At 47.9% G+C, this 142,646-nt stretch overlaps 3 protein-coding genes across 8 annotated transcripts in view; 2 read left to right on the forward strand and 1 right to left on the reverse strand.

The window, feature by feature from the left end:
* DCAF6 (DDB1 and CUL4 associated factor 6) overlaps positions 1 to 5,208 on the forward strand; it is a 124,141-nt gene extending 118,933 nt beyond the window's left edge. For all 3 annotated transcript variants that reach the window (XM_062192699.1, XM_062192700.1, XM_062192701.1), the window contains one exon: positions 4,742 to 5,208. In XM_062192699.1, coding sequence (XP_062048683.1) covers positions 4,742 to 4,803 — 62 coding nt within the window. In that variant the 3' untranslated portion in view covers positions 4,804 to 5,208. The remainder of the gene's footprint in view (positions 1 to 4,741) is intronic.
* A 3,816-nt stretch (positions 5,209 to 9,024) lies between these two features.
* On the reverse strand, positions 9,025 to 66,160 carry GPR161 (G protein-coupled receptor 161). 3 transcript variants are annotated; one of them, XM_062192702.1, is made up of 6 exons: positions 66,092 to 66,160; positions 32,703 to 33,120; positions 24,106 to 24,830; positions 18,488 to 18,592; positions 16,805 to 16,924; positions 9,025 to 15,271 (listed from the first exon to the last, which is right to left on the reverse strand). In XM_062192702.1, the coding sequence occupies exons 1-6, from the start codon at positions 66,096 to 66,098 to the stop codon at positions 15,006 to 15,008; spliced, it is 1,641 nt and encodes a 546-aa protein (XP_062048686.1). In that variant the 5' UTR covers positions 66,099 to 66,160; the 3' UTR covers positions 9,025 to 15,005. The 3 variants fall into 3 exon arrangements, with proteins under 3 accessions (XP_062048686.1, XP_062048687.1, XP_062048688.1); XM_062192703.1 differs by lacking the exon at positions 66,092 to 66,160 and adding an exon at positions 65,609 to 65,647; XM_062192704.1 differs by lacking the exon at positions 66,092 to 66,160 and adding an exon at positions 65,101 to 65,186.
* A 48,469-nt stretch (positions 66,161 to 114,629) lies between these two features.
* Positions 114,630 to 140,373, forward strand: TIPRL (TOR signaling pathway regulator). Of its 2 annotated transcripts, none has more exons than XM_062192706.1 (7): positions 114,630 to 114,838; positions 121,123 to 121,302; positions 122,339 to 122,438; positions 128,310 to 128,441; positions 136,680 to 136,775; positions 137,627 to 137,689; positions 138,607 to 140,373. In XM_062192706.1, exons 1-7 carry the CDS (start codon positions 114,735 to 114,737, stop codon positions 138,748 to 138,750), a joined length of 819 nt encoding a protein of 272 aa, XP_062048690.1. In that variant the 5' UTR covers positions 114,630 to 114,734; the 3' UTR covers positions 138,751 to 140,373. The 2 variants fall into 2 exon arrangements, with proteins under 2 accessions (XP_062048690.1, XP_062048691.1); XM_062192707.1 differs by lacking the exon at positions 114,630 to 114,838 and adding an exon at positions 115,140 to 115,266.
* The last annotated feature ends 2,273 nt before the right edge of the window (positions 140,374 to 142,646 follow it).

Below are 142,646 nucleotides of genomic sequence, written 5' to 3' on the forward strand. Positions count from 1 at the left end.
CATGGGTGCAGGGGCCCAAGCCCGCAGGCCATCTTCCACTGCTATTGCAGGCACATTGTCAGAGAGCTGGTGTTTGTAACTCTTCACTGATGTCATAGAGTTTTTCATATATTGGGCATTTCTGTCACTTAGTAATATCAGACAATAGGTTTATCTTTTCACAGATTCATCCTTATTTAGCACCAACCCTTTATAGTGTAGCTTATTTGTAATAACTCACCCCAGATCACACCATTTTAAGTTTAGTTAAAGCCCAAATCTGAGACACTTCTAACCCTTTGACCTGTAAGTAATATGACATGGACACTTTTGGGCGATCTGATCTCAAACTACTTTACTGGCTCATTTCCTCTGCTTCTTTCCTTCTCTAGCCACTCTGTCCACTCTTGCCTTTGAAGTTTGGAGACACACCCTGGAGTTTTAAAATCCTGCTAGCTCCTCCCGTCCTGACTTTCCATTATGATGACTTCTATTACCCTTCAGATCTTAGCAGTGGGTTAAATACCACTTCAGCAGAGAGGGTGGGCAGTGGAAAGACAAATATTCCTGGCAAAGTAACCTGCATGTCACATTAAGAAGTTCGTAATTAAAAAAAAGAAAAGATAACTCTCAAATTGTAAATGTCAGCTATTACCAGGAAAGAGAGAACATTTCAAATGGTCAAAACAAAAAATGTGGAACGTCAACAACAAAAAAATACCAGTATTCTGTCCATAGTTTTGTAATACTTTGGACTATGTTATAAAATTTGTCACTGTAATATCTTATGATCCATTTGCTTCACTAACGGTGAATAACCCTTAAAATTCGTCCATTTGGATTTCAGAATTAAGGAGGAAGCATTTTAAAGAGCAAGAAAAATATTTAGGGCCTGGTGCTGTGGCGTAGTAGGCCAAGCCTCTGTCTGCAGCGCCAGCATCTCCTGTGGGTACCAATTTGTGTCTCAGCTGCTCCTCTTCCAATCCAGCTCTTTCCTTATGACCTGGAAAAGCAGTGGAAGATGGCCTAAGTCCCTGAGCCCCTGCATCAGTGTGGGAGACCAGAAAGAAGCTCCTGGTTCCTGGCTTTCGATTGGCTCAGCTCTGGCAGCTGCAGCTATTTGGGGAGTGAACCAGCAAATAGAAGACCTCTCACTTTCTGTCACTCTGCCTCTCAAATAAATAAAAATCTTAAAGAAAAAGCATTTACTGATTATGACCCCTGAAATATGCTATTATATATTCTTTATTGTGAATGTCTCTTTATTGAGTTTTCCTTTAGAGAATTTTCTATAGAAAATTAATTATCTTTCCTGTTGTATAAGGATGTGTTTTAAACAGCTATTACTATCATATTTAGTTTTTTAGGCTTCTATATTTTTAATATAAAAACTCCACCTTTTTCCGTGTTTTGTTTTGTTTGTTTGCTTTGCCAGCAGTCAAAAATAGTTCATCACAGAAAGCTAGACAGAGTAAATTTCCCCAGAGTTTCTCTTTCTGCTGCTTTTAGCCTTAAGATACCTGGATTTCTGATGGTTCAGTTAGTCAACCACTCTTTGTTTCCCGTCAGTGTTCAGTAGACCAAGTACAACAATGCATTCATAGTTAGAAGAGTTAGAGGTGGACTCTTGACCACATTAATAAGCACAGCCTGATGACAGATTCTCCACCCATTCACTATCACAGAGGCTTCCTGGCAGGCCATGGAATAAATGTGAGACACTTCTTCCTGCTAGAGCTCTCTGGCTGTTAATGAAAGGCCCACTTCAGGTCACCTTTGGAGTTTTTTGGTTGTTTTTGTTTGTTTGTTTGTTTGTTTAAAAGGAAGAGCATAGGGGCCAGTGCTGTGGCATAGTGGGTAAAGCGGCCGCCTGCAGTGCCAGCATCCTAAATGGGCGGTGGTTTGAGTGTTGGCTGCTCCACTTCCAATCCAGTGCTCTGCTATGGCCTGTGAAAGCAGAAGAAGATGGCCCACGTCCTTGGGCCCCTGCACCTGCATGGGAATACGCAGAGGAAGCTCCTGGCTCCTGCCTGCGGATAGGCCCGTAGCAGCAAGTTGGGGAATGAATCAGCGGATGGAAGACCTCTTTCTCTCTGCCTCTCCTTTCTCTGTGTAACTCTGACTTTCAAATAAATAAATAAATATTTTTTTTAAAAAAAAAAAAGGAAGAAAGGAAGAGCATCAGAGAGTATACTTCCATCTTCTGATTCACTCCCCTAATAGCTGCATTAGCTAGGTCTGGGCAGGCCGAAACCAAGAGCCTGCAGCTCCATCCTGGTCTCTGTTATGGGTGGCAGGGGCCCAAGTGCTTGGGCCATTTTCTGCTGCCTTCCCAGGTGCTTCACCGGGCAGCTGGATCAGAAGGTGGAGCGGCCGGGACCTGAATGCTTGCTCTGATGTGGACGCTTGCATCATACACGGCCCCCACCCCACCCCTCGCTGGTGCTGTGACACAACAGGTTAAACCCCTGCCTGCAGCACCAGTGTTCCATACGGACGTCTGCTCGTATGCTCCCTCTCAGTGTATTTATTGCCTTACTTTCCTCAACGACAGAACACTTTTTACTTCTTTGTTGTTTGTCGTCCATTTTCCTCCTCTGGAAAGTAAGCTTGTGAAGAGCAGAGACCTAGTTTGTCTCATCCACAGCTTTATCTTTAGCTCCTCGCATGTAATAGTTGGTCAGTAAATGTTTGTTGAGTAATAATGAGTAAATGCGTGAACTTCGAGCTAAAAATGTGTTTTGTTTATTCTTTTTCTTAAGAAAGTAAATAAATCCTTTGCAAGTAATAGCATGGAAAATAAAATAGTGTGTTTGTCCAACACAGGCTTCCTTTGGGGAATTTATTTCTGTTATCTGCCCTGCTCGCCCAGGAAATTTAATTATCCCTTCATATCGTATCTTCCCCAGCACAGATTAATTTCCTAGAGACATACTCCAACAGAATGAAAGGAGCCCTTCTGCAGATGTGGATCTGACTTACAAAGCAAGCTGGTGCTGTCTGCTTTGGCACACAGGGATGTAGAAGCAGCCCTTATTCCCAGTTTGCATTTCGCGGGACGTAGTGGTCCTCAGCCCTCGGTGTATGACTCTTTGTGAAAGTTCTGAGCTGCTTTGCACTTTGACTACATCACTACCACTTTGTGAACAGAAGCTTGCGTTTGTCTCTTAGAAATTGGCTTCTGAGAAAGATGCAGCTGTGGAAGTTGATTTGAGCAGAGAGCAGCTGCCCTCCTGTTCCACCCTGCAGGGTCCAGAAGCCACCGTGAGCTATCCTGTGACCTGTCTAGGGAGCTCTGGCCTCACCATGCCTCCTCCTGGCATGCTTTGGACTGCAGAATTCGGTCCTCTGCCGTAGACTTCCTCATTTAAAAACTGTGGCATTTCTTCTTACCCCTCTGTTTCCCCATCTGCATTTGTAGTAGAACAAACAAAAATTGAGTCAGAAGCCTACTGATAGGCTGTTTCTACTTCCTCATGCTCCACCGACATGACAGAATAGGTTTCCTAAATATAGTCAGTCAGATCCAGGATTCCCATTCATGATACGTGTTTAAGGAGAACAGCAAGAAAGGTTTGCTTCTCTCATGAAAGTATTTCACATAATAATAATTATATATTGGGCAGGGTGTGCAGCACAGTGGGTTAAGCTGCCACTTGGGATAGCTCTTGTTGGAGTTCTGGTTTGAGCCCTAGCTACTCCTCTTCTGATCCAGCTTCCTGGTAGTGCATCCTGGGGGGCAGCACATGACAGCTCACGTGGCCGGGCCCCTGCCACCACGTGGGAAACCTGGATGGTATTCCTGGCACCTGGCTCTGGCTTGGCTCAGCCCTGGCTGTGGCGGGCATTGGGTGGTAAACCAGCAGATGGAAGATCTATCTCTTTGTTCCCTTCCTCCCCGCATCCCTTACTTCCTTCTTTCCCCCCGTTGCTCTGCTTTTCAAGTAGATGCAAACAAACATTAAAACAAACAAAGTATACCTGTAGTAAGGCTAAAAACGTGAAAAGATAATAATGTGACAGTCTGTATAATGACATCCCTTTGGCAGCCGTTCATTAGACACTCTTCCACTGTGTTTAGATTCCTTCCTGACTCATTCAGATATTATCATGTTCATTTCTCTTATAAATGTATTATGAGTACCTACATAAAGCTAAAATTTGTGTAATTAAAGCAGTAAATCTTAGCCCTTGCCTCACTGCTCTGACATTGGAAGTGGTGTCTGCTGGGAGGAGAGTTAATCTAATTCACATGGAAGTTGAACATATAGTGCATCCTCTACATTGTCCTTGATGCTCTTGACTAGGATACAGCAAGAAGTTTTTACCGACAAGTTTCCACAGTCCTCAGGAAGATGGTACTGTGTTCTCTGACAGCCTCCTCGTTCTCCTTGGATAGCACCTGATACACCTCCTTAGAAACCTAGACCATGAGAACACTGCAGTCAGCAGTGCGCCTGTCTGGATCTTTAGGGAAAGTCTTCTAAAATTATTTTATGTTTTAGAGTTACATTTACACCCTAAGCTAAAAGAGCTGTTGTCTTATTCTTTTTAAAATTTACTTCTAAGGGCAAACAACAACAAAAACAAAATAAAAAAAAACTTATCTGCCTGTGGTAGTGAGCTGATTTTTACACATTGATAACATTGAATTGTATATGGTTTCATCAGTCTTAAATAAATGGCATTGAAAACTGTTTATAATTGCAGTGCTTTAAATATTTCTGCGATTCTTATGTCTGTCTGTCTGTCTGTTCTCCAGACCGGGTGGAGGGTGACAGATCAGAAGGCTCTGGCCAGGAGAATGAAAATGAGGACGAGTAATAACCACCTCTTTCGGCAAGCACTCAGATGTTCTGAAATTTGTATAAGACAATTTATTATATTTTTTTTCTTTACAGAACTTTAGTGCAATTTTAAGGTTATGATTTTTTGGAGTTTTTCCCCTTTTTGGGGATAACCTAACATTGGTTTGGAATGAGTGTGTGCATGAATTTGGGAGAGTGTGTGTAAAACAAAACTAGCAAAATGTTTTTAAAACCTTTTGCGTGTATGAGAAGTGCTAGAAAATGCAAAGTGCAATATTTCCCCTAACCTTCGGATGTGGGAGCTTGGATCAATGTTGAAGAGTAATTTCCATTATAGTGAAAATGTTGGTTCAAATAAATTTCTACACTTGCCATTTGCATGTTTGTTACTTTCTGATTAAAGAAGTTGGTTGTTTTAAGATATCCTAAATTTGACTTTTCATTTAATGCTTTTGTTTGTTTTGTCGTAGTTTTTCAGAGAGACAGATACAGACAGAACTCGAGTCTGCTGGTCCACTTCTCAAATGGCTGCAGCCACTAGACGGGGCCAGTCCACGTGCAGGAGCCAGGAAATTAATCCAGTTTGCCCACGTGGGTGGCAGAGACAGCATCTTAACCACGAGACCAAACGCCACCCCTGCCTTACTGTTTTGATCCATGGTTTTCCAGTATTTTCTGTAACATAAGAAGAATGTTTTTCCTTTGTTCTTTATAGATTAATAACCTCATTTGTTTTGACTTCTGTAGGATAGAATCACACTGAAGAGCTGTTTTAATTTTTCTCTCCAGTTTTTTATCTTGACCTCTAGTTACTTCTCATGATTGCCAATACGTAATTAGTCAAGTATAGGAGTTAGTCACCAGCAAAAATCACTGACAGCGTCCTGGATACTTCACCTGTTAGCATAAACTGGTTCTGAGGGCACAGGCATCTGGTCTAGCTCTCTCTCCACATTGTAGATTTCACTGCAAGATGGTGACTGTTGGCCGGCGCCGCGGCTCACTAGGCTAATCCTCCGCCTTGCGGCGCCAGCACACCGGGTTCTAGTCGCGGTCGGGGCACCGATCCTGTCCCGGTTGCCCCTCTTCCAGGCCAGCTCTCTGCTGTGGTCAGGGAGTGCAGTGGAGGATGGCCCAAGTCCTTGGGCCCTGCATCCCACAGGAGACCAGGATAAGTACCTGGCTCCTGCCATCGGATCAGCGTGGTGCGCCGGCCGCAGTGCGCCTACCGCGGCGGCCACTGGAGGGTGAACCAACGGCAAAGGAAGACCTTTCTCTCTGTCTCTCTCTCACTGTCCACTCTGCCTGTCAAAAAAAAAAAGATGTTGACTGTCTATAGTCTTTTAGTTTCCAGACATCCTTAACTCTACTGTCTACCTCCACTGAGCCATCTGCACCCAAATAAATACAGCTTAAAGTTATGACCTAAAACCACTCCGGGAGTTAACACTCCTACATTTTCATCCTGCTGGTATCTTTTCATCAGTCTAATCACATGCTCACATCTCTTCAATCCATTCAGAAAATAAGTAAAATTTTTTCTCAGTAACAAAATATTCTCTTATTTTCATACTTTCTTAAAAAGTTGTTTATTTTGAAGGCAGAGTTAGAGAATTTTCTATCCACTGGCTCATTGTCCAAATGGCTGCAATGGCCAAGGCTAGACCCGAGTGAAGCCAGGAGCCTGGAAGTCTACCCAATCTCCCATGTGGGTGCAGGGGCCCAAGGATTTTGGCCATCTTCCATTGTGTCCCCAGGCTCATTAACAGGGCGCTGAATCAGAAGCAGAACAGCCAGGACTTGAATTGGTGCTTGTATGGGATGCTGGTGGCACAGACCATAGCCTAACCTACCGTGCCACTCGGCCCCTGTTTTTATACTTTCTAATCTCTCATCATCATCCAGTTGGGTATAGAACATATGTGGCTCATTTTTGCTATCTTCTTGATGTCCAGGGTCTTTTCAGAAGCCAGATCTGCTGGGTGGGAGAAAGGCAGTTAACTTGCTGCCTGTGATACCTTGGAGGCAAAGAAGCAAGCATGGTGTGTCCAGGGTTTAGTGGTCCAAAAGGACAGTTTCAAAGGGGCTGTCACCCTTCCACCTTCCCTTCTCCCTCCCTCTCATACACACTCACACACGTATACATACGTACACACACTGGACGTTTGCTGTATTAGGTTTCTGCAGTGATGCACAGCAGTGTTCTGAAACACCTTCGTGTTTCCAGTGGCTGAGTTCTTGGGAACTGCTCCACTTGGGAAAGTCAGAAACTGACCCCGACAACTGCTGTGTAACCTATAGTCCAGCCAGTACTGATCACCACTCTGCCTCCTTGGCAGCCAACAGCTGGAGAAGAAATTGAGTGAGACACTTGGAGTGATCCCTGATCCTGTGTTGAAGCTGGGTATCTTGTAAGACTGACCTAAGGACAAGTTGGAGTTGTCAGGGTCAGAGCTGTGTTGTGAACATTCACCACCTTCAGCTCCAGCTTCAGCAGCAGCTCGTGGCCGCACTCTGGAGGCGGGTACCAGACTGTCGAGGACTGTGTGCAGTGTTCAGAGTGGCCCGGGCAGCGCAGGTCTGGCTTCTGCCTCGGGTGCCTCAAGCCTGGGCTCCTGTCTCACGATGCTTTTAATGTTTTGGCTGTAATAGCTGCCCTCTTTTTCTAAATATAACATAGCTGTTATAGACTAATTAACAAATAGTTAAATGTTCCTTTTATTGCCCCAAATCTATCCTGGAGAGAGGGACTAACTCAGATATTAAGAGTAAGTCATGGAGGGGCCGGTGCTGTGGAGTAGTGGGTAAAGCCACTGCCTGCAGTGTCGGCATCCCATATGGGTGCCAGTTTGAGTCCCGGCTACTCCACTTCCAATCTCTGCTATGGCCTGGGATAGCAGTAGAAGATGGCCCAAGTCCTTGGGCCCCTGCATCCACGTTGGAGACCTGGAAGAAGCTTCTGGCTCCTGGCTTCAGATCAGCAGAGCTCCAGCTGTTGTGGCCAACTGGGGAGTGAACCAGTGGATGGAGGACCTCTCTCTGCTTCTCCTTCGCTCTCTCTCTGTAACTCTGACTTTCAAATAAATAAATAAATCTTAAAAAAAAAAAAAGTAAGGCATGAGGCCAGTGTTGCAGTGTAGTAGGTTATGCTGCTACCTGCAACACCAGCACCCCATATGGGTGCCGGTTCCTATCCCAGCTGTTCCACATCTGATCCAGCTCCCCGCTAATGCGCCTGGGAGAGGGTAAGGCATAATCTCTCTCAGGCTGAGCCACAAAAAGTCTTGGTATAGAAAACAGGGATCTCTGTCCCCGATCAGATGGCTGCAAGCCCAGGGCCACTGCTGCACAGATAAGCACAGGGAGAAAATAAGTTCCATCGGCTCAGCAAGTTCTAGACTTCAACTCTAGTCCTTGCTGTGGGCAAAGGCGCGTACATACCCACATTGGAACGTGAGGTAAATGGTCAGAGGGAGAAAGAAATCAGAGCTTTAGCCAGACAGTTCCTGCGTGATTTCTGGACAGTATGTTGCCCGTTATTTATGCTCCCTGCCTAAGCCTTCTGATTCCTTGGGGCTCCTCTCTAAAGGGGGCGATTGTAGTTCCCCCACCTATGTCACTGGCTGTGCCAGCACCACCGCCCACAATGTGATGCTGTTTTCTTCAGTTGTAATACCACACAGATAGCACTGTAGACAGGTGGGGGAAACTGAGAGATCGGAGCCACTGGAGGACTCGGTGGAGTTAAGGAGTTGTCAGTCATTCTTTGGCCAGAGAAGAAAACGGAAGGGTCGTTTGTCCCCCCTGGCACAGGCTGCTGATGGAGCCAGGGAAGAGCGTGTGAACTCTGTACGTGCTGCACCATTTTGCTGTGAACCTAAAACTGCTCCTAAAAAATATATTTTAAAGTATTTTTAAGAAGCATTTGTCAAGGCCGGCGCCGCGGCTCACTAGGCTAATCCTCCGCCTGCAGCGCTGGCATCCCGGGTTCTAGTCCCATTCGGGGCGCTGGATTCTGTCCTGGTTGCTCCTCTTCCAGTCCAGCTCTCTGCTGGGGCCCGGGAAGGCAGTGGAGGATTACTTCCCCTATCCAAGGTGATTTTGCAGAGAATTTTGGTGTTGAATATTGTTATTCAGAAGTAGGGCAAACCGGAAAGGCAACAAAGAAAATATTCTACAGAAGAAGACTTAACGAGTCCTGCCACTTACAAGATTCCACAGGAGAGGACCCCAGAACGCTAGGACCTGGGACTCGCCTACCCACTCAGGAAAGGGAAGATGCCCACCCGCGGCGGGGGGGGAGGGAGTTTCGTGCCCTGAGTTTGTTCTGAGTCTCAAAATAATGAAAATCTGCCATTCATCCTCTTTGACTTTATTATAGAATGGAAAATATAAGTCTGTTGATTGATCAATAAATACATGGACAGATAATAGCATTCATTAGGTCTTCTTTAAAGACTGGGTTTAGAGTATCTTGGCCGTGGTGAGAAGTAGGTCATTTAACAATACTCCATGAAAGTAACAGCCTTGGAGGAATTTCTGAAAAACGCCTGGATAGATACACCTGATGACCAATATGCCCGCTCCCCCAGTTCTCCAACAGCCTACTCCTCCCTGCTGGAGAAAAGGGGAGAAGGCAGAGGCACCCAAAAAAAGCCCACGGACCACAAGTCCAAGTACAGAGTCCACATAGTCCACAGCTGTACATATACCAAAACCATACTGAATCAGATAAAACTACCTAAATAGACTTCTAGTTGCTTATAAATATTACTGTAATCCTAAACACTTAATCTTTTTAAAATGTCATCCAGAAACTTCGTTAAATATATTTTAGATTTTTTTTTTTTTTTGGAGGGGGGATTGGTTTTTAACCTTTTCTGCTCCCCGGGGCCCATTATCCCTGACAGACCTGTTAATGAACAAACAGGCTCTACCCGTGCTGTGGCCCAGGCCATGAACCTCCCTGAGACGGTTTCCCTCTGGGAGAGGCTGCCTGGAGTGCGATTTGCGGTATTCAGAATGGTGTCAGGTGGCTCCGAATTCCCGTCCCTGTCCCTGCCCAGGAAAATGCGGCTCTGTGTATTGCATCCTCCTGAAAACACTGAGCCAATTCGTGCTTTTTGAACTCTTGTGGAGATTGTGCTTTGAATTCTTCCCAGTGAATCCACTTGCCTTGGGCCTTTGGTTCTTTTAGGTCTGACCTAGATCTGATTATCTGCCATGCCCTCCCTAGCTATGTAATAAAGCCCTACGGACCCATTTGTCTAATACTGACCACTCTGAACTCTCCCTCCGCCTGAGCCACAGGCTGGCTCCTCTCCTCTCAGCCCCATGGCCAGGTCCTGGAATTCAGCCACGATTCTGGCTTTACTCACTTTGAGGCCTTGGACTTTCCCCCTAGGCCTCCCTAAATTCTGTGTCCCTTTTGCCCAACCCACAAGCACAGTATGGCTCTGCCCCTCCCTGCAGTGACACTGCTGGCTGAGCACAGCCGGTTTCCTCTGGAGACTGGGATCTCCCCCGTCCCAGGGCCTGCATACTTTGTGTGTGGTAATGTGGGCTCTCCCTGCCCTGCCTCTTCCCTCAGAAGACTGTAGGGATTCTGTAAACCCAAGTGTCAGCCAGGCAGTCCCTCTCACTACAGCACCTGGGGCACTTTCCTGGGAGAGGGTCCCTTCTGGGCTGAAATTTATGTGGTGATGTGAGACTCCACCAGGCCCCAAGGGCGAATCATCTTTGAAGAATTATTTCATCTTTTTTTTTTTTTTTTTTTTGACAGAGTGGATAGTGAGAGAGAGAGAGACAGAGAGAAAGGTCTTCCTTTTTGCCGTTGGTTCACCCTCCAATGGCCGCTGCGGACAGTGCATCGCGCTGATCCGAAGCCAAGAGCCAGGTGCTTCTCCTGGTCTCCCATGTGGGTGCAGGGCCCAAGGACTTGGGCTATCCTCCACTGCCTTCCCGGGCCATAGCAGAGAGCTGGACTGGAAGAGGGGCAACCGGGATAGAATCTGGCGCCCCAACCGGGACTAGAAGCCGGTGTGCTGGCGCCGCAAGGTGGAGGATTAGCCTGTTAAGCCACGGCGCCGGCCGGCACATAATTTTTAACAGAGAAGCTCACTTGTGCTCCCTTAGACTTCCTGAGCGCCAGTGCTATTTATTGCCTTCCCACCCTACTCTGTTGCCTTCTGCTTTCTCACCCCGTCCCTTCTCAAGAGTCCTGGGTGTACAACTCAAAATTCCTGTGCAACACCTTCAGCACCTCCCACCTAAGTGTTAACCGCAACCCCTGTAAAACAAGAGTAACCCCCCTCACAGTTACTGAGACAAGGCCAGTGGCTCCGTTTCCACTGCACCCCAGATACTGTGTTCCGTGTCCAATGCGTCCCAAAATGTCTTCATGGAATCCACACAGTCACCCTGGGAGGGAGGCCACTGAATCCTGTCTCTCTACACAGGAAATGACTACAAAACTGCACTTTACAGATAAGGAAATTGAGAGGCACACTCACTCACTTGCCCCAAACTCCCAGCCAGTAAGTGGCAGCCCGGGATCTGAACTCGGGACCTCCCCACAGCCACGTTTGCGCTCTTCTCCATGTCACAGTTGTGCTGAAGTGCCTAATGGAGTGTCCGTCGGCCATTAGATGTAACCGGTCAGTACGTGCTTCCTGCCTTCTCTGCATGGCCACTTCACGTCACCCACCAGACAGGAGACAGAAGGCGCTCCAGGCTGAACACATTTCCCGAGCATCTCGTGATGCATCCATGTCTCTGTGTGTGTCTCTCAGGCATTTTGTGATGGGACACTCAGAGTTAACTCCAAACAGACTTAGCAGGCTCTCATTGTATCCGAGTGCTGTGCATCCCTCCCCTGTGTGGACTGCTGCACATACTGAGGTCATCCCCCTGGTTGCTCAGCTCTTTTCAGACTCCTCCCTGGAGAGAATCCAGGGACACTGGTGCTAGGTGGCCCTTGTCTTACAGTCCTCAACCCGCTCCTCCAGGAGCAGCGATTTGTGGAAGACCACACAGCTGAGTGAGGGCAGCACCTGTGACCCTGACGGGTCACTCAGGGAAGCAGGCTCAGGGTGGTGCTTCCTTGTCTGCCAAGAACAGCTTGGCTGAGGCTCTGCACAGCCACACTGCTGCCACCTAGAGTTCAAGGTCCTGAACTCCAGTCTTGTGTCCTACCCAGGGAAGCGCTGAGGTGGAGCAGTGTGCTACGTCGTGTGGGACTCCCAGTGCCTTCTGGGTCACAGCAACCTGCAGTCTGGAGCATAACACAGGCACCTTGGCAGCTGGGAAGCTCAGTGAGGAAAGCAGAGATGGCCAGCAGCCCTAAGAGTGGTCTTCCCACAACCGGAAGACCCAGGACTGAGGGATTTAAGCACTAAGGTGGCCAGAAGTCCCGCCTGCCAGTGTCCACAAGGTCCCCTCTGGGTGGCTTCAAGCCCGCCACTGTACAGCAATTCACAGCTAACGAGCCTGGGTTTAGTGGGAGCGGGTGGGGGTGCTGGCCCGACCTAAGGGCAGGTGTCCTCAGAAATGCCTCTCGGGGCCCTCGGAATGTAGGGAAGGGAGATTCTCTTTCCCCACCCCCACTTCCACCTCTCTCAGCTGCATTAAGGCAAATTTGAATTCCTGGATATGCAAAATATGGCCCTAGCTGCCAAACACTCCCTGAGACTTAGCTCCCATGGTCACCCACCTCACAGGAGCTGTGCCTAACTCCTGGTTGGAAATACCACCCCCACGCTGGTGCCACAGTTCTCCCATCACTGCCTGGGAGGTTTTATTAGAACCTGCCCAGGTCTTTTCTCCCTAATGGAGCAAAGACACACCAGCATTACTGCCCGCAGAGCCTGGGAGGGTCCTTTTACACAGTGTTTGTGTAGTGTCAAACACACCTCAGCTTAAAAACAAGGGGGAACCGAGTCCCTTTGTGAAATGTAGTCTTTCTAGACTAATTCAGATGAACTCCCATCACATCCCAGCTGGGCTGCGGTCAGCCAGGTAACCTGGGTGGTCCCAGGAGTCTTCCCTGGAGCCCAGCTGCCGGCAGTCAGGGGAGCCTTCCCCAGCCCTTGGGTTCCAAGCCAATGTGCAGTGCTGGAGAGTGTCTACCTGGTGACCCAGCCTGGAGGTAAAGGCCTCATGGCCCTGTCCTACGTCTGTGCTTATTGCTGATGGGGAACATGGTCCCTTTGAAAACCAGACAAGGAGCCGGCACGTGGTGCAGGTTAAAGCCCTGGCGTGAAGTGCCAGCATCCCATATGGGTGCTAGTTCTAGTCCCGGCTGCTCCTCTTCCGATCCAGCTCTCTGCTGTTGCCTGGGAAAGCAGGAGAAGATGGCCCAAGTCCTTGGGCCCCTGCACCTGTGTGGGAGACCCGGAAGAGGCTCCTGGCTCCTGATTGCCACAGCTCCAGCCGTTGCAGCCATCTGGAGAGAGAACCAGCGGATGGGGGACCTCTCTCTCTGTCCCTACCCTACCTCTCTCTGTAACCCTTGCAAATAAATAGAAAACAACAACAACAACAACAACAACAAAAAGACAAGTGCTAGGAAAGAAATTACACAGAACAGAGAGGGAAAACCTCGGTCACCCACAATCGGAGGAAGAAATGCCACCCGGTAGTGAGGGCAGTCTGCCCCGTGGCATCAGCACGCATGCGGACCCAGAAGAGCCATGTGGGATTCAGTCACAAAGGAACCAAGTCCCAGGCCTCGGGACCAGCCAATCACTGCCTTCTGCTACATAGCAAAAGGACCGTGTCTCATCAGAAGAAGCAACCGAGACCCCAAGGAAAACCCCGCAGATGTCATTCCTTTGTGGAACAGCTGCCTAGGAGCCGACACAGCAAGGCGGCCTTAGAATCCACCACTGCTGACCAAGGCACGGAGGGTCCTGGGCTCAGCTCACAGCCGCTGGAAGGGCAGTGGAGGGGGTGACGGTGGCTTCCTGAGTCACCGCAGCAATCATTCCGCGCCGACGTCTGCTGCTGCTTCATCTTGAGGGGAAGGAGGCCTAAGCTCCTCTTCCTCCACACAGCATCTCGGCATGGGCCACTGCACCCCAGCAGCCAATCCGCCAGGGCACTTCACACCCCCTGGGAGCTACACTCAGAAGAATGCCAGTGCAGATCTGTGGTCCACTTTGTTGTTACTGTTTTTCCTACCTCCGTAGTCAAGAGGACAGCAAAGATCAGAGCAGGAGGTGGGCTTGGAGACCATTCAATCCAACTCCCTCTCCCATTTTACAGAGAGGGGGTGACAGGATGTTCCAGAGGACATGCGCACACAGAGCTAGGGCTGAGCCAGGAACCCAGGTTGCACTCTGTCCAGTCTCTCTCTCTCCTACCTCATGCTGTCCCAGAGTTGCCATAACCTAACTTGCTCTTGGCGGTGTTCCCAGCACTGGAACATCGCGTAGAGAGTGTGTTCAATGAGGCTCCCCTATGTGACGGGATTCTCTCCAATAAAGACACTGTCAGCCTGCACTCGGCACCACAGTCCCATCCGGTCTCAGGAAGGCTGTGCTGTGCCCTAACCAGAGGGCTTTCTGAAGCCCTGGAAGTGAAACACCTGGTACCTGCCCCTTCCTCCTGTCTTTTGTAGTGGTTTCTCCCCTCTTTCGAAATGCCCCATGTCTGCCAGCAGGGATGGGGGCAGCACGGGCCCTCCCTTCAGCACCAGCAGCCCGGTCCTAACGAGGACAGGGTGTGGAGGCTCCCAGGTGCTCGCTGCCCCACCATTCTGCCTAGAACCGATTGCCCCACACTGCCTGTTTCAACATGCTGAAGCCCTGGACGTGAACTTGGCAATGCTAAGAAGCACCGTGCTGCCCTCCACAGGGCAGGACTGGACTTTCAGCATACAGGTTGTGAAGAGGAGGCAATGACTCATGGGATGGTTCCCCTCAAAGCTCGTGCTCTCTGGTTTCCCCCAGCCACCCTCAAGCTCTCCGGCCCCACCTCCCAACAGGCAACAGCCACACCTCCCTCTGCTTTTCGACGCACTGTAGAAGCCTCAGAGACGCCCCCGTGTGGTCCCACAGCAGACACAGCAGGCTGGAGACATTATATCCAGTTCTCCCGGTGGCCGCATCCCAGATGTTGTTGCTTCTCTGCATTTGGCTCACTGGACACAGTGAGGAGCTGGCAGGGCCCTGGCACAGGCAGCATCTGCGACTCCAGCGCCAGTCCGCCCTGAGGCCCTCACTTCTGTTCTGCGGCTAGAACGTTCCCTTCTTCGATGCTCTGCAGCTGGAGCCTGTGACTCGCAAGCGTCCTGCTGCCTCGGCGGCCCCCCGAGCCAGCCCCTGGGACAGTCCGTGCCGCCAACAGGACCCCAGGCAAGGCCTCTTCCCCAAATAAATTGAGTTTGGCTTCCGCCTCGATGGCTTTGGCCAAACTGGCTGCGTAACTGTCCAAGGACTTGTGTACTTCAGCTTTCACATGAAGAATCGAGTTCTTGGCAGCCTCTGGGGAAGAAAGCAGGAGAAAGGTTAGCTGCGGAGCCAGGAACAGCGACTTGCCTGGGACTGGGCCTGCTGCGGCTGCAGTGCCCAGAGACGGGAGGCAAGCGGAGGGCCAGGGCGCGGCTTCGAAGTCAGGTTCCCGACACAAAAATTCTGGACTCCCCAACATCTCACCTGCGAAATCTGAGTCTCTGACCTAGCTTTAGTCTCTGCCTCTGGTAGATACCACTTATTTCATGGGGCTACTGAGATGGTTCTTTCTAAGTTGTTTAGCCTTGGCCTGGCCCACAGACAAGGCTTGATAAACACTCTCTATGAATGTTGATTCCAAGTGGTTACAGCTGGCCCAGAGCTTTGCCCCAAGTCATGGGGAACCTCAGGGCGGGGAAGGGACACGAAAAGTTTCTACCCAGGATCTGCACCCCTGACAGCTCAAGTGAACAGGAAAGAGGGAGTGGCTCTTCTACCTCACACCTCCTGTCCTAATATCAGTGACCTGTCTCTGTTCTCTGGACATTTCTGGAGAAGAATTCATCCTGTCCTGACATTTTCTGAGAGTAACAATTTGTACCCTGTTCTCCAGGGACACCCTGGTCTCCAGCCTGCCACTCAGTCTTGGCGAAGGGGTGATGTCACCCACTAGTGCTTTGCTTCCTCACTGCCTGAGGGTGCTTTCAGAGCCGCCAGCCCACGAGGTAGGCATGATGGGGTGAGCGCGGGCCCACGTCGGGGGCGGGGAGGAGACGCACATCCACTTTTTCTGGGGAAAGGTAACATAGGCCCATGAAACTGCTGGTCCAAGCGCCATCCTTGAATCCGCTTTGTCAGCAAAGCAGATGGTTTGGTAGCAACCTCTGCCCTCCGTGACTACCTCACTGTTCTTTCTGAACTCCTGGGTGAGGGTCATAAAAATGACGTGATTCGGTATGAGCCTCACACTGATTGGCCATGCTTACTGGCTTAAAGAACTTGCATCCCCAGGCCCCTGGCCTCCTCTACCACATCCATGACCTGCTTGTGTTGACAGCTGTCTTCACTTGGTGAGACTCAGGGGAAGAGCTGACATCCTTGGGCAGCCTGGACAATGACTCTGTCACCCTTTTAATCAACAGGTCCAGATGGGAAAACCACCCCAAACCCAAGGGGCAAGAAGGGGCTGGCGCTTAAGCTTGGCAGAACTCACTTTCCTTGGAGGACCCACGTGTCCTCAGCACCTTCCCAGCAACAGCCAAGGCGGCAGCATCTGCCTCCAGGGAGTAGCGGCACTCACAGGGCCACCGTTTCATTTTCCGTGGGAGGACACCAAGAGATCTGGGCTGTGCCGTGCGTATGTGTCTGTGCCTACGTGTCTATGTGTGTTCGACAGCTGTCCTAAAGTTAAGTGTCTAAGGACTCAAGTGAGACCAGCAGGGTTGGCAGAGGTTAGAGGGCAAAGGTGATGGAACCTTGGTATGTTCTGGGATGGGGCCAGGGCTGACCTGAGATATTTTCTTTGTCCCCTGTGTTTTCTTGAAGCAAGCAGTCTCTGAGACCCACCTTTGATTTGCTCCACTTCATCCTCAAACGTCACTGAGCTCCTCCTCTTGGGTGGGCAAGTGCAGTGGGAGGGAGGGGTATCATCGGATGGGTAGTCTTCAAGCAGCATCACATCCGTTCCTGCAGCACAGGGCACAGTGTGCACAGATGACCAGCAACACGGACTCCTCCCCACCTGCCCTCTCCTCTTCCTCCGCCCCTCGCTCAACACACCCGACCCCTCTCTCCACCTCCTCAAGCTCACTAGCAGGTGTGGCTAACTGCCCTGAAACGTTCGTCTGAGAGACTCCTTGGCCATCATCCCATGGGTTAGGTGTCGTGACTCACACAACACAGGAGCGTCATCCCTGCCAGCCCTGGGGTGGAAGGGAAGCAGAGAGCCATTAAAAGGCACCTTGTCTTCGGAGTGAGTCTTCTTACAGTCTGAATTCCTATCACCATGGTTAAAATGTAGGTAAAGACTTAGCACAGTGTGAGAATGAAGGCAGAATCAGGGAACACCTACAAGTTCTAGAGCTGGGCAGAGCTCAGGGTGGAGGGGTGGGGACAGAGGGCAGGGAAGGCAGCAAGGGCTCGGACTGGACTTGGCACTCAATGATGCCCCCTGGTCTGGCACTGGATGGGGATAAGTTTCCAGTTTTCAATCCATCAAGACCTCCATGCCTAAGAAACTAGGAAGAACAGGGAGTCTGGAACTCCTCATTGCTGTTTCAAAACACATGGCAAGGGTGTTATTCTCTTGCCTACAGAAGAAGCGTTAGAATATTCTGGTTAAGCACACAGGTAGGTTCAAGGAGGGCAGACTTGGGACCACTGGCAGGTGATTGAATTCTTCAGTATCTTTCCACATCTATAAATTGGGGGTCATCCTTCGGTCTACCTCAGAGATCTGCTGTGAGGATTATGAACTGAAGTGTGTAGCAATCTGGCACACACAGGGGCTGAACCAATGAATTCCTCACCAACACAGACACAGCCAGGAGGTGGCGGGGTTGTAAATCACAGGTCTGTGTGACCCCAAAGCCTATGTTGCTCTGCCTACAATGCGTTCCCCTTGCTGCTTACTCTAAGTTGTTTCTTTCCTTTTTTATTTATTTATATTTATTTGAAAGGCAAAGACAGGGAGAGACAAAGATAGAAACAGAGAGAAACCTCCCAAACACTGGTCCCACTCCCCACATACACACAACAGCTATAGCTGAGCAAGGTAGAAGCCAGGAGCCTTGTACTCAACCCAGGTCTCCTGCGTGGGTGGCAGGGACCCATGCACTTGAGCCAGGGAGCACAGCTGGGGCTTGACCCCAGGCCCTGGGTCGGATGCTGGGATCCCCAGGTGCAGCTTAACTGCTGAGCCAAACACCTGCCCCACTCTTCCATCAAGTTGCCTCACACCAACCGGAAGCGGAGAGCCATAGGACCCCGGGGCCTGTGCCGGCCAGCGGCTGCGGTAACTGTGGAACAGCTCGCGGCCGGTCTCGCGCTGCAACTTCCCCAGAGCTGCACTTTGAGCTGGGCACGAAGACCACGGCCATCCCCTCACTCCGCCCCACTTCATGGAAGAGGAAACCGTGGCCCGGAAGCGCTGCGAGGCGGCGGCCGGAAGTCCCGCCCCAGGGCGCTCTCCCCGCGTCCGCGCACCAGGGAAAGGCGACCCCTGAGAGGCCGGCAAGGCGTGCAAGTTACCTGAGTCCTGAGAGCAGCTGAAGCCAGTGTCGCCAGTGCTGCTGCTGTGCCCCAGGGGCTGGCCGCCCGCCATGAGCGCCGTGAGGTGCGGGGACAGGCCCAGGTCTGAAAGGCAAAGTTGCGTTGAGGGCGCCATCCCGCAGCCGGGCGGCCCAGGGCCTGCTCTGCCAGTTCCGTCTGCGCCGAAGCCCTGGCCGCCCACCTCCTGTTCTTGGCCCCCGCCAAGAGTCGCTCTCGACCCCTGAAGGACTGGAGGCCTGAGCTGCTGTTTCTCGCTTTGCGTCACGTTTCTGTCCATCGTGTCAGGACTCACTGCAGGGGACACTGTCCCCACCGTGTCCCACGCCGGCAAGGCGGGCGGGCGGGCAAATCCGCGGTGCACAGTGTGGTGAGGGGATCTTCCAGCCAGACTGGGGGATTGAACCCTCAATCTAACTCCTTCACATCCAGAGACCCTGCTTGAATACCAGGACAGGAGGTTTTTAGAGGCCTAGACCCCAAAGGGGAGGGAATTGTGGGAAGCTGGAAAGCAGATGGGTGAGGACAACGAAGCTGCCCGTGCTTTGAGGCCTCAGGAACCGGAGACCCAGGAGGCTCTCCCTAGGCAGCAGGCTGAAACAATGTGGGAAGCAGCTGGACCCCCTGCCCTGCTCTGCCCCAGGCTGGGTCTCGGGCACCCACCACCCAGTGTTGGCACAAGTGGAGAGAGTGAACCAGGGGCTCCGGTTTGGGAGACGCCAGGAATGGCCGAGGACAAAAGCGAATAAAAAGGAAGGAGCAGTCTGAAGATTTAACAGTGGGGCACTCAGCTTGGAGAAGGCTGCCCTAGGAAAACCAACCAGCCCCCGAGAAAAGAGCTGTGGGTGCTGCGAGTGAGGCGCCCCCCCACCCACCCGCCCCAGGCAGGAAGGCCTCCGCCCCCAAGGCTTCCCTGAACCTCATCATCAAAGGTGAAGAGACAACACTGAAGGAAAAGGATCGTGTGAAACACAGAGATTGGAAAAAAGAAGAGACACATGGATCCCAGAGACAATGCAGGGAACTTAGAAAAAATATATATAATTGGCATCCTCGGAAAGCAGAGAAAAACAATAAATCCATTTTTTTTTAAAGAAGAGGTAGAGACTATAAAAAAAGGAATATGGAGATAACACAAGGTTCTGAAGAATTAACACACCTCAGAATGGGAACTCCGATCTCACAAGGAAGATGTGCAGCCCGCAGACTTTTTAATTACCGTGGCCTGAACACATTCCCCGGAGCGCTGTGTTAGAGCCTTAATCTCCGGCTCCGGAAATGCGGTCTGACAAAAGGCGGTTAGGCCATGGGGGCTGGTGAGGGCAGGCCAGAGCTCCCTGCGGGCTCCATGCCTGGCCCACTGCTGAACACAGCCAGGTTCTGAGGCCAAGACCCTGAAGGGGGAACGGGTCGTCTCTGGCCCCAGTCCTCCCTTCTATGATTGGGTTCCTGTTATCAGATTTTGGGGCAACTGTCATCAGAGTGCCCTTCTACCTCCCACCATGGGCTGGGAAAGCCACAGAAGATGGTACTTGGGCCCCTGCCACTCATGTGGGAGATCTGGATGAAATTCCCGGCTCCTGACTTTGGCCTGGTCCCATTCCAGCTGTTGGGGGCATCTGAGGGAATGAACCAGGATGGAAGATCTCTATCTCTCCCTATCTCTTTAGGCCTTTCACATAAATAAATCTTCAAAAACAAAAAACGTCCTCTCATGTTTTTAGGAATCCCACTTTATGCAAGGGCACTACTCTCTGCTGTGGGTTGCAGTAAGGGGCTAAAGACCCACATGTCACACAACCGTGCCCTCCAGGGTCTCTGTATGTGAATATGACTGCGCTCAGCAGGAGGACTGATGTGGGCCGTGGAGCATGCAGAGCGCCATCCCCTGCCAACCGGGATGGCGGAAGCCACAGTGGGTTTTGGATACCATCTCTGAGGCTGTGGTGAAAGCCAGGAACGTGTCTTGGTCTCCTCCAGTGCGAGGGAGCCTTTGAGCCAGACCAGTGCGGCTCTGGAAACAGAGCAGCCAGAGGGCACCTCTCTGTTCTCGTACCAGCCAGTGTTTCCCACTGGCGAGTGGGCAGAGTTAGCTGGAGGTTTTGCACACAACAGTAGCAGATCTGCTGGGCTGGGCCCACTCCAACCTTGCAAAAAAGGAGGGAAAAAGTACAAAGGGAGGCCCCTGGGATCAGGGTGTGACTCCCCAAAAGCATGGGTGTGTGTGTGTGTGTGTGTGCCTGCCTTTTAGAAGCTCTTAAGGACAAGGGCAAGCACTCTGAAGTAACCAGGAGACCTCCAGGTGCCATCAGGAAAGGAACTTCGTTCGAAAGGCCAGGGAGGAAAATTCAGACTCCAGGATGTTCTACTCTCCCTCCAGGCCAGACCCCTCAGGGAAGGACCTGGAAGGTGCCATCTTCCCCAGGGTGTGAGTCCGTGTCCTCCTCCCCAGGCCCAGAAGCTCAAGCACAGCCCCTGGGGGGCCCAGCATGTGGGTGGACCTCTCTTCCTTCCCCACAGGCCCAGGCTGCCCGCTGTGGCTAGAGGAAGAGGCACTGGCTGGGGTCTCCAGGCCTGGAGAAGATCTGCTCGTGGAAGGGCGTGGAGGAACTGCTCGCCCTTTCTCGCAAAGGTCTCTTCTCCGTCCCCATCACGAGGCACCCCTGGTCAGCTTTGGACTTGTGGTTTAGTATCCCAAGACAAATGTTAACCTTTAAGTTCACGTTTCAGCACTAATAGCCAATGTCCACTGCAGGGCCAACCTCTCCACCATGAAATAAAACTGCTGGGCAATCTCCAGGTAGCCCCACATCTCAATTCCCAAGCAAGTCCTCCCTCCCCATGGGAATCTTCTGATTAGACCTCCCAAGCCCAGTGACAGCTGGCACCCAGAAGAAGCCTCAGCTTGGGCGCGTCTTCAGTTTGGGGCGAACAGAATGAGAACACCAAAACCCACCCATTATGGCTGAAAGCTGCTATGTACAAAATAAACACTGTCATGTGCTGGTGAACTCCTGGCACCTGAGTCGGCTGGGAAGCTCCAGCTATTTGAGGAATTCCGTGTCTGCTTCTGCTCGTGAGCACTGTTTTAGGAAAGTTTGGAATTTCATTTACTCGTCTCCTTGGTTAAAACTTTCCAGGTACCCACATAAATGGAGGGGAACTACCCCAGCCAGAGCCTCCAGGTCATTTCATGCTGACTTTGGACAGGATTCAGTCATCTTTCTTACACTGTGGGGTGGGGAGGGGTGGGGCAAGGAAGCGCCTTGATGGCAGGGAAATGGACGTGGGTTTAGGAGTCTGCTACAAGTCAAAGCCATTCCCACAGAAGGCAGAGCATAGGTCTAGTCAGGCCTGGCTCACACATAGGGGACCAGGGACGTGAGTTGAAGGCCAGGTTCTTCTCCATCAGAAAGGCAGCTGATGCTCCCGGCACACACAGCACAGGGTGCAGGGCTGGGGTGGGGCACCGCGAAATGCTGCTATTCCCAGACTCATCCTGATGCGGCTGGCCTCCTCCTGGGACCAGGACCTTCAGGGCAGAAGAGCAGGGACCCCTTCGGCTTCCATTCCTACGGAAGGCCAAGGACTCAGATCCATCATACCACAAGCTCTTCCGCCCAAGGCATCCCACAAGCCTACTTCTCCCTAAATGATGAGGCCACCCACCAGCTGCCTTGGCCTTGCCCACCTAATCACGGCTGCTGTCCCTGTCTGTTCTCACAGCCTCTTCTAAGATAACCACATGGAAAATCTCGGCCCTCAAGCAGAGGTTCTGTCTACCCTCTCCATCTTCATTGTTGTTCCTCATTTTACTTTCTTTCCTTATTCTTAACTTCATTGAAATAGAAGACATCCATTGTCTATTTGCCTGGAAGACAAGTCATTTGTAAAAACATCTGAACAAGCAAGTTCATCAGTGAAATGAAGCCAAATTGGTTCATGAGTTACAATGGGAATTTGCAAGTGGCAAGAGGTAGGCATTTCAGTGATTACAATACTGGGAAACAGACTTTTTCCCCCTCTCTTATAGTCAAATCAAAAGCCCCAGACTACTTTCCTGTCTCTCAAGAAATAACACCCTGTGAATCCACTTCAAAAGACAGTTTCATTAACACGGGGGAAGAGTCCCCTGTGGTGACTGCCAGGGAGCATTCCCCAGGAGTCATAACTTTGTCCACTTTTCTTGACACAGAAGCCAGAAGACCTCGCAATTGCATGAAGAGGACAAATGAACTAGAATGGTTTGAAGACTTGCCCAAAGTCACCCCACAAAAATACAAGAACTGTAGTCTGAATCTCTTCCCTCAAACTTGACCCTGACAATCCAGCTGCCTGTGAACAATACAGTAATGACCCCCGGGGGGCGGGGCAGGCGGGAAGATGTGCCAGTGTATGCTAATCATGGGGTGAAGGCTGCAGGGGGATCGGGACTCTGCAGAGTGTCTGAGCTTCCTCCTCAGTTGCATTTGTGAATTATGACAAAAATTAGCGGCTGATCCTACAGCGGAGCAAGTGGACAGACTGTACCTTAACTGAGAGATCCAGGGTAAGACAGACTGACTTGTGTGCACCCCGGCACAGAGCACTAAGAGCACCTCACTCACGGGGCCTTTTTGCCAGAAAGTGCATGACCCAAATCTAATCTGGAGACAGCAGCAGATAACCTAATCGGACGGGCATTCTTCGAAACTCTTGGCAAGCAAGCACACTGCACAAATGCCAACACCACAAAAGACAAGAAAAGCATGAAGACCTGGCAAGGTTTGAAGAAGGCAAAGGGAAACAGTCAACTAACGATAACGTGGGGCCCTGAACTGGGTCCTGGGACAGATAGGGGGCATTAATGGGAAAATGGGTGAAATCGGAACCATCCCTGCTCCAATGTTAACGTCTTACGTTTGAACACCACTGTTAACACTGCAGGCAGCTGGATGTCTGAAAATTCTCTGTGCTGTTTTTCCAATTCTGCTGTAAATCTAAAAATTATTGCAACTCATCTAACCCCCTAGTGAGGCTAACTCTTTTGGGTCCCATCAAAGGTGGTGGGGTTGAACTCAGACACCTGTGCAGGCTGGATCAGCTGCCAGGCAGAGGGCCAGCCTTGTGCGCACAAGACAGCGGTGCTCCCACAGAGGGCCGGGGCTTGGCACTGACACTGCCAGAGCTACCAGAGACCCCGCTGACCTGTGAGGACAGGCTGGAATAGCAGCAGAGATGGACATGGAGTTCTGACAAGGGGACGCACTGAGAGGACAGGGCTGGCCAAGAAGAGAAGGCGGTCCGAACAAACACTCAAATTCCTTCTCTCAAAACCAGTGGGCCATGGCTGGGGTCTCAGAATACCCATTGCTGAGCTGCGGTGTGCCCTGCTTAATTCTTCAGGGAGCTGTGCTGGCCTCCCCATCAGCATGGCCATGAGCTGCAGAGGGATGGGAAGCTGCTTGGGAATTCCAGTGGACAGTCTGGGACACTCCTTCCTCAAAGGAAACCTGTTCTTCCAGCCCATAGGCCACAGTCAGCCTACGCACTCACAAGAGGACTCCATACCGCACCTGTGCCGGGGTGGGGATCCCCTCCCTAACAAGACCCCAAGTTACCTGTGATCCTGTTGGAAATGCTGAAGAGCCTGGAAGTCCTTTGTCGCTGCACAAAAGGCTCCCGGTAATACCGGTCCCCAAAGCACATGCCCAGGAGTTCTTTGCGAACCGTCTTGTTCCACAGTCCGTAGATCAGGGGATGGCAGATGGCACTGGTGAAGGACAGCCACGTGGCCCAGGTCTCCAGGGTCGGGGAGACATAGTTCTTGCCCCAGAGAGCCTCGGAGGTGATGACAACCATGTAGGGACCCCAGGTGACCATGAAGGCACCAATGACCACCAGGATGGTGATGAGGGCTTTGCATTGGTTGGCTGAGTAGACCACACCCTGAAAGGCGTTCCTCCTGCTGCCCGAAGAGGAGGTGGAGGTGCTGGAGTTCTTCCGTCCGTTCCTCTGGGCATCCTCCTCCACAATGACCACCGTGCCACAGTGCACCTTGCGTGCCTTGACCCTGGCCACGCGGAAGATGAAGCCATAGCACACCAGCATGACCACAAAGGGGAACAGGGCACACCAGATCTGCCAGAAGGCGGTGTAGGCGGGCTCCCTGTGCCAGGCGGCCACACACATCCACTTGAAGTCATCAAACTCCACGGATGACCAGCCAAACAGGGGCGGCAGGCAGCCAATGAGGGAGTGAAGCCAGATGTAGACCAGCGCCATCACGGCCCGGTTCCCGGTGATCTTCATGGGGTACACCATCGGGTACAGGACGGCGTAGTAGCTAGAAAAGGGGCGTCGGGAGACAAGAGAGCAGAGTCAAAAGGGACGAGAACATCCCAGGATGGTCACCTGCTGCTTTCCTGTCTGGGGGCTCTGCTGAATGTTCTGAAAGCAGCCCCTTCTCCCAGCTGTCACCAGACATGTCACAGACTGTACCGTGTTTCACAGATGCATAGGGTTCTCACCAGCAAGGACATGGTGCTCAGATGGCCCTGGTTCCCAGTCGCCACCTCAGAGTCCACTTAGCGGGGGTGTGGCCAGTCCTGCTATGTCTACATCATGCATTGGGCCACCTCAGCTCTGCTCTTGCTGACACTAACCCATTTGGGTCGGTTTTCAGAGGGATTATTGACTCAGAATGATGTCGAAGGACCATGGGGTTCATCATCTCCATGGCCATTTCCTGCAATGTGCCCAGCATCATGCTATGTCCTGGAAATACAGGTGAGAAGATATGGAGAGACAGACACCCAGGCGGGGACAGGAGGAGGGGGAGGGGAGAGAGCCTGGAGTGGAGGGGCTGCACAGCATCCTCCCCGGAGGTGTATCATTCTCATTTCACATGTGCGGACACCAAAGCAGACAGGGGGTGCTGAAATAACCTGCTCCAGATACACAGCCCAAACAAGATATAAACCCAGGCAATTTGGGGCCGGCGTCCTGGTGCAGCGAGTTAAGCCACTGCCTGGGATGCCAGCATCCCACATGAGTGCAGATTCAAATCCCAGATGCTCTACTTCTGATCCAGCTCCCTGCTAACACACCTGGGAAGGCAACAGAAGATGGCCCAAGTACTTGGGCCCCTGCCACCCAGGTGGGAGACCTGGATGGAATTCCAGGCTCCTGCCTTTGCTGTTGCCCAGACCTGTTGTGGCCATTTGGAGGGGGTAAACCACCAGATGGAAGATCTCTATTTCCTTTCTCTCTCTCTCTCTCTCTCTCTCTCTCTCTCTCTCTTAAAATACAACAAAAGACTAGGCAGTTTGACTCTGGTCTGGGATGCACCTGCCCAGCAATTCCTTGCAAGCTGTATGGTTTCTGAGAACATGTGCTGGGGGTGGTCCCCAGTCACTGGGCTTTGTTACAGAGCAGGGAGTCCAGCAGGGCTACAGTTCACACTGATGGACCTCTGGGCCAGACTGGGAAGTCAGAGCAGGCCTCCTGGAGAAGGTGACACTCAAGACCTGAATCTTGGAAGGTTGAGGCAGTGGCCCAAGACCAGTCCAGGAGAAAGGTGGCCTAGGCGAACCATGGGGACGTAAGAGAGCAGCTCACCCAGACAGGAGCATGCAGTGCAAGGTTTGGGGGGCGGGGAGAAGCCAGACAGCAGCAGGAGCTGGGGTGCTCAGAGCCTTGCAGGCCTAGCAAAGGACTGACCCTGGAAATGGGCAGAGGGCCCTGGGGCTGAAAGTAACCCAGCACCCTCCCCATCCACCCACTGCATCCTGCGGCAGTGCTGTTTGCACAAACAGGCCTGTCCCATGAAGGCAACATGCAAAGGGACATGAGAGACCACGCTGATGGTTCAGGCAGGGTGTTGGAAAACCACTGGGGCTACACCTCACTCGTCACCTGAGAACTGTCTCCTCCACGGGACCTTCCTGAATCGCCTTCAGACCCCAGAGCTGAACCACCATACACTGAGCCTGGGACACCTGGGGCTGCTGAACCTCGAGCCCAGGCCACGATCTAGCCAGGAAAGAGGGTGCTTTGGGGTGTGGGGCCCAAGCTGAGGATCCCAGCAGATCCTGTGTGGACGGTAGGATGTCTACACAGTGGCCAGGGGAAGGTGATCTTGTCTACACTCCTAGTCCCATTCACTGTCCCTTGAAAGAATATGGTAGGTGCTGTAGCCTCAGAACCTCAGGGGGCGTGTGGCTGGGTGGGGAGGCCAGGCCTGGTGACCCATGGCCATCCTGGCTCCTCCCGCCAACCCTGCCTGGCCATCATAAAAGTAACTGTGGTTAATCAGCTGTGCTTGCCATATTTCCTCGGGCCCTTCCCAACACCCAGCTATTACCAGGACTTTGCAGCAAGATTTCACCGTCACTGCAGCCAGTGGCACTCACTCACGCACCGAGTGGAACCGACAGTGATTTCTCCCCTCCGAGTCCGTGGTTCCAATGGGATGCCAGGGCGGTGGAACGGGTGCTGGCTCCACCCAGATCAGTCTCCAACAGTCTCCAAGCCCCCCTGGCCACAGCCTTGCCCAGGTACAGCCTCAGCCTCCATGGGCCACTCGGTTTTCAGGTCTTTGGTTGGGGGACGGGGTCAGGTTGATAGGCATTGAAGTACATGAATCCACACATCCATCGAGACACAGAACACTTGCACAGCTCGCCACCAAAGCTTAGGGCCACGTGTTCTGCACCTCAGAGCCAAAGCTCCGTTTCTAAACCGAAGCCGCAATTAGGGCTCCTTTACAGGTTCAAAGAGAAACAGAACAAAAGCAGCTCCGCCTCCCTGCGGGTTCGCACAGGCCAGGAGAGGGCTTTGGTTTTGCTTCCTGCACTTCTAAGCCCTTGATCTTTCCTCTAACAGCCCTGAGACACGAGCCCACGCATGACCCTGACCCCAGAGGAGGCGTTCATGGAGTCACTACATGCACAGCTGTAACGCACACAGGGGCTCCGGGTGCTCACTCTCCTACCCAGACCAACCGCTTTGATGGCAACCCCTGTTTTTACGAGATGCCTTTGCTAAAACCATGAACAAAGTCCAAGCAAACCACAGCTACCCCGAGGTGAACACAGGTTGTTATACTGAACATCTCCTAAAGGCCCGAGTGTTAACCAGTGATCCTCTTGCTGTAACTAGCGGTCCTCCCGCCATAACTAGCAGCCCTCCCACCATAACTAGCAGTCCTCCTGCTGTAACTAGCAGCCCTCCCACTATAACTAGCGGTCCTCCTCTAACTAGCAGTCCTCCCACTGTAACTAGCAGTCCTCCTGCTGTAACTATCTTCCCCTCCCATTATAACTAGTCCTATCACCATAACTAGCAGTCTTCCTGTCTTAACTAGTGGCCCTCCCACTGTAATTAGCAATCCTCTAGCTGTAACTAGCAGTCCTCCTGATGTAACTAGCGATCCTCCCACTGTAACTAGGAGTCCTCCTGCTATAACTAGTCCTCCTCTCCCGCTGTAACTAGCCCTGTCACTGTAACTAGCAGTCCTCCCACCTTAACTAGTGGCCCTCCCACTGTAACTAGCAGTCCTCCTGCTGTAATTAGCAGTCCTCCCGCTGTAACTAGGAGTCCTCCTGCTATAACTAGTCCTCCTCTCCCCCTATAACTAGTCCTCCCACTGTAACTAGCCATCCCATTGTTACAGCGATTCTCACCCATCAGAAGGCCATGTTCGGAAGGGGATGTTCTGACGGCACAGTGCCGAATGAGAACAGGTGAGCAATTTCAAAAGCACCTGGCAGCCTAGCAGCTTCACAGCCAAACTGGAGCTGCCCACGGGCTAGAGTTCCCCAGTGGGTCCCACTCCCACATGGCTGGTTTAGGACATTTGCATTCAAATGCTGACTTTCGCTCCGGTCGGCCTGCTGTTTATGCTCTGCCTGTGCTCTCTCTGCACGAAGCTATAAGAGACTCTCTGCGCTCATCTGTTCAAGAATTTGCTGGACTTCCTCAGCCAGGGATCTCAGACAGGAACGATTCTATCTACCAGTGTCTACAGATGTTCAGGGTTGCACAGCTGGGGTGGAGTTCCCGTCTTCTAGGGTGCAGCTACACATCTGACAGCTCCAATCCACAGAGCAGTATCTGGCACAAAACGTCAGCAGAGTGAGGTCGCGCCCTGAGCTCAGAGCAGACAGGCTGGTGCTGCCGCTGGCCGACAGCACTGCCCCTGACGGCACTGGGGAGTGACTCAGAGGCCAGCCTTTACATCTCGGAGCTCAGGCAGCTCTTGGCCAAGCTATGTGACCTGGGCAAGTTCGCTTCAACCTCATTTCACCCATCTGCAAAATGGGGACTAATGGGTTTGCTGTGTGGGTTAGTGAGGATTTGGGAAACAGCCTAGTGCAGTGCCTGGCACATGACAAGCACGTGACACTGGCTTTGCTGTTTTCCATTTCTGCTTTCTTAATAACGTCCCCACCTCTTTCCTCCATTGCCAGCCTCTGTTAGTACCTCTCTCCTCATTTATCTTTCACTACTGACCTTCCTTCCTCTCTCTCTCTCTCTCTCTCTTTCTCATGCACACATATGTACAAAGTTACACCTTTAGGTTTCCAACCTAGAGGGCAAACCTGTGAGCTCCAAACATGGCTAAGATCCAGCAAAATTAATTCCCTGAAATTAAGGAGGCAGGGGAAGAATGTATACATATCTAGCCCAGTGAAGATTATTTTTATGAGCATCAAAATAGTAGCTGGTCCAGTCAATTTGCCAAATGAATGACTAGTATTCAAAAAATAAATTTATCTGCCATTAAATTTTATCTGCCATTAAAATTTCTGAAGACATCAAATTTCACACCATTTGGATAATTTGGTCGTAAAGGATCTGGCCAAACCACTGTGAATCCATCTGGTTGTGCTTGCGGGGGGAAATGGAACGATTTTCCAAAGATCTCCAGGCCTTGATTACCTGCAGCAGTCTTTGTCTCCCTGCAGCTCTCCTGTGTGGCCTGAGGGGTGTGGATTGCAGTCCCAGTGTCCAGCCATTTCCCCAGGCTCCAGCTGTCTCAGACACAGTACCTTAAACGTGTGGCATCTTACAGAGATGCTATGGTCCTCCGCCACATGCCTACCTCCACTGCTCTTGCACGGGGACTCTCTTAGCAAGTATATCCATCTCACCCAGCTATGTCTGCCCGGCACCAACCTCGGTACCAGGTGCTCAGCCACTGTCCAGCGCATGACTAAACGGAGGCTGTCCTTTCTGCCGCTATCACCCTGCATCCTGCTCGCTGTGTAGGATGTACCGCAAATGCTGCCTGTTCTCTGAGGCACTCCCTGCCCCAACTATCTGGCAGTGGTGACCGTGGAGCTGTCCATGGATTGACAACAGCAAACACAGGCTGGCCTCTGTGGCTCAGCTGCCAACCACTGGAGTACAGAGTCTGTGTCCTGTTCACGCTTCTAGCCGACTGGTCCCCAGGTTTCAGCACAGCACTGCTCACAGGGCAGACCCCCAGCAAATATTCCCGATGTCAAGGTAAACGCTTCTGGGAAGACGCACTGGGCTGGCATGAACTGAGGCTCTCTGTCTGCTTGCCGGTGAAAGCTCTCGTCTCGCTGACCTGACCCCAGACCTAATGAGCTACTTACAGCATCCTGGAGCGGCCACTGGGGACACTGGCACTAGCTCTGTAAGAGGCACTTCAAGGCCAGTTCCCCACTCCTGCACAGGAGCTGCGTCTCCTCGCTCCATTCCACAGGGCATGGTGCCCAGGAAGGGATAAACAAAAACTCAGGACTTTTTTTTATTAAAAAATAGAAATTTAAAACAACAATGAGGGGCCGGTGCTGTGGTGTAGTGGGCTAAGCCTCTGCCTGTGGCGCTTGCAATCCATGTGGGTGCCGGTTCAAGTCCCAGCCGCTCCACTTCTAATCCAGCTCTCTGCTCTAGCCTGGAAAAGCAGTGGAAGATGGCCCAAGTCCTTGGCCCCCTGCACCTGTGTGGGAGACCTGGAAGAAACTCCTGGCTTCAGATCGGCCCAGCTCCAGCTGTCGCGGTCATCTGGGGAGTGAACCAGTGGATGTTAGACCTTTCTCTCTGTCTCTTCCTCTCTCTGTCTATAACTCTACCTCTCAAATAAAGAAAAAATATTACAAAAAAAAAAAAAAAAAAGAGAGAGAGAGAGAGAGATCTCATCCCATCTACCCCCGCTGCCAGCAAACTTCCAAGCTACTTCTTTGTAAATGTTATAGAATCAGTCTTGAGTGGAGACTGACAAATGGTTGCAGTAAAATTTGCACAGGTTTCTGAAGGGCTATTTGCTTTTATAGATTAAGAACCCTGAAAGTATATTTAGTCTTATTGAAATCACAGCAGTTCTACAAACAAACATGCTCCTGCATGTGCCATGCATAGTCATAGTAAGCCGACCTAAACCACTCGGTCCAGCACAAGGGAACTGTGAAAGAACGGACGTTACATGGCACACGCCCATTACAATGTTCCCCAGGGGTATCAGCAGATGGAAGCAAATGCTCGCAGTCACACATTAAGTGACAAAAACAGGTCACACAACCATGTGCACCTTGAGTCTATTTCTACAATTCTCTGTAGACCACCAAAAACCACTGGAGGCAAATACACTGAAAACGATGGGCTGGGCTTCCGAGAGGTCAGATGATGGGTATTTCTCACTTCACCCTATTGGTGTTTGCGTTGCTCTTGGTACTGAGAGAAACAAAGACGTAGAGAAGGTAACTGATTCCCTCTGACAGAGTTCTTTTTTATTCTCTATCCCCCAAAGGGCCACAGACAGTCCTGGGGTTCCGGCCTGGGCTCCAGATGGATGATCCGACTCCCTACCACTTGTCAGCTAAAAATACAGATAGTCTCCTGCCCCTCCCCCACTAAAAAGGCCAAGGACTCGTGCCACCCAGGGACAACGGTCCTGGCTCGCCCCTTCTGTTTTCCCCAACTTCTGTTGCTAACTTCCTTTCCGATTTCTGGTAAATCACAGAGACCTTTCTGGTCCCCATGATGTCCAACCCGAGCCTGGAACGAACGAAGTGACCACCAGCGGAATCCTAGCAAATGAGAAGCTGGAAACTCACGGCTGGAGTCCATGAGCCTTGTGCAACTGGATCCGACTGTGCCACGCCTCGCTGTGCCCCACCCCGGGGCCGAGGCAGCAGCACCCAGGTGTGATTAAGCACACAGTGTCTTCCCAAATGTCCCTGTCTCTAATCTTGGGCTGTCCGTCTGCCTCCCCCTGCTTCCTTGCCCTCCTGGACAGTGTAGCGAGGGAAGGTGTTTCCTGTTTGGGCTCTACCGGACAAGTTCACACCAAAACCAAAGCAAGGCACAGCAGACAGTGCACGGGAAGAAAGCACAGCCAAGTCAGAAACCTGGAGCCAACACCTACCCTGACCCCTCCTTCTCCTTCAGCTTCTTCGCTGTAAACTGAGAATCAGAGGTTTTCAGACTTTATGTTTATTTACCGAGAGAGAGAGAGAGAGAGAGAGAGAGAGAGAAAGAGAGGGATTTTCTGTCTGCTGGTCTATTTCCCAAAGGCCTGCAACAGCCAGGGCTGGAGCTTGGAACTCAGTCTGGGTCTCCCCCATAACTAACAAGGACCCAGATCCCTGAGCCATCGTCGCTGCTGCCCAGGGTGTGCACTAGCAGGAAGCTGGAGTGGAAGCGGAGCTGGGACGTGAACCCGGGCATCCAGGTGAGGGGTGTGGGAGTCCCAGCTGTGCTTTAACCGCTGTGCCACAATGCTGGCCCCTAGATTTCTTTCTTTCTTTCTTTCTTTTTTTTTCAATCCAGCTCTCTGCTGTGGCCTGGGAAAGCAGTAGAAATGGTCCACGTTCTTGGGCTCCTGCACCCAAGTGGAAGACGGGGAAGAAACACCTGGCTCCTGGATTCGGATTGGTGCAGCTCCAGCCTTTGCAGCCATTTGGGGAGTGAACCAACAGACGGAAGACTTCTCTCTCTCTCTCTCTCTCTCTCTCGCCCTCCTCTCACTCTCACTGTCTGTAACTCTACTTCTCAAATAAACAAAAAAAATCTTTCAAAAAAATGTATATGCAATACAGACGTAAAATCAGAGGTACTGTGGTGAAGAGACTGAAGAAGACACAGACTTTAGCCTGCTCACCATCCCAAGCAGAGGCCCTGACACTCTCGCACGGGATCAAGGCTGACCAGGCATTCCCCACTGCGCCCTCCGAGTTGGGCTTACCGGTCGATGGCAATGACCCCGAGGGTGAGCATGCTGGCCGAGCTGATGAGCAGGTAGAGGAGGGCTGAGAAGTTGCACCAGACCACGCCGAAGATCCATTCCCTGCGGACGGAGCTGGTCACCACGAAAGGCAGCACCAGCACGGAGAGCAGCAGGTTGGACAGCGTCAGGCTGAAGACGAACTTGTTGCTGAGGGTGAGGAGGTAGGACTTCTTGTACAAGGTGACCACGATGACCAGATTGCCCAGGCAGACAAAGACGGTGATGACGATGATGGCGATGAACTCCGTGATGATGATGCCCCCTTCACCAGCCTCCTCCTCGGTGAGGTTACTCAGCTCCTTTCTGTGGCCGAGCGAGGAGTTGAAGCTCATGGTCAGTGCACCGTGGCGTAGGGTGGGCACAGCATGCTGGACCACTGGAGGAACAAGGCAGGTCGGGGGAGGGGGAGGTGGGAAGACACACATCAGATCACATGGTCTCCACGTTTCACACGAGGCAGCCGAGGCTTCGCGGGGTTCAGTGCCGTGCCCCTGGCCAGTCTGTCCCACCACCCACCTTGCCTGTGGATCACTTGTCCCCTGGAATGATTTCTTCCTCTGTTTTTCCCAAAGCCAGTGACTTAAAACCTTTAATATGCTGAAGAATCATTCCAGGGGCCAGAGCTGTGGCTCAGAGGTTAAAGCGCTGGCATCACATATGGGTGCCGGTTCAAGCCCCGGCTGCTCCACTTCCAATCCAGCTCCCTACTAATGCACCTGGGAAAGCAGTGGAAGATGGCCCAAGTGCTTGGGCCCCTGCACCCATGTGGGAGACCCAGAAGAAGCTCCTAGCTCCAGATCGACTCAGCTCCAGCCATTCTGGCCATTGCAGCCATTTAGGGAGTGGGCCAGCAAAGGAAAGATCTCTCTCTGTGTGTCTCTACCTCTCTCTGTGACTCTGTCTTTCAAATAAATAAAATAGATCTTTAAAAAAAAAAATTCCATGTACCAGCCCGAAGGCCCATTCCTGGGCCCAGAGAGTGGAGGTCTTGCCTGGGAATCTGCATTTGGAGCCAGCAGTTTGGGGCAGGGGCTTCCATTCAGTGTGATCCGTAAGGAACACTGCAGACTGCTGCTTCAGACCCTACTCCGCAGGGTGGGCTCGGAGCCATCGTGACTGGCATCAGCGGGGAGCTTGCTGGAGCTGCAGAATGGTCAGAATCTCTCTGATTTAGAATCCAGATCCGCGTTTTATGTGGTCTGTGCTGATTCGTGTGCACACTCATGTCTGATTATAAGATTACCACAGGAGCCATTCTGAGTTCCCGGAGCAGAGCTGAACCAAGTACAATTTCTACCGAGACATGGTTAGTGCTCTCCTCACACCGGGCGAGAGAGGCCCAGGAGCCAGGCACACACTGTAAATGCCTACCTGCAGGCACTGAGGCCACAGACATCCCTCTCTATAAGGTGCAGTCCCTGCTCTCAGGAAACCGGCTCCGGATCTTGCCTAAACCTCAGGTTGACACACAGTAACATTAAATCCTACAGACTAAAGTCTCTCCAAAACTTTGTATCCGCTTCTGTATCCGCTTCTGTCAGCCAAAAACATCCTTATAGACTACTTACCCTACCTGCTCTTGTTCTCCACCAACGGAAGACGCCAGAAAGGAAGGAAACGTTGCCTTCCAAGAGCCAGATGGCAAGAACCCTGGTGCCGGCACTGCCTGTGCACAGCAGTAGGGCCCTGCTCACACCTCCCAGATGGATCTGCCACCTCTGTCCAAACACTGCGGCCACACCGAGCGCGGAAGTCAGGGAGGCAGCCCTTCCCCTGACCAGCACTGCTAACCACCAACGAGAAAGCGTCCCTGCTAGTGAGCCTGCCACTGCTGGAGGTGACCACCACCAATCCTAAGCCGCTCTCGGGAACAACACCAAATAATTTGAATCCCTCTTCTACGCAGTAGCCTTCAAATACTTCAAAAACCACTTGCTTTGCAAGCTTGTCCACATTCCATCTCCCTAGCTCCTGCTCATTTGTCTCTATATGGCTTCCAGACCCTTCACTAACTCAGCCGCCCCACTGTGGTCTTCCTCACGGGTGTCTACAACTCTTCCTGATTTATGGTCCCCCAAACTGAATGTGGCATTCTGAATGTGGTCTGGCAAGCATCAAGTCCCAAGAGGCAAATTTCTCCCTGATCAAGATAACCTCTCTATTCACTCTAAGAATACATTTTCTTTTAGCAACCTGTTGTCCTATTGAGCTTATGTAAGTACGTGGTCAGCTAAACCCAAAGTTTAGACATATATGCATTTCTGTGAAGGCAGATGTCCCCAATCTCGAACATACGGAATTAATGTTTCCAAGCCTAAGTACATAGTGTTATTTCCACTAAATTTTATGTTTCTGCGTTTTGGCCCATATTTCCAGGCTGCTAAAATATTCTGAATTTTGATTCCATTATGCAACATATTAGTTACTCCAGCTCTGCGCCAGAAATATACTTTGTAGGTATGGCTTTCTATGTGTGTCTCTTTATTTGGTGATTTCTGGTTTGGGTCTTTAGGTGGAGGTTGCTGGATTTTGTGGACTCCTGGGTAAATCAAGTGGTGTCTCAAAACAAAGGTTATACGTAAGCACATTATTCTTGCGTTGACTGTACCAAGGGTTACACGGTGGTTGAGTAAACGGACTTTGAATCATTAGGCAAGTGAAAAAAACAGGAGAAAATATTTACAGCTTCTATTGCAGACAAAGAATTTCTTTTAAAAATGGATGGGAAAAAGCTAGAAAAGAGTTCATGGGAAAGGATGTACCGACGGTGTCTGAAGAGATGTTTCAGTGTCCCTCAAAACCAGACGTGGGCGTAAAAACCACTTTCCTTCCAGACCAGCACAAATGTGAAGTTAGGCGGCCCTCCGTGCTGCTGAGGCCGCAGGAAGGAGACATTCTGCTTCATCCCAGATGGGAATGGAAAATATGTAGTCTGACGGCAGGGGCTCTGATAATGCCTAGGGAAACCACATGTGGGCACACCTGTGGACCCAGCGTCTACTCTGCAGGTATAAGGTCATAATATGAAATAACTGATGCACAAGGGTATATATGAATATTATGTTATATTACGTTATATGAATCCTGTCTGGTAACATGGTAGACTGAGCTGATGGAAACATCTTTCCTACTCCAAATGCTAAAAATGATGGATTAAATATGACCTAAAACTTAAAAGAAAGAAAGCCAAATCTGAAAAAATGGCAAATTCATAGGTAACCAAAACACAGAGAACACTCAGTCTCACACCTGGGAGTAGGAGGGTATTAGGTCAAGTTCAAGACCCCCAGGGCAGAAGTTTTGGTGTGACAGGATGCTCTGGGCCCCACATGGCAGGAAGCTGCAGCCAATTTTCTGCATATAAAATAGGTTCTAGAAGGTCTTCCCCATTCTTGGAAAATAGATCAGGAAAAGTCCCACTGATGAGGGGGGAGTCCCCCAAAGAGTCATTTACCTGAGGCTCTGGGTATAGTACCAACATGTTTTCCCCATAAGAAACCACACTTTGAAACATGTGCCATGCTGACAGGGGCTCCAAGTTTATACACTCTACATGGTGCAGAAATCGAAGTTAGCAAATCCATGTAAAAATTAATGCTGGCAGAAGGGCTTTGTAGGGACTTCCACACTCACAAAACAAACCAAAAACAAAGCAAAGCAAAACAAAACCTGATGAAAGTGAGCATTTACCATAAGGGACAACCAGCAAAACAAAGAAGCAAGAGAACTGACAATCCAAGGACTGGAACCAATATGAAAATATGAAAGAAACTACAAAAGAAATGCAATTAAAGCTTTAAAAGGAAAAAGAAGAAACCATAATGAAAGAACAAGACCTCAGGAAAAAATAATAAGCAATTATGAAGAAGAACCAAGTAAAACCTCCTGAGATGAACATTTTAGTCTTTAAAATTACAGACTCTATGGGTATGTTAAAGAGGAGATTAACTAACGAGCAGGATGGTGAACAGGAAGAGCAGACAAGGACACTACCCAGAATGCAGGCAGAAAGACTAAGACATTAAAAATATGAAATAGACGTCAAGATACAGAAAAGGCAAAATAAGAAGATCCAAATTACATCCAACAGCATGGCGGCAGGAGAGGCTACAGAGAAGGGCAGGAGACCCTGCTGGATGCCTGCTCAGCCATCGTGTTTCCTTCTGACTGGCAGACCTCTGACCTTGTTCTGGTGTCTAATCCTCCTCCAAGTGACCTGGAGACGGTCAATCTCAGCCCTGGGTTCTGGGATCCAGAACCAATCACTGTGTCTAACCCAATCATTGTGTTCCCAGTTCTGACAAATTAGGGGGAGAAGTCTGTAGTAGTGGGGAGAGAAACACAGCCTGAGACCATGATGGGAGCTAAACCAACCATCGAACATGGCAGAGCAAAAGGGGTGGATCTGTGAGCAGATAAATTACAGATCCTAAAGTCACCTTCCTTCTGGCTCTTTCTTATGTCAAGTAATACACTTTTTTTTTTTTTTTTTTTGACAGGCAGAGTGGATAGTGAGAGAGAGAGAGAGAGAGAGAGAGAGAGAAAGGTCTTCCTTTTTGCCGTTGGTTCACCCTCCAATGGCCGCTGTGGCCGGCGCATCTCGCTGATCCGAAGCCAGGAGCCACGTGCTTCTCCTGGTCTCCCATGCGGGTGCAGGGCCCAAGGACTTGGGCCATCCTCCACTGCACTCCCGGGCCATAGCAGAGAGCTGGCCTGGAAGAGGGGCAACCGGGATAGAATCCGGCGCCCCAACCGGGACTAGAACCCAGTGTGCTGGCGCCACAAGGTGGAGGATTAGCCTGTTAAGCCACGGCACTGGCCACAAGTAATACACTTTTTAAAGTTAGCTTTAAAGTTATTTTAACTTAGATTTTTGTTACTTGAGTAAAAGTGTTCAGTCTACATTAGGTTGGACCTGTACAAAGAGTCTTTAAAATGTTCAGGGAAAATGTTTATTATGAAAAAGCCTATGCATGAGTTTCAATTTTATTTTTTGCAACAAAATAAACTCATATTAACTTAGCAACATAACTGAGATGACCAGGATCTAGCTTGAGGCGCTTAGGAAGGTAAGACATCAGTTTGAAAACAGCCCCTATCAGAGCAAGATGGAGTCTGTTACAATTGAAGCAAGAACAAACATTAGATTTACGGTGAAGCTTGGGTGGAAGAATGGTGAAATACGGAAAGCATACGAGGATAACACTCCATAGAACATAGAGGATAACACTCCTTCTCACTTCCTTTTGCTTCCTAATCTTAAAAAGTCTTTCAAAGCCACCCAATTCCCTTCAGCTGATAATATAAACAAGCCCGCTGTGAATTAGCTAAGGTCCCAGGTCCTCAGTTCTTTCGGGCCAGTATCCTCCTGTCTAAAGTGTCTTGAATTCGATGCAGCTTGTGTTGAGAAATAAAATTGGTATTTTTTTATTTCTAGCAACAGTCTACAAATGGATAACTCATTTTAAGAAGGAACAAGATGATGTTGAAGAGGAAGCCTGCTGCAGTAGATTAACCAAATCAATTTGTGGGGGTGGGAGTTAATCTTCTTCATGCCCCAACTGAAGTGGAATGATAATTAACACAGAAACAGTAGCCAATGTCCAAGACATCTCAGTTGATTCAGCTTACACGATTCGGACCAAAAACTTAAAGCTGAGCAAACTCTCTGCTTGATGAGTACCACAACTATTGCGCCCAGATCAGCTGCCGTAAGAGCACAGCTTCCAATGGACATTTTCAACCAGGACGCTCAAGACATAAGTATTTCTTTGAAGACTGGAGCAGGAGGTGTACACGGCTTTACCAGTACAATCCTGAAGACAAAACAAAATCAAAGGAATGGCTACCAGGGAGTGGTAGTGAGCCACTCAAAGCAAAAGTAGACTGATCAAAAAGCAAACTACTTCTGGGATGCTCAGGCATTTTACTCGTTGATTTTCTGACTGAGGGCAAAAAACAATAATATATGCTAATTAGAAGTGTTTTTTGAGAAAGTTAGCCAAAGATTTAGCAGAAAAATGCCTGAGAGTACACCCTGGCAGGCAGCCAGTGATGGCTCAAATAACTAGGTGCCAGCCACTTACATGGGAGACCTGGACGGAGGTCTTGGCTCCTGGTTTCAGCCTGGCCAACTCCCAGTTGTTGCAGGCATTTGGGGAGTGAACCAGTGGATGGGCGATCTCACTGTCTGTTTCAGTCTTTGAAATGAGTAAATGAATCATTTAAGACGCACAGGAAAGCTTTCCCAGTGAGTCTCTTTCTACAACAGTGCTGCTGCTCATTTCTTCCTTCAGATAAGGTCGGCGTGGCGAGTGTTGATGGGAAGGCATTAGGCATTCACCTTCAGTCCTGTTCAGTTCCTTCTCACTTCCTTTTGCTTCCTAATCTTAAGTCTTTCAAAGCCACCCAATTCCCTTCAGCTGATAATGTAAACAAGCCCGCTGTGAATTAGCTAAGGTCCCAGGTCCTCAGTTCTTTAGGGCCGGTATCCTCCAGTCTAAAGTGTCTTGAATTCCATGCAGCTTGTGTTGAGAAACAAAGTTGGTATTTTTTATTCCTATCTTTTAATTCCATTTTCCACGAACTTGCTGAAGGCCTCTTGTATTACTAACACATCAGTGTTGACACAATTTAGAGTCACAATTGAATTAAAGCAACACACAAGTCCTAAAATTGAAAGAGCATACCAAAGTCCAAGAATACACAACAGAAAGTCTACACCAAAGCACACCCTAAGGAAAAATAACCAATGTCCCAACACAGAGAAACAATGGAAGTCAGTTGCCGACAAGGGAGTAACAATGAAATAACCACCAGATGCCTCACGTGCAAAATCAGAGATATTATCTTCAGAGTACTAAGGAAAAGACCTCTTGTCCCTAAAGTTCTACAATATCATTTGAGAGAGGGCAAACTATACTTGTGAGGCAAACAAAACCAGAACGGCTACCAATGACTCCTCGCTGAATGATCTAAGTAAGCATACACTTCATGAAGCCAGAAAAGAATCCAGGGATGAGGGGCAGTGTGCAGAATCAGTTGTTAAACAGAAACTGGTAAATATGTGGATAAATTGAAGTAAGATCCATAAAAAGGAGATTTAAACTTTTTCTTTTCTTTTTTTTTTTTTGACAGGCAGAGTGGATAGTGAGAGAGAGAGACAGAGAGAAAGGTCTTTCTTTTTGCCGTTGGTTCACCCTCCAATGGCTGCTGCGGCCGGCGCATCTCGCTGATCCGAAGCCAGGAGCCAGGTGCTTCTCCTGGTCTCCCATGCGGGTGCAGGGCCCAAGGACTTGGGCCATCCTCCACTGCCTTCCCGGGCCATAGCAGAGAGCTGGACTGGAAGAGGGGCAACCGGGATAGAATCCGGCACCCCGACCGGGACTAGAACCCGGTGTGCCGGTGCCGCAAGACGGAGGATTAGCCTGTTAAGCCACGGCGCTGGCCGATTTAAACTTTTTTCAAGATGTACTTATTTATTTGAAAGGCAGAGTTACAGACAGAGGGGGACAAAGAGAAAGGGGGAGAGAGGTCTTCCATCCACTAATTCATTCCTCAAATGGTTGCAACGGCAGGACTGAGCCAGGTGGAAGCCAGGCTCCTGGAACTCCATCTGGGTCTCCCACACAGGTGCAGGGCCCCCAGGATTTGGACCAACCTCTGCTGCATTCCAGCTGTGTTGGCAGGGAGCTGGATTAGAAGTGGAGCAGCTGGGACTAAAACCAGCGCCCATATGGGATGCTGGTGTTGCAAACCGAGGCTTAACCTGCTGTACCACAATGCCAGCCCCCAAGAAATTTAAATTTGAAATGTAAGCATTAGTCACATTGTAAAAATGGTTAATTTTAGAGCTTTAAACTAAAATACTAATGAATATGGAAATTTTTATGTAACAAATACTTGCATGTATTTCTGGGGTATAATGTGATGCTTTGATACATGTCTACATTATGGGATAATTAAATCAAGCTAATGAATGGCATGAACATTTAAAATCTACTGTCTTAGCAATTTTGAAATATAGATTATGTTATTATTAACTATAATCTCCATGTAATTAATCTCAAAAACCTTTTCCCTCCTAACTGAAAATAGAAGCTCTTCAAGGTGTGGTTGGAGTGAAACAGTCCAAGTTAGTACAGGCTAGGACATAGGCTTTCCTCAGCACCTGGACAAGGGCTTGGAACATGGTAGGCAACTCCTTAATCGTCTGTTGATGAATGCTTTCAAAATTCTGTCACTGTGAAGTCAAATATAAGTGTTAGCATTATAAACATAACCAGTAAAAAAGAATAAAAATAGCATGCAGAATTTCCAACCCAGGAGATGGGCAGGAAGAGAACCAAGTACTACTTGGCCCGTAACTATCCAGAGGCCCCGTTAGCAGGCACACCGGTGAACGGCATGGTGGAAAGGCCAGACAGCCTTCTGCTCCAATCCTCCCCAGGAGGCGGACGGGGAATGTGGGCCAAGGCGCTGCCCACCCAGGGAAAGCCAAAGTCCCAAGCTCTGCCAGGACGCCTGGAGTTGGGAGGGCACAAGCCCCAGCAAATCCCTCCGGGCTGTAGCTTTAAAGAACAAGACAGGGGGCTCGGAATGCCCCAGCCAGCCCAGGCTTCCTGGCAGGCAGCCAGCTCACCCAGGCCTGACAAGCCAGGGCCCATTGAATGGAAGCAAATTCAAGTGTGGCTCACATTTCCACTCTCCTGGGCAGCTCTGTTGCCAGACACTCTGAAAGGTGTTTCAGAGCGCACACAGTCCCCATATCCTGTCCACTAAATCCATTGCCTCCTGCTGCTCTTCCGAGAAACAGCTAGAGGGAGCATGTTAACACAGCGACCAGAAATTACCGCTGAGAGTGAGAGCGAGAGCGAGAGCGAGAGCGAGAGAGAGAGAGAGAGAGAGAGAGGAGCTCTCCAGCCCTCCAGCTAGGTCACCTGGGAAGCTGAGTATTCAACCCCCTGAACCCCCACAGCTTAAAGTGTGACATCCACTCCTTCCATCTTCTCGTGCTCTGTCTGCTGGTGAGGCTATTGGCACCAGCCTCAAGTCATTCAAAGCCAAATCTTGTCACTCAAGGTAACACTCCGTGTCATTTTGGTTTAAAACCACCACCACCACCACCACCAAGGCAATACTTAGAGTACCCAAACAGGTGTCCATTGTTTTGTAAGCTGTTGGCACGGTAATTCCCGAGAAGTAATTCCAGAAACGCCTCGAGCTGCAAGGACAGGATTACTGCAACTTCAGAGGTTTCTCTCTTCACTGTGTAAAGTTGGACATTTTGTGGCTGCATTTTATACTTCTGCCTAGAACTCAGGTTTTGGTTCACGACCAGTAGACTTTTTGCCCCTGCCCCACTTGCTGTCGTCACACATTTGTCAGAATTGGTTGCCACAACATGTGGCTTGTTGGCTAGAAGTACAGACTTTGGGGGCTGGCATTGTGCTGTAGTGAGTTGGGCCACTGCTTGTGATGCCGGCAGCCCCTGAGTGCAGGTTCAAGTCCTGGCTGCTCCACTTCCCATCCAGCTCCTTGCTAATATGCCTGGGAAAGCAGTGGAGGAAGGCCCAAGTCCTTGCACCTAGGTGGGAGACCCAGATGGAGTTCTAGGCTCCTGGCTTCAGCCTGGTCCAGCACTGGCAGTTATGGGCATTTAGGGAGTGAACCAGAGGATGTAAGATTAATCTCTCTCCCTCTCTCCCTCCCTCTCTCTCTCTCTCACTCCCTGAAACTTTGCCTTACAAATAAATAAAATAAGTCTTTAAAAAAAAAAAAAACAGGCCAGCCCCTCTGCTTTTTAGCTACAGAATCCTAAACTGACTTCTGTTTCTTCCCCTGTGACACAAACATTATCTTCCCCATCCTTACCGGGAGGACTGAGCGTGTCAGAGGGCCTGGGACAGCTCTAGCACACAGGTCACCTCCGCTGCATGCTACATCACCCTTGGAAGAGGCTGGGAAATGGCCCCTCCTTTATTTTTAGCCACGTGGTTTGAGTGATGCCAACATCGCATCCATGCCTAGGGTCAGCACTTGATCTAGGTTGGGCTAATGATGATTCTAGTCCCAGGATTGGTCTAGGGGTGGTCACATGACCCTCGATCTCTGGTTGGAACTTCTGGAAGATGGACCAGCCTGCCCTGGGGTTGGTGGGGTGACTGACAGCCGTGCAAGCTGGCACCACGTGGGAAGAGCCCACCAGCAAATAAAGCACAGCCCAGAGATGCTTTTCACCCCCAGGGACCACAGAGGACCTGCGGCCCAGTCCACAGCTGCCGCAAGGAAAGGGGGATCTCCCTCATCCCATGATGCCCCGCAGAAGCAGAGCAGGGACAGCCTTTCCATCCGCTGGTTCACGCCCCAAATGGCTGCAAAAGCCAGGGCTGGGCCAAGCCAAAGCCAGGAGGAGCTTCAAACAGGTCTCCCACACGGGTGCAAGGGCCCAAGAACTCGGGCAATTTTCCATTGCTTTCCCAGGCACATTGGCAGGGAGCTGGATTGGAAGTGGAGCAGCTGGGACATGAACCCAGCGCCCATACAGGATGCTGACACTGCAGGCTGCGACTTAACCAGCTATGCCACAGCATTGGCCCCAGTTCTCTTCTTCAATATGCCTAAGTGAAGTAGTGGTTCATTCCCCACTCTGCTGCTTCACTGGAGGTATAGTCCCGGCCCCCTTATCCCACTCCATTCCCGACCCCTGTATCCCATCATCAATTTTTGGGAAGAGCTGGCCAGCCTGAAAAGCTGGGTCTACCAGATGCCCTCGTCTAAGGATCTCAAACAAAAGATGTCAGAGTAGAGCACCCTCCAGGTGGGACAATGGTGACACCTCCCACCGGACACCACCTTCAACATCTCAGAGGTCACCTGGCTGCTCTTCCGGTCTCACTCACAGGTCCTCTTCATCTCGGCACCTCAAAGCCGTGCACACATTAATCGCCAGCCTAGCGGGCGGGCACATGGGGAGAAGGTTCTAACAAGCACCTTGGTTTACATTTAAGGTAACTGAGATGAAGAGAACCCCCACCCCCACCCCACCCACAAGCCAGGCCACACAAGGTGATGAGAGCCAGAAAGAGATCACAGGACGCCTGGGTCTCTACACCCACGTGTATCAGGTGCCAAGGCTCCATCCCCGAACTCCCTCCCTCCCTCGTCCCCTGGCAGGCAGAGGGGCTTGACCCCCGCAGGCTCAGTGCACATGCCCCCAGTGGGCTCCAAGTCTACTGTGGTGCACGGCGCGTTTCTCTTCTGCCCCAAAGCACCATACATCTGGGCAGGTCCTGGGTCAGAACCTCTCCCTGAACAAGCAGAGCAGGTCTGAGCGTGAGTCTGCTTGGGAAAGGAACAGAAGGCAAACCTGGCAACCCCTTTGTGGGTTCTTCATTTGCCGGGAGCGACACGTGGCTTGCCAGGGGCTCTCCACAGGGACACTGTGAACTTGAAGACCGCACTGCTCTTCACAACATCTTTCTGCAAGCAAAGCTTAAGCCTGCAGCTCAGGGTTCAACTCCAGCTTCCACCACGGACACTGGGCCTGTCCATAGGGCATCAGCAGGGAGTCCACCAGACATCTTTCCAAAGCCAACCTCTCAACTCCCCAGTGTAGACATTCCCAAGGCTTACTCCTTGAGTTCTGCTGAATTCTCAACCAGTAACAGTCAGTATCTGCATAACACTGTGCAACACACGACCCTGCTTCACACACACCACCTCATTCAACCTTCTGAATATCGTGTAGAGAGGCATGCCTATGGTTAAGGGCACAAACTCTGGAACTGGAGAGCCTGGGTTCAAATCCCAGCTCCAGCACTTCCTGGCTGTGTGACCCTGACAAGTTGCTTAGGCAGCAGTTTCACAATCTGTAAAAGAGGGATAATGGGAGCACTTCCCTCACAGGGTGAGCGGGAGGAGTCACTGAGGGCTCAGAAGAGCACTTAGGGCTCACAGGGTTTGAGACAGCAGTACATGGAGGAACAGGGATTCAGAAAGGTTACCCGATCAGTTCAAGACAACAGCAGACAGCTCTCCCACTGGGCCTGGGTCTGTTGTCTACATCATGCATCCTTTCATCAGCTCCGGTGAGATTCTGCACAGCCAGGCCTCCCCCCACTCCAGACTCCCCCACCCCACCACAGGCCCCCTGCTGCAGCCTCCCCCCACTCCAGACTCCCCCACCCCACCACAGGCCCCTGCTGCAGCCTCCCCCTACTCCAGACTGCCCCACCCCACCACAGGCCCCCTGCTCCAGCCTCCCCCCACTCCAGACTCCCCCACCCCACCACAGGCCCCTGCTCCAGCCTCCCCCCACTCCAGACTGCCCCCACCCCACCACAGGCCCCTGCTCCAGCCTCCCCCCACTCCAGACTGCCCCCACCCCACCACAGGCCCCCTGCTCCAGCCTCCCCCCACTCCAGACTGCCCCCACCCCACCACAGGCCCCTGCTCCAGCCTCCCCCCCACTCCAGACTCCCCTACCCCACCACAGGCCCCCTGCGCCAGCCCCCCCACTCCAGACTTCCCCTCCCCCACCACAGCCCCCTGCTCCAGCCCCCCCACTCCAGACTGCCCCACCCCACCACAGCCCCCTGCTCCAGCCTCCCCCCCACTCCAGACTCCCCCACCCCACCACAGCCCCCTGCTCCAGCCCCCCCACTCCAGACTGCCCCACCCCACCACAGGCCCCCTGCTCCAGCCCCCCCCCTCCAGACTGCCCTTCCCCCACCACAGCCCCCTGCCTCCCCCCCACTCCAGACTGCCCCACCCCACCACAGCCCCCTGCTCCAGCCTCCCCCACTCCAGACTGCCCCACCCCACCACAGCCCCCTGCTCCAGCCCCTGCACTCCAGACTCCCCCCACCCCACCACAGCCCCCTGCTCCAGCCCCCCCACTCCAGACTGCCCCACCCCACCACAGCCCCCTGCTGCAGCCTCCCCCCACTCCAGACTGCCCCACCCCACCACAGGCCCCCTGCTCCAGCCTCCCCCACTCCAGACTGCCCCACCCCACCACAGCCCCCTGCTCCAGCCCCCCCACTCCAGACTGCCCCACCCCACCACAGGCCCCCTGCTCCAGCCCCCCCACTCCAGACTGCCCCACCCCACCACAGGCCCCCTGCTCCAGCCCCCCCAACTCCAGACTGCCCTTCCCCCACCACAGCCCACTGCCTCCCCCCCACTCCAGACTGCCCCACCCCACCACAGCCCCCTGCTGGGCCTCCCCCCACTCCAGACTCCCCCCATCCCACCACAGCCCCCTGCTCCAGCCTCCCCCACTCCAGACTTCCCCCACCACAGCCCCCTGCTGCCAGCCTCCCCCCACTCCAGACTCCCCCCACCCCACCACAGGCCCCCTGCTCCAGCCCCCCCCACTCCAGACTGCCCCCACCCCACCACAGCCCCCTGCCTCCCGCCCACTCCAGACTGCCCCACCCCACCACAGCCCCCTGCTGCAGCCTCCCCCTACTCCAGACTCCCCCCACCCCACCACAGCCCCCTGCCTCCCCCCCCCTCCAGACTCCCCCCACCCCACCACAGGCCCCCTGCCTCCCTCCCCCACTCCAGACTGCCCCACCCCACCACAGGCCCCCTGCTGCAGCCTCCCCCCACTCCAGACTCCCCCTACCCCACCACAGGCCCCCTGCTCCAGCCCCCCCACTCCAGACTGCCCCACCCCACCACAGGCCCCCTGCTCCAGCCCCCCCCACTCCAGACTGCCCCCCTACTCCAGCCTCCCCCCATTCCAGACTGCCCCTCCCCCACCACAGCCCCCTGCCAGCCTCCCCTCACTCCAGACTCCCCACACCACAGGCCCCCTGCCAGCCTCCCTGCCATTCCAACCCCAATCCCTTTAGCCTATCCTACTACTACTCTGCCTGTTTGTGGAATGAATGAGTAAAGATTTATGACGTCGAAAACATTTATGGATCTAACAACTTTATTGGAAAAAAAAAGCAAACAAATGAGAGAAGGAGGAGACTGAGGCTGGGAGAAAGACAAAAAACGCGTATGAAGTCACAGTGGATTTGGCAGTGACTTCTTGGCTATGACACCAAGGGTGCAGGAAACACTAAACAAACGGGGCTTCATGCAAATTCAAGAATTGTGTGCATCCAGAGACACTATCAGCAGAGTGCAAGCGCAATCCACAGAAGCAGTGACTATCTATAAACCACACATCTGATAAGCAGTTAATATCGATAATATATGGGGGACTCCTAAAACTCAACGACAAAACTACAAACAGTCTAATTCAAAAATAGGCAAAGGCCGAAATAGACATTTTTCCAAAAATATGAAAACTACCAATCAGCACATGCAAAGATGCTCAACATCACCACTCATTTAGGGAAATGCAAATCGAAGCCACAATGTAAGACTCTCTCGTACCCCATTAAGATGGCTACTAGGACACACACACACGCTGATATATTGATGAAATTATGTCTGTTCACTGCTGGTCAGATGTAAAATGGTACACCCACTGAGGAACATAGGATGGCTGTTCCTCAAAAAATTAAAACCTAAAGTCTGGGGCCGGTGCTGCGGCATAGCAGGTTAATGCCCTGGCCTGAAGTGCAGGCATCCCATATGGGCGCCAGTTCGAGATCCGGCTGCTCCACTTCCAATCCAGCTCTCTGCTATGGCCTGGGATAGCAGAAGATGGCCCAAGTCCTTGGGCCCCGCACCTATGTGGGAGACCTGGAAGAAGCTCCTGGCTCCTGGCTTCGGACAGGCATAGCTCTGGTCGTTACAGCCAATTGGGGAGTGAACCATCGAATGGAAGACCTCTCTCTCTCTCTCTACCTCTCCTCTGTGTAACTCTGACTTTCAAATAAATAAATAAGAATTTAAAAAAAAAACCTGAAGTCCCCATAGGAGCCAGCAAATCCACTTTTGTCTACATGTCCAAAAGAACTGGAAGTGGGGTCTCAAAGGAATATGTGTATGCCCGTGGTCATAGTAGCACTATCACGATAACTCAGATGTAGAAGCATCCCACATGTCCATCAACAGATGAATGCACTATCACAATGTGGTATTACATACGATGGAATCAATGCAGGCCACAACACAGATGACTGTCGAGGACATTATGCTAACTGGAACAAGCCAGTCACACACACACACACACACAAAGACAGATACTTTACGATTCCACTGGCAGGAGATACTTAGTGTAGTAAGAATTATAAAGACAGAAAACAGGTGGTTGTCAGGCTACGGGAGAGGGGGAGGGGCAGTTACTGTTCAATGGGCGGAAAGTTTCGGTTTTGCAAAATGAAGAGTTCTGAGGACGGACGGTGAGGACGGCTGTGCCACAGGAATGCACGGAACTGTGCAGAGAGAACGATTACGACAACACGTTGTACGTACATTCTGCCACCATTAAAAACATCTGAGCACCCTCCCTTGAACTTCACTCCTTGAGGTCTGGAGCCTCACGGGATGAGGGAAGCCAGCTGCCTTCAGAGCTCCTCACCCGTCTTCAGAGAGGAGGAGAACCTTGGAAAACATCCAGTGTGGGGCAGGCACTTGGCAGGTTAAGTCCCTGCTTGGGACACCCGCGATCCAATATCCCAGTGCCTGAGTTCGGTCCGGTTCTGGTGACGCGGCTGCCGAGTCAGCATTCCTGCTAACGTGCCCCCTGGGGAGCAGCAGACCAAGGCTCAAAGTATTTGGGTCCCTGCCACCCACAAGGGAGATGTGGCTTGAGTTCTGTGGTCCTAGTTTCACCCTGGCCCAGCCTTGGCTGTTGTAGACACTTAGGGAATGAACCAGAGGACTGAAGATCTTCCTGCACACACATTGCTTTGTCTTTTAAGTAGATAAAAAATATAAAAATAAGCATGTGTTTTTAAGATTTATTTTATTTATTTGAAAGACAGAGTTTCAGAGAGAGGTAGAGACAGAGAGAGAAAGAGGTCTTCCATCCACTGGTTCACTTCCTAAATGACCGCAATGGCCACAGCTGCGCCGATCCGAAGCCAGGAGCTTCTTCCGGGTCTCTCACGCGGGAGCAGGGGCCCAAGGACTTGGGCCATCTTCCACTGCTATCCCAGGCCATAGCAGAGAGCTGGGTTGGAAATGCAGCAGCCAGGTCTCAAAGTGGAGCTCGTATGGGGTGTGGGTGCTGCAGGCCAGGGCTTTAACCTGCTGCGCCTACAGCGCCAGGCCCCATGAAATAAGCATTTTTTTTTAAAAGGAGTGAGAGACAACTAGTCTACCTACCCTCCTCCTGTAACAGAGGAAACTAACCCTTGTCTGGCCTGAATGATCCTCCCAAGGGACTCACCTAGCGGTGCCCAGCTGAGCCTGCTGAATAAAAACCTTCTGTGAGTGGGGCTGCTGCCGCCCCCAGTGGATGGCGACGCCCAGGGGACAGGTAGGATGAGCTCAGCTCTGGGCAAGCATTGCGTCGTGGAGAGCGGAGGGACACTCAGTCCTGAGCAAAGCTGGACTGGCAGCCACACGGATTGTCCCAGAATGTTTTAAAAGCACAACTGGCCTCTCTCCCAGGCCTCCAGCAGCAACATTCAAAGCCACCCTCACCGCCCTGGTGTTTCCCAGTCAACCCGGGCAGCCCCCCAAAAGACTCACAAGCAAGCACCCCGACGAAGACAACTCACACAGGGAGGAGACTCAAGCCCGGGGAGGAACACTTTAGGACCAGGGAGGGAGGGGCGGCTGAGGTCCTGCCTCTGCTCCTCCAGCGGCACGCAGGGCTGGTGTCTCCCCTCTGCGGGGCCTCGGGAGTGCCTCCACAGGGAGAGAGCAGAAATGGCAGCTTGTCCACTGCAGGCTCAGGGAAGTTCACAACCACTGGCCCGTGGCCATCCTGCCTGGGTCTGGGACTCCCAAGCGCCCGTGGAAAGCTGGATCACTCCAGGACAGAGCTACCTAAGGCCGGTCCACATCTACCCAGCGCCACTGCTAGGAATGGACGGGGATTCAACAGGGCTACTGGGCCCAGCACCTTGCCCAGGAGCCCCTGCTCTGATGGACAGGGGTCAAAGCCACTGCCCACAGCTCCTGGCTCCTACATCCACCGGCTACTCAGCAGCTCCACCTGCCCGCACAGGCGTCGCAAGCCTTATACACCCAAACCGTGTCCTGGCAAACTCGTCCCTTCCTCCTCGTGTCACACCTGGGATTCCACCACCCCGCTTCCCTCCAGGTGCTCAGACCAGAAACATGGAAGTCACTCCTGGTTCTTCAAATTCTCTCACATCCCGTAGTGGGGGCACAGGCGAATCTGTTCACTCTACATTCTGAAACGTGTCTGGAACGTCTTCCTCTCTCCCCACTGCTCCCGCAGGTGCACGTGGTATTATCTCAGGACTCGCTCTCCACGTGTTGCTTCTGTCCTTTCCCTCAAACTCAACACAGCCATGAGAGTGAGCCTGAAGAAAGAGAGGTCAGACGCAGTCACTGCTCTACCCCAAACCCCGACAGGATCTCCAGGTCTCTAGAATGAGCCCCAGGTTCTCACCCAGACCTGCAGCCGCCCCCACGGTCTGAGTCTCCATGCCCACTCCACCCCTACACTAACAGCCCCCTTCATCCCTTCGGGTTCGACCTCCCTGTTCCAGCCACATCGGGTGCGCTTCCCCACACGGCTTCCCACGCGCGGGACGCCCTCATCTTTGAGATGCTTCCAAGGGTTGCTCCCATTTCCTTTAGGTCTCTGGTCATAGCTTCAGCAAAGCCATCCAGGTGCCCAGCACCCAGCATTTCACACCCCCTCCAACGCTGCATGGCCCCACTCCCTGCTTTGCTCGTCTTCCTAGCACATGCATGTGTGCCCTTCATAACTCATCTTGTAAACATCTGTCTCACGCAACACTGGTGGTTGCATGAGGGCACCAAGAACGGTGCCCAGCACACGGTGGACGCCCTACACACGGGACAGGTAAATCCATACAGGAACAACGCTGGCCACCCCGGCTCCCTCGCTTTTCTTGCCTTGAGGCTTTATTTTTCGGGGACTCCATTCATTATACAACAGAGATGCCTTCTTCTCTGACCCCTTTCAACAGAACTGCGATTTGACAGTGGTTCCAAGTGTGCCTATGAAAACACACGCTCTTTAAAAACAAGGGGGAGGGGGCGTAGCGGGCTAAGCCTCTGCCTGCAGTGCCCGCATCCCGTGTGGGCGCCAGTTGGAATCCCGGCTGCTCCACTTTGTGATCCAGCTCCCTGCTAATGCACCTGGGAAGGCAATGAAAGATGGATGGCCCAAGTGCTTGGGCTCCTGCACCCACATGGGAGACCCGGATGAAGCTCCTGACTCCTGGCTTCGGCCTGGCCCAGCCCTTGCCCTTGTGGCCATCTAGGGAGTGAACTAGCAGATGGAAGATCGCAATCTCTCGTTCTCTCTCCGCCTCTCCCTTTCTATAATTCTACCTTTCAAATAAATGAATAAAGAGATATTTAAAAAATAAAAAGAAAATACATACATACTTTCTCACACAGAGCTTGGCATGGTTACTAGGCCCTGGCTACAAGGCCCCGTCTGGAAGCTACCTATTTTCTGATCAAAGGACACAGACTGGGCTGTGGCGCTTGCCTTTCTTCTTGTCCTTTCTCCACACCAGAACGCATCGCCAAAGCCTGAAGGTAGAACAGTCATTTTCTGACCGTGGGCTAGAAATCTCGCGCAATGCAGAGCAGAAAGACTGAAATAGCCTCCCGAACTGTGAGGCCACTATACCCAGCCACAGCAGGGTTCCTTTTATGTGCTGTCAAAGCACCCCTAACTTGAAGCACAGGCTGCAGGTGAGAGGAGTGCGGCTTGTCCTGCAAAGCCACGCCGTCGGGGAAGAGCAGGGCGGCGGTGTCCTTTCCCGCAGTGAACACCGGAGACAAGTTTCAGCGAACTCGTCCGTTTATTAACAGCCACGTACGCTTTTTAAAGAGCAGGGAGGCAGCCGGCGCTGTGGCACTGTGGCAAAGCACGTTAATGCCCTGGCCTGAAGCGCCGGCATCCCATATGGGCATGGGTTTGAGACCCAGCTGCTCCACTTCCAATCCAGCTCTCTGCTATGGCCTAGGAAAGCAGGGCAAGATGGCCCAAGTCCTTGGGCCCCTGCACCCATGTGGGAGACCTGGAAGAAGCTCCTGGCTCCTGGCTTTGGATCGGCACAGCTCCAGCCATTGCGGCCATCTGGGGAGTGAGCCAGTGGATGGAAGACCTCTCTGTGTGTAACTCTTTCAAATAAATAAATCTTTTTATTATTATTATTATTTTTTAATTTTTGACAGGCAGAGTGGACAGTGAGAGAGAGAGAGAGAGAGAGAAAGGTCTTTCTTTGCCATTGGTTCACCCTCCAATAGCCGCCGCGGCTGGCGCACCGCGCTGATCCAAAGGCAGGAGCCAGGTGCTTATCCTGGTCTCCCATGGGGTGCAGGGCCCTAGCACTTGGGCCATCCTCCACTGCCTTCCTGGGCCATAGCAGGGAGCTGGCCTGGAAGAGGGGCAACCAGGACAGAATCCAGCGCCCCGACCGGGACTAGAACCTGTGTGCCGGCACCGCTAGGCGGAGGATTAGCCTAGTGAGCCAAGGCGCCGGCCTTCAAATAAATAAATAAATAAATAAATCTTAAAAAATAAATAAATAAAGAGCAGGGAGAAGGGGCGTAACTAACTCAGGGGAACACTGACTATAGGACAGAACCGATACTGGCTCCAATGTGCCTCTCCAATCAGCTTGAAGGTCACGTAGCTTTCCAGGTGGGCCGATGGGCCTGGGCCACACCTGGGAGCAGTTTACCTGATTGGCAGAAGGCGGGGGTGGGGAGAAATGTGCTTGGGCTCAGGCTAACTGCTGGGATCGCCCACAGAGGAGAGGTGTGGAGGAAGGCAAACTATCCCGTGCATGAATATTGTGGTGCAAGCCAACAGCTGGTAAGCATTGGCGCCAGGGCTGTGGTGCCACCGGTGAAGCCACTGCCTGTAACACCTTCATCCCATAGCTGAGCGCAGGTTCAAGTCCTAACTGATCTGCTTCCAATCCAGTTCCCTGCTAACGCCCCTGGGAAAGCAGTGGAAGATGGCCCAAGTGTTTGGGCATGTGGGAGACCTGAATGGAGTTCTGGGCTCGTGCCTGGCCACTGTTGCCATTTAAGGAGTGAACCAGTGAACGGAAGATCTCTTTTTCTCTCTGTCTCTCCCTCTCTGTCATTCTGCCTCTCAAATAAATAAAACTTTTTTAAAAAATGCTGAGTGAAGTTTAGAAAAGAAAGGATTGATGTCACGGGGTCTTAACTTATCCATCCTTCTCCTCCCTTCTGCCCAGGCCCTCTGTCCTCAACACCCAGGGCAGCCAATCCCACAGCCCAACTTGCTCCCTTTTCCCATGGTAGCTTTAAGCAGAATCTGCACTGGGTTCTGATTCTGATCATTAGAAGGAGAGAACTTAAAAGTATCAATTTCCCTCCCAACAATGCACTCAAGCTGAGCGAATCTGCAGGAACTGCCTCACTTTACACCAGAAAACATCAAAATTCTTTTAAGCCTTTAAGCAAACATCACAAAACCTAGCATACATTTCACTATACTTTAAAACTATGTGAATCTGTAACATACTGATTTTCATAATGATTCGAGGTCATTCAGTCCCAAGATACATGGAATTGCATGATTTGGAGAAGACCTCAGAGATAACTCTAATGCCTCCACTTTCTTTGGAAACCGTGAGCAGGCTGAGAGCTTGCCCAGTCACGCAGCCCCAGGGTTCTGACCAGGAGCCAGTAGGGACTTACGCCTTGCATACTCTCTGTCTCCTCTGTATACTTTCTGTACAACTTGTCCCAGACTTCAGTTGTCCCCTCCCTATACAAAGTACACTCTCCTGTAGCTTCCTGGTCAAGATCAAAGGTCTGGGGCTGACGCTGTGGCATAGCGGGTTAAAGCCCCAGCCTGCAATGCCGGCGTCCTATATGGGCGCTGGTTCGTGTCCCAGCTGCTCCTCTTCCCATTCAGCTCTCTGCTATGGCCTGGGAAAGCAGTAGAAGATGGCCCAAGTCTCAGGTCGTGCAACTATGCTCCACGACGTCCACACCACAAAACCACCCAGCGACACATTTTTCAGACTCTACCCGCATCGTTATGTGATACGTGGTTATATTTCATGAGCAGCTGGCTCCCGGCCCACCATAAGAGGTGCATGCTCTGAGACGCACTTCTGGAACATTCCACCCCCACAGTGAGCCTTAGCATCCCTTCCTGTGTGCATTTTCCTTTGACATTTTAGTTCCCGTCAGATACGTGTGTCTTCACACCGTACAAGTCTTTATTTTAGGTGAGGAGGCTCTCTCTTCCAGACAGCGTATGAATGCTTCCTCCGTTTCCTGTCTGACTCTGCATGTGAGGAAAACCCACTTACACTGTATCCTCCCCCTACTCCCTAATATCTGTTTCCACCTGATATTCAAGAAGAGCATGGCCTTTGGAATCGTGACCAAACTTGGGTTTGAATCCCCAATGACCCTATGTATGTCAACTCCTCTGATCTTCAGTTTATCCACGAGGAAAGAGTAGAACCAACCTTCTTTAATTGACTGCCGAGGGGAACAGATGAGGCAACCTGGGTAAAAGCAGCTTGGCAGGGTGACTGTCAGGAGAGAAGCCCAAAGAATGTTTCAGAGAGGGATGGGGAGCCGGCACTGTGGTGTAGCAGGTAAGGCCACCACCTGCAGTGGCGGCATCTCTTAAGGACACCGGTTCAAGTCCCAGCTGCTCCACTTCCAATCCAACTCTCTGCTAAGGCCTGGGAAAGCAGTAGAAGATGGTCAAAATCCCTGGGCCCCTGCACCTGCATGGGAGACCCAGAAGAAGCTCCTGGCTCCTGGCTTCAGATTGGTGCAGCTCTGGCCATTGCAGCCATCTGGGGAGTAGACCAGTGGATGGAAGACCTCTTTCTTTCTCTCCCTCTCTCTCTCTGCCTCTGCCTCTCTGTAACTCTGCCTTTCAAATAAATAAATAAATCTTTCTTTAAAAAAAAAAGAAAGAAAAAGAAAGGTACGTATGGAAGACATGAAAAGAAAATTCAATTCTCCTCCCCACCCCTTCAAGTCGTAATGGAAGCCAAAGAAATTTTCCCTGATTAGGGAAGTGGCTGAAATGGAAGAGAGAAAGGAAGCAGTGCGAGAGAACACAAGATGGAAGCTGCACCAGGCTGCTGGAGAGGCTCAGGGCACCAAGACAGGCTGCGACTGCAGCCCAGGGCTTCCTCCAGGGCCGAGCTGAGTGGGCAACCACACAGTGCCCGCTGGGCCCGGCTCACCGGCCCCCAGGTAAGCACTTCCACCTGTGACCATGAGGGCTGATGTCTGCGATCCTCTGGCTCACAACTCCTTCCCTGAAACGGCAAAGCGCATCTTTTTAAGCAGAAATCGTCAGGGAATGTCAGGGTAGCTGGGGAGAGTCTGACAAGGTCCACGGAGAAGCCTCTAGGTCACAGTCCTAGCCAGTGATGATCCCAATCTCCCACCTCACTGCACCAGGACAGGTGACTCTGAATGCCTCCCCACCAGGGGCCACCTGAGAGCTCCTGGGGACACTTTGGGGGTGTCATACTTCATGGACACTCAGGGAACTGGGGCCAGGGATGTTGCTGGCCATCCTACCATGCACAGGACAGTCCCCACCACAAAGAACAATCCAGACCCAAGTGTCGGTGGGGCTGAGGCTGAGAGCTCTTGCTCCTCAGGAGCCATGTGGGTTCTTTCTTCCCCTTCTACCGTTTAACTGTATATACACTTAACAAACCGCTCAAGAGAAATAAAACAACCCCTTCCACACACACACACACACACACACACACACACGCTCCAAGAAGACCAGAAGAGACGGACGCCGTGCTGAGATGATGCCTCCCGTCACAAGATAAACAGTGATTACTCTGTTAATTGGTTTTACCCTTAATTATTTTTTTTCACTCATTGTCGTCATGCAGCCAAGCCAACTAATTAAGCCCACATTGCGAAAATGGAGAATATTATTTTTAAATCGCTTGAAGGAGTGTTTCTGCGGGACACACCTTTTGCTGATAGCCGTATCTGAGACGGAAGCAAGGAAACAGAAGACAGCACACCCCGGCTGTCCAGGACAGCATGGCCAAGGGCTTCACAAACCCCGACATTACAGCTTTCAGTTAGCTCCCGCACACCCCCATTCCTCCCTGGGCTGCGCACAGACTGGTTTTATCGCTGCTGAGCCTGGGCCTGGCTCTACTGTACAGGGAGGCACAGCACTGAAGCAGACACACCAAGACTCCCATCTCCTGACACTTCCAGTGAAGGGGACGCAATAGGGGCAGCAAACAAATAGGGAATATGCAGAACAACCCCAGGTAGCAGGTGCCGGGAAGTGGGAAGGGTGGGTGTGTGTACTCGGGGAAGGCTCTCAGCCATTTGATCAAAGACCAGAAAAGGATGCACGGACATTCCAGGGCGGGGGAAGAGCCTCTGTAAAGCTCCCAAGGCTGATGAGGCTGGCGTGTGTATCAGCCTGCTTTTTCAATACCCTAACTAAGATGCCCAAAAGGGGATTCGGCTCACGGTCTGCAGGTTACAGCTCAGCACTGGGTGGTCGCATTCCCTGGAATCCGATGGAAGCAGATGCAGAGGAGCGATCACACGGGGAGCCAGGAAGCACACAGAACAGCCAGGGCAGAACTTGAACTCCAGTCATCAGCCCTCCCGTGAGACTCCCTCTCCGAGGGCACACCCCCAATTACCTAAAGACCTCCCACAGACCCGCCTCTCAGAGGCTGTAATTCCATCAAGTCTCCACCCCTCATCCATCAACCCTTCACACTCACCAGATAAAAGAGCTTAAACAGTTTGCATGAGCCTGGGGGGGACCAGTGCTGTTGTAGCCATCCCAGCATGTTTAAATAGCAAGAGGACGGGGCCAGTGCTGTGGCAAAGCAGGCAACGCCGCCACCTGCAGTGCCAGTGTCCCAAATGGGGAATGGTTCGAGTCCCAGCTGTTCTACTTCCGATCCAGCTTTCTGCTATGGCCTGGGGAACGCAGTAGAAGGTTCCCAAGTGCTTGAGTCCCTGCACCCACGTAGAAGACCCAGAAGAAGCTCCTAGCTCCTGGCTCCTGGCTTCAGATAGGCGCAGCTCCGACAGACTTCAGAGATAATCAAGGGCTAGTACACAGGGCCCCTGTGGGCCGGGGTAAGGAGTGTGGCCTGGATCCTGTTTGCAACAGAAAGCCACAGGGGAGACACGGCCACGCGGTGCTTGTGAAGGGTCACACTGCTGCGGGGTCACTACAGGGGCCAGCGTGGAGACAGGAACAGAGTCAGGAGCTCGCGGCAAGGGCCAGGGCTGCTGTAACAGAGGTGGTGAGAAGCGACGACATTCACTCATCTCCCTAAACACACCAATATCTCAGAGCTAAAGGAGGCCTTCAGAGAAGTCACTCCCAGGTGTCATTTTACAGGTGGTGAACCTGAAGCCCAGGAGGCAGCGTGAGTTCCCCACTGTCGCAATCCCACATTTCCTGCTGTCACACTGCTCCTCTGCCCTCCCTGACCTCAGGAAGGGAATATACGGGACAGACAGGAACAGGAGCCCTTAGAAAGTGGATCAAATAATGACTCTGTTTGCTTGGGCAAGGTCACCAGTGACCTCCCAGCCGAATTCAATGGGCCCTTCCTCTCGCTCTCTCTAGCGGCTGACAGCTTTGATTCCCTCCTGCCTGGCTCCCTGACCCTGCTCTCTCCTGTCTCTCCTTCCTCCTTCCTCCTCATCTTGCGGCTCCTCCTGCCCTGTGAGTTACTGTTTCTCCACATGCCCTCTGAGGCACTGTCATCCTGCTCCTCTACAAACCGATGGTCGCCTCATCGGACATCTCTCCCTTCCCAAACCCTAGCCCATGTTCCTTCATGGATGGGGCCACGTGACCCTGCCGTGCCAATCAGCATCTTCCAATCCCCTCTGACCAGGGCAGACTCTGCGACGTAATGAGATGTTGCTGACCGGCGGGAGAAACACAGCTCCTCTCTCCCTTTGCATTTGACCTGAAGCTTCCCCCTGCCATCACGAGGGGAAGCCTGGAAGCTCCCAGAAGCCACCGCAGGAAACAAGACCGCAGCAGAAAATGAGTCTTGAAGAAATTCCTTGAATCCTAAACCCATGCTGGAAGCCAAATACCCTTCTGAACTTTTTTTTTATAAATTTTTTTCATTTATCATAGTATCAAAATTTTAAACAGAGTATTATGAAATTGAATAGAACAGCTTATTGTAGTGTAGCAGGTAAAGCCGTCACCTGCAGTGCCAGCATCCATCCCATATGGGCGCCGGTTCAAGACTTGGCTGCTCCATTTCTGATCCAGCTCTCTGCTGTGGCCTGGGAAAGCAGTAGTAGATGGCCCAAGCCCATGGGGCGCCTGCACCAGCATGGAAGACCCAGAGGAAGCTCCTGGCTCCTGGCTGTAGATTGGCACAGCTCCAGCCGTTGCGGCCAATTGGGGAGTGAACCAGTGGATGGAAGACCTCTCTCTCTGCCTCTCCTTCTCTCTGTGTGTAACTCTGACTTTCAAAGTAAATAAATAAATCTTTAAATGAAAAAAAAAAAAAAAGAATAATGATGAACCCAAGTAGGATTTGCTCCAGCCTCGAACTTTCGAGTTTTTTAGTGACACTTGTAAGTAACTTCCCATTCCAGGCTTCAGTCAACTTAAACGGGATCTCATCTTGAACCGGAGCTCATCTCTCTCTGTGCTCCCTGTCGCTACCCACTGAAGCACCATGGACTGCAAAACCTCATCTACAGCTTGGACAACTCCTCGGAGCCCCAGGCTCACGGGGTGGATGTTGGCTCCCGTGTGCCGCACCCAGGCACTGCAAGGTCACCCCTACAGATGGAAGTCATCATCTCTGCTACTCCTCATGTTCGTCTCCGCGTTCGCTCACAGATAACACGTCACCATGCACCCTATCTCTCAACACAGAACCTTGGGACATCCTCAGCCATGCCTGCCAGTGCAACCTGAAGGGGCTGTGTCACTGCCTGGCCTTTTCTGTCTGAGCTTGGACGGATGAAAAACATGTCTGAGCCTTGGATTGCTAGGATTGAATGAGATAATGTGTGGACAGCGATGAATGCCCATCTGTTCCATTCCCTATCACAGACATCCAGGGCAACGACCAAATTCCAACCCAAAACTCCATCCTTCTGCCTTTGCCCCCACCCAGTCTCATCATCCTCCCCCAGGACACAACCAGACGCTCCATCTCATCTTCTTATCTTTGAACTCGCCCCCGCTCCAGTCTGCCCTCCCGACGATAGCCAGACTGATCGCCCCATCACAAGTCCCATCATGCCGCGTTCTCCTCAGCCACACGCAGAACCCGTTCATGTGCAGGTGCCCTCCCCGTGGCCATCCGGAATCACTCACAGTTCTCCAGACACTCTGCTCTTCTGGAACCCCGCCGCTGTGCATGCCCTGCCACAGCTCAGACGCCCTTTCTCCCTCCTCACCCACCTGCAGAAAAGCCCATCCTCAAGGCGTGGTGGGGAAAATCACTATAAAAGTCAGAGAAAAATGTATTGGCTAACCAGGTTCACAGATGGACTCACACCCTGAGCTCTCTGGTGTCAGAGGGAGAGAGAGAGAGAGAGAGAGAGAGAGAGAGAGAGGGAGGGAGAGAGAAAGAGAGAGAGAGGGAGGGAGAGAGAAAGAGAGAGAGAGGGAGGGAGGGAGAGAAGGGACGGGGGGGGGAGAGAGAGAGAGAGAGAGAGAGAGAGACTGAGAAAAGCAGTTATCTACATTATTTTAAATAGAGAAAAGCAAGGGGGGAAATGGCAAAGAAAGAGAACACTTAGGAAAATGTAATCTTTCTTTTTTTTTTTTGACAGGCAGAGTGGACAGTGAGAGAGAGACAGAGAGTAAGGTCTTCCTTTCCGCTGGTTCACTCCCCAGATGGCTGCTTCGCCCGTCGCGCTGCGCGGATCCAAAGCCAGGAGCCAGGTGCTTCTTCCTGGTCTCCCATGCGGGTACAGGGCCCAAGCACTTGGGCCATCCTCCACTGCCCTCCCGGGCCACAGCCGAGAGCTGGCCTGGAACAGGAGCAACCGAGACAGAATCCGGTGCCCCGACCGGGACTAGAACCCGGGGGCTGGCGCCACAGGAGGAGGATTAGCCTAGTGAGCCACAGTGCTGGCCAGGAAAATGTAATCTTGAAAGGGAAGACTTCCTAAGCAAGATGGACAATTCAGAGCCACAAAGAAAGATGATTTAGATTTAACCTCATAAAAATGAAATATTTCTGCACCATCAGAGGTACAACAAGCATAGTTGGGGAAGAAGACATAAAAGGCAAGATATTTGATTTATTAACAAGAACAAACTGAAAGTCCAGAATCCAGAAAAAGCCTCATAACTTGATGAACTACAAATAACTCAACAACAGCAACAGCAAAAATGGCAAAAAGATTGGACGGTGCAATTACAGGAAGTACAAAATTTAATTTTTTTTTTTTTGACAGGCAGAGTGGATAGTGAGAGAGAGAGAGAGACAGAGAGAAAGGTCTTCCTTTTTGCCGTTGGTTCACCCTCCAATGGCCGCTGCGGCCGGCGCATCTCGCTGATCCAGAGCCAGGAGCCAGGTACTTCTCCTGGTCTCCCATCGGATGCAGGGCCCAAGCACTTGGGCCATCCTCCACTGCCTTCCCGGGCTATAGCAGAGAGCTGGCCTGGAAGAGGGGCAACCGGGACAGGATCGGTGCCCCGACCGGGACTAGAACCCGGTGTGCCGGTGCCACAAGGCAGAGGATTAGCCTGTTAAGCCACAGCGCTGGCCAAAATTTAAGTTTTTTAAAGATGGGTAAACTTGAACGATTTATCAGCACTAAAATGCACATAACTGATATGGAATGATCTCCAACATCTCGGTTACACTTTTAAAATGCCATATGCAGAACAGGATATGTGGTGTGCAACAATATTTTTGAAGGGGAGGAAATAGAAGATACATTTTATTTGCCTTTGGTGCATGGACTGCCTGGGAAAGAATACACAAAAACTGGCAAAATGAGTTGAATTCTAAAAGGGAAACACAGCAGTTGGGGAACAAGAGTGGGAGGAGGATGTTACCTTGTATAGCGTCTGAAGCTGTACCTCTCACATATACTACCTGTCCCCAGTCAAGTAAACTTAAATAAACTCAATCTCTTTTTCTGCACAATTCCCTGGGCCTCAACAAATAAAGAGAATTCTGCTTAAATAACTTCTTAAAATGTATATTCCCTATGATTTACCAATTCCACTTCCGGGACTAATTTTTTAATTTTTAAAAATTTTGTATATCTTATTTATTTGAAAGGCAAAGAGACATACAGGCAGAGAAAGATCTCCCAAGTAGCTGGTTCACTCCCGAGTGCCCGCAAACAGCCACGGCTGGGCCAGTCTGAAGTCAGGAGCCAAGAACTCAATTTGGGTCTCCCTCAAGAGTGGTGGGGACACAGGTACCACCTGCTATCTTCTAGAAGGCATCAGCAGGAAACTGAAGTGGAGAGCAGAGCCAGGACTGAAACCCAGGTGCTCCACAATGGGATACAGGATCCCACGCCAGGACTTAACTACGGTGTCAAATAGTCAACCCTCTTGGGAGTAATTTTATCCAGAAATACTTTAGGGGTACTCATACAAATAAAAATACACAGATAGATGAAGTAGGAACATTCAAGAGTTCATCAGTGAGAGAATGTTTACATACAGGACAATGAATCTATACACTACGAAATACTATGTAGCCATTAAAAAGAAGGAAGTATACCTGAAATTGATAATGAAGACTCCTGAGTCATACTGTTAAATAAAAAAAAACAAAAAACCTTAGAGTATTATTGTGCCTGACCTCCATTTATATATTTTTTTTGACAGGCAGAGTGGTCAGTGAGAGAGAGAGAGACAGAGAGAAAGGTCTTCCTTTTCCATTGGTTCACCCCCCAGTGGCCACTAAGGCCGGCGCACCACGCAATCCAAAGCCAGGAGCCAGGTGCTTCTCCTGGTTTCCCATGCGGGTGCAGGGCCCAAGCACTTGGGCCATCCTCCACTGCACTCCCTGGCCATAGCAGAGAGCTGGCCTGGAAGAGAGGCAACCGGGATAGAATCTGGCGCCCCGACGGGGACCAGAACCCGTGGTGCTGGCGCCGCAGGGAGGATTAGCCTAGTGAGCCAAGGTGCCGGCTCATTTATTTTAAGAATGTATTATTATTACTTACTTGAGAGACCGCACCCATTCACTGGTTCATTCCCTGAAGGCCCACAACAACTGGGGCTGGGCCAGGAATGGGAGGCGCAGTGCGGGTCTCCCACACAGGTGACAAGAGCCTGATCACGGGAACCACGGCTGCTGCCTCCCAGGGTCTGCATCAGCAGAGGGCTGCAGTCACCAGCCAGAGCCAAGAATCAAATCCCAGGACTCTGATGTGGGACAGGGCTGGGTTAAACACTTGCTCCCTATGTGTTTTCTAAGTTTTATTTATTTACCCATTTATTTTTAAATGCTTATTTATTGATTTTCATCTTCTTGAAAAACAGAGCAACAGAGAGAGAGAGAGGGAGAAATCTTCCATCCACGGGTTTATTCCCTAAATGCCTGAAACAGTTGGGGCTGGGCCAAGAGGAAGGCAGGAGCTCAGAATTCAGTCCAGACCTCTCAGCTGGGTGGCAGGGACCTAAGTACTTGAACCACCATCTGCTGCCTCCCAGGGTGCATTAGCAGGAAAGCAGATCAGAAGCAGAGCCAGGGCTCGAACTCAGGGACTTCACTATGGGATGTGGGCATGGCAAGGGCAGCCTAACTGTTGCACAACAATGCCCACCCCCTTAGGTATTTATTTGAACTCTATTCACTATATTCACATGGGTCCTAAAGTTGGAAATGCAGAAAATATGTATAGTATATAGGTTGCATATTTGCTATGAATATATAGTATACTATAATATCAACAAAACTATATACTGGAATACCAACTATAATACTATACTATAACACTACATACTATACCATACTATTGTAGCAACAAACCATGCATTATCTATTCATCTATATTTCCAGATTTGCTAGGCATATATTGAGACATTAAAAAAGACCAGGAAACTGGTTACCTGTGAGGAGGGTGGTAGGGTGAGGGGAGACCTAATATCTTTCCTTGTATTTCTATATTTTAAAAATCTTTTATACCAGCTCTTATTTTTTTTTTTAAAAGGACTATATTGCAGGCATGCTTTATATGGCTTACCCAAGGCATTTGTAAGGAGCAGGGATGGGGTGCAGGGTATCAACTTCAGACTGCCCTGTTCACCCAGGGCTCGCTCCCCGAGTACTTCAGTTTCAAACCAACTCAAAGCAAAACACAGTTCCAGTCTCCCTCCTCCCCGTTTACCCTTGGGCAGACTGAACACTCCCTCCTTCATGCCCCAGCACTTGCTGAACGTATCTGCCATGAAGGGCATCGAAGGAAACACATAAAAACTCGGTGCAGGCATCTCCTGGTGCAGGACCCGAATCATAAAGGAGACTAGAACTGTGTGAACCACGAACCACGTACAGAATCGTGGAATCGTGCCGTTAAGCCGTCCAGCAAACTCCAGGTAGCCCTGCTGGCTCGCTCTTGCTTTGTTGATGCTTGCTGTTCTTAAAGCAAAACTGCCAAGATGATGCCTGTCCCGCCTCGCCTCCAGTGGTGCTTTACTGCCACTCAATGACAGCGACAACTTCTGAAGGCCCACACGCAGGTTCCAAAGTGCCAGTCCACACAGTCCATAGTCCACAACCAGCCTGCACTCCTAACCCGGTTCCCCCACATATATCTTTTAAAAGAATGTTTTGAATTAGTTGACGGTTTTAAAAATATAGACCTTTTTTCCATAAAAATTTACAGCTTCCCCCAAAATTCAGATCAGGCCACGAGGCACTGAAGCCTCGTTGCACCTGCAGCTGCCTCCCTCACGGGAACGCCAGCTCCGCACACACGGACTCTGCACACGCCCAGCCAGGCTCTCCTGCCCACCCGCCTCTTCCCGACTGCCTTCCAGGCTGGCCCCAGCCAGCACTCCTTTTGCTGACATTGAGGTCAGTTCCAGTTCAGCCCATCCCATCTCCCACAGAACCCAAACAGAGAGCTGACACCCCTCACGGCAACAGCAACGGCAACGTGGTGCTGCCTGCCTCTCAGAAGTCTCCCAGCACACTGGGCTGGCTGAAGCACAAGGTGATGTGGGCCCTTGAGGCCGGGGATCTAGTTCCAAAATTATGGGGGAGGGGGGTTCCTAGTCTCACTGCAACAAGGTGCAGGGGTGCCGTGAAGCTGTGCAGTCCTGAGTTAAAACTCGCTCCTATGTGAAAAGCATTGCCTGCTCAAAGACCTCAGTCCAGTCTTGCAGGCTGGGCAGCTGGGCAGAGTCCGTCACATCTCTCAGCGTCTCAGCTTCCCCGTCTATCAAATGGGCTAAGAGCGTTTCCCTGCGCTGTCGTCAGAACGAAATGCGAAAGTATATACGAAAGTGCTGCCAGCACCTTCCAAGCATAAAGTTAAGAGGGGACCCGGACAGGAAGACGGCTACCCCGGCAGGGACAAGATAGGTGGCAGCGACCCAGATACATGGGGGGGGGGGGTGCTCCCACTCCCCCTTCTGCCCGGAGGGCCTGGGAATTGCAATTGCGTCTTTTCTCCTCCCCAGTGGCTGCAGTAACCTGGATGGATTCTAAGGACAGCCAGCCGCCCATTCTCGCGGAAGCAGTAGCTCTTCCTAGCGCATGGAGGTCCAGGGGGAGAAATGGCCGGCTGACTTGCCCCAGCACGCTCAGACAGGCTCCCCTGAGGTCACCCGGTATCCCCATTGGACAGGTTGAGGGACCTAGGTCCTTTCCCTCCAAAACCACACCCCCTACCCAGGGAAGACGGAAAGACCCGCTCTGGAAAGCACGTTCGCAAAAGGGATGAAAGACAACAATAACGAACAAAAATAGCCTCAAAGATGTGCTGGGAAGTGATGCCGGCCCAGGGCTGGGTGGTTATTACCGGCGAGCAGATCGCTCTGAAACGCTCAACACCATCCCCAGTCCTCCTGCAAACATTCTCATCCCAAACGCCTTTGTCCAAAGGTTGCGCCAGGGGTAAGCTCTGGCCCTCCAGGCGTCCGGGGCTGACAAGTCCTCTCCGACCCCCGCACCCCCCCAAAAAAGTCACAGCCTCTCCTTCTCCAAGATCCAAGGGGCAGGGGCCGCACCCCGCGGCGCCCGGCGACTTCGGGGCGCGCCTCCCGACAAGCTCGGGGAGACTGGGCGCGATGTCCCGCCTGGAGAGTGTCGCTCACCTGGTGCTCGCGGATCGCAGCCCGGGGTCGCGGGCTCTCCCCCCACACCCCTATCCAGAGGGGGCCGCGCAGTCTTTGGTGCCCGTCGGCCGTGTCCCGGGCACGCACGGATGCTCTCCTTTCCGGGGCGGGGCGGGGGGGGGTCTGGGGCTGGGGCTTTGGGCGGCGCCTGAAATGGAGCAGGTTGCACCCGGTAGAATGGGGTGGGCTTCCGAGAAGCCTCTGCACGCCAGGGAGGGGCGTGTCCCCCAAATCTCCCCCACAAAGAGCCCCAGCTCTCCAAAGCGAGGCGCGCCGCGGCCGGAAAAACACCCCCCCACCCCACCCCCGGCTCCTCGAGGGGCGCAAGGGAGCCGAGACGCACCGTGGGGGCGGGGCGGCGTGGGGGAGGGGGCGCGGAGACCCTCCCCGGCCCGCGGCCCGCGCCCGCCCGCCCCGCACAATGAACTCAGCCCCGCTCCATCCCCGAGCGCGCCGCGCGGCCTGCGCCCCCCGGCCAGCCGCTCACCGCCGCCGCAGCCCAGGGCCCGGCCGGGCCGCCTCCCCGCCTCGGCCGCCGCCGCCGCCGCTTCCTTCCTCCCGCCGCGCTCGGGGCCGGGAGGTTTCGGGTTTCAGCCGCCGAGCCCGCCTCGGCCCGGCCGGCGCAGGCCGAGCAACTTTGAGGCGCCCGCCCCTGCGCGCCGCCCGCCCCCTGCTCGGCGCCCGCAGCCCGCCCCGCGCGCCCCTGCCTCCGCGGCCGCCCTCGTCCCGGCCACTTTTCCAAGCTTCCCGCCGTCGGCCTCGGCCGCCGCTCTTTGTCTCGCCCCCGGGTCCCTGCAAGGCTTTGTGGTCCCTGCCGGGGCCTTCCCTCCGTGTCCGCGTTGCTGCGCCCCGCTTCCCGCCGCTGGGACGGTCCCCGTGCATCGCACACAGGCGTGGGGCTCCGCGCGCTCCCACTCGCCTGCTGCCTGCGTCCCGCCGCGGGCTGCTCCTGGCTCGCCGCGCTGCTCACCTTTCATTCATCCAGCCGGGCGCCAAGGGCGCCTGCCCGCTGCCCTGCACGGCCCTGGGCCCTGCGAAGGGCACCGCGAGGCGGCCGCGGGAGCGGGCGGTGGGTGTGAGCAGGGTGTTCACCACGCTGCTGTGCACTCGTGCGGACCCGCAGGCCGGGGAGCGGTCGTGACGACACCCGGAGCAGGGCTCCGCCGCTCAGGGGACAGCACCGGGTCCTCCCCACTTTCTGTGCCTCGTCCCCAGCCTCCTGGTTTGCCATGCAGCAGCCTTCATACGGCGACGAAAAGTTCACGGAAACAAGAAAAGTGCCTTTTTAAAAAGAAAGAGACGACAAACAGGGCAGCAGAGAGGATCAGGTAGGAGGAAGTTATTAAGTCCAGTTCCCTGCAGCAGAAAAACAAACCGAAACACTGATGCTTTGCTCAGGGTAGGATTTGAATTCCTCTGAAATCCATCTGTTGATGAATGCATTAACAACTCCCTTGTCTACAGACTGACACTGTGGGAGCCTTATTATGATGAGGCCACTGAGGCACCATTAGGAGCAATAATTTGTTATCTAGCACCTGCCAAGCACCCAGATTGCTTCCAGCGAAAAGGGATACTGGGGAAGGAGACTATGAACGGGTGCCTGAATGTTCCCATGAGACCGATGCTCTGTTTGGGCAAAACTGAGAGCTATACAGCTCCTCTGAGCATCCCGGGGACCCGGCATGCGCAGTGCTAGCAGAGGCTTAAAGCAGGTTGCTCCCCAGTGTTTTCGCGATTATTCTGAAGTCTCTGGTTATTTACCCTGGCTCAGACACCCGCTAAGCTCTGTGACCTTGAAAAAGTTAGTTAACCTTTCTGAGACTCAGCTTACTCATAGGATGGGGACTTCAAAAACTTCATGGAAAATACACTTCATCTTTTTAATTTTGCTTTTCCACAATTTTTTTGAAGCCCCTTGTATATAAAATGCGGATACTCATTCCCACCTGTAGAGTTGAAAAGGGTGAACAAGGGGGCAGCGTTATGGTGTAGTAGGTAAAGCTGCGGCCTACGAAGCGAGCATCCCATTCAGGTGCTGGTTCGAGTCCTGGCTGCTCCACTTCTGATCCAGCTTCCCACTAGTGAGCCTGAGAAAGCAGTGGAAGATGGCCCGAGGGCTTGGGTCCCTGCACCTAGGTAGGAAAACTGGGTAACGATGAAGCTCCTGACTCCTGGCTTTTGCCTGGCCCAGCTCCAGCTGTTGCAGCCATTTGGGGAGTAAACCAGTGGATGGAGGATCTCTCTTTGTGTCCCTCCCTCTCTCTTTCTGTAACTCAAGTCAAATAAATAAATATTTTAAAAGGGGGGGTGGGGATAAAAGAGTTAGTGAAACACTGTAAAGTAATCACCTAGGGTCACAGAATCTGAGAACCAAGCTTTGAAAACTGGCATTCAAGAAAGGTCTGGGACACGGGCACCCTTAGAGCACTGGTTCGAGTCCCGGCTGCTCTGCTAATGTGCCTTGGAAGCCAACAGATGAGGTCCAAGTACTTAGGTCCCTGCAACCCACATAGGAGACCAGGGTGGAGTTCCAGGGGCTCCTGGCTTTGGCCTGGCCCATCCCTGTCTGATGAGGCCATTTGGCCCAAGAACCAGTGGATGGAGGATCTCTCTCCCTTTTTCTCTTTCTGTGTCATTCTGATTTTCAAATAAATAAATATTTTTAAAAAGAAAGAAAGAGGGCCGGCGCCATGGCTCACTTGGTTAATCCTCCGCCTGTGGTGCCAGCATCCCATATGGGCGCCGGGTTCCAGTCCTGGTTGCTCTTCTTCCAATCCAGCTCTCTGCTGTGGCCTGGGAAGGCAGTGGAGGATGGCCCAAGTGCTTGGGCCCCTGCACCCGCATGGGAGACCGGGAAGAAGCACCTGGCTCCTGGCTTCGGATCGGCGCAGCTCCGGCCATAGCGGCCATTTGGGGAGTGAACCAACAGAAGGAAGACCTTTCTCTGCCTCTCTCACTATCTAACTCTATTTGTCAAATAAAAATAAAAAATTAACTAAATAAAAGAGAAGCATGAACTCTTTCTGAAAGAAAGAAAGAAAGAAAGAAAGAAAGAAAGAAAGAAAGAAAGAAAGAAAGAAAGGTAGGTCTGAAAATATGTGCCCTAGACCAGCATGGGAGGAGTGAGAACCAAAACCAACTATAGCTCTTTCAGCTCCGCCTGCATCACAATGCAAACGCTGTCTGTGCTGAGTGGTCTTTTCCCATACTTAGGCCATCTCATGTTGAACTCTTCAATGGAAAGCATTTTTTCCTCACGCTCATTATCAAATATATTATTTATTGCAAAGGTTTTTGTTTCCCATTGCTCGTAAGCTCAGAACTTACTGTACATTTAGGAGTAGAAATTACTGCCAACAAATGCATTTTTCAATTACCCTCTTAAGATTTTTTTCCCTCCTACAGCTGATATTGAGCTATGAGCAGTATTCAGTCAGATGCAGAGAAAACAGAACAATTGTTAAAGTAATGTCTCGCTATTTATCATCATATAGGGGACAATCTAGTGAAAAACATGACATTGATTTTGTGCAAACATTTAATTTGTTTTTGCAAAAGAAGAGAAAGATACAAAATTCTCCTTTTCCAAATCAGTTTCATAAGCCATTCTTTTATAAGATTTCCCCAAAGAAATCCACAGTAAGATAATGAGAGGTCTCTTCCAACCAAATCCTGAATGCTGACTGAAGAGTCAACATATGCTGAGATATCTTTTATATAAAATATCACTTCGATTCAGCAGCCCACACACAACTAGTAAAGGCAAAGCGGAGAAGCGTGTTCTCTGCCCCAGGAGGAGCGTTGCTGCCCTGTTCTGCACAGGCCGAGCCCTTGCCCTCGCGCCTCAGCTTCAATGCCACCTCCTCAGAGAAGTCTTCCTGACTGATCTCTCCCTTACCTCCCTGTTCCTTTTCCATATAAAATGCATCCCAATTTATATCTTTTTTTCCCCATTTGTTTACAGGATGTCCCTCGTGGTAAACGCCATGAAAGCAGAGACCCTCATGGAGTGAATGACATGGGCTTTTAAATTTACCAAAATAGAATCATGGCCTAGCACCATAAAGCTTGTGTTAGAGGCAAAGACACACACACTCACACACACACATACACTTTCACACACACTCACACATACATATACACACACACTCACACAGCAATGCTATCCACTAGTCCACTCCCCAGATGCCCTCCATGGTAAGGACTGGGCCTGGCCAAAGCCAGGAGCAGGGAACATAATCCAGGTCTCCCCTGTGGGTTGGAGGAACCCAATACCTCGAGCCGTCGTCACTGCCTCCTAGGGTCTGCTGAGCAGGAAGCTGGAGCCAGGGACCGGAGCAGTTTATCAAACTCAGACACCCCAATACGGGATGCAGGAATTTCACTCAGCATGCTAACCACTAGGCTAACCACTCCCCAGGAAAATGTGTTCTTAAATAAATTGAGGACAAATCAAAATAAATAAAGTATGTCTTCAGCAGCTTCTGGCTTCTCGAACTTTGGGAAATAAAAGAGTATCTTGGAGTTTTCTTAGATACAAGACTAAAAGCCCAACTAATAAATAAAGAACTTTGATGAGTTTGAAGTTCAAAGTGTGATGTGTTGAGAACTGATTCCTCCCCATGATGCTATCAAAAAATGGAAAAGACCACTCACAGAATGGATTGTAGTCTTCACAATCTGTTACAATACTTCTAGCCAGGGGCTGGTGCTGTGGCTTAGCAAGTAAAGCTGCCGCCTACAGTGCCAGCATCCCATATGGACGCCGGTTTGAGACTCAGCTGCTCCACTTCCGATCCAGCTCTCTGCTATGGCCTGGGAAAGCAATAGAAGATGGCCCAAGTGCTTGGACCCCTGTACCCACCTGGGAAATCCGGAAGAAGCTCCTGGCTCCTGGCTTTGGATTGGCACAGCTCCAGCTATTACAGCCAATTGGGGAGTGAACCAGCAGATAGAAGACCTCTCTCTCTCTCTCTCTCTCTCTCTCTCTCTCTTCTCTGTGTAACTTTGACTTTCAAATAAATAAATAAATCTTAAAAAAAAAAAAGAAGACTTCTAGCCAGAACATACAAAGAACTCCCACAACTCAATGATTAAAAAAATAACCTTAATAACCCATTTAAAGAATGAGCAAAGGATCTGAGTAGGCATTTCTCCAAAGAAGACATGACATAGCCACTAAGTACAAGCAAAGCTTCTCAATATCATAGCCATTGGGGAAATACATATCAAAACAACACGATTCCAATTCACACAAACTGGGACGGCTATAATCAAAAAGCAATCACAACTGTGGCGGGAGTCTTTAGAAATTAAAACCTTGTGCATTGCTGGTTGGTATGTAAAACTGTGCAGCCACTTTACAAAGCAATTTGGCAGTCCCTCCAAATGTGGAACATAAATTTAGCTTATGACCCAGTAATTCTACTTGTAGGTCATATGCCCAAGAGAGAGAATAATTTATAACCACACTCAAACCTGTATACAAATGTTCACAGGAGCATTACTCACAAATAGTCCAAAAATGGGAAACAACCCAAAAGTCCATCAATTGCAGAGTAGATAAGTAAAATGTGGCACACCCACACAGGGGAATAGTGTCTGATCAGAAAAATGAAGTACTGACACACGCTGCCATGGGGATGAGCCTTGAAAAAATGTGCTGACTGAAAGCCAGACACAAAAGTCACTTAGACGATGATGTCATTCATATACAATATCCAGGATGGATCTTTCTATGGAGACAGAAAGTAGGTTAGTAAGTGCCTAGGGCTGGGTGGAGCGGGTATAACGAGTGACTGTCAATGGCACAGGTTTCTTTTGGCAGTGATGAAAATGTTGTAGGGACTGGTGCTGTGCTGTAGCGAGTAAAGACACCGCCTGCAGTGCCGCCATCCCATATGGGCTCGGGTTCAGTCCCGGCTTTTCCAGTTCCAATCCAGCTCCCTGCTAATGCACCTGGGAAAGCAGCAGAACATGTTTTAAATCCTTGGGCCCCTGCACCCCCATGGGAGGCCCAGAAGAAACTCTTGTCTCCTGGCTTCAGATCGGCCCAGCTCTGGCTGTTGCAGCCATTTGGATAGTGAACCAGTGGATGGAAGCCCCCCCACCTTTCTGCCTTTCAAATAAATAAATACATCTTTAAAAAAAAAATAAAACATTCTGAAGTTGCATGATGGTGATGGCTGCACAACTCTGTTAATATACCAAAAAACTAGTGAATCATACAGTATAATGGGTGAACTTCATGGTATTTCCATTAGCTCAACAGAACTGTTCTACAGTAATACAAATCCCCTGGGGAGTTTGTTACAATGCTGAGTCCCAGGCCCCATTTGGAGACTGACTCCTCCCCAGCTACAGAGGGCTACTGCTTATCGTCCAGCATCCATTCCTTCTCTTGCTTGGAGCAGCCCCTCAATTTCCTCTGGGAAATCATTGCTTCCTCCTAGGGAAGCCATGAGGCTTGTGCAGCAAGGCTCTCTTCCCCAGTCCCGGTGGTGGGCTGAGTGTGGCAGCACTGTGATTGGCTCGGGTGTGGAGAAGGGTCCTCAGCCTCCCTGGTCACGGGGAAGCCTCCAGGACGTTTGGCTGAGAGTACAGGACAACTGGCTTCCAGATTTCCGTGGATGGGAATGGAGCACTTGTGCCCTAGGTTTCGGTAGTCTCTTAGAGGATGGAGCCAAAGCTTAGGAAACGGAGCACAGAAAAAAAGAGTGAGAAACCGGAAAATTTAGGTTCTCTTTATTTATTTATTTATTTGGCCACTCCGACCGGTGCTGCGCCAATCCGAAACCAGGAGCCAGGTGCTTCTTCCTGGTCTCCCATGTGGGTGCAGGGGCCCAAGCACTTGGGCCATCCTCCACTGCCTTCCCGGCCTACAGCAGAAAGCGGGACTGGAAAAGGAGCAACCGGGACTAGAAGCCGGCACCCATATGGGATGCCCGCGCTGCAGGCGGAGGGTCAACCAAGTGAGCCACAGCACCGGCCCTAGGTTCTTTTTTTAAAAAAAAAAAATTATTTATTTACTTGAATGTCAGAGTTACACAGAGAGAAGGAGAGGCAGAGAGAGAGATTTCTTCCATCGGCTGGTTCACTTCCCAGCTGGCCACAATGGCTGGAGCTGGGCAGATCCAAAGCCAGGAACCAGGTGCTTCCTCCTGGTATCCCATGTGGGTGCAGGGGCCACAGCAGAGAGCTGGATCGGAAGTGGAGCAGCCAGGACTTGAACAGTGCTCATATGTGATGGCGGCATTGCAGGTGGTGGCTTTACCCGCTATGCCACAGCGCCGGCCCCTAGAATTTAGGTTCTTGCTAAGCCATTTGCTTCCAGGTGATGATTTCCCTGAAATTGATATACACCTGCACTGAGCAGTAACAGGAGCCAAGATTATATATATATTTACACAAAAAATATATGTATTTTTACCAAATTAATCCAGCTGAGTTTATTTCTCTGGCCTTTGAAACAGAAGGCATGTAGCTCAGTGGTTCTCAATACGACACCTTGGAAATCTGTGTGGACACTTTGGAATGGTCACAAAGATTGGCGGGTGCTCCTGGCATTCAGTGGGCGGGGGCCAAGGATACCGGATATCTTGCAGTGCGTGGAACAGTCCTATTCAGAATGAACCATGCCCCTCCCCCGTGCCCAAAAACTGTTCATGATGCTTTGAGTCTAGAACCAAACTATTTTACATAAAAGCATAGGTTTGGGTGGGTTTTTTTTTGGGGGGGGGGGCATGGTTTTATCGTAAATCAACTTGCCCAGGAATGCAAGTACTGTGTAAATTGAAAGAAAAGTGTACTTTGATGGATTCCAACCTCACCAAGAGTTGTTCGCCATTGTGGGAAATCACATCACTGTTAATGACGACACTCACGGCATCAGGTTTACCAAACAGGGTTAAGTGACTTGGTCTACATTTGTGTGTGTCACATTCCCAGCGAACCTGTCACAATGCCAATGGCTGGACCACTTCATGATCTCCCCTAGCGAGGCTGACATATCGAAATGAGCATGATTTTGTTGTTTCTCACTGATTTAAACAGCTGTTTTCTGAGGCCCCATGGTAGGACAACTCTAGGCACCAAGGGTCCAACAGCAACCAAGACAGACAAAAATCCTGGCCTTCGTGGAGCTTACATTTGGGTGAGGAGGCACAACAACAACAACAACAAAGAGCAAACTCTGCCCTATTTTAGATAGTGATGGGTGATTAAAAAAGTGAGTAAGCTGAGATGGGGAAATGGTGTTTTCGGAGGAGGGAATGAGGGGAGGATTCACTCAGAAGCCACCTTCTTCAAAAAGGTTTGGAGGAATTGAAGGAGTCAGCCGGGCAGACGCTGGGGGGAAGAGTAGTCGAAGCATGGGGAAAGCCAGTGCAAAGGCCCTGAGGAAGCGGCATAGCTGGTTTATTTGAAGGACAGTGAGGACATCAGAGTAGCTCAAGAGAGCGGTATAAAAAAGTAAGGAAATAAGAGATGAGTTTGCAAAGGAAATAGGAGGCCACATTGTATAAGGTCTTTTCCTTTAATTTAAAAGATTTTTTTTTTCAATTTACTCGAAAGGCAGAGAGACAGAGGTCTTTCATCCATTGGCTTTTTCCCCAGATGCCTACAACAGCCAGGGCCAGGCCAGGCCTTGGCCAGGAGCCAGGAGCTCCATCCAAAGTCTCCAGCATGGGTGGCAGAGACCCAAATGCTTGAGCCATCATCTTCTGCCCCCAAGGATACACATTAGCAAGAAAGCTGGATTAGAAGTGGAAGAGCCAGAACTTGAACCAGTCTCCAGTATGGGATGCAGGTGTCCCAAGTGGCTCCCTTAACCCCTGAAGCAAATGCCTGCCGCCGTGCAGGGTCTGACAGGTCCTTTGACTTTTCTCTGGGTGACATCGAAGTTTCGGATAGGAGAGTGATGTAATAATTCCTTTACGTCATTAAAATTAAGAGTATCTGCATGATATTGTGAATCTCAGTTCAGGATATCAAACTGTTGGAACAAAATACTATGGTCATTCAAGGGTTCCACTGGAGAACTGTTCCTCTCACAAATGTGACAGATGTGGGGCCGGAGTTCAGCATTCTGCATCACGTCATGCTCCCCCTGTGGTCCTGTTGCACGTGGCTGGGATCTGTGAGTCGCAGAACAAGTCTATACGTCTTCCACGTCGCCCCCTTTGCCTTCTTTCACATCTTGTACTTGTTTGCACTTCTGCCTCGTATGTGCTTGCTTCCAGGAAGTGGTGGAGGAGACTTACAAAGACGCCACGGACACAACGTGGCTCTAGCAAACCAAAACGCCTTGTGCAGGGAAGAGCAAGTCTACCCACAAACGGGCTTCCTACGCACAGGTTTCATTCTGGGCTGGGGCTGCCTTTGAGTGACGCCAGCTGGGGTGCTCTGGGCTGCAGCTCTCGCTGTGTGAGTGAGGGAGAGAAGTGGGTCTGTGTGTGTGTGTGTGTGTGTACAGCATGGTAAAAGAGAAGGGAGCAGAATCTGTCCAGAGTTACAGGAGATGACATTCCTGCATAGCTTTTATTTCCCCCCAGAATGTGTATTTTCCATGAACATTTTGAAGACCCCTTGTATGCATGGATTTCAAAATGCTTTTATACCAAAATAAACTTATCTTTTCATCCCGTTCTTCCACACACTCTTGGAGTTCCCTTGTATGGAACATCTAGGAGGTCTAATGAATTAATAATTGAAGGCACTTAGAATAGGCACCTGCACCACTGCCTGCTGGGCCATGGAAGTGTCAAATCAAAATAAGAGCACAGAGGCGAAGAGGCTGCTTAATTAGCGAAAGGCGGACTTATTTGGCAAGAAGTAGATTTGAATACTTCCAAGTATAGCACAGAAACCGAAAGTAGGTTATCAAACAGCACCGCCAGGTCTCCTAATGGAGGTCACTGTTGGCAGCTGCTCAAGTACAGCGTGAACTGCTTTCCGGCCGCCCTGCTGCCTCTGCAGCTCAGCCTCCCTGCTTCACACCTGGGGCTCCACGCCTTCCTGGGAGCCGGTAGCAGGGCAGAGGAGGCTGCCCCGGGGTGACTGACAGAGCTCTGACCTTCCACCCAAAACGGAGGTAGCAAATGGTAACGAACAGCCTCTGATACAAGGAGAGTGCCAGGATGCTTCAGAGAGTTTGTGGAAAATGCAATGGAAAGATGCATTTAGTTTGATACAAAAAAATTAAATCCTTGCAGTTTCTTCATGGTATGCATTTTCTGGGGGCTTTTTGAAGCACCTTCATGGGTAGTTTCAAACTCAAAGATGGAGGGCTGGCGTTGTGGCATAGCAGGTAAATGCTGGCATCCCATGTGCGCGCTGGTTCGAGTCCCGGCTGCTCTACTTCCAATCCAACTCCCCGCTAATGGCCTGGGAAAATCAGTGGATGATGGCCCAAGTGTTGGGTCCCTGCCACCCACGTGGGAGACCTGGAAGAAGCTTCTGGCTCCTGACTTCAGCTTGGCTCTTCCTTGGTCATTATGGCCATTTGGGGAGTGAACCAGAGAATGGAAGACCTCTCTCTGTCTCTCCTCCTCTCTCTCTGTAACTCTTTCAAATAAATAAACAAATTTTAAAAATAAAAACTATATGAGGCTTGTCTAGTACTATCCATATTAGATAGTGATATGAAAACGTTTATTTCCTTAAATTGTTTAATAGTAATATTATTTATAAATAACATGTTTAATAATTACTCTCTCTATAAATAAAGGTAAAATGGGCCAGTCACTTTGCCAAATATCTCAAATTACAAATTGATGAAATTTTGCTAGACTAAAACTTGCGGTTATAACCATCTTCACAAGCCAATGAAATACAGTGGGGCAGGGTGGCACTGTGGCGTAGCAGATAAGGCTGTTGGTTGCAGTGCCGGCATCCCATATGGGTATCTGTTTGAGTCCCGGCTGCTCCACTTCCAATCCAGCTCTCTGCTATGGCCTGGGAGAGCAGTGAAAGATGGCCCAAGTCCTTGGCCCCTGCACCCATGTGGAAGACCCAGAAGAAGCTTTGGATCAGACCAGCTCCAGCAATTGTGGCTATTTAGAGAGTGAACAGTGGATGGAGGACCTCTCTCTCTCTCTCTCTCCCTCTCCCTCTCTCTTTCTCTACCTCTGCCTCTCTGTAACTCTGCCTTTCAAATAAATAAAAATAAATAAATAAATCTTAAAAAAAGAAGGAATATAGCTACGTGTGTTGACATGAAAGTCTGTGACAGAGAAAAGGAAAAATTTTCCAAAAATATGCAGGTAGTATGAGCTCAGGTTTATAAACATGTATGTGTCCGTGTGCACATGTGTGTGAACCTTAGACATCTAGAAGAGCAGACAGCAAAGCTGGAAGAATGCATGCATTTCTGCTTAAAGATTTGGAGTTGTATTTGGATGTGGGGTAGAGAGAACAGGCATTTTCACTTTTTACTTTGTATCAAATCCCTTATGGTAGATGTGTACTGTTTTGTTATCTTAACAGTGTACTGTTAAAATGAAAATGCAGTTATTTAAACACTTGATTTTAGAAAAAAAACAAATATATTTACACATATGTGTGTTTTCACCTACAACACACATTATTTAAAGTTTTAAAAATTAAAAAATAATTTAAAAGATTTATTTGTTTGAAAGGCAGAGTTAGAGACAAGGAGAGCCAGAGATGGAGAGAGAGGTCTTCCATATGCTAGTTCACTCCCCAAAATGGCTGCAACAGCTGGGGCTGGGCCAGGCCAGAGCCAGAAGCCAGGAGCTCCATCTGGAACTCCCATGTGTTCCAAATGCTTAGACTCCCCCTCTACTGCTTTCCCAGGGTCATTAGCTAGCAGGAAACTGGATTGGAAGTAGAGCAGCTGGGACTTGAACTGGTGCCCATATGGGATGCCGGCATCACAGTCTTGCACCACAATGTCAGCCCCTACAGCACATATTTGTTGAGTACGTACCATGAGCTCCAGGAAGCAACAGTGAGCGAGACAGATGAGGATCCGCGCAGTCTAACTGCAGCTCCAGTTTGATATCAAGAGGTTAAGGGACAGAGGGTAGTTTTCAATATTAAATAGGGTGGGCAGGCCAGGGCTCGTTGAGACTCGGACACTCCATCAAAGACTGAAGGAATGAGAAAGTTAATTGCAAGGATGGCTGAGAAAAGAGCATCCTATTCAGGTGGCCCTGCTAATGCAAAGGACAGAGTCACCGTCACCCACGCTGCGGGAGTGGGAGGCAGTGTTAGTGATGGGGTCACAAACTCAGTCAGGTCACAGTGACTTCGAGATGTGCACTAGTCATCCAGTGATAACGTGAAGAAACAGGTGGAAAGAGGTGTGAGATGAAGACAGACGTGTGGGACGCTTCGGCACAGAGATTGGCATTCGAGGTAGGAGAGCAGGTGGATTAGCTTCCTGGAGATGACGTAACACAGGGAGGCCTAAAGCAAGCGTTGATTTACTGAACGATTCTGGAGGCTCTGCCTGCTACCCCAGGGTGTCTCCAAAATCTGCAGAGGAGAGTGGTTCCTTGCCTCTTCCTGGTTTCTGGAGTCTGGTGGCCCTTCCTGGCACAGGCCCAGGTGGGTGGAGGTGGTACTTGAATCTCTGCCTCTATTATGGCAAGGCGTTCTCCCTGTGGGTCTCTACCTCTGTGTCTCTTCTCTACTTAGGGAGACTCCAGGCATTTGGGGTTAAGTGTCCACCGAACTCAAGGACATCCACCTACAACAGCAATCACCATTGCTCTCCCCAAGGTCACACTCTGAGGACTTCGACATGTCTGTTTGGGAGACACCACTCGATCCGGGACACTGGGGATGATGTCACCAAGAGAGTGAAGATAGAGAGAGAGGACCAAGGGCTGAGGCCTGGAGCATTCCGACAATGCAAGGGTGAGGAGAGGGGGCTAAGAAGTGAGTTGCTGGGCACCAATGATGAAAGCATTTGTGAGGCCAGGGTGTTCAGCTTCAGACAGAGACAGACCAAGAACAAAGTGGCCTGAGGATGGATCATGGACTTGGCAGAGGTGACTTGTGATCCTGGTAAGAGCATTTTGTAGGAGTGCGTGGGCCAAAGCCTGGTGGGCATGGGTTTACTACAGACTGGAAGGAGCAAAATGGGATGAGTCCAGAAATTTCTTCTGAGGAGTCCTGCAGCAAAGGAAGCGGAGATGCAGAGTTGCTGGACATGCAAGGTGGGACCAAGAGGAGGTTTCTCTGGGTTTTGGTTCTTTGAAAGATTTATTTATTCATTTAGCTAAAAAGGGAGATGGAGACAAGAGAGAGAGAGAGAGAGAGAGAGAGAGAGAGAGAGAGAAAATCTTCCATCTACTGGTTCACTCCCCAGATGGTTGCAATGGCTGGAGCTGGGCCAGGCTGAAGCAGGAGCCAGGAGCTTCATCCAGGGCTTCCATGTGGGTGCAGGGGCCCAAGCACTTGGGCCACCTTCTCTGCCTTCCCAGGAGCATCAGCAGGGATGCTGATTCAGAAGGGGAACAGCTGGGTCCTGAACACTTGTTCAGATATGGGATGCCGGTGTTACAAGAGTGGATTAACTGGCTGCATGACAATCCTACCCCCCTTGTTTTCTCGTAAGTACAAGCAAATGGAGGATAAACCCCAGAATAATCATGTAGAAAGGAAAAATTGTTGGTGTAGGAGAGAGGGGAAGTTTCCAGAGCGATGTCCTTGGAGGCTGGAGAGTGGGAATCCAGTGCCTGAGTGGGGGGTTGGCTGAGGTAGGGCAGGCAGAGGTTGTCTGTGGGAACCCAGTGGTGCAGGGGGCGCTAGGAGTCTGAGGATGCTCTCTGCTGAGTGCCTCAATCCTCTCAGAGCAGTCAGAAGCAAGGCAAAACGCACACACGGTCTGTGAAGGGTCACATGCTGTCTCGGGACCATTCATCCACAGGCGCCCTTGATGGCATCTCCACAGCTTCTTGTCTTACCCCCGACTCTTCACACATGATTGCATGGCCATTTTAATTCACATATATAGTATGCCATGAGATCCAAGATATAGCTGATTGTGAGATAGATCACAGTTTCAGGTATGACAAATGTGAAGAAAATAAGACAACTATGTATCTTTCAGCTAGTGCTATTGGTGTAATGGGTAAAGCCACCACCAGCATCCCATATGGACTTTGGTTCAAGTCCCGGCTGCTCCACTTCCTATCCAGCTCTCTGCTATGGCCTGGGAAAGCAGTGGAAGATGGCCCAAGTGCTTGGGCCCCTGCACCCACATGGGAGACCCAAAAGAAGCTCCAGGCTCCTGGCTTCAAATTGGCACAGCTCCAGGCCGGCGCTGTGGCTCAACAGGCTAATCCTCCGCCTGCAGTGCCAGCACACCGGGTTCTAGTCCCGGTCGGAGTGCCAGATTCTATCCCGGTTGCCCCTCTTCCAGGCCAGCTCTCTGCTATGGCCCGGGAGGGCAGTGGAGGATGGCCCAAGTCCTTGGGCCCTGCACCCGCATGGGAGACCAGGATAAGCACCTGGCTCCTGCCTTCGGATCAGCGTGATGCGCCAGAGGCAGTGGCCATTGGAGGGTGAACCAGTGGCAAAAAGGAAGACCTTTCTCTCTATCTCTCTCTCACTGTCCAGTCTGCCTGTCAAAATAAATAAATAAATAAAAATAAATAAAATAAATAAATAAATAAATAAATAAATGGAAACGTTAAAAAAAAAAAAAAACAGATTGGCACAGCTCCAGCCGTTGTGGCCATTTGGGGAGTGAACCAGCAGATGGAAGACCTCTCTCTCTCTCTCTCTCTCTGCTTTTGGGTAACTCTGCACACACACACACACACACATATATATATCCCAGCTAATTTTCTAGACCCCCTTTACTGAGGATACCTTGTGTGTCCCATGACTGCCCTGATGTAAGGCCTGCCAACTTCTTTGACTTTCACTGTATTACTAAATGAGTGTTTTTTCCTGCCACACATTTTATTAGCTTTCCCAGGGAAATTGGAATCACCATGCTATCAGTCATCAGCCCGTGGTTACATCCGGAACGGAAACCCTGGACTCCTGGGGAGTGAGAGGCCTCAGTCCCACAGTGAGACGGTGCCACGCCTCCACCAGGTCAGGATGAACGAGCATCCTCTCTGTTTCCTCTTCAGCTTGGCCCCCTTCAATCTGACAGGTTCTCCTGGACCGCAGCCTGATGGTCTGGGTAGGTGTGGGAGGCAGAGGTAAAGGAATCAAAACCCCTGGAGTTCCAGCCCCCAAATCCGGCAGCCACCAGACCCGGTTCTCCCCCATTTGCAGAAGGTATGACTTCCAGTAGGCCAGTGAATGTTCCCTCGCCATCCCGGTGTGTACACGTGTGCGTACTGGCATGTGGCTATGTATGTTAGTACACATAGACCCTCATGCACACACTTTAGCATCAGGGTTATTTCATCAAGTTGAAGTGCAGATGAGAAAACTGAGGTGGGATTGTGGAAATGTGGGCAGGGTAACAGCCTGCCTCACACAGTTTTTGTCATAGTTGCATGTGGCAATACACGCAGTGCATTAAAAACTGAAAATCCTGGGGTCAAACTGCATAGTTCAAGTCCGTCACCAGGGGCTGGCATTGTGGTGCAGCTGGTGAAGCTGCCACCTGTGAGACTGGCATCCAATATGGGCACCAGTTCAAGTCCCAGTTGCTCCACTTCTGATCCAGCTCCCTGCTGATGGGCCTGGGAAAGCAGTGGAAGATGGCCCAAGCACCTAGGCCCCTGCACCCACATGGGAGACTCAGAAGAAGCTCCTGGCCCAGCCCTGGCCACTGCAGCCATTTGGGGGAGTGAATCAGCAGATGGAAGATCTGTCTCTGTCTCCTCTCTCTCTCTCTCTCTTTATCTCTAATTCTGCCTTTCAAAAACCCACAATTTTTTGAAAAAAAACACCATAAACAAAGTCAAAAGGCTAATGAGAAACTGGAGGGGAAAAAAACATTTGCAACTCATGTTACAAAGGAATATGTGACAGCTAGGATCTTGGCAGAGATCAGAATCCACTCCCATATGGCTTGAATAAAGAGGTTTTAATGAAGGAATTCCGTGCAGAGCCACTGGCAGGGTTGAGGGAACACACAGGGGTGTGAAACACCCAGAGAACAGATCACGGGGTTGTCCTTAGCTCCCCTAGAGCTGAGATCCAAGAGGACCTGGTGTACGCCCCGCCGGGAGTGGCGCTGTGGGCGAGAAGGAGCTCGCGGGAGCCCTCTGCAGGAGGGAGCAGTCACTGCTGGAGCAGTGGGAGAAGGGGGAAAGAGTTTGACTGGGCTCTCATTCTTCCCAGCCCCTGGGAAGTGACTTCAAAAGATCACGAGGTTTGCCGGTGCGTGGTGCAGTGGGTTAAAGATCCGCCCTGCGGCGCAGACTATCCTATATGGACGCCAGTTCAAGTCCACGCTGTGGCCTGGAAAAGCACTAGAAGATAGCCCAGGTGCTGGCTCCTGGCTCCTGGCTTTGGATCAGCTCAGCTCTGAACCAGCAGGTGGAAGACCTGGCTTCACTTCTCTATGTAACTCTTTCAAATAAATAAAAATAAAAAAAAATCTTTAAAAATAAAATAAGTTAATGGAACAGCAGGAGGGCCTAAGTTTGACCCCAAGGGCTGCTCCTGACTCCAGCTTCCTGTTGATGTAGAGCCCTAGATGGCTTAAGTGGTTAGACTCCTGCCATCTGCATGGGAGACCTGGATTGAGTTCCTGGCTCCCAGCTTTGGCCCTCGCTGCAGGCCTTTGGGGAGTGAATTAACACATGGGAGCACTTGCTCCCTCTCGCAAATAAATAAATTAAAAAATTAAAAATTCATTTTAAAATAGGATTTAAAAATTTCAACAATTTGTCAACATAAGCTGCATCAAGTTAAAGATCCCTTTACAAAAGATTTACTTATTTATTTGAAAGGAAAGAAAGAGAACTTCTATCCACTGGTTTAATTCCCCGGATGCCCACAACAGTGAGGGCTGGGCCATGCCAAAGTTAAGGAGCCAGGGACTTCACCTGAGTCTCCCACATGGGTGGCAGGGGCCCAAGGACTTGAGCCATCATCTACTGACCCTAGCCACATATTTCAGGAGCTGGGTATGGGGTGCGGGCATCCCAAGCAGAGCCCAACCCACAGTGCCACAACACCTGTCCTGTCTTGATCCTTCAAGGTAGTGGGAATGTTTTTATTTATTTAATTAATCTGAGAACAGAGAGGTGGAGAACCCTCATACTGGTTACTCCCCAAAGCATCTTCAGTGGCTAAGGCTGGGCCAGGAATTGAGGACTCAATCTAAGTCTCCCATGTTGGTGGCAGGAATCTAACTACTTGGGCCTGTGATGCCTCCAAAGACCTGCATTAGCAGGGAGTGGGATTGGGGGGTGGAGCCAGGACTCAAACCCAGGACTTGGGGTGGAAGACATGATACCCACTGGGCTAAATGCTGCTCCCGTGGTGGGAATTTTGGGGTGGTAGAGGTTGGAAGAGGGCCCATGGTGATTGTACTGGTAATATTCTATTTTTTCATCTGGGTGTTAGTATGTTGACTTTATGGAAATTTAGTGACTTGTACATTTATGCTACGTGTGCATTCTGCACGTTAATAGATTTCAAATGTTTTTAAAAACTCCATTGTCATAACATATTTCACCTATTAGATTGACCAAAACCCTACAATGTGACACCGTGCTAGGTGGCAAGGTTATAGGGAAATGGACAGTCTTACCAGTTCCTGGAGAGGGCTTGGACACTTTGCTCATCACCCCCATTTCTTTTTGTGCATCTCTTCCACTTGGCTGGTCCTAAGTTGTTCCTTTTGTAATGAACTGGTAAAAAGTTAAGAGCAGTGCTTTCGGAGTTCTGCGAGCAGTGATAGCAAATGATTCAACCTGATGAGGAGGCCGTGGGGACTTCTGATTTGAACCCAAGACAGTCCAAAGTGCTGCAGGCCTGGGACTTGTGATTGGCATCTGAGGTGGGGATCAGTGTGTGAGACGGAGTTGTGGACCTGAGGCTTCTGCCCTGACTCAGGTAGGCACTGTCAGACTTGAGCTAAATGCTTGCACATCCAGTTGGGCTGGAGAATCAGAGAAAAGAGAGGACGTGTCTGGTGTCAGCAGAAAAAAAAAAAAAACCTTCACATAAATACACATTTACCCTTTGACCTGTGACAGTAGCACTTCTAGGAATCTATCTCAAATAGAAAATGTTGACAATAAAGGGCAGAATTATTTGTAATTACAGAAGATCGCAAGCCCTCAAATGTCTGTCAATAGTGTACAATGTATGTTATAATTCAGTAGCAAAAATAAAGGAAGAAAATCTCTATAAATGAGCATGTGGTGATCTCTTTTTAAGATTTATTTTTATTTACTTGAAAGAGTCATGGTGGGGGTGGGGAGAGAGAGAGAAAGATATCGAAAGAGAGATCTTCCATCCACTGGTTCACTCCCCAAATGGGCACAATGGGCAGAGCTGAGTTGATCCAAAGCCAGGAGCCTGGAACTTCCAAGTCTCCCACATGGGTTTAGGGGGCCAAGGACTTGGACCATCCTCTGCTGCTTTCCCAGGTACATTAGCAGAGAGCTGAATCAGAAGTGAAGCAACCAGGACTTGAACCAGTGTCCATATGGGATGCCAGTGCTGCAGGCTGGGGTTTAGCCTGCTGTGCCACAGCACCAGCCCCTGTGTAATGATTTCCAAGAAGCATTGTTACTTGAAAAAAGAAGGTATAGGAGGGGCCGGCGCTGTGGCGTAGTGGGTAAAGCCACCGATTGCAGTGCCAGCATCCCATATGGGCACCGGTTAGAGACTCAGCTGCTCTACTTCCAATCCAGCTCTCTGCTATGGCCTGGGAAAGCAGTAGAGGATGGCCCAAGTCCTTGGGCCCCTGCAACCGAAGAAGAAGCTCCTGGCTTCTGATCAGCACAGCTCTGGCCATTGCCGCCAACTGGGGAGTGAACCATCGGATGGAAAACCTCTCTCTCTCTCTCTCTCTCTCTCTCCCTCTCTCCTTCTCTCCCTCTCTCCCTCTCCTTCTTTCTCTGTGTAACGCTGACTTTCAAGTAAATATATAAATCTTTTAAAAAAAGTATGAGAATATTTGTTCTCTGTTACTTTTTGTGTGAGTAAAAGAAAGAATATGGATACACAGATATTTAATTATATTTAAAAGTGGAAGAACAAACCAAGAAACAATTGATAGTTTCCAATTAGGGAGAGGCAAATGGGTCCTGGGAAGTTTCCTGGGTTGTATGATTTTCATTTTGAAATTAGGTACATATTTTACAAAGTGAAAAAGGTGTTAACTCAAAAAAAAAAAAAAAACACCTCCAAAAACTGGGGGGAAAAGTCCTAAAATAAATATTACACTACTGGCATAAGACTTCATTAGTTTTCTATCACTCCACAAGGATTGCCACGAATGTAGCAGCTTGAAACACCCATTTATCATCTCAGTTTAGAGAGAAGTTCGTCTGGACTCAGCTGGATTCCCTATTCACGGGCTCCCAACGCCAGAATCAAACTCTATCCTAAGCAAAGAGTTCAACAAATAGTATTTTAAAAAAATTTGTTTCTCAACAGTCCAGACAAGGGCTGTTTAAAGTCACTACATCTTGAAGTGTTAGTTTCACTTCTATAGATTAGCTTTTAGGTGCTCTATTAGTTATCACAGGTCAGAGGAAACATATGATATTTGTCCCTTTGGGACTGGCTTAATTCAATAAGTATGATGTTGTCCAGTTTCATCCATTTTGTTGCAAACAAAAGGATTTCTCTCTTTTTTTTTTTTTTACTGCTGTGTAGTATTCCATGGTGAACATATCCCATAATTTCTTTCTCCAGTCTTCAGTTGACAGGCATTTGGGTTGATTCCATATCTTAGCTATTGTGAATTGAGCTGAAATAAACATGGGAGTACAGATAACTCTTCCATATGCTGATTTCATTTCCCTTGGGTAAATTCCCAGGAGTGGGATAGCTGGGTTATAGGGTAGGTCTATATTCAGATTTCTGAGGTATCTCCATACTGTCTTCCACAGTGGCTATACCAGTTTACATTTCCAGCAACAGTGGCTTAGGATACCTTTTAATCCACATTCTCATCAACCTTTGATGTTTGTTGATTTCTGTATGTAAGCCATTCTAATTGGGGTGAGGTGAAACCTCATTGTGGTTTTGATTTGCATTTTCCTGATGGCTAGTGATCCTGAGCGCGTTTTAATGTGTCCTCGTTTGTTTTTCTTTAAAGATTTGTTTTTATTTATTCGAAAGACAGAGCTGCAGAGAAAGGTAGAGACAGAGAGAGGTCTTTCATCCAATGGTTCACTCCCCAGGTGCCGCAACGGCTGGAGCTGTGCAGATCCAAAGTCAGGAGCCAAGAGCATCCTCTAGGTCTCCCATGTGGGTGCAGGGGCCCAAGGATTTGGGCCATCTTCTATTGCTATTCCAGGCCACAGCAGAGAGCTGGATCAGAAGAGCAGCAGCCGGGACTAGAACTGGCGCCCATATGGGATGCTGGAGCTTCAGGCCAGGGCTTTAACCCGCTGTGCCACAGCGCCTGCCCCATAATATGTCCTCTTTTGAAAGATGCCTGTTTAAGTCCTTTGCCCATTTTGTAACTGGATTGTTTGTTTTGTTGTTGAGTTTCTTGATCTCTTTATATATTGTGGTTATTAATCCTTTATCAGTTGTATAGTTTGCAAAAAATTTCTCCCATCTGTCCATTGCCTCCTCACTTTCCTGAGTTATATCTTTTGCAGTGCAAAAGCTTCTCAATTTGATGTAATCTCATTTGTCAATTTCAGCTTAGATTGCCTGGGCTTCTGCGGTTTTTTCCAAGAACTCTTTGCCTATGCCAATGTTTTGCAGGGTTTTCCCCAAAGTTCTGTAATAATTTGATGGTATCCGGTTGCAAATTTAGGTTTTTAATACATTTTGAGTGGATTTTTGTGTAAAGTGTATGGTAGGGGCCTTGTTTCATACTTCTGCATGTGGAGATCCAGTTTTCCCAGCACCATTTTCTGAAGAAAATGCTCCAGGGGTTGATTTTAGTTCTTTAGTTGTAGATGCATGGGTTGATTTCTGGCATTTTTATTTTGTACCAGTACTGTTTTGATTATAACTACCCTGTAGTATGTTTTGAAATCTGGTATTGTTATGCCTCCAGCTTTGTTTTTGTTGTACAAGATTGCTTTAGCTATTTGGGGTCTCCTGTATTTCCATATGAATTTCAGCATCATTTTTTTTATATCTGAGAAGAATGTCCTGGGTAGTTTGTTATCACATTGAATCTTCAAATTGCTTTCAGTAGTATGGACATTTTGGTGATATTGATTCTGCCAATCCATTAATATGCAAGATTTTTCCATTTTTTGTGTCTTCTTCTATTTCTTTCATTAATGTTTTGTAATTCTCATTGTAGAGATCTTTGACAACCTTGATTAAATTTATTCCAAGGTATTTGATTTTTTGTAGCTATTATGAATGGAATTTATCTTATAAGTTCTTTCTCAGCTTTGGCATTGTCTGTATATACAAAGGTTATTGATTTTTCTGTGTGATTTTATATCCTGGCACTTTACCAAACTCTTCTAGGAGTTCCAATAGCCTCTTAATGGAGTCTTTTGGATCCCCTATATATAGAATCATGTCATCTGCAAATAAGGATAGTTTGACTCTCTCCTTCCCAATTTGTATCCCTTTGATTTCTTTTTCTTTCCTAATGGCTCTGACTAAACTTCCAGGAATATATCGAATAGCAATTGTGAGAGTGGGCATCCTTATCTATTTCTGGATCTCAGTGGGAATGCTTCCAACTTTTTCCCATTTAATACAACACTGTGGATTTTCTCATAAATTACCTTGATCATGTGAGGAATATTCCTTCTGTACACAATTTGCTTAAAGTGTTCATTATAAAAGGGTATTATATTTTTTTTAAATTTTTTTTTTTATTTTTGACAGGCAGAGTGGACAGTGAGAGAGAGAGACAGAGAGAAAGGTCTTCCTTTTTGCTGTTGGTTCACCCTCCAATGGCCGCCACGGTAGCGCGCTGCGGCCTGCGCACCGCGCTGATCCGATGGCAGGAGCCAGGTGCTTCTCCTGGTCTCCCATGGGGTGCAGGGCCCAAGCACTTGGGCCATCCTCCACTGCACTCCCTGGCCACAGCAGAGAGCTGGCCTGGAAGAGGGGCAACCGGGACAGGATCGGTGCCCCGACCGGAACTAGAACCCGGTGTGCCGGCGCCGCAAGGCGGAGGATTAGCCTAGTGAGCCGTGGCGCCGGCCTAAAAGGGTATTATATTTTATCAAATGCTTTCTCTGCATTATGAAAACAATCTAATGACTTTTGTTCTTCAATTTGTTAATGTGTTGTATCACATTGATTGATTTTCAAATGTTGAACCATCCCTGCATACCTGGGATAAATCTCACTTGGTCCAGGCAAATGATCTTTCTGATGTGTTGCTGGAATCAATTGGCTAGTATTTTGTTGAAGATTTTTGTGACCGTGTTCATCAGGGAAATTGGTCTGTAGTTCTCTTTCTCTGTTGTATCTTTTTCAGGTATAGGAATTACAATGATGCTGGTTTCATAGAAGGAGTTTGAGAGGATTCCCTCTCTTTCAATTGTTTTTTTTTTTTAAAGATTTATTTATTTATTTATTTGAAAGGCAGAGTTATAGAGAGGCAGGCGCAGAGGGAGAGAAAGATCTTCCATTTGCTGGGTCACTCCCCAAATGGCTGCAATGGCTGGAGCTGAGCCAAACCAAAGCTAGGAGCCAGGAGCTCTTTCTGGGTTTCCCTTGTTGGTGCAAGAGCCCCAGGACTTGAGACATTTTCTACTATTTTTTTCCCAGGCCATAGAAGGGAGCTGGACCAGATGTCAAGCAGCCAGGACTCGAACCAGTGCCCGTATGGGATGTTGGCACCACAAGTGGTGGCTTTACCAGCTATGTCACAGGATTGGCCTCTCAATTGTTTTGAATAGCTTGAGAAAAATTGGAGTTAGTTCTTCTTTAAATGTATGGTAGTATTTAGCAGTGAAGCCATCTGGTCCTGGACTTTTCTTTGCTGGGAGAGTCTTTATTACTGATTCAATTTCTATCTTGATTATGGGTCTGTTTAAGTTTTCTATGTCTTCATGGTTCAATTTAAGTAGGTCATATGTGCCCAGGAATCTATCCATTTCTTCTAAGTTTCCCAATTTGTTGGTATACAGCTCTTTGTAGTAATTTCTGATGATTATTTTTATTTCTGTTGTGTCTGTTGTTATATTTCCTCTTTCATCTCTAATTTTATTAATTATTAATTCTCTCTCTCTCTCTTTTTTTTTTTTTTTTTGGTTAGTTGGGCCAATGGTGTTTCAATTTTGTTTATTTTTCAAAAAAAACTTCTTCATTTCACTAACTTTTTGTGTTGTTTTTTTGGTTTCAATTTTGTTTATTTCTTCTCTAATTTTATTTATTTTCTTCTACAGTTTTGGGTGTGTTTTGCTGCTGTTTCTCTAGGTCCTTGAAATGCTTTGATAACTCATTTGTTTTGTGCCTTTCTAATTTCTTGATGTAGGCACTAATTGCTAAAAACTTTCCTTAGTAACACTGCTTTTGCTGTATCCTATAAGTTTCGATATGTTGTACTGTTGTCTTCTTTCATTTCCAGAAATTTTGTGATATTACTTTTTTATTTATTTATTTAAAAAAAATTTTTTTTGACAGGCAGAGTGGACAGTGAGAGAGAGAGAGACAGAGAGACAGAGAGAAAGGTCTTCCTTTGCCATTGGTTCACCCTCCAATGGCCGCCGCGGCTGGCGCGCTGCGGCCGGCTCACCGCGCTGATCCGATGGCAGGAGCCAGTGCTTCTCCTGGTCTCCCATGGGGTGCAGGACCCAAGCACTTGAGCCATCCTCCACTGCACTCCCTGGCCACAGCAGAGAGCTGGCCTGGAAGAGGGGCAGCCGGGACAGAACCGGCACCCCGACCGGGACTAGAACCCGGTATGCTGGCACCGCAAGGCGGAGGATTAGCCTAGTGAGCCACGGCGCCGGGGTGATATTACTTTTTTAAAAAAGATTTATTTATTTATTTGAAAGTCAGAGTTACACAGAGAGAGGAGAGGCAGAGAGAGAGAAAGGTCTTCCATCTGATGGTTCACTCCCCAGGTGGCTGCAACAGCTGCAGCTATGCCAATCCGAAGCCAGGAGCCAGGAGCTTATTCCAGGTCTCCCACGTGGGTGCAGGGGCCCAAGGACTTGGGCCATCTCCTACTGCTTTCCCAGGCCATAGCAGAGAGCTGAATCGGAAATAGAGCAGCTGGGACTAGAACCAGTATATATGGGATGCCAGTGCTTCAGGCCAGGGCTTTAACCCCCTATGCCACAGCACCAGCCCCTTGATATCACTTTTGATTTCTCTAATGACCCACTGTTCTTTCAAAAGCTTGTTGTTCAGTAGCCATGTGTTTTCATAAGTTCTAGAAATTCCTGAGTGATGATTTGCACCTTCATTCTATTGTCAGAGAAAATGCATGATATGATTTCAGTTTTTTTAATTTGCTGAGACTGGCTCTGTGGCCTAGCATGTGGTCTATCTTAGAGAAAGTTCCATGAAGTGGTGACAAGAATGTGTGTTCTACAACTGTAGGGTGAAAAGTTCTGTAGATATCTGTTAGGACTATTTGGTCTATAGTGCCAATTAACTGTTCTGTTTCCTTGTTGATTTTCTGTCTGGTTGATCTGTCTATTGCTGAACGTGGAGTATTGAAATCCCCCAATACTATTGTATTGGAGTCTAAGTCTCCCTTTACATCTAGTAACATTTCTTTTAAATAGCCAGGTTCCCTGTAATGGGTGCATATATATTTATAATAGTCACATCTTCCTGTTGAATAGATCCCTTAATCATTACATAGTGCCCTTCTTTGTCTCTTTTAACAGTTTTTGTGTTAAAGTCTATTTTGTCTGATATCAGGATGGCTACACCAGCTCTTTTTTGGTTTCTGCTAGCATGGAATATCTTTTTCCATCCTTTCACTTTCAGTCTGTATGCATCTTTGTTGGTGAGATGTGTTTCTTGTAGGCAGCAAATAGATGGGTTTTGTTTTAAATCCATTCAGCCAGTCTGTATTTTTTAACTGAAGAGTTGAAGCCATTTACATTCAAGGTGATTATTAATAAGTAACGACTTGGCCCTATCATTTTTCCATAAATATTCCTATTATTCAATTTGGATTTCTTTTGTATTTTTACTGGGAGATTTTTCTCTCTTCACCTTCTTTCATAGTGATGACCATGTTTCTGTGTTTCTGTGTGTAGCACATCCTTAAACATCTTTGTAAGGCTGGATGGGTGGTGACAAATTCTTGTTTATGGAAGGTCTTTATTTCACCCTCATTCATAAATGAGAGCTTTACAGGGTACAGTATTCTGGGTTGACAGTTTTTCCTCTTAAGACTTAGAATATGTATATGGGGCTGGTGCTGTGGTGCAGTGGGTTAATGCCCTGGCCTGATTCACTGGCATCCCATATGGGTGCCAGTTTGAGACCCGGCTGCTTGCTCCATTTCCAATCCAGCTCTTTGCTATGGCCTGGGAAAGCAGTAGAAGAAGGCCCAAGTCCTTGGGTCCCTGCTCCCACATGGGAGACCCAGAAGAAGCTCCTGGCTACTGACTCCTGGCTTCGGATAAGCACAGCTCTGGCAGTTGCGGCCAATTGGGAAGTTAACCATTGGATGGAAGACCTCTCTCTTTCTCTGCCTCTCCTCTCTCTGTGTAACTCTGACTTCCAAATAAATAAATAAATATTTTTTAAAAAAAGACTTGGAATATGTATCGCCATTCTCTCATAGCCTGTAGGGTTTCTGATGAGAAGTTTGCTGTGGATCTAATTGGAGATCCTCTGAAAGTAATCTGGTGTTTCTCTCGTGTACATCTTAGAATCCTTTCTTTATGGTTTACTGTGGAGAGTTTGACTATGATGTGTTGTGGTGAAGATCTTTTCTGGTCGTGTCTATTAGGAGTTTTTTGTGCTTCCTGTACTTGGATGTTCCTTTCTTTCTCCAAATTAGGGACGTTTCCTGTAATTATTTCATTAAAATTGTTTTCTAATCCATTCTGTCTTTCCACTACTTCAGGAACTCCTAAGACCTGTATGTTAGGTCGTTGGATAATAACCCATAAATCTCTGACATTATTTTTTAGATTTCCTATTTCTTCTTCTTCTTCTAGTTTTTTTTTTTTTTGGTCTGATTATAAAATTTACAGAGATTTGTGTTCTAACTTGGATATTCTTTCCTCTGCCTCACTGAGTCTGTTGTCAAGGAGGCTTTCCACTGTATTTATTTGTTCTACTGAATTCATTTCCAATATCTCATTTTGCTTTCTCTCTAAAACCTCAATTTCATGGGAAGAATTTTATTCTTGTCATTTATTATGAGGCATTTGTGGTGATACATGTTTTTTTTCCCCTTTGATGGCTTTTATCTTTGAACTATGCCTCTGTGGATTAGTGTATTGTCTGTTCTTTCATTGAATACCCAGAGGCCTGTGCTACATGTGGCCTGGGAGCTCTGTCCTTTATTTTATGAATTTGAAAGGCAAAGAGACAGCCAGAGAGTGCTCATCTGCTGGTTCACTTCCCAAATGCCCGCATTAGGTGGGCCAGGATGAAGCTGGGCGCTGGAGACTCCGCGTGGGCCTCCCAAGTGAATGGCTGGAGCTGAGCTGATCTGAAGCCAGGAGCCAGGAGCTTCTTCCAGGTCTCCCACGTGGGTGCAGGGGCCCAAGGACTTGGACCACCTTGTACTGATTTCTGCGTGATCCTTTTCCCACACATGCTCTGTGCTTGCTGTTCCTCGCCCTGAGATTTGACCCTCCAAAACTGTGAGCTAAATAAACCCTTTCTCTCTTTTCAAGATTTAAAAAAAAATCTATGTATTTGAGCTGCATAGTTACAGACAGAGAGAAAGGTCTTTTATCCACTATCCATTTACTCCCAAGTGCCACAATGGCAGCAGAGAGCTGGATGGGAAGTGGAGCAGCTGGGACTCGAACCATCACCCATATGGCATGCTGGCACTGCAGGCTGATGCTTAACCTACCATGCCACAGAGCCAGCCCTGAACCCTTTCTCTTTACAAAGTTAATTGCCTCAGGTCTTTGTTGGCATGAAAAGCAAACTAATACAGTCATTTTAAACTTGAAAGCATGTTTATTGCTTGGATGATTTGTTCTTTAGTTCTTTTTATTTTCCCTCAGTTTATTGGGAATTTTATTTTTAAATTATCCATGAGACTTATTTCTATTAGGAAAGTCAGAAAGGGGAGGAAAAAAAGACATTTTTTCTCTCCCCTTAGGACAAGGGAGCAGAGGGCCCCTAGTGGTCAATGTTGGAGCTGCAGCCGCACCTGCAGAAGGCCGGCTGGGCCTGCTTGCTGTTGGCCAGAGTCTCTCAGAGAGCTAGCACTTGATTCCCTTTAATCTTGGTAAAATGGGGCCAGGTGGGGACAAGGGGAAGGGGTAATGTAAGAGAAGAAAAGCCAATAGAGGTTTACAAAACACACGGTATGTTCAGTATTCACTTTTCACAAATACTTACAACATTCTCTGTGAAAATGTAACTTGTTTTTCTAACCAGAGTAACTGAGAATACTGAAGCATTTTTTATTGATACACATAACACAATTTTTACAGAAAACTAATGCTGCTGAAAGAACTGTTCCAGTTTCCGTTTGAATAATGGCCTTACGTCACACAGAAGATTTCGACCGAATCAAACTGTAAATGTCTCATGGCAGATTGCAGTGTTCTGCTGTATGATTGTGCTAACATCAGAAATAGACATCATGGCACAGTGGGCTAAGCCTCCACCTGTGGCGCCAGCATCCCATATAGGTGCTGGTTCGAGTCTCGGCTGCTCCACTTCTGATCCAGCTCTCTGCTATGGCCTGGGAAAGCAGTAAAAGATGGCCCAAGTGCTTGGGCTCCTGCACCCACTTGGGAGACTTGAAAGAAACTCCTGGATCCTGGCTTCAGATAGGCCCAGCTCTGGTCATTGTGGCCATGTGGGGAGTGAACCAGTGGATGGAAGACCTCTCTTTCTGTCTCTCCCTCTCTGTCTGTAACTCTACCTCTCAGATAAAGAAATAAATCTGAGAGAAAGAAAGGAAGAAAGAAAGGAAGGAAGGAAGGAAGGAAGGAAGGAAGGAAGGAAGGAAGGAAGGAATCACTAGTAGGGTGGACTGGCAATGGGACACCTGATTAAGGTTGAATGATTAATATTTTCTTGCTTCAAGTCCTATCAGAATGTTTCTGTACTTAGAACGTTATTCAGTGATAAGGTGAAAAGTTTAAAGTTGAAGTCCCTTAGGAAAGGGAGTCTCCATCAATGATCCTCTTGATCCCTGCCCCCTGACAAAACCTACAGTGATGTGAACCTGTGACTCTCAAACCTCATCATCTTTTAGAATTATGGGTAGAACCCTGAAAATACTGTGGTTTCGGGGTCCTATGAAAGTGGTGTTTCTGGATGTGGCCTCTTCCAAGGCTGGCATTTGGAACAAGAGCGCTACTGGTCAAGGTACATACTTACATGGCCACGTGGAATGCACCTGGCAATGTCTGCTACATTAACATCAATACAGTTTGTCCACCCACTCCAGGAATCCTATTCCTGGGTCAATATCCCATAGGGTAACAGCACCACTACAGAAGAACATACATATGCAAGAAACAAACATTGCTTATTGGTGCAAAAACTATAAACAAAGGAAATGCCCATCCACATAGGGAAGGTTGAAAGACCATAGAGGGGCCAGTGCTGTGGCGTAGCAGGTAAAGCCACCACCTTCAGTGCCAGCATCCCATATGGGCACTGGTTCGAGCCCCAGCTGTTTAATTTCCAATCCAGCTCTCTGCTATGGCCTGGGAAAGCTGTATAAGATGGCCCAAGAACGTGGGCCCATGTACCTGTGTGGGAAGACCCGGAGGAAGTTCCTGGCTCCTGGCTTCAGATCAGTGCAGCTCTGGCTGTTGCAGCCAATTGGTGAGTGAACCAGTGGATGGAAGACCTCTCTCTCTCTCTGTCTCTCTATCTCTCTGCCTCTCCTTCTCTTTATGTGTAACTCTGATTTTCAAATAAATAAATAAATAAATAAATCTCAAAAAGAAAGACCATAGGGTGACTGGACATTGGATTATAGCACTGAATGACAGAGAGTGATAGCAATTGGCCTGGAAAGATTTTCACAATATATACTGTTTTTAAAAATATAGGAATTGGCCGGCACCACGGCTCAACAGGCTAATCCTCCACCTTGCGGCACCGGCACACGGCCGGTCATTGGAGGGTAAACCAATGGCAAAGGAAGACCTTTTTCTCTGTCTCTCTCTCTCACTGTCCACTCTGTCTGTCAAAAAAAAAAAAAAAATATAGGAATGGCTGACGCTGCAGCTCAATAGGCTAATCCTCCGCCTTGCGGTGCCGGCATACCAGGTTCTAGTCCCGGTCGGGGCACCGGATTCTGTCCCAGTTGCCCCTCTTCCAGGCCAGCTCTCTGCTGTGGCCCGGGAAGTACAGTGGAGGATGGCCCAAGTCCTTGGGCCCTGCACCCACATGGGAGACCAGGAGAAGCACCTGGCTCCTGGCTTCAGATCAGCGTGGTGCGCCGGCAGCAACGCGCTGGCCGCAGCAGCCATTGGGGGGTGAACCAACGGAAAAGGAAGACCTTTCTCTCTGTCTCTCTCTCTCACTGTCCACTCTGCCTGTCAAAAAATTAAAAATAAAAAAATATATAGGAAGTAGGGGCCGGAGCTATGGTGTAGTGGGTAAAGCTGTCTCCTGCAATACTGGCATTGAGTCCTGGCTGCTCCACTTCTGACCCAGATCTTTCTTATGGCCTGGGAAAGCAGTGGAAGATGGCCCAAGTGCTTGGGTCCTTGCACCCACTGGGAGACAACAGCAAAGGTCTGCTGTTGTGGTGTAATGGTGTGAGGAGTCAGACTGGTTAATAGATTGGTCTTGGTGGAAATGGAGGGTGCAAAATGCTTGCTTCCCCAAAAAATTATCTTTAGCAAGGTCAAAAGTGCCTGCCTCACTCCTTGGGAGCTTCCAGTTTTTACCATGAGACTAGCTAGGGAATGGCAGTTCCATCCTTCCGAGCTCACAGTTCACTGTGAAAACAAATTACCGGGGCCGGCGCTGTGGTATGGTGGCGGGGCCGCCGCCTGCAGTACCCGCATCCCATATGGGCACTGGTTTTGTATCCTGGCTGCTCCTCTTCTGATCCAGCACTCTGCTGTGGCCTGGGAAAGCAGTAGAAGATGGCCCAAGTCCTTGGGCCTTTGAACCCAAGTGGAAGACCCGGAAAAAGCTCCTGGCTTCAGATCGGCCCAGTTCTGGCTGTTGTGGCTTTTCAGGGAGTGAACCAGCGGATGGAAGACGTCTCTCTCTGCCTCTGCTTCTCTGTAACTCAAATAAATAAATTAATCTGAAAGGAAGGAAGGAAGGAAGGGAGGGAGGGAGGGAGGGAGGGAGGGAGGGAGGGAGGGAGGAAGGGAGAGAAGGGGGGGGAGAGAGAGAGAGGGAGAGAGGGAGAGACAGAGAGAGAGAGAAACAGAGAGAGAGAGAGAGAAAGAGAGAGACAGAGAGAGAGAGAGAGAGACAGAGACAGAGAGAGAAAGAAAGGAAGAAAACAAGTTACCTATCCCACCCCTCAGGTGGCATTTTTATTTTTATTTTATTTTTTTGACAGGCAGAGTGGACAGTGAGAGAGAGAGAGAGAGAGAAAGGTCTTCCTTTTGCCGTTGGTTCACCCTCCAATGGCCACCGCAGTTGGCGCGCTGCGGCCGGCGCACCGCGCTGATCCGATGGCAGGAGCCAGGTGCTTCTCCTGGTCTCCCATGGGTGCAGGGCCCAAGCACTTGGGCCATCCTCCACTGCACTCCCGGGCCACAGCAGAGAGCTGGCCTGGAAGAGGGGCAACCGGGACAGGATCGGTGCCCCGACCGGGACTAGAACCCGGTGTGCCGGCGCCGCAAGGCGGAGGATTAGCCTAGTGAGCTGTGGCGCCGGCCCAGGTGGCATTATTGTTAAACCGTGAACAAGCCAGACAGGGCAGAGAAGGCTACAGATCAGGGCAGAGAAGGCTACAGATCAGGGCAGAGAAGGCTACAGATCAGGGCAGAGAAGGCTACAGATCAGGGCAGAGAAGGCTACAGATCAGGGCAGAGAAGGTTACAGATCAGGACAGAGAAGGCTACAGATCAGGACAGAGAAGGCTACAGATCAGGGCAGAGAAGGCTACAGCTCAGGTCTTTCAATGGGTTTTGTCCCCACCTTGTTACTGATTACCAAGTTGATTGTCAAGTTTTTATTTTCTTTCTTCCCCAAAATTGTGTTTAAAAACCCTGCTACCACCAGCCCCTTTGGTATTGCCTCTCTTGGAGCCCCTCCTGGCCACTCTGCAGCAGGTCTCTGACTTAAATAAATCCTGCTTTTAAGTAAGTCTTGCTTTTCTCTCTGACTTATCTGCCTGGAAATTCTTCTTCCATATGAGACAGAGAATCAAGGTAATCTTTTTTCTGCCCCGTTTCACCTGTAACAGTGGGTGGAACCCCCGTCTACAGTGCTGGCATCCCATATGGGCACCAGCTCATGTCCTGGATGCTCCATTTCTGATCCAGCAGAATGTGCCTGGAACAGCAGCAGAAGTTGGCCTGGCTCCTTGAGCCCCTGCACCCATGCAGGGGTGCAGCTCCTGGCTTCTGGCATCGGCCTGGCTCAGTCCTGGCCATTGAGGCTATTTGGGGAGTGAACCGGCAGATGGAAGATCTCTCTCTGTGTCTCTGCCTCTCTGTCCCTGTCTCTCCCTCTCTTCTCTGGCTCTCTTCTCTCTCTGTAAATGCTGCCTTTCAAATAAAGAACAATAAATCTATTTAAAAATGTAGCAACAACTTAAAAAAGATATTTTGGAAGAGTATGTGAGGGTACTTCAAAACATTTGTGGAGGGCCAGGCATTTGGCCTGGTGGTTAAGATGTGGGTTAAAAAGCTCACATCCCACAATCAAGTGCCTGGGTTGGACCCCCCCTGGCTTAAGTTCCTGACTCCAGCTCTCTGCTAATGCAGACTCTGGGAGGAAGCCAGTGATTGCCCAGTTAGTTGGAACCCTGCCTCCCACATGAGAGACTTTTATTGCCTTTCCCACACTCTGAACCTTTGCAGGCACTGGAGTATTTATTGGGACTGATGTTGTGACACAGCGGGTTAAGCTCCTGCTTGCTACACCAGCATCCCATATCACAGCACTTGGTTCCAGTCTCCACTACTCTGCTTCTGATCCTGCTTCCTGCTAATGCTCCTGGGAAAGCAGTGAATGATGACCTAAGTGCCTGGGCCCCTGCCACCTATGTGAGAGACCTGGATGGAGTTTCGGGCTCCTGGCTTTGGCCTGATTCACCTGCCATTGCAGCCATTTGAGAACTGAACCAATGGATGGAAAATCTCTCTCTCTGTCACATTGCCTTTCCAATAAAAACATAAATCATTAAAAATAAAAATACAGTGTAATCTATAGAATTCTACCTATAGTATCATGGTAAATATGAAAAGATTAAGTATACAAATGGGAAGTTCTAGAAAGTGGCAAATGCAAGTGAGCATTGATTTCATTTTTTAAAAAAATTTATTTATTTATTTGAAAGGCTGAGTTAGACAGAGGCAGAGAGAGAGAGAGAGTGAGAGAGAGAGAGAGAGAGAGAATCTTCCATCCGCTGGTTCACTCCCCAAATGGCTGCAAGAGCCAGAGCTGGGCACAAGACAGAGAGACCTTTTATCTGTTGTTTCGCTCTCTGGATGCTGGTAATGGCCCAGGGGCTAAAGCTGGGAGCTAGGAGTTCAATCCAGGTCTCCCTTGTGAGTGGCAGGATCTCAACTACTTGAGCCACCAGCAACCACCTCCCAGAGACTGAAATTAGTAAGAATCTAGAATTGAGAGCCGGAGCCAGGAATTGAACCCAGACACTGCTGGGGAAGGTGGGATCTTGTCCGCTAGGACGAATGCCTGTCCTGCTTTGATTTTTTATGAAGACAAAAGTTGAATGTCTTCTTGGAGTTGTTTTTTTCATATGGAATCTGTCATTATATAGGGCTTTTAAAATTTGTTTTCAGAGGAAGCAGGAACAGAAACCACTGCCTTAGACTCTGATGAGGAAGGTTCGCTCAGTCATACTGAGTAGTGACAAGAATTTAGACTTTCCAGCCAATACTCTCCTGAGCTCAGGTTTTGATACTATTACTTGGGAGCTTTTTAAAAAAAAAATTGAGAGAGAGAGAGAGAGAAAGAGAGAGAGAGAGAGAAAGAAAGTGGCCCGGGCTAGTCCAGGCTGAAGCCAGGAGCCAAACAACATGTGGGTCTCCCATGTAGGCGGCAAGAGCCTACATATGGGGCTACCCTCTGCTCATTCTCAGGTGCTCTAGTGGGGAGCGGGATCAGAGTGGAGCAGCCAGGACTTCAACCAACACTAATATGCCTAACCAGCTGTGCCGCAACTCTGGCCCCACACTTGTGATTTTTTTTTAAGTTTTATTTATTTATTTGAAAGAGTTACAGAGTGAGGGAGGGAGAGACAGAGAGAGAGATCTTTCATCTCTCCCATGATCTTTCATCACTCCCTAGATGGCCACAATGGCCAAGGCTGGACCAGGCTGAAGCCAAGAGCCAGAAGCTTCATCAAGGTCACCTATGTGGTTGGCAGGGGCCTGAGCACTTGTGGCATCCTGCACTCCTTTTCCCAGTCCATTAGCAGGGAGCTGGATCAAAAGTGGAGCACCCAGGACAGGAACCGGTGCCCATATGGAACGCTGGCATTGTAGGCAGCGGCCTCTACTCTTGGAATCTTGAGATATTTGACCTCTTTAAGCTCTGCTTTCTTCAGCTATAAAATGGGGCTAGTAATTGTTCCCATCTTATGGGTAAGGGCTTTGTACAGTCTGCACACAGCAAGCTCCTAAGGAGTTAATTATTTGTGGCAGATTAATGCACTGAGGTATGTATTTGTAGTTTATTTTTATTTATACTGCTATGGGAATATAAAAAAAAACTCTCTGTATTGTGCTATTGGTATTTTCCCTCTCCCTATTCCAAAAGGGTTGCGTTGGTTCTGTGCACCCATGTTTTGCAGATTTATATTGCTTGGTGGGAGGAACACAAATCAGCAAGACTGCAATTTCTCCAAAATCAGAAGGACTGTGGGAGTGGGGGGAACTGTGATAAAGACATTCCACTCTGTTCAGGTGTTTGGGCACAAGAGGTTAAGCTACTGTTGGTTGGTTGAGTTTGAGTTGCTCCGCTTTGGATGCAGCTTATTGCTAATGCACCTGGGAAGGCAACCAATGGTGGCCTAAGTACCTGGGACCCTGGCATCCATATGGGAGACCTGGATGGAGTTCCAGGCTCCGAGCCTTAGCCTGGCCCAGCCCCAGACATTGTGGCCATCCTCCACTGCTTTCCCAGGTGCATTAGCAGAGAGCTGGATCAGAAGTGGAGCAGCCAGGACTTGAACCTGCACCCATATGGGATGCCAGTTTTGCAAGTAGTGGCTTTATCCGCTATGTCAAAATGCTGGCCTGTCAAAAATTCTTTTCTTGTGTTAAGTAAGATCAGGACCTCTGATCCAGCCATCTCCAGTAACATCCCTACTCTATTTTTCTAGGGCTGTGAGTTGGATTTAATTTGTTTTGAGACAATAGGTAGGCTGTATCTTTCTGGTATTTTTTTTTTTTTAAGATTTATTTATTTGAAAGGCTGAGTTAGAGAGAGAGAGGGAGAGAGATATCTTCCATCTCCCAAAATGGTCACAATGACTGGGGTTGGGCAAGGCCAAAGCCAAGAGCCTGGAAATCCAACTAGGTCTCCAGTGTGGGTGCAGGAGTCCAAGTTAGACTGTCCTCTGCTGCTTTCCCAGGTGCATTAGCTGGGAGCTGGATGGGAAGTGGAGCAGCTGGGACACAAACCAGTGCCCATATGGGATGCCGGCCTTGTAGATGGCAGCTTAATCTGCTGCACCACAATGCCAGTGCCCTTAGGCTATCTAATGTGGATGCAAATACCTATCACATTCTCCTTTATTGATTCGCTTCCTTAATGTGTGACACTGGGGGTATAGATTATCTAACTCACTCTCAGCTTCCCGGTCTATAAAATAAGAGGTGATAACCCTCAGCTTGTGGAGTGGCTGCAGGGAAGGTTGAGTGAGAGATTCCATATGGTGTCTGTGACTGTCTACGACTGACCACGTCCCTGGCCCTGACCTCATTCTCTCAGGTCTTCTCAGCTCTTGACCTCTGAACGGGATGCTCTGGCACTTGCAACAATTTTTCCTCCTCTGCCATCTGAAACCGATTTTGCTCATCAGTTCTAGCACTAGCACTGTCCATTTCCTAACCACTAGGCATGGTCCTTTCTCTGAGCTCCAGAGGCATTTACCCTGCTCAGTTCTTGTTCACACAGCAGACATTCTGAGGACCCCCTGGAGCTGCAGGCACACTGGGTGATTGTCAGTGTCCCCACAGAGCTCACATACACAGATTGGCTCCATGTCTTTTTATATGCAGGTGTCTCCTTTCCTCAATTCTTCTTTTTTTTTTTTCTAATTGTACTGGGGAGTGGTGGGTTAAGCCACCACCTGAAGCGCTGACATATTGGCACCGGTTTGAATCCCAGTTGCTTCTTCTGATCCAGCGCCCTGCTAATGCACCTGGGGAAGCTGCACAAGATGGCCTGAGAGCTTGGGCTCCTGCCCAGGGGGAAGAACCAGAATGAGTTTCTGGCTCCTGACTTCAACCTGGCCCAGCATGGCTGTTGTGGCCATCTAGGGAGTGACCCAGCACATGGAAGTTCTCTCTGTCTCTGTCTCTGTCTTTCTCTATAACTCTGCTTTCAAATAAATAAATAAATAAATAAATAAATAATTTTAAAGAAAAGTTTATTGGGACTGATGTTATGGTGCAGTGGGTTAAGCAACCACCTTCAATGCTGGCATCCCTGTGAGTGCTGGTTTGAGTCCCAGCTCCACTTCCAATCTAGCTCCCTCCTAATTCACCTAGGAAAGCAGCAGAGGATAGCCCAAGTATTTGGGCCCCTGCCACCCCTGTGGGAGACCCAGCTGGAGTTCCAGGTGCTTGACTTCCACCTGGACCAGCCATGGCCATTGTAATCATTTGGGGAATGAACCAGCAAATGGAAGATTTCTGTCTCTTCCTCTCTCTCTCTCTCTCTCACTCTACCTTTCACATAAATAATTAAATCTTAAGAAAAAGAAAAAAGTAACTATTTTCATCTACTTGAAAGACAGAGAAAGGGAGATCTTTCATTCATTGGTTCACTCCTAAAATGGCTGGCTGAAGCCAGGACTTAGGAACTCCACCTGGGTCTCCCATGTGGTAAGCAGAGCCCAAAGCACTTGCACCATCACCTGCTGCCTCTCAGCAGACATTACAGTGGGATACATTAGCAGGAATTTGGATCAGATGCTTAGCAGCTGGGTTGCGATCCCCAATACTCAATATAGGATACAGGTGTTCCAAGCAGGTGCTTAATCCATGGCACAACACCCACTCCTCCTTTCCCCAGTTCTGCACTATCTGCTTCCTAAAGCCATTAGTATTATCTTTTTGCCTAGAATTGTACTGCAGTTCCTTGAGCATGGAAGACATGCAATGTGTTGCTATGCTGCATGAGTGTGCCTTAGTCAAGCTGCCCCTCCTTCTCCTTATGTCCGTACCTAAATTCCCTCTGGGGGTCATAAACTCTAAAGCAGCTGCTCCTGGGTGCTGAGGTCCATATCTCTCATCTCTATCCTCAGCCCAGCCCAAACCAAGCTCATTCATGTCGGAGTACAGGGAATAATAGCATCTTCATGTGCTGGCTCTCTGAGGACTGAACTGTGGGCCTTTCCAAGTGGGCATCTGAGATTCTTGAAGAAGCACACACCCTGGGGCCCACTTTTTATCTGCTCTGTCACCTGACCTGACTCCAGGGCTGCTCTTAGATCCCTAGCGGAACAGCAAGCTAAGTCCCTGGGGATTCCTTGAGCTCTGCTTTGGGAGCAAATAATAGTACTGGCATCTTCTCCACATTTGCTTCTTAATTAACTTTCCTGCTCAGAAAACAGAGTGGTGTGTTTGAACACTTTCAACTGCTATAAAAATGGGTATTTGTGGAGACGGCATTGTGGTGTAGAGGGTTAAGCTGCCACCTGCAGAGCCAGCATCCTGTATGGGCACCAGTTTGAGTCCTGGCTGCTCCACTTCTGATCCAGCTCCCTGCTAACGTGCCCAGGAAAGCAGTGGAAGATGGTGCAAGCACTTGGGTCCCTGTGCCCATGTGGGAGACCAGGAAGAAGCTCTTGGCTCCTGGCTTCAGACTGACCTATATATATCCAGCCATTGTGGCCACTTGGGGAAATAAACCAGTGGATGAAAGACTTCTCTCTCTCTCTCTCTCTCTCTCTCTCTCTCTTCTCTCTCTCTTCCTGCCTCTGCCTCTCCCTCTCTGTAACTCAGCCTTTCAATTTACATAAATAATTCTTTAAAAAAAATACAACAACCAGATATTTGTGTATCAATGGTTTCTGAAGGGACTTCCACAGGAGATAATACTGTTTATAATTCTACAGCAGATAATACTGTTTTAGATTATTACTATTCCTATTCTGTTATAGAAAAGAGATAATGAAACCTCATCTAGAGTTGAACAGCCAGGATGTAGCAGATTCAGGAAACTGGAGCCTGCTGACTCCAAGTCTACACATTACATCACACAGTATATGTATAAGAACTTTCCCTGAAGTCAACCTCAGCTAGCCCACAAGCATTTGGTTAGCATTTAGGGAGGGAAGAGCCTGACACACCCAGCCACTTCTTGACAGACCTAGCTTATGGTCAAGCTGAAGTAATCGCCCTTGGTTTCAAACACCACCCCCGCCCCCTGCCATTTATTTGGGGAGGAACCAATAACGCCCAGGTTTAATGCCAGATGTGCTTTTCAGTAGTTAAAAAAGAGGTATTTCTTAAAGGGGTACTTAAAGGGAAAGAGATTAGGAAACTTTCTTTGCTATTACAATCATGTTGATTTCCCTAATTGTGCCTTGATTGGAAAGTACTTATAAACTGAATTACGCTTAGGGAGAAATCAATTAGCTCCAGCTCTGTTAGGAAAAGATAATTGTTTTCAAGCTCGTGTAATAATAAAATCCAGCATCATCTGGGCCTCTTCGCTTACTCTGCCACATAGGACAGCTGCGCCCTCTGAGCATTTGCGGAGCTGGCCTCTGCTTCTTCATTGGGTCACCTCACTTCCAAGGCATGCCAGTTTTTAAAAATAAATTTGTAAACGATCACTTTCTCTTGGCACCTCAAATCCTTGGAGTCCTTTTCTCTACTTCTCCCAACCCTGTCCTCTGGCTAAAATATTCATATCCTTGGGCCGGCGCTGTGGCGTAGTGGGTGAAGCCGCCGCCTGCAGTGCCGGCATCCCATATGGGTGCCGGTTCTAGTCCCGGCTTCTCCACTTCCGGTCCAGCTCTCTGCTATGGCCTGGAAAAGCAATAGAAGATGGCCCAAGTCCTGGGGCCCCTGTAACCACGTGGGAGACCCAGAAGAAGCTCCTGGCTCCTAACTTCAGATTGGGAGCCACTGCGGCCATCTGGGGAGTGAACCAGTAGATGGAACACCTCTCTTTCTCTCTCTGCCTCAGCCTCTCTGTAACTCTGCCTTTCAAATAAAATAAATAAATCTTTAAAAAAATAAAATATTCATATCCTGATTCCTATTAGGCTCCCTTTTGGAGGAGGTATATCTTGCTCTGAATTCTAATTACCTACCCTTCCCACCTCCCTCAACATCTGGAATCTCCCATACATTTTTTATTTTAGGGATGAGGGAGTTTACTGAAGGAATGTTACAAGTAGATCCTAGTTTCCACTGAGCTCTTGGGTGGGAAGGAACAGAGACCCCACCCCAGTTTTCTCAAGCTCCAAGGGGCTTGATGTGAGGGTACACAGCAGCACGAGAGAAGAGCAAGCTCAGCTCAGTGTCTGAGTTGTCCCTGGTCTCCCCGTGAGTGGGTCTCCTGTTGGTAACGGATGCGTCCTTTCTTCTGTCTGTCTGATGCATTGATGCGGTAACTTCCCTGGGACAACAGTTCTCCATGGGTGGGCCCCTGCCTTCCTCTCTGTACTGTGCTTTCTCTTCATGGAGAGATTAATGGGAAATTGGAAGTTGTTGGAATTCAGGTAAGAGGATGAGTGAAATAAATGGACCCAAGGAGATAGAAAGGAGGGTTGGTGCCATCATGGTGCCATCCGCTGTATAACGACAGCCTGGGAGAGCTGTGGTTTAGTGCAGTGTGCTTCATTTGGATGATGGAACCATGCTGCTAAAACCCAAAAAGCAACTATTTTGTTGCTCATCCTTCCCCATATAACTCAGATATTGGACAGGGTGGAGCCCTGGGTGGGTTTTATCTGTATTTGTATAGACCCGGTCCCACTTCTCCCCTGTGTGAGTTCTAGGTTATCCTTTATCCACCATAGGGATCCTGGAAGAATCCAGTCAGCTGAGTTCTGGGCTGACTTTTCCTGACACTTGGAAGGTCCCTGCATTCCAATACTCCCATCATCTATGCAGGGAAAGTAAAACACATTTAAAATGCTTTCCAAATTATTTTGTTATTGGAAATGGTTTCATTGTTGAGACTTTAGAAAAGCTGAGTTTTAGAAATCTCTTGGAATATATAATGGAATTATTTTTTCTATGGATAGTAAACTTTCATTAGCTGCACATATTTATAGATAACCAAAACCAAAACACAACAACAAAAATCCCGTAATGAAACAGACCTCTAATGGTTTTTAAGTAATAATGATTGATGCTGGTGGTTAGAGCTTCCCAGACTGCCTGTGGTTCACTACACTTTTTTCTGTTTTTTAAAGATTTCTTTATTTATTTGAAAGACAGAGTTATAGAGAGAGAGAGAGAGAGAAGGAGAGACAGAGAGAAAGAGAGATCTTCCATCTGTTGGTTCACTCCCCAGATGGCCAGGGCTGGGCCAGGTCTCAGCCGGGAGCCAGGAGCTTCTTCCAGGTCTCCCACGTGGGTGCAAGGGCCCAAGGACCTGGGCCATTTTCCACTGCCTTCCCAGGCTATAGCAGAGAGCTGGATGGGAAGTGGGATAGCCGGGACTTGAACCAGTGCCCATATAGGATGCCCATATGGGCCATGGCTTTAACTGTGCCACAGCGCCAGCCCTGATACCACACTCTTCTCACCTCCATAAAAGGGCCAGAGACTCTTTTTTTTCTTGGCCTTCTTTCAAGTGAGAATGTTATCACTGTTCTACTGTGATCAGTAGCTCCTTTCTCTGAATTCTCACAGCACTTCCTAACTTCCTACATGTGTTTAATAGTGTTAGTGGCACCATTTATGTCTCTGGTTTCTATGTGCAGAAGTAAATTCCTTAAGAGGAAGGACCTTGTCCTGTTCACCGTTGATTCCTTGGCATTTGGGTTAGTTCTTGAGTAAGCATGCAAGCATATTGTTATGAAGAAAGGTTACTCCTGGTATCCCCTCCTCACCATGTGCTCTTCTGCATGTGCCCATTTTCCCTCCTACTTTTCTACCATGCATAGAGCTTAACAAAAGCCATGAATATGCAGTCCCTACACTGATGGCGGACTGAAGTGTTTAATTACTGGAGTCTTTTCAAGGCTCCTGTGAACTGCTCTTTGCCCAGGGCTCCACTAACTCACAAACCGCTCTCTTCACCCCTTGTTCTTAGGAAGCTTCCTAGGCCTATTTCAGAACCCAGCAAGGATTCCCAACTACTGTCTCCTCTATAGGTTTTGAGATACCACAATTCCTTTTGAGAATTAAAAAAAATCAGACACCTCGTGAAAACAGGGAGTCAGAGAGTGCATTTTTTCAGACATGAGTGGAAAATAAAGTGAGGAGGATGATCAGAGTCAAAGCATTCCGAGGTCTTTATGTTGTGTGGGGTTGGGAGGGTGGCATACCTTGAGCGTCTGTAATCTGAAAGTCCAAAATCCTGAATGCTTCAAAACCTCAGTCTTTCTGAGCACCTGATCTCATGTGACAAGTAATGGTCAAAACACAAATACGCCAAAATAATTGTATAAAGTGTACGTGAAACATGAATGAATTTTCCACTTAGATCTGAGTCCCATTCCCAAGATATTTCAATATGTAATGCAAATATTCCAAAATCTGAAACACTTTCAGTCCCAAGTATTGTGTATTTTGTATATTTATTTATTTATTTATTAATATTTTATTTATTTATTTGACAGGTAGAATGAGAGAGAGAGAGAGAGAGAGAGAGAGATAAGAGGGAGAGAGAGAGAGAGAGGTCTTCTGTCTGCTGGTTCACTCCCCAAATGGCTGCAATGGCCGGAGCTGGGCTGATATGAAGCCAGGAGCTTCTTCTGGGTCTCCCACTGGGTGCTGCTGGAGCCCAAGGACTTGGGCCATCTTCCACTGCTTTCCCAGGCTGTAGCAGAGAGCTGGACTGGAAGAGGAGCAGCCGGGACATGAACAGGTGCCCATATGGGATGCTGGCATTGCAGGCAGAGGCTTAACCTGCTGCACCACAGCACTGGTCCCCCTTGTATTTTGGATAAGGGATACTCAACCTATAATAGAAATTAAGTAGGCTTTCTTAACTAGGCACCTGAAAAACTTCAGGGGGACCACTAAATGTATGGAAAGGGAAGACAAAAGCTGAATTGTTGGTTTAGAGACTGTAAGCTGGAAAATGAGGGAGTTTCTGTGGCTGCCTACCATAAGCATCTTTGAACAGCTATAAGGCCGACATGGCAGAAAATGAGCTGCAGTTATGATCCTGCAAGTTGCTGGATTTCAGCACAGGTTCAGTTCACATGGTTGCAGATCACCTATGTGATTTAGGACATTTATTGGGCCAAGACTGGGACATTTTGAGTTGGAGTAGTGAGATTTGGGAGGATTTCAAATACCCTGATCCTGTAATCCCCAGCCCCTCTTCCCTCTGATGAGGTTGGTTCTGACTTGACTGAAGACTCTAGAAGACTCTAGAATGACCTCACCTGAGGCTGCTAGCTTGCAATAGCATTCCAGCTCTCCTTGTGCCCGTACCTATCACTTCTCATTGCTTCTAGATCCTATTCTGGAAGATTCTGTACTCAGTCCCTGCACACCCAGATGACAGGCTGCAAAGTGAAATCCAGATGGGGAACTTGAGAACACCCAAAGAATTGCTGTGTTTTGCTAATATATACTGGAAAAATTCTGGGAAACAAGTGTGGGAATCAAATCTGAAGTAGCTGTTCCAAAGAGGGAGGCTCGTAATCTCAGAATGAGTTGAGTGAGGGTATTGATGGGTTATACTCAACAGACATTCTGGATGCATTGTGGTAGTATGAGCAGTTGGGACTTGTTTGCTCAGTAGACTGACTAAAATCTGAACTCAGCCATGACTCTTGCTGAAAGAACTAGAGATACAGATTTTCCTTGGTTTAATGTATAGAGTTAATGCATAGAGTAACAATAATGTTGGAGTGGGTTTTACTACATGTAATCTACTTACCCCCCCTTATGTCTCTTGGGAGGTCCAGAGGACATAGGCTTTACGGAGAAATAGGTTAATTAAAGGGGTACAAGAAGCCTTGTAAAGTGCTTAAGTGGTTGACCTCTGAAGGCTGGAGATAAAGGTGAATGATGCTCCATTAGCCTGAGCTCCTAGATTCTCATGGCTTGCCCAAGATGAGAAAGGCCAAATAGGAGCACCTGATTGTCAAAGGCAATCTGGCTACAGGAAGCAGCAAGAACAGTGTGATGATCAGGCTGTTAATCCACAGAGATCTCGGGCAGGGACAGTAAATGATAGGTGCTAAGTCAGGAAAACAGTGCACTAGGGTGTTACGTGGTCTGTACTGCCAGCACAACCCTGAGCACTTGATTTGAGTCACCTCCCATGGCCCCTTTCCCCAATTCCAGACCTGAAGCAGTTCTTACAGCCTAAACCCTTTGCATGAAGGGGAGGCAGCAAAGACTTGTGCAGTGGGCAATTTTGCCAAATTATGAGCATTTTCCAAATCCATCTGTCTGCCTGTTCCAGGTTTTGTGCAGAAAAGAATCATTGTGGGGCAGAAAAGAGGCAGTTAAACTACAATGAATGCAGTACACACATTGGCGAGTTGGTTTTCTTTGAGGACCATGGTCATGCATTCAGAGTGCCCCTACAGAGATTAGGGAACACAGATCCTAGCATTAATGGTCTCTGTGCATTGTGTGTGAAATTTCACATGTGGAAGAACAAAGGGGCTCAGGCGGACATGAAACTCCACACACTCTTCCTCAGGAAATTCAAGTTTCTTCTCTTGCATTTGGTCACCTAGCCCTCTCTCTTATATGTCCTCTTCTCTCTAATCCCTCTTCTACTGTCTTCTTTTACACCAATGGTCCACACGGCCTTTTGATCATGTACCATCAATATCTGTAAAGTACTGAGCAGGTATCCCGATATTTGTGTACAGATAACATGCACGTGAATGTGTGGTATATTATGAACATTATCAAACGAAGAGAGAACTAAGAGATAAATACAAATATTAATTTATCTTCCTCCACTCCAGTACATTTTGTACATAATCTGGAGTGTGTGTATATATCTCACTTCAAAGAGTTAAGTTTACATCATCATGATCTCTCTAGAAGCTGGCTCCTAATCACTTACTGAAACTCTAAGTTCCTTAGTGTAGCACCAAGTTCTTTCATGATTTGGCTCTCTCCTATTTTTCTTGACTCACCCTTCCAGTAGCAATTTGTTTGAGCAACCCCCAACCAGTTTCTGCTTCTTACTCACACCATGATGTCCCACACGTCTACATCTATACATCTGCTGTTCCTTGTCCCTTAAGCAAACGTTTCCTCCAGGTGTGATTTTTTTTTTTTTTGCCTTTAAAACCTTGTTCTGGGATCAGCTATTTGTGAATCATTCCTATCCTATGCAGAGAGAATTAATTACTCCCTCCCCTCTACCATTTGTATGTTTACATACCATTTTATTGTTTATTATTTGCATTTACTTTTTTAAAATGTGCTTTAAAGTTTATTTGAAAGGCAGGAGAGAAAGAGAGAGGAGAGAGAGAGAGAGAGAGAGGAAGAGAGAGAGCGAGAGAGAGCGAGAGAGATTCTACCTGCTGGTTTACTCCCCAAATGCTGGCAACAGCCAGGGCTAAGCTACATCAAAGCCAGAACCTGGAATCCAATCTGTTACTCATGGTAATGCCTTTCTATAAGTATTACACCCTGTAACTTAAACATACATTCGCAGAATAATCAAGCAGGTGGATGGATGAGTGGAGATATAGACAAATGGGCAAAGGAAAAGAAAAGGGGAAAAGCATGAAAATTGTTTTAAAATTAGAACAGAAAGGAGAATATACCTTTTCCATGCTATGCCAGAGGGTGAAGTCAGGTTCAATTAATGCGAGTAATAAGGAAGCACAGTTTAGCTTAACCTAAGGCAGACACTCTCATCATTTGAGCTTCATAAACAGAGCAGGCCGTTTAGAGATAGGAAGCTTCTGTTTAACAGAGTTTCTATGTTTTAATTGTGTCCACTTGATAAGGCTGCTGAGAAAGAAGACAGTGTGGCTGATAAAGTCTTTATGCTCAAGCCTTTGCCTGCCTCTCTGAACTCTGCCTGGTTCCCTCCACTCAAATCTTAACATGTGACATGTCCATTGCCTTTAGTGGCCCTGGATACCTGAGTCTCCCTCGGCCTGGAGTGTTCTCCCTCTAGATATTCTCCTGTAATCTCCTTGTCATCAGTAGGTCCCTGCTTGAGTGTGACCTATCCAGAAAGGATTCCTTTGATCACTACATCTATACCAGTCTGCTCTCCCCACACTCTTATCCTCTCCGGTTAATTGGCTTCATGTTCTGCAGAATTTATCAACATCCAACTCCACAAATTTTGTTTCCATTACAGTGCATGCTCCAAGATGAAAGGGACCTTTTCTGTCTTATTTACTGCTGTATCCTTAGTACCCAGAACAGTTTCCAGCACCACAGTAAGGGCCAAAAAATGTTTGTTGAATGCATACATTTCCACAATAACTGGTTAGTAGCCAACGTGCCAGCTGGTTGTTCTCAGTGTTAAATCTTTTTTTTTTTTTTTTTGACAGGCAGAGTGGACAGTGAGAGGGAGAGACAGAGAGAAAGGTCTTCCTTTGCCGTTGGTTCACCCTCCAATGGCCGCCGCGGTTGGCGCGCTGCGGCCGGCGCACCGCGCTGATCCGAAGCCAGGAGCCAGGTGCTTCTCCTGGTCTCCCATGCGGGTGCAGGGCCCAAGCACTTGGGCCATCCTCCACTGCCTTCCCAGGCCACAGCAGAGAGCTGGCCTGGAAGAGGGGCAACCGGGACAGAATCCGGCGCCCCGACCGGGACTAGAACCCGAGGTGCCGGCGCCGCAAGGCGGAGGATACTCAGTGTTAAATCTTGACAACTAGCAGAATAGATGGTTTGATTTGGTGGCTGTAACATCCTTTTCCCAATCTGGTTCAAAATGAATGCCCGCCCTCCATCAAGTCATAGCTAATCACTGTATCTCAAGTACTAGCCTTATGGGGCTGGAGTTGCAGCACAGCAGGTCGGGGTGCTACCGTTAACACCTGCATCCCATGTTGGTTCACATCCTCGCTGCTCCCTGCTAATGTGCCTAGGAAAGCAGATGAAAAATACTCAAGTACTTGGGCCCCTGCCACCCATGTGGGAGTCCTGGGTGGAGTATCAGGCTCCTGGCTTTGGCCTGGCACAGCCCTGGCAACTGCGGCCATTTGGGGAGTGAATCAGCAGATAGAAAATTCTCTCTCTCAGTCTCTCCTTCTCTCTCTATATATATAATTCTAACTTTCAAATAAGTAAAATCTTTTTAACAAAATCAGCTTTACAAAACAGCTAAAACAAAACAGACAGTTGTTCTATGATGGTATTTAAATGGGCATGAAAACCCCCTGCCAATACCCAAATATTTCTCTAACATATGAGTGCTTGAAATTATACAATCTTAAAGTCCTCTAATATAATATTGGGTTAGAGGACATAATTGGTCTAATTTTTGGATTTGTATTTAAATAAACAAATTCCTATTAGAGGCTGGCGCTGTGGCTTAACAGGCTAATCCTCCGCTTTGCGGCGCCGGCACACCTGGTTCTAGTCCCGGTCAGGGTGCCGGATTCTATCCCGGTTGCCCCTCTTCCAGGCCAGCTCTCTGCTATGGCCCGGGAGTGCAGTGGAGGATGGCCCAAGTGCTTGGGCCCTGCACCTGCATGGGAGACCAGGAGAAGCACCTGGCTCCTGGCTTCAGATCAGTGAGATGCACTGGCCGCAGTGGCCATTGGAGGGTGAACCAGCGGCAAAAAGGAAGACCTTTCTCTCTCTCACTATCCATTCTGCCTGTCAAAAAAAAAAAAATTCCTATTAGAGCAAGTCTTCATTATATGTTGTCTAGGGAAATTTTGGAAAATGATACGTGTTTTAGGAGGGTAGGTTAGGGAAACACTAAGACCTGGATAGGGTGGCCTGGTACTTCTCTATCAAGGTCAATTCATAAATATTCATAGAATAGTTTATAATAAAATGGCTTAGACTGTTGCATAATAACCCTCCAAACTAGTTGGAGGTGTTGCTATTGAACCCCTAAACCTGAGTTTACTTGCACAATATGCAGAAAACCAATTATTGGCACTGGGTGGTGGAAGTGGGTATTTACTGCAAAGTACAAAGCAAGGAGTTGGGCAGCTATTGCTTAATTCCTGGGCTCCTGAAGGGGTTAGTAGTAAAGGGTCTTATGGATTGGAGATTGGGCTGAGAGGTGCATGTTCAGCTTGTGTCCAAGTTCCTGGTTTGCCAGTGGTGCTTGTGATCTTCTTTTGATTGGCCAATGGTGCCATGCTCTTAAGGAGTTTTTATGGTGCCCAAGTGGGTTTCAGTATGTCTAGGGGGTTACATGTAGGTGGTATTTACCTTCTGCCCCAGACCTGGAACTTCCCTAAACAAAACTCCCCTGGACAGTACTTGTCAGCAAGGCTTTATCTGTTGCAAAAGCAAATGACTTCTTGAGTCTTGTGATGAGAACTTTGTAGGGCCAACTGTGCCACTCCCTGAATTCAGGGAATTCCTTTTGATAAGTGGTTGGTTAATCCTAAAAGACAAGCAAGGACACCTTGGCCTAAGGGCGACAGAAAAAGGGTGTATCCTGATTCTTCACTAGGGACATTTGTATGAGGATTTGTCTCCAGACTAAGATGGATGCAATTGATTAAGCAAATCAGTGGCTGTTCCCCTTTCTAGAGGCAGTTGAAATTTTAAATGGAATTGGACAGATGGAAAACACATTTTTCAAAAAATTTTATTTGACAGGTAGAGTTACAGACAGTGAGAGAGAGAGAGACAGAAAGAAAGGTCTTCCTTCTGTTTGTTCACTCCCCAATGGCCGCTATGGCCGGTGCTGCACTGATCCGAAGCCAGGAGCCATGTGCTTCTTCCCGGTCTCCCATGTGGGTGCAGGGGCCCAAGCACTTGGGCCATCCTCCACTGCATTCCTGGGCCACAGCAGAGAGCTGGACTGGAAGAGGAGCAGCCGGGACTAAGAACCTGGTGCCCATATGAGATGCCGGCACCACAGGCGGAGGATTAACCAAGTGAGCCTTGGTGCCGGCCCCTGGAAAACACATTTTAAGGAGCTGGAGCTCTGCCTTATATCACTGGAATTATATTTTGATATTCCATTGTGGTTTCTGTTATGAGACAAGGTGTAGGTGCTGTTTGGTAAAACAAAGAATCCTTGGCAAATAGCAGGTGCTCAGTTTTTTTAACCTTCATTTGGATGAATGGACAGTGATAACTGGAGTAAGTAAAATTGGCTTAAATGTTGGCTTACAGGAGGAAGTGATTAAATTCATCTCCAGGGCTTGGGAAAAACCTTTTGAAGGAGTTGTGTCAGAGCAAGGTAGATTATTCCAGATTAGTGCAAGGTGCAGAGTCTAGAGAATCTTTATTTTTAAAAGATTTCCAGGGGCTGGTGCTGTAGTGCAGCAGGTTAACGCTCTGGCCTCAAGTGCTGGCATCCCATATGGGCGCTGGTTCGAGACCTGGCTGCTCCACTTCCGATCCAGCTCTCTGCTATGGCCTGGGATAGCACTACAAGATGACCCAAGTCCTTGGGCCCTTGCATCCGCATGGGAGACCCAGAGGAAGTTCCTGGCTCCTGGCTTCAGATCAGTGCAGCTCTGGCTGTTGAGGCTGATTGAGGAGTGAACCATTGGATGGAAGACCTCTCTGCCTCTCCTCTCTCTGTGTAACTTTGACTTTCAAAGAAATAATAAAATAAAATAAGATTTCCAGATTGTGTCTGAAGCAGGGAAGGTTTTGGGCAGATAGAACACAGCCATGAGGGTGGAAAGTGCAGGTTAGAAGGGTTGAGGAGTAAGACAGGTTTTGGAGATCCCTAACATCAAACCACCTCATTTTGAAACAACTGAAGCCAAAAAGTCTTCGTTAAGTGGTTTGTCCATGAATGCATATTGTGTTGCAAAAGCACATTTAGGGGGCAGACCTGTGGCATAGCACTTAAGTTGCTACTTGATGGTTCGAGTCCCAGGTACTCCCATTTCAGATCCAGCATCCTGTTGAGGTGCCCCCTGGGAAGCAGCAGATAGTGGCTTAAGCACGTGGATCCCAGCCATCCTTGTGGAAGACCTGGATTGAGTTCTGGGCTCCTGGTTTCGGCCCCACCCAGTTCTGGCTACTGTGGACATTCAGGGAGTGAACCAGCAGAAGCAAGATCTTTATCTCCCTGTCTCTCTGCCTTTCCAACGGAATGAAAACTAAACAACAGAAAAAGTGAATTTATTACCAGGTCTCTAACGTTGCTTCCACTATACTGGGTGCCTAGGTAGCAGCTAGACCGTGAAACGTCTTGAAACACCTGGAGGAGGAAACATGTGACAGAGTCTGTCTTAGTCAACTGTGGCTGGGTAGCCACTTTCAAATCACGCTGTTGTTGCACCCCCGAAACTCTGAGGGATTACTGTTCTTCTGCTGCAACAGAATGTTGGATATTTCTTGAGATTCGCTAATACACGAGGTAGCTACACCGCTTTGCGAGGTCTGTAAAAATCCTGCGGCAGTCGTCCACCCAACCCCTGACATTTCGCAATAACTTCCGCGACGGCCTCAACCACAGGGTTCAGAAGGGGCGGGGCGTCTCCCACCACGCCCCGCCGCCGAAGCCCCGCCCCCGCAGGGTCGCCTCTCCCTCTCTTTCCGGTGCGTCGTAACGTAAGACGCGGGTCACGCAACATTAGCAACTGGTCCCGGAAGTAAAAAGCGAAGGGGCGGAGAAGAAGGCGGAAAAGAGCGCCCGCGTCCGAGTCGGCGGGCCGGGGGTGGGGCGGGGCCGGGCATGGTAACGGCTCGGAAGCCGAGGGGGCTGGGCCGTAGGGAGGCGGAGGAACCGGTGTTGGGCGCCGCCGCCGCCGCCTGTGCCCTGTGGTCCCCGCCGGCTCCGGGTCAACCATGATGATCCACGGCTTCCAGAGCAGCCACCAGGACTTCTCCTTCGGGCCCTGGAAGCTGACGGCGGCCAAGACCCACATCATGAAGTCCGCGGATGTGGAGAAGTGAGACGCTGGGACACGGGGTCCGGGTCCGGGCGCGGGCCGGGCTCCTGGGCCGGGGCGGGAGGCAGGGAGGACTGGAGGCAGCCCCTGCCTGCTCCGCTGGCCTGTAATTGACAGTTTCGGTCAATAATCCCTTCCCCAGCTCCAGACCTTCGGCGAGCGTTCGCCAGGCGCCGCCGCGGTGAACCTGTCACTTCCACCTGGGTTTGAGTAGAGCTTGCCGGCGTGGTGGACTTTGCCTGTACCAAAGGTCTCTTCCTGCCCCAAGCCTTCGCCTCCCTCTGGGCGGCGGGGACCTGTTTTCTTGGGGGTTAGCGATGAGGGTGATACGTAGGTTTAATTTTGGAGCGTGTCAGGTGCTGTGCCAGGCACTTGGGATACGGGTACACGAAAGACGACCGGAACCTCAAGGAAGATAGACATACAGGGTGGGTGATGTGTGCACGGAGCGGTCTGAGCTGTTTTAGGGGGACAGCGCTTCTGGGAGTTGGGGTGCCTTGCACAGAACCTGGCCTGCAGGTGGGTGCGGGTGTGAGGCCTGCAGGCCAGACACAGGGAGGCGTTGGTGATGCCTGGCAGTTAGGGGAGGTCAGAGTGAGTTGTGATGTGTTTGAAGAACTGTTTGCCTGTGACAGGAGCGAGGTAGCGGAGGAAGAACCAGGAGAGATAAGAGGTAGGCCCTCGGAAAATCCAGATTGGGAGGGGGAAGCATTTTTATGCTAGATTAAGGAGTTTGGGGTTTTATCTGACAACCACCGGGTGCAATTTTATCCAAAAGAACTACATTTCTCCTCTGGAGGTGGTGTGGCAGTTGGTTTCTGGGGGCTGCAGGATTGCAGACCGGTTAGTAGGGAGAGAGCCGTTTGATAAGAAAGAAAAAAGGAAGAAGATAAAAACTGATGGCAAGGTTTCTGCCGTGAGCGGTTGCATCGCCATTGAATAAGGTGAAAAGCACAGATCTAAAAAATGAGCACAGAAGAGGAGCAGATGGGGGCCACTTGCTGGGTAGAGGAAGAGTTGAGTTGGTTGAAATGTGAGGTGTGTGTGGGCCATAAAGTGGAGGTGTTCAGTACCCATTTGGAGATATTTATCTTGGTGCTTGATAAAGATGACACATGTGGGTTTAGGTTTGGGAATCATCACCTTACTGGTTGGCACCTGGCACCTCCAGAAGAAAAAGGTCCAGAGGTCAAACCCTAGGGAGCGTTTTCATTTGTAAGGCAGAAGGAATGACCAGGAAAGGGGGGGAGTCCCCAAAGGGTGTTTAGCTCCCTAGATATAGAAACCGTGTGGTTCTTGCAGGCTCTTTGGAAGAAAGCTAGGGAAATACAGAAGAGAAAATTCCCCATCATTGCACCACACAGATTGAATGACTCTCTTTCCCCTCCATCATAACTTTCTGTTATGTATTGCACCAGATGTAATTGTGCTGTATGTAAAGTAGTCAGCTTCAAATTAGGGTGCTCATATAATTTACTTGTAAATTCTTCCAAGAGTGCCTGTGTTCATGGGGTGATTTAAGGGGATCAAATTCATTTAGATCTGTCATCTCATCAGGTGTTCTTAGCCCCTTTCTCCATGAGAGAAGGAAGGCTTACCTTTACCTATTCCTACATTTTTCTGTGATGCATCTCGCTAGGGCAGTGTCTGGCCCATTGGGCCGTATAAGGCCCATGAAATCATGTGGTTTGGTTCTACTAAGGCAACTGCAGGGGTACTCAAAATTCAATAAATCTATAGCAGGCTAATTTTAAGTTGAAAACGGTGTATGACCTGTGAATTATAAATATCCACGTGGCCCTTGATTGGGGGGGGGGGGTTCCCCACCCCTGCCCTAGGGTATAAAAACCTGTAGGGTGCTGTTGAGGCATTTGGGGAGTGAACCAGTGGATTGGAGCTCCCTCTGTAATTTTCTTTACTTCTCAAGTAAATTACAAAAAAGAGTGAAGCTTGATATTAGAAATGGGACATTTTGGCCTGTGTTTAAAATACTCTGAATCTGGGCCATCAAAGAAGGAGGTACCTTTCTCTGAAGGGAGGAGAGAACTTCCACTTTGACTATGACCCTATCGGAATAAGATCAAAGTCAGCGAACTCTAAAGGCTTCCATAGCCCTGGCAACTCATGACTAGAGCCTAGGGAGATTACTGACGCCATGAACAGGAGTGTCAAATTGTTAAGTCAGCAACAGGAGTCACTGTGTACTTACATCCCATGTGGGATCTGTCCTTAATGTGTTGTCTAATGTGCAGTGATGCTATAACTAGTACTGAAACAGCATTTTTACACTTTGTGTTTCTGCGTGGGTACAAACTGATGAGATCTTTACTAATTATATACTGAATCGATCTTCTGTATATAAAGACAATTGGAAATGGAAAAAAAAACAACCTGGTGTTAAATTGGAAATGGCATAGAAAATTAATTAATTTTTTAAAAAAAATATTATGTAGGATCTCTGTCTTTAATGTGCTGTACACTCTTATTTAATGCTATAACTAGTACTCCAATAGTATTTTTTTTTCACTTTGTGTTGCTATATGGGGGCAAACTGTTGAAATCGTTACCTAATATATACTAAACTGATCTTCTGTATATAAAGAGAATTGAAAATGAATCATGATGTGATTGGAAGGGGAGAGGGAGCGGGAAAGGGGAGGGTTGTGGGTGGGAGGGAAGTTTTGGGAGGGGGAAGCCATTGTAACCCATAAGCTGTACTTTGGAAATTTATATTCATTAAATAAAAGTTTAATTAAAAAAAATAAAAAAAATAAAATACTCTGAATCTGAGGCAATGTAAGTTAGTAACAGTGATCCTTTTACATGTATAGCTGGAATATTTTGTAGGACTACAATTTTCCAGATAATTTGGGTAACAAAACAGAAAATAACATTTTATAGTATTTCATATTTGGTATAACTTATTCAGTAAGTAAGAATTTTTTTAAAAGATTTATTTATTTACTTGAAAGAGTTATAGAAGGAGAGGTAGAGAGAGAGGTCTTCCATCCACTGGTTCACTCCCTGATTGGCTGCAACGGCTGGAGCTGGGCCGATCTGAAGCCAGGAGCCAGAAGCTTCCTCTGGGTCTTTCTATGTGGGTGCAGGGGCCCAGGCACTTGGGCTATCTTCTACTGCTTTCCCAGGCCATAGCAGAGAGCTGGATTGGAAGTGGAGCAGCTGGGACTTCAACCGGCGCCCATATGGGATGCTGGAACTGCAGGCGGCGGCTTTACCCACTACTAGACCACAGTGCCAGCCCCAAGACTTTTAAAATCAAATCTTGGGGCTGGCACTGTAGCGTAGTGGATTCAGCTCTCTGCTATGGCCTGGGAAACCAGTAGAAAATGGCCCAAGTCCTTGGGTCCCTGCACCTGTGTGGGAGACCCGGCAGAAACTCCTGGTTCCAGACATTGCAGCCACTCTGGGGAGTGAACCAGTGGATGGAAGACCTCTCTCTCTCTGCTTCTGCCTCTGCTTCTCCATAACTCTGCCTTTCAAATACATAAAAATAAATCTTTTTTAAAAAAAATCAAATCTTGTGGAATGTTTATCAATTTTTTTAAGATTATTTATTTATTTGAGAGATGGAGTTACAGACAGAGGGAGAAACAGAGATAAAGGTCTTGCATCCACTGGTTCACTCCCCAAAAATGGCTGTAGCAGCCGGAGCTGGGATGATCGGAAGCCAGGAGCCAGGAGCTGGATCTCCCATGTGGGTGCAGGGGCCCAAGCACGTGGGCCATTTTTCCACTGCTTTCCCAGGCGCATTAGTAGGGAGCTGGATTGGAAGTGCCAGGACTCAAACTGGTGTCAGTATGGGATGCCGGCCCTGTAGGCATAGGTTTAGCCTGCTATGCCACAGCACTGGCTCCTCAACATTCTAAGGAGCCAAGAGCACTCCTGAACTAGAGAGTCCCAGCCCCACTTAAAGGGGGGCAATCTCTACTCAGCTGTTGCCGATTGATGATGCATGGCAGTTTTTTTTTTTTTTTTTTTGCAGTGCAAGTCCAATGTTGCCGGATCTTACCTTTTTAAAATTTTTTTAAAGATTTATTTATTTATTGGAAAGGCAGAGTTACAGAGAGGCAGAGACAGAAGGACAGAGAGGTCTTCCATCCTCTGCTTCACGCCCCAAATTGCTGCAACAGCTAGGACTGGGCCCGGCTGGAGCCAGGAGTTCCATCCGGGTCTCCCATGTGGGTACAGGGGCTCAAGCACTTGGACCATCTTCTGCTGCTTTCCCAGGTGGAAGTAGAGCAGCCGGGACTTGAACTGGTGCCCAAATGGGATGATGGTGCTGCAGATGGTACTATAACCCACTGTGCCACACCACTGCAGTCCTGGTTTTTTTTTTTTTTTTTTTTTTAAAGAGAAACTGGAAACCTAGAGTATAAAAGACCCACAGTTTTAAATACTAAAAAATTAAACATATTGTACAGGCCAATAAAAACATCTGTGGGTTACTAATTTGTGGTCTTAGCTTTCTAGTATGTCTCATATAACTTTCTTTAATGACTAAATGAGGTCCCAGTATATATAAAGCTGTCTAGTATATTGGAAAGAGACCTGGTGTTAGCAGTTACTGGTTCCGTAATCTTGAGTTAGCCATGCAAATATTCTGACCCTTTCTTAGCTCACAAAATATTTTGTTTGAGTATGGTATTTTTTTTTAAATTTATTTATTTATTTGAAAGGCAGAAATAGAGAAGGAGGGAGAGAGAAAAATTGATTCTGTCTGCTGGTTCACTCCCTAAATGGCCACAACAGTCAGGGCTGTGCCAGGAAGAAGCCAGAAGCTTTTCCCAGGTCTCCCATGTTGGTGCAGGGTCAAGCACCTGGACCATCTTCTGCAGCTTTCCCAGGAACATTAGCAGGGACCTGGATTGGAAGTAACACAGCTGGGACTTGAACTGGTACTATATGAGATGCTGGCACTCCAGGCAAAGGCTTACCCATCAATGCCACAGTGCAGTCCTCTGTGTTTGTTTTTGTAGCATGCTTTTAAAGTCCTTGTCTTTTTTTTTTTTTTTTTAAAGTTTGATTTATTTTATTTGAGAGACCGAATGAGAGAGAGGTCTTCCATCTGCTGGTTCACTCCCCAAATGGCTGCAATGGATGAGGCTGGGGCAGGCAGAAGCCAGGAGCCTAGAACTTTACAGGTGTCCCACATGGTGCAGGAGCCCAAGCACTTGAGCCATCATCTGTTTCTTTCCCAGGCACATTAGCAGAGAGTTGGATTGGAAGTGAAGCAACCAGAACTTGAACTGGTGCTCCGAAATGGATTGCTGGCATTGCAAGGGCACTTCACCCACTGTGACACATCGCCTGTTCTTTCATAGGGTATTTTGATTCTTGAATTTTGCTGTCTCAGAAGTGATTTCTGATCTTCCTACCTAAAATAGTATCCTCCCCTGCCCCTGTCCCTGCCCAGGGCCGGCGCTGTGGCATATTGGGTAAAGCCACTGCCTGTGTGGTGCTGGCATCCCATATGGGTGCTGGTTTGAGTCCCGGCTGCTCTACTTCCAATCCAGCTCTCTGCTATGGCCTGAGAAAGCAGTTGCAGATGGCCCCAATCCTTGGGCCCCTGCAGCCATGTAGGAGACCCGGAAGAAGCTCCAGCCTTCTGGCTTTGTTTTGGGACAGTTACCTTACTTCATTTTTTCACATATCACTTACCACTAACCATCATTATATTATGTATTTGTCTATTATCTGTCTTATTTAGCCCACTCTAATACAGGATCCTACAGATCTGATTATGAAAGAATGGATGATGAAAGCATTTTATAGGCCAGCACCGCGGCTCACTAGGCTAATCCTCCGCCTTGCGGCGCCGGCACACCGGGTTCTAGTCCCGGTCGGGGCGCTGATCCTGTCCGGGTTGCCCCTCTTCCAGGCCAGCTCTCTGCTGTGGCCAGGGAGTGCAGTGGAGGATGGCCCAAGTGCTTGGGCCCTGCACCCCATGGGAGACCAGGAGAAGCACCTGGCTCCTGCCATCGGATCAGCGCGGTGCGCCGGCCGCAGCGCTCCAACCGCGGCGGCCATTGGAGGAGGGTGAACCAACGGAAAAGGAAGACCTTTCTCTCTGTCTCTCACTGTCCACTCTGCCTGTCAAAAAAAAAAAAAAAAAAAAGCATTTTGTAGACTATACAATTATATCATGTTTATTAAATCATCTCATTTAACTCAGTAACGTGGGAAGAATTCTGTTGGGATAAAAAGGTGAGAAAAGTGCCAACAGTGACATAAAATAATCTCACCTGACTTTTGGTTGTGTATAGGTTAGCTGATGAATTGCACATGCCGTCTCTCCCCGAAATGATGTTTGGAGACAACGTTTTAAGGATCCAGCATGGTTCTGGCTTTGGGATTGAGTTCAATGCTACAGATGCGTTAAGATGTGTGAACAACTACCAAGGCATGCTCAAAGTAGCCTGTGCTGAAGAGTGGCAGGAAAGCAGGTGAGAATCTGGGCAGTTATGGGTTAAACCAAAAGAAGAGTTAAAAGAAATATTTACTAAGGCTCTATGTGTATCTTATTAAAATGAAAGGCTAATGTTATTAAATTTGTAGTTGGGTTATTCTAGAATTCATTTTTCTCAGTCATAATGTGGAAGTTAATTATCTCACTACTTGAATACTTGTTGAGTTAAATTGGACTACAACTGTACTGATAGGATTTACTTTTAATAAAGCCTTCAGTCTTCCTTGGTCAAGAGTCAGTACACTATACGTTAATGTTCTTGTTTTTAAAGAAAAACACAGTCTTACGATTTGCATTGAATGTTTGTGGAACACTGAAAGTAAAAAAAGAAGTGTATGTTCTTCGAAAGCCAATCAGCAATTCTTTGTGCCTACTATGTACTAGGTACCTTGTAGGATACAAAGAAGTATAAAGCTTTAAATCATGTTCTCAGGCAGTGTACAGACTCCTTTGAAAGACTACATCAGGACATGAGAAGTTAAATAGCGGGGCCGGCGCCATGACTCACTTGGTTATCCTCCGCCTGTGGCGCCGGCATCCCATATGGGTACCAGGTTCTAGTCCCGGTTGCTCCTCTTCCACTCCAACTCTCTGCTGTGGCCCGGAGGGCAGTGGAGGATGGCCCAGGTACTTGGGCCCCTGCACCCACATGGGAGACTGGGAGGAAGCACCTGGCTCCTGGCTTCGGATCAGCGCAGTGCTGGCCATAGCGCCCATTTGGGGAGTGAACCAACGGAAGGAAGACCTTTCTCTCTGTCTCTCTCTCATTGTCTATAACTCTACCTGTCAAATTAAAAAAAAAAAAAAAAAAAAGAGAGAGAGAGAAGTTACATAGCAATGAGTGTGCAGAACACTGTAAGAAGGAGCTTTTGCTAGTGAATCATGGCACATTTATATATTTAGTAGGATAGTCCATATGATTTAAAGAATATCATTTGGTATGATGGATGAATACAGATATTCTGCATCACCAAATCTGATCATTTTCATTTTTTCATTTCATCCTATTTGAGGACGGAGGGTGAACACTCCAAAGAAGTTATTAAACCATACGATTGGACCTATACAACAGATTATAAGGGAACATTACTTGGAGAATCTCTTAAGTTAAAGGTAAGTCTATTTTTTGCTTTTATGAGTCATTAGCTGTCTTAGACAGTCTCATTGTGAGTTATTTTATTTTCCTGTGGCAGACCTCAGAACCTAATGTGAGTGGATTTTGGTTGTTGAATTTTAGGTGCTAAAAGGCCATGTGAAATAACTTATTCTAAGAAAGTGTACTTGGTAACAATGGCAAACTGCCTTAATCTTATCATCATCACTATCACGAAGCATTTGCTCTTGGGACTGTATTAGGTGATTTATTTATTTATTTTTATTTTAAAAGATTTATTTGAAAGATTCAGAGAAAGAGAGGCAGAGGCAGAGGGAAAGAGAGAGATCAAGATCGAAATCTTCCATCTAGTGGTTTACTCCCCAGTGGCCAGAATGGCCAGAACTGGGCCAGGCTGAAGCCAGATGTCAGAAACTTCTTCGGGTCTCCTATGTGGGTGCAGAAGCCCAAGGACTTGGCCCTCTTCTGCTGCTTTCCCAGGCGCATTAGCAGGGAGCTGGATCAGAAGTGGAGCAGGCAAGACTTGAGCTGGCTCCCGTATAGCATGCCAGCACTGCAGGCAGTGGCTTTACCTGCTATGCCACAGTGCCGGCTCCTAGGTGATTTAGACAGAACTTGCTAACTATTGGTTTAGAGTTTACAGAAGCACAGATAACGTGGACAAACAGAATTATGGTCAGACAGATTAGATCTGTGTCCTGCCTGCACTATGTATGAAATTGGTTTGACTCTAGGCAAGTTACTTAATCTGTCCGAATCTCTGTTTTTATTAGTATGTTGGGCAAACAGAGATACCTGCCTCACAGCAGAATTTTGACATAACTATTGGGAAAGTTCTCAGTAAATCCTGAAGCTCTGTATTAGTGTGAAGTTGTATCTGTATAAGCTTGTCAGAGATTCACTTCGTGGTAAATGATGTTAGAAAGGTAGAATTGGTAGGTTTTATATTGGGAGCTTTGTTATATTTTGAAATCTTACAGTATGACTGAAATGAATATTTCCTTAAGTTACATGTCTATCACAGGGTGTTATTAGGATCGATTATTATTACAGATTATTATATAGAACAAAATTACTTCAGTGGAAACTATTTACATTAAAAGTAATTATTGAAGACTCTGTATCGTATGTTTATGCTTGGGCAGAAATGTTAAGACAAGGTTGAATGTGGGCTCCTTATCTCTGCAAAGATTTTTGGAGTCTAAGGAAGATAGACATTCATAGCAGAAACTTAATAATTTTTGTAGTCAGTTTCTGGCTCTCCATCATTTCAAGCTTTAAATATTTCTCTGTGCTTCCATGACAGAAACAGCTTTTTGAGAAAACATGTATTCAATCATTTAATAAATATTTCTTGAGCTCTTACTCTGTACTAGGCCCTAATCCCAGGAGCCATGAGTATAGCAGAGAACAGACAAAAATTCCTCCTTTGTATTCTCAGGAGGGTAAAGTTATTTCAAGTCATTACAGTCCTTCATAGATTAGTGTTCTCCTCTTTTACTGCGTGGAAAAGTTTTCAGAGAGGATAGGCCATTTGATGTTTCATTGCAGGAGTGAGGAAATTGGAACTTGTTTTAATCTCATGCAATGACTGTGAAGCAATATATTTTTTTAAAAGATTTATTTATTTATTTGAAAGTCAGCATTACACAGAGAGAGGAGGAGATGCAGAGAGAGAGAGAGAGAGAGAGATTTTCTATCCGCTGGTTCACTTCCCAGATGGCTGCAACAGCTGCAGTTGCGCCGATCTGAAGCCAGGAGCCAGGAGCTTCTTCTGGGTCTCCATGTGGGTGCAGGGGCCCAAGGACTTGGGCCATCTTCTACTGCTTTCCCAGCCCATAGCAGAGAGCTGGATCGGAAGTGGAGCAGCTGGGATTTGAACTGGTGCCCATATGGGATGCCAGCACTGCAGGTGATGGCTTTACCCGCCATGCCACAGCACTGGCCCCTGTAAAGTAGTATTACCTGTGACCAAGGAGCAGAAGCCATGGCAGCAAACCAGGAAGTATAAGCGTAGTAGGAGGAGAATGTATTTTTGGTCTCTTCAGCCTGTAGTGTAATTTATCCTAGGGCGTGGCTAGTAAACAGCAGTGTGATCATGTGCAATGAGCTCAGGCTTTGGCTAAACAGTCTTGGGTTCAAATTCCAGCACCACCGTTTACCATCTTGGAAAGGTAGTTTAATGTTGCTTACCCTTCTTTTCCAGTTTTTGTAAACTGGTGATCACACCACTTGACAAATATTAAATAAAATTACATATGTGAAGGAGTTAGCACAGCATCTGTTATAAAATCTCAGTAAATGGAGCTGTTATTATTATGATAACGTATCCCAAATATCGGAACTAAAGTAATATTACTAACATACCAGGATTAAAAGAAAATATTGTCTAAATATTATTGCTTTGTGGTTTAGAGTTGATGAATGTCTTGTTTTATTGCTTAAAAAACAGAGTGACTCTTTTCCAAGAAAATTTGTTAGGGCTTTGTTGTTTAATTTTCAAAATAACCTTATAGGGTTAATTTTCAAAATAACCTTATTATTCTTATTTTATAGATAAAGAGATAGGTTCAAGTTTTTAAAGCATGTGGCTCTTCTGTGACAAGATGATATGCAAGCAATATATGCTGTAGCTTATTTTTAAAGAACATTTGTTAATATTTCTCCATTGGACCCTAAGGACTTTTGTTTTGGTTTTTCTTATAATATTGGTTGAGGCTTTTCATTCTTTAATTCTTTTTTTTTTTTTAAAGGATTTATTTATTTATTTGAAAGAGTTACACGGAGAGAGAAGGAGAGGCAGAGAGAGAGAGAGAGAAAGAGAAAGGTCTTCCATCTACTGGTTCACTCCCCAACTGGCCACTGCACCGTTCCAAAGCCAGTAGCCAGGAGCTTCTTCTGGGTCTCCCATGCAGGTGCAGGGGTCCAAGAACTTGGGCCATCTTCCACGGCTTTCCCAGGCCATAGCAGAGAGCTGGATTGGAAGTGGAGCAGCTGGGACTTGAACCGGCATCCACGTGAGATGCTGGCATTGCAGGGGACAGCCTCACCTGCTATGCCACAGCGTAGGCCCCAATTCTTTAATTCTTTAGCCCTTCCTCAAAACACCATTCATAATCTCTGATATGTTTAGGAAGTGTTTGTGTAGGTGGGGATATATATGTGTGTGTGTGTGTGTGTGTATGTATGTATATATATATATATATATATATGTTTTTAAATGTTCATTTGAGAGATAGACCTACAGATAGGGAGAGAAAGAGAGAGGTTTTCCATCTGCTGGTTCATTTTCCAAATGGCCTCAATGGTCTGAGTTGGGCTGATCTGAAGCCAGGAACCAGGTGCTTCTTCTGGGTCTCCCACTGGGTATTGGAGCCCAAGAAGTTGGACCATCTTCCATTGCTTTCCCAGGCCATAGCAGAAAACTGGATCGGAAGTGGAGCAACCAGTAGTGGAACCAGCACCCATTTGGGATGTTGGCACTGCAGAGGAAGGTTTAACCCACTACACCACAGTGCGGGCCCCATAGGTGGATATATTTTATATGTATAGTAAGAGTGTCAGAATGAGGTATTAAAATGAAGCCTTTCCTTTGTCTTTATTTATTTTTTAATTAATTTATTTACTTGAAAGTCAGAGTTACACAGAGAGAGGAGAGGCAGAGAGAGAGAGGTCTTCCATCCGATGGTTCACTCCCCAATTGGCGCAACGGCCAGAGTTGTGCCAATCTGAAGCCAGGAGCTTCCTCCGGGTCTCCCACGCGGGTGCAGGGGCCCAAGGACTTGGGCCATCTTGTACTGATTTCCCAGGCCATAGCAGGGAGCTGGATCAGAAGTAGAGCAGCCAGGTCTCGAACCGGCGCTTCAGGCCAGGGTGTTAACCCACTGTGCCACAGCGCCGACCCCTCCTTTGTCTTTCAATTCTTGCGTTGCAGTTACTGGAGGCTGGTGTGTGTGTGTGTGTGTGTGTGTTAGTGTTTTGTCTTTTGGGTTGTTTAACCTATTACTCTGAGTTGCACCATGATGTGAGAAAGGAGAGCCACTTGCTGAGTTGTACTCACCTGGCTGCAATCCAATCCAGCCTCGCCATTTATTAGCTAGACTGCCTTATGCACCTAAGATTATGTCATAGGAATGTGAAGAGAAAACAAATCAGGGCTGTACCTGGCCATAGTAACCTCTCCATGTATGACTGTTTTCTTCTTTGCTGTTAAATAACTAAATAGATTTGTAGGGTAATTGAAGTTAAAAGCCTGCCTCTCCTGCTTGTACTATGTTTTAGGAATAAAACACGTACTTAATGTTCAAGTAGTTAAAAAGCTTTTTTTATTGTTTTTGAAAAAGCACACTGGAACATTTGCCCAAGTCAATGTTCTTTAATGTCTTGAGCATTAAATTTAGCATCTTGTCACTAAGTATTGAGTTCGGAAGTGTTAGGTATATAACACGTTGTTGTATAACCAAACTCCAGAACTTTTACACTTTGGAAAACTGAAATGCTATATCCACTAAACTCTCCATTTCTCCCACCCCTGCAGCCGTCATTCTCCTTCATATTTATGTGAATTTGTCTGCTTTAAGTACTTCATACAACTGGAAGTGAAAATTATTTATCTTTTTGTGAGTGGCAACTTCCTGGAATGTATTCAGTTTCAACTGTATTGTCACAAGAGGCACAATTCCCTTCTTCTTCCTCTTCCTCTTCCTCTTCCTCTTCCTCTTCCAGGATTTTATTTATTTACTTGAATGGTAGAGTCACAGAGAGAGGGAGAGACAGAGAGAGAAATCTTCCATCCACTTGTTCACTCTCCAAATGGCCACAATGGCCAGAGTTGGGCCGATCCGAAGTCAGGAGCTTCTTCTGGGTCTCCCACATGGGTGCAAGTGTCCAAGTACTTGGACCATATTCTGCTGCTTTCCCAGGCCATTAGCAGGGAGCTGGATTGGAAGTGGAACAGCTGGGACTTGACCCTGCCCTCATAGGGGATGCTGGCACTGTAGGTGGAGGCTTAACCTCTAAGCCACCGTGCTGGCCTTTCCTTTGGAATTTTTAAAAAAGTTCTTATTTATCTTGTTATTTAAACTATTTTGTTTGTAGGTTTGGGAAATTAGATTGGAGATCTAAGACATATAATATTCTAGTGGAAGATATTTTCAAATTCCAAATGAATTTTTTAAAAGTGGACTTTTTAAAAAAAGATTTATTTATTTATTTGAAAGGCAGTGTTACAGAGACAGGGAGAGACAGAGAGATCTTCCATTCACTGGTTCACTCCCCAAATTGCCACAACAGCTAGAGACAGGCTGATCTGAAGCTAGGAACCAGGAGCTTCTTCCAGGTCTCACATGGGTGCAGGGACCCGACCCAAACACTTGCACCATGCTCTGCTGCTTTCCCAGGCCATGAGCAGGGAGCTGGATTGGAGGTAGAGCAGCCGGGACTCAAACCATTGCCCATATGGGAATATGGGATGCCAACATGGCAAGCAGAGGCTTAACCTACTACGCCGAGGCACCAGCCCCCTAACAGTGGACTTCACAACACAAAATTGCTTTGATCTTTTATAATAGTAGTAATTCATCACATGTACAGATTTTTAGTTAATTGATTTTCTCATAATAACAAAACATTTGATTGTAATCTGACTTGTATGAAAGATGATGAATTTGATATTTTTTTTTTATGAAACTGTGATGTCAGCTATCTGTAATGACTTCAGTGTTTCAGAGTCTGCTGATAACTACCAAATCTAGAACTGTGCTCTAGCGTAGCAGAAAAGACTGACTGGAGAAACTACTTTCCTGTGTCTCTGTAATTCCTTCAATTTTTTTTTTTTCTTTAAATGCTGCTTCTTAAACTTTTTCTTTTAGGTTGTACCTACGACAGATCATATAGATACGGAGAAGTTGAAAGCCAGAGAACAAATCAAGTTTTTTGAAGAAGTTCTTCTATTTGAGGATGAACTTCATGATCATGGAGTTTCAAGCTTGAGTGTGAAAATTGTGAGTATTATGATTTTTGTTTAAAATCATGTGTTTCTCCCATTTGTACCATTGGACAGAAATAAAGCAATTAACTTTGAAACACACAGAGTCTTACAATGATGTTATATATAGTTTCACTTGGGTCTGTACAGTGTATATTATTGAATGTCCATTAGAAAATTCACAAAATTTAATACAGTGTTAAGATCTTATCAAAGCATTTTTAATAGACCTGTCAACTTTGTAATTTGTTTGCTTATTTAAGTTGAATGAAGACTATCACTTAATTTTTACAGTTTAAGTTAAAAATGATATTGGTAGGATTTTCAGACAGAAGGTGGATATTATGTTTTTAAAATGACCTGTGTTAGAATTGTAGCAAATCATTAAATAACTTCTTCAATTTACAGTATAGTTGCATTGTTTTCTGTAAGAGGAGGGTAGATTACTTCCATTCATACTCTTAGTGGTGGAATGCACTTAAGAGGAATAGTAGTAGGTCATTACCAGTTACTCATTTATTTACTACCAAGGTGTAATTGGATTTCTAACACTTTCCAAAAGAACCTAGACTGAAGCTTTTTATTAAAGATACAGCTAAAATTCAACTCTTCCATAAGGCCTTTCACAACTCCCCTAGGCAACATTAAATATTCCTTTTCCGTTCTTCCATAGTAAGTATTATTTTTTAAACCTTTTGATTATAGTACTTTTCATGAGCTCCATAGAAGACAGAGACCCCAACATCAAACATTGGTTTTGGAACATATTGATTGTGGATATTTTGGTTTAAGCAATACAGAATGAAAACAGTAATACTAAAGCATTAATAAATTTGTCTTAGAGTCAATTTCTTTTTGCAAAAATCATAAATCTTAGAGTTGTAATGGATTTTTAGGGAATCATTTAGTTCAGTCTAGTTTCATAGATGAGGCCCAAATGATTAGTTTATTTAAAGTGGTGAAGTTGGTTAGCTACAGAGTTTTCTTTGTGTCATCTGATATATATCATTATTCCAGCATTAGATATTTTTTTTCTTTTATTTGAAAGACAGACACACAGATTAAAACAAAGAGATCTTCTATTTGTTGCTTCACTCCCCAAATGCCCACAACAGCTGGTTTGGACCAGGCTGAAGCCTGGAGCCTGAAACTTAATCTGGGTCTCCCATGTGGGTGGCAGCGACCAGATAGTTGAGCTATCCCTGGCTACCTCGCAGTGTGTGCATAGCCAGAAAACTGGATTGGAAGTGGGTGACTCAAACCAGGCACTCCAGTATGGGTTGTGGGTGTCCCAAGTAGTTACGTAACCACTGCACCACATGCCTGCCCTTGGATAGTTATTTTCTCTCTCTCTGATTTGTTCTTCTGGAGAGTTACTTTCATAGCAACTTACCCTTTGCTCACTTATAACCCTCTTCAGATACACTGTTTTTCACTCATATTCATTCTTCAACCTATCCAGTCATGTACCTCCCCGCTTTTCTGCCCTCCTAACCGAATTGTCTGTGTTGAATATTCATTATGAGTTTGCATATCTGAGTGAACATTTGCATCCAAGTGAGTGTCTGCCTCCATGCAGTAAACAAGTGTGTAGGTGTGTGGGAGCCACATGTACTTTTGTGGATGAGAGAGTTAGGATATGGGCATAAACATATATGTTTTAGAGAAAACAGTCTCGAACCAGAGAGTGATGTGCTAACTTGCTTTTTCTTCCTACCTTGTGGAAATTTTTTAAGTTAGGTGATAGGATTGCATTTTTAAGAATGCATGGAAAAATTTTGTTAGAATAATGTCCTTTTTGAGTTGGTTTCTTTGTAGCAAGTAGCAGATACTGCTCTAAATGGAATAAATGGGTAGTTCTGGCTTAGGGGTAGTGGGATGTATACAAATGAAGTTGTTACCTTCTCCACAAGCAAAGACTAGTCTGGTAAATATGGATGTAGGCAAGAAACTAGGAGTGAATGAGGAGATGGGGGAGTGTGACACCATGTTGGATACCTGCATTTTTTTCATTTAATCCTCTGCAAAATTCTATACAGCAAATACTTTCATATCCTTGTTTTACAGATGAGAAAATGGAGGGTCAGAGATATTAAGTGACTTCCCAAGATCAAATCACACCTTGAATCAGTTTGACTCTGCTCCTTTTTATCATCTCTAGGATCATGGGTAGATGGTTTGCCTTTTGACAGAGGGAGAGATGCTTTGGTGCTGATAGGAGTAAGGGGGATGGGATGTAGGAAAGTCTTCCTCTATTCCAGTGATGCACACCTGGAGCTTATCAGCATTATCTAGACAAATTAGAGATTCAGTTGGCCTTAGCACTATTTTTCTTGTTGGACTATAAAAATGATATACTTTCTATATTTTTGTTGCCTGTAAAGCTGGATAGACATATGTGAGACTGGAGAGAGAAGGCGAGGGAGGTGGCCCCTGATCTGAGTGTTTGGTTTTATAAGTTTCTTCAGCCAAATGAAGGAAGGGCGTAACAGTAGAACAAGATGAACATGGATGTTTTCTGAAGTCGTGGTAACTGATTGAGACTGTCGTATTACTGGCCACTGCAAGAATGAAGTGAGATGATCATTTCCAAAGCCCTTGTCAGGTTCTTTCCATTTAGAGCTCACTTAAAACCATCATTTAATTGACCTTTTTTCTTAAAAAAAAAAAAAACAAAAAAAACTTTCCCTGACTTACTATCTATGTTTTCCTAATTGCTTTCAAATACAGTCCGTACCATCACAGGTTATGTTTAGTTTAAGGAGGCTTTCCAAGGAGCTATATATATGTCAAGGACCACCCTGTATCTTTTATTTTTGCTAGGAGTTTGATTGGGGGATATAGAATGTATGGAAATTAGTTTTTTCTTTTTTTATCACATGTGAGTTTTCCCTTTTTGTATCGTCTGCCTTTCAAATTGTTCTTGCAGTCATCAGGAGCAGTGGTAAGAGTTATTCCTTGCTTTTACTTGATATTTTCACTTTGGTAGGAAAGCTGCAATATTTTTAATTATTTTAGAATTTCAAAAGTGGTCATTTATGAATGTTTATTTCTTGGTTTCCATAATAATTATGAGATACTCTGAAAATAAATGCTGTTGAAATAATACAAACTGGAACTATTTTTTCCTACCTTAAATTTTCAGTTCTGTATCTAGGTAAGCTTTTTTTTTCTCTTAAAATCATAATTTCCTTGTGGTTCAGGTCCCCTGAGGAAAGATCAGGTTGAGAGCATGTTTCTTTTGTATTTCTAACTCAGCTTCTCTTGGCAGTGTTTAGGTTCGAATTTTGTGTCCCTAACATTCTGCTTATGGCTTGTACAGTTGTTCTAATAATAGATAGGTAAAGAGAACCTATTTCATGCATTTAGTGTATTTTTAACTTTCAAATGAAGTAATTTTTTCTGTCAAATAATGGCAAGTGCCTTGGTGGTCTGAAATGGCTGTTCCTATTCATTGCAAGTAGAGTCAGGAGTGAACGTTGTCTGCTCCCGTGTTTCACGTAGCTTCCGAGTATACTGGGCAGCAGCATATCCGTCCTCTTACTTGTGCAGAGAATTCGTAATGCCTGTGCCTGTGCACAGAGAGCTTTCGTTAGAAATACGGTCCTATAGAACTGTCAAATTTTATGCTAAGATGAGGCTTCAAGATTGTTTCTTTACATCCCATCTTTTTTTTTTTCTTAATCTTTTTTAAGAGAATTTAACTATTTTTTAAAATTTATTTGTTTGAAAGTCACAGAGAGGCAGAGAGCAAGACGGAGAGAGAGAGAGAGAGGGAGAGGGAGAGAGAGAGAGAGGTCTTTCATCCTCTGGTTCACTCCCCAGGTGGCTGCAACCGCTGGAGCTGTGCTGATCTGAAGCCAGGAGCCAGGAGCTTCTTCCAGGTCTCCCATGTGGGTGCAGGGGCACAAGGGCTTGGGCCATCTTTTGCTGCCTTCCAGGCCATAGCAGAGAGCTGCATCAGAAGTGTAGCAGCCAGGACTCAAACCGGCACCATATGGGATGCCGGCCCTGCAGGTGGTGGCTTTACCTGCTACGTCACAGTGCCGGCCCCACATCCCAACTTAACAGATGAAGAGGGAGACCTGGGGTGGTTGAGTAAGTTTTGCCTTAAGTTACTGGTTTTCAATTTTAGCCACCTGCCTTGTCGTTTTTAAAAAAATCAAACCTGTAAGCTAAAATATTAACTCATGGATATGTTACTCCCCAAAAGTAAAATTCTTTCTAATAAATCAGCCTTCTTATAAATCAAAATGATATCCTAATTATAAGATAAAAGGGAGCCGGTGCTGCGGCTCACTAGGCTAATCCTCCACCTGCGGCGCCGGCACACCAGGTTCTAGTCCTGGTTGGGGCGCTGGATTCTGTCTCAGTTGCTCCTCTTCCAGGCCAGCTCTCTGCTGTGGCCCGGGAGTGCAGTGGAGGATGGCCCAAGTGCTTGGGCCCTGCACCCGCATGGGAGACCAGGAGAAGCACCTGGCTCCTGGCTTCGGATCAGCATGGTGCGCCAGTTGCAGTGCGCCGGCCGCAGCGGCCATTAGGTGGTGAACCAACGGAAAAGGAAGACCTTTCTGTCTCTCTCTCTCACTGTCCACTCTACCTGTCAAAATAAATAAATAAATAAATAAATAAATAAATAAATAAATAAATAAATAAGATAAAAGGGAAATAAGGGCTGTTGCTGTGGTGTAGTGGGTAAAGCCCCTGCCTGCAGTGCCAGCATCCCATATGGGTGCCAGTTTGAGTCTTGGCTGCTCCACTTCCGATCCAGCTCTCTGCTGTGGGCTGGGAAAGCAGTAGAAGATGGCCCAAGTCCTGCAGCCTCTGCACTCATGTGGGAGACCTGCAAGAAGCTCCTGGCTCCTGGCTTCGGATCAGTGCAGCTCCAGCCATTGTGGCCAACTGAGGAGTGAATCAGCGATGGAAGTCAGTCAGTCTCTCTCTCTCTCTCTCTCTCTGCTTCTGCTTCTCTCTGTGTATGTAACTCTTTCAAATAAATAAATAAATCTTTTAAAAGAATATAAAAGGAAAATAAAAGGAAATTGATTTAGAATAAAATGATATATATTTCAATATGTAAATATAATATGACTGCACTATAGATGTAATGGAGTTGTCAGGAACTTCTGTTTTATACTGTCACTATGATTGTGACAGCAGGATGGATCAGTGACTCAGATGACACAAACGACGCTGCCACTGGGGACGCAGTTTTCCAAAATGATGGGTGACTCTAAAGTCCTTAATGTCCTTAAAGTCCTAAAGTCCTTCTACTGCTTTCCCAGTTCCTTAATGCATAAGGTACTTTTCTCCTGGATAACTGAGTGAATTTTTTATTTACATGTAGAATGGAATTAGGTTCTAAGGCCAGATGATAATTACAAATAGGTTTTTTTTCCCCCCACTTATATCAATAGTAGGTGAGATATTTGAAAGTTTTGTTGGGTACAAGACTGAGTGGACTTTGTTGTGTAGAGTTGTCCTGTGCATCATAGATCTGTTGTCTCTGATTCTTACTTGCTAAATGTTCAAAAATGCCTCACAAATCCAGATATCCTGTAGGGAGAACGACTGCCCCAAACTGTACTGCGAATTGTGGTAGAACTGGCACTGGCACTGGAGCTCTGCTGTCCTAATTTCCACCATGCCATTACCAAAATGAAACTTCAGCTTGCTGCCCTGCTGTACCCAGTGTGACTGAATAGTTAATTTTGAAATTTGAAGAAATATTGCAAATCGGTTTTTCCCATAAGTTATAAATAACACTTCTGTTTAATGTAAGGTAATTATGTGCTTTTTAATTTGTGGTGACATCTGATGTTGTTGTAAATTGGGTTCTTCCTTCAGCCTTCATTGCAAGCCTTGGTTTTCAGTCAGTTGCTGATTAACTGCATCAGAATGTAAACCCTCAGAAAAAACCTCTCCCTCCCTCTCCCTTCCTCTCCCTGCCTCTCCCTGCCTCTCCTTCTCCCTCCCTCCCTCCCTCCCTCTCTCTCTGTCACACTCACACATGCCTTTTCCTTTTATCTGTCAGTCCTGGGATTATAAGTGCATTTCACAAACTGAAGCTAATACAGTGGAATGAATAATGTATAGCATATTTATAAAGTGGAGTCTTTGTTGACTATTACTGCACTGAAGTTGAATTCACTAAATGTTTCTTGAATCGGGTTTGGAACCAGACTCTAGTTAATAATGTTCTTCTAATTGCTATTTTCAATTAGAACAGACCAGATTTTTCCCCAGCAAAGGCAGCTTTTAGCCTCTATTTCATTCAGCAGATAGCACCTACTATGTGCTAGATACTTTTCTAGGCAAGATGTAGAGATGTGCAAAGCAGATACTCCCACCATAGTGGAGCCCAAAAGTGCAGTAGAGAGAGAGGGGCATTGAGCAGGAGTATAGTTCCAGATCTGTAACTAAGAGAGAATAACAAGAGGAACGTGCTGTGGTACAGAATGGGGTGCAAGGCCTCCCTGTGGAGGTGATGTAGCAGGATCTGAAGGGCAGGTAAACATTAGATAATCAGCAGAATACACTAGGTGGAGGAAGAGTGAGTGTGAAGGTCCTAAGGCAGGAGGGAGCTTGGCCTGGGGCTACGATAGTCCAGGCAGCCACGCCACTGTCAGTACTGCCTTATCCTGTCGGTCTTCCTTCCTCATCAGTGCAGTCCTGTGCTTAGACGGAGCTCTAAGTGGTTCTCTGGATGTATCTTACTATTTCGTGTCTTGGGGTTTTTTGTTTTTGAAATTCTCTTTTCCATCCCCAGCTGTTCTGTTCTTTCCATGGTAACTTCTTTCTCTGCGTGTTCATTCAGCCTTGTACATACCTCTGTTATTGCACCTACCACAACATTTTAACTGTTTGCTTATTTCCCATATTGATGCACTTGTTAAGCACTGAGATTTTATCTTTTCATTTATATATCCAGGACCTGTTATTTAGTAAATGGTCAAGCATATTTTTTTCTTAGCAAACATTTACTTGTGAATATCTTAAACTTTTCCTTACAACATATGTACATGCACATAGGCCTGTGTCTTTTCTTTTTATTTATCGATCCTTGTAAACACATTTCATAAACAAAAGCTAAACTTGGTGAAATGGTATTGTAGTATATTTATAAGACAGATTCCTGCTGCACAAAAGTTGATTTCACTAAATGCTTTTTGATTTGGCTTTGCAGCCAGATCCTAATTAATAATGTTCTAGTTGTTATTTTCTAAGACTTGGCAAACATGTTCTTTTTAAAGCTCTAAATACCCCCACACCCCATCCAGTTCCTTCCTACTTGCCACCAGCACCCATCTTCTTGCTATCTCAACTACTTCTGGATTTCTTCAGTAGTTACGTTTGGAAAGCACAAGAATATGTAGGTGTTCCGCAAATGAAAGATATTGAGAACGTGTTCTAATGTTCTGATAAGCCTATCTTTGGTAATATGAAATAGTGTTCAGTGGGTTGCGCTGAATTTGAGCCTTCAGTTTAAGCTCTCTTGCCTTTATTTTAGGTAAAGTGAACGCAAGTGAGTAGCAACAAAGAACTAGGTTCGTGCATTTTGCTTCTACTGGTGTTGAAGTTTACTCCCAGTACTGCCATTTTTTAAAACAAGCAGTATGATTTCACATTACTTGGGATATTTTAAGTAACTTAAACCTCAATTTCTTTGACCTAGAAAAATGTTTTTCTATTGTAGGAATTGAAAATCAGGATTTTAAACAATTTGCACAAGGTTTTGAGGCTAGATTGAGCTAGAATTAAAGAAGTTCTGTGTCAGAGAATTTTATTTACAAATAGTCCTTAACTTAGTAGAGGTTCAACTTCAGATATTTTGACTTTACCCTAGGACAAAAACTGTAGGCATTCAGTAGACACCATACTTCAAATTGTCAATTTTGGTTTTCTCCTGGGCTGGCAGTATGGGTGTGGTGGTCAGTTGTGATGCTGGGCAGCAGCGGCAAAAGCTGCAACGCGCATGTGATGGGGAGGAAACCAGCGGCGCTTACCCTGCAGTGTACCACGTTGCTAAGCTGTGACGTTTCGTAGGTTGGAGTATTGAATGCAGCTTTTACTTAGGATATTCTCAACTTATGGTGTGTTTGTTAGGATGTAGCCCCATCGTGAATCCAGGAGCATCTGTACTTGTAGTTCAGCCCTCTTCCATGCTTTTTTTTTTTTTTTTAACAAAATAATTTTTCCTTTAGTGAAGTGATGAAATATCTATTTTTTAAGAAATTAATGTATTTTTTTTCAGAGAGTGATGCCTTCTAGCTTTTTCCTGCTGTTGCGATTTTTCTTGAGAATTGATGGGGTGCTTATTAGAATGAATGACACGAGGCTTTACCACGAGGTAACTGTTCTCATTTAATGAATGTACTAATTGATAATGGGCCTGTTTCTGTTGTTTTCATTGTCAGTCTGAGAATTTGAAGTTTAAAAATGTTTTATATTATATGCCAATCATTCTTTTTTTTTTTTTTTTAAGATTCATTCATTTATTTCAAAGAGTTACACACAGAGAGAAGGAGAGGCAGAGAGAGAGAGAGAGAGAGAGAGAGAGAGAGAGAGAGAGAGGTGTCTTCCATCCACTGGTTCACTCCTCGGTTGGCTGCAACGGCCAGAGTTGGGCCGATCTGAAGCCAGGAGCCGGGAGCTTTCTCCCGGGCCTCCCATGCAGGTGCAGAGGCCCAAAGACTTGGGCCATCTTCCACTGCTTCCCCAGGCCACAGCAGAGAGCTGGATTGGAAATGGAACAGCCGGGACTTGAACCTGCGCCCATATGGGATGCCAGCATTGCAGGCGGCGGCTTTACCCACTATGCCACACAGTGTTGGCCCCTCATTCTAACTTTTAACTTTGGGTCTTTCAGACTCACTGTTGACTACACACTGTTACCAATCATTACATGCTTTCTGTAAGTCCTGGTGATTAAAAATGTTTTTTAAATACATTTGGTAAAATATGGTTGGGGTAGGAGGCAGGCTTTTGGCCTAGCAGTTAAGACACTTACATCCCATAGCAGAGAGCCTGGGTTTGAGTCCCTGCTGTGCTCCTTATAGTTAGCAGACTTGCATTGAGTTTACTGTTCCTGGCTTCTTTGTAGGCTTTTGGGGAATGAGTCAATGGACAGGAGCACTTTGTCTCTCTACCTCTCAAATAAACAATATAAATATATTGCAACTTTAAAATTTTTTAATATAGGCTGACAAGACCTACATGCTACGAGAATATACATCAAGAGAGAGCAAAATTTCTAATTTAATGGTAAGTATTTAAATTTTAGTTTTGGAAGTTGAATCTTAATATTTTAAGTATGGTATCCCCTAAGACCCTATCATTCTACCCAAACTTACATCCCTAAATTCATTCTCTTAGGGATCTATAGGATAAATCTTACTGGAACATAACTTTTCTGTGCTTATCTCAAATGCAAAAACATTTGGTGGTATTCTACACTTAGACACCATCCAGTCTAATTTCCACATTATATTCTGGAGACACTGAGTTAGATGTGTGACTTAACCTGAGTCCCAGCTGGTTACTGGTGATGCTGAAGTTTGCACCAGCAGATGTCCATTCCACTTTGCACTCTAGAGTTTCTTCCTACTCTCTCCTTTTTTCTCCCTAAAATGCGATAATCCTGTATCATGACTTGTTTTGACATCACTTTGTTTTTGCTTCTTTGAGACCTGTAAAGAGCTGCTTGTCATTTGGGATTTTACAATGGGTTTCTTAAGAAGTTACACCTTTCTGCTAATTTGGTAATTTTTTATCCTTAGCACTTGTTTCTCTCTAACTATAGAATATACTTGAGGTAGAAAATTTACTGAGATTCTATTGTAGGCTTCATACTGGGCTATAACTGAACAGTAATGTTTTCAGGTTACAAAACTAACAGGGATAGAGGATTGGATTAAGATGCATTAAATTCTTATGACGTTTATGCGACCATTATAAATTGCATAACCCTGTCATCCCTGAAGAAATCATTCAGAAACAAAGTGGAATGATTCAGTAACAGGAAATACCTGTTATTTTTAGGAGCACTTATCATGCTCTTCGTATGCATATATTGCACTGATTTTGAAATTGCTTGTTTATTAATATTTGAATCAAAACATTTTCACTAAGTGTTCATGTGGTGATGGAGTGTATGCTAACAGGATTTATGTATTTCTTAGCATGTTCCACCTTCTCTCTTCACGGAACCTAATGAAATATCACAGTATTTACCAATAAAGGAAGCAGTTTGTGAGAAGCTGATATTTCCAGAAAGAATTGATCCTAACCCTGCAGAGTCACAAGAAAGCGCACCTGTGGAATAGAATGTGATTCAGCATACACTCAACGTGGATCTGACTGGACACCTTGGCTGTTTGTAGGGGGATATTTTTATTATGAGAACTGATCGCCTTGTTTATGTGCAGATTTTCTGTAGCCTTAAAGGAAACAACAATAAAGGATTATTGCAGGCAGATTCCATTCAACTGCTGTTTGTACTGTCTGTCTTCAGATTCATATTCCAGATGTCTGTTTTCTGGAGTTAAATTGGGATTTCTGTGATGTCATAAAGTGGGAGCTTGGCAGTGGTGATGCGTTTATGTCTGGAGCAGTGGGCGTCTTCAAGTGCAGAGGTGAAATCCCTGAATCCCGGGCCTCGCGACTCTAGGCTTCCTGACTGTGCATGCTCTTCCTTGGCCTTCCTGACAGTAATCACACTTCTGCGGATCGTGACTTGCCGCCTAGGCAATGAACCTCATAACTGAATGATCTCCACCCACAGACTTTTAAAAACATGTTTATCCCAATTTTAAACTGGCTTTAAAATTAAAAGAAAGTTTTAGACATAGGAAAAGAGCTAGTGTTTTGGAGAACTTAAGCTATCATGTACCTGGAAATACATGAATGTGGTTTAATCACTGACAGGATGTCAGAGGTGTCTTTCCACCATCTTAAAGTGCTCTCTAGCACAGGACCTACATGGTATATAAAGGTAAATTTCAAATCTATTTGGTTATGTTGATGATAACCCATTAAACATTTTATGTTGTTTTCTACCTTTCTAAGTGATTTTTCATAAAGTGAAAGTGGCTATAAAGCATAGAGTTTTGAAAATGTCTTAAATAGTAGGATGAAAAAAGTGAGTCCCTTTGTTGTGATTTAAAATAATTGTGCATATTTCCACCTGTTGGAAAACTCTCTAAATAGAATAAAAATTTGAAAGGATTAGCAAAGCTCTTCACATATTAGTCTGAAGAAAATTGTGAGACAAATAAATTTGATTATTCATCATTGTTCAGCCAGGCAGGATCACTTTTATTAACTAAATTTGATCACAAATAGTTTTGTATTATCTGCCTTTTGTGTCTTGCCCAAGGTATAAGAAATCAGGATTTTGTTAGCTTTAAGAAAACACATAGTATGTATACTGTATATTAAATATACCTGTATTTAATATTCTCTGTTAGGACAGGAAAGTGTGTATACATTGTACTCAGTTTTATGTTTTACTTTGTTTGCTATGCAGATTTGAACAGAACAGACTGTATTCCTGCAAAGTATAAGAAATGCAAAACTTGTAAGAATATTCATTGGTTGGAGTTTCTGGGCAACATCATATTGTGTGTGTGTGTGTGTGTATACACACTTTTTTTTTTTAACTTGTTGATTTAGATGTCTTGGTACCCAAGTACCAAGGATTATGTATTTTAAGAATCCACTGTTAAAAATCATAGGAAATGAAAAGAGTTGGCCTTTTTTTTCCTTTTTAAAGGAAGTGGGAAGTGGGTGGATAAATGTGCTTCTGAAAACTTCACTAGTTTATTCCCGTGAAGGATACCAAGAAAATTTGTTTTTGGCCAATGCTAAATATGACATATATCATTTTATATTTATTTGTTCCAAGTGTCTTTTTGTAAGTGGAGAATAAACAATAAGGAATTTACTGATCTGTGTTTCGCTATTTCATTTATTTCAGTTTGTCTTAAAGCTTAACTGAAGAAGAGTGGTTTGGGATATACCTTCTCATTTGTGCTTTATGTTTTTTGTTTTTGTTTTTTTTTTAAAGATTTATTTATTTACTTGAAAGAGTTACACAGAGAAAGAAGGAGAGGCAGAGAGAGAGAGGTCTTCCATCCACTGGCTCACTCCCTAGATGGCCGCAACAGCCGGAGTTGCCTGGATCCGAAGCCAGGAGCCAGGAGCTTCTTGCTTTATGTTTTGAACTTGGTCAACGTTGTAGACAGACTCATGCAGAGTATAAATGAAAACGGACTAGATATTTCAGAGTGTCATTCTTTAGTATACTTCGGCTTCTTGCCTGTCCTCTCCCTCTGTTCCTCCATACTTTGATGGGTACTTTAATTAGCCAGTGTTTTCTGTCAGCTGGGTTAGTGTTCTCTGGTTTTGAGAACATGAATCCTTGCCATATAAGCACTGGGTGTCCAAGGTGGTGCTAGGGATGGGGTTATGATGGTGAAGAGGAAGAGTACAGTTGAGCCTCCCTGTTTGTGGGCTCTACATGTGTGGATTCAACTGAGCACGAATGAAGATCTTAAAAATAATTATCTGCTCTGCATATGTGCAGGCTTTTTTTTTTTTTTTTAAACAAAAAGATTTATTTATTTGAAAGAGTTACAGGGAGGCAGAGGCCAGAGAGAGGTCTTCCATCCACTAGTTCACTCCCCAAATGGCTGCAATAGCCAGAGCGGGGCTGATCCAAAACCAGGAGCCTGGAGCTGCTTCTGGTTCTCCCACGTGGGTTCAGGGTACCAAGGACTTGGGCCATCTTCCGCTGCTTTCCCAGATGCATTAGCAGGGAGCTTGATTGGAAGTGGAGCAGGTGGGACTCAAACCAGCACTATTATGGGATGCCCATGCTACAGGTGGCAGCTTTACCTGCTACTCCACACTGCCCCTCCCCCCTGCTCATTCTCTGAACTATTGTGAACAATGTGGAGCTAATTAAAAGTATACAGGAGTGGGGCCTGCACTGTGGGATAGTGGGTAAGCTGCCACCTGCGGTGAAGAAGCTGTGAAGACCCGCAAAGAGGAAGCTGCAGGCTCCTGGCTTTGGTCTGGCCCAGCTCTGGCCGATGCGGCCATTTGGGGAGTGAACCAGCAGCAGATGGAAGATCTGTCTCTCCCTTTCAAATAAAATAAATCCTTAATTTAGAAAAAAGTATATGGGAGGATGCAGATAGGCTATATGCTAATACTATGCCTAAAACTAATTTGAGACGCAGATAGACCCCATCCTCTAGTTCACTCATCAGGTGCCTACAGCAGGTGAGACTGGATTGAGCTGAGCCTTGGAACTGAAATCTCAATCCATGTCTCCCACGTGTGTGGCAGGGGCCTGACTGCTTGAGCTCTAAGTTGCTCCCCATCAAGGTCTGCATGGCCAAGTAACGAATACCTGGAGCTGGGGATGGAATTCAGGCACTCTGATATGGGATGTGGGCATTTTTTACAAAAAATAGATTTATTTGCTTACTTGAGTTAGGGAGATACACACACACACACACACACAGAGTTTCCAATCCACTGGTTCACTCTCCAAATGGCTGCAACACCGGCACCGTGTCAGGCCAAAGTTGGGAGCTTGGAACTAAGCACTTGGGCCATCTTCTGCTGCTTTCCCAGGTGCATTAGCAGGGAACTGGATCAGAACTGGAGCAATCAGGACGTGAACTGACGCCCATATGAATGCTGGCGGTGCAGGTGGCTCAACCCAGTGCATCACAATGCTGGCCCTGGATCTGGGCATCTCAATCAATCAGTTTTCCCACAAGGCCCAACACCTATCCCTACTTTGTCATTTTATATTAGGAACTGGAGCATATACAGATTTTGGTATCCACTGAGGATTCTGGAACCAATCTTACGGATGCTGAGAGGCAACTGTATTTTTTTTTAAAAGATTTATTTATTTGAAAGGCAGGGTTACAGAGAGAGGAGAGACAGAAATCTTCCATCTGTTGGTTCACTCCCCAAATGGCTGCAATGGCCAGGGCTGGGCTAAGCTGAAGCCAGGAGTTAGGGGCTTCTTCTGGGTCCCACGTGGGTGCAGGCGCCCAAGGACTTGGCCATCTTCCACTGCTTTTCCAGGCACGTTAACGGAGAGCTGGATCGGAAGTGGAGTAGCCAGGACTTGAGCTGGTGCCCTTGTGGGGTGCAGACACTGCAGATGGCGGCTTAACCCTCCCTGCCAGAGAGGCAG

This window comes from Lepus europaeus, chromosome 5, assembly GCF_033115175.1.
Source record: "Lepus europaeus isolate LE1 chromosome 5, mLepTim1.pri, whole genome shotgun sequence".
Taxonomy (NCBI): domain Eukaryota; kingdom Metazoa; phylum Chordata; class Mammalia; order Lagomorpha; family Leporidae; genus Lepus; species Lepus europaeus.

What these genes read in the sequence shown, in the direction of transcription:
- GPR161 (XM_062192702.1), bottom strand. An exon ending in GGGGTCATTGCCATCGACCG is followed by an intron (nt 24,831 to 32,702) that starts GTAAGCCCAACT and finishes CCCCTTTTCTAG; the next exon opens with CTACTACGCCGTCCTGTACC. An exon ending in TGAAGTGGAGCAAATCAAAG is followed by an intron (nt 15,272 to 16,804) that starts GTGGGTCTCAGA and finishes TTTCTTCCCCAG; the next exon opens with AGGCTGCCAAGAACTCGATT.
- TIPRL (XM_062192706.1), top strand. Translation starts at nt 114,735, where the DNA reads ATGATGATCCACGGCTTCCAGAGCAGCCACCAGGACTTCTCCTTCGGG. An exon ending in GAAGAGTGGCAGGAAAGCAG is followed by an intron (nt 121,303 to 122,338) that starts GTGAGAATCTGG and finishes ATCCTATTTGAG; the next exon opens with GACGGAGGGTGAACACTCCA. An exon ending in GAGAATCTCTTAAGTTAAAG is followed by an intron (nt 122,439 to 128,309) that starts GTAAGTCTATTT and finishes TTTTTCTTTTAG; the next exon opens with GTTGTACCTACGACAGATCA.